Source organism: Styela clava, chromosome 11 (assembly GCF_964204865.1).
Source record: "Styela clava chromosome 11, kaStyClav1.hap1.2, whole genome shotgun sequence".
NCBI lineage: Eukaryota > Metazoa > Chordata > Ascidiacea > Stolidobranchia > Styelidae > Styela > Styela clava.
The window spans coordinates 7,240,532-7,368,693 of NC_135260.1; the positions used below are offsets into that span (position 1 = coordinate 7,240,532).

General features: G+C 34.1%; 5 protein-coding genes across 5 annotated transcripts; 1 reads left to right on the forward strand and 4 right to left on the reverse strand.

Annotated features, from left to right (window-relative positions):
* Positions 1-5,691: 5,691 nt before the first annotated feature.
* On the reverse strand, positions 5,692-8,151 carry LOC120347318 (long-chain fatty acid transport protein 4-like). The gene has a single exon (XM_039417237.2). It carries the CDS (start codon positions 8,149-8,151, stop codon positions 6,136-6,138), a length of 2,016 nt encoding a protein of 671 aa, XP_039273171.2. The 3' UTR covers positions 5,692-6,135.
* A 2-nt stretch (positions 8,152-8,153) lies between these two features.
* Positions 8,154-10,330, reverse strand: LOC120347350 (ADP-sugar pyrophosphatase-like). The gene has a single exon (XM_078117765.1). It carries the CDS (start codon positions 9,616-9,618, stop codon positions 8,899-8,901), a length of 720 nt encoding a protein of 239 aa, XP_077973891.1. The 5' UTR covers positions 9,619-10,330; the 3' UTR covers positions 8,154-8,898.
* A 6,459-nt stretch (positions 10,331-16,789) lies between these two features.
* Positions 16,790-26,906, reverse strand: LOC120347998 (uncharacterized). Its single transcript, XM_078118013.1, has 13 exons — positions 26,501-26,906; positions 22,934-23,146; positions 22,606-22,689; positions 22,483-22,524; positions 22,064-22,144; positions 21,118-21,449; positions 20,470-20,664; positions 19,883-20,032; positions 18,712-18,873; positions 18,199-18,348; positions 17,649-17,834; positions 17,260-17,465; positions 16,790-16,943 (listed from the first exon to the last, which is right to left on the reverse strand). Exons 1-13 carry the CDS (start codon positions 26,904-26,906, stop codon positions 16,790-16,792), a joined length of 2,361 nt encoding a protein of 786 aa, XP_077974139.1.
* Positions 26,907-52,790: 25,884 nt separating this feature from the next.
* LOC120347313 (uncharacterized) lies at positions 52,791-90,848 on the forward strand. The gene is made up of 16 exons (XM_039417227.2): positions 52,791-53,095; positions 54,553-54,795; positions 55,251-55,520; positions 60,275-60,399; positions 63,954-64,010; positions 66,392-66,598; positions 81,798-81,980; positions 85,766-85,885; positions 86,308-86,505; positions 87,177-87,325; positions 87,672-87,772; positions 88,208-88,353; positions 88,439-88,636; positions 88,847-88,989; positions 89,261-89,411; positions 89,587-90,848. The coding sequence occupies exons 1-16, from the start codon at positions 52,885-52,887 to the stop codon at positions 89,683-89,685; spliced, it is 2,601 nt and encodes an 866-aa protein (XP_039273161.2). The 5' UTR covers positions 52,791-52,884; the 3' UTR covers positions 89,686-90,848.
* A 3,133-nt stretch (positions 90,849-93,981) lies between these two features.
* On the reverse strand, positions 93,982-97,070 carry LOC120347345 (uncharacterized). Its single transcript, XM_039417273.2, has 5 exons — positions 96,887-97,070; positions 96,555-96,794; positions 96,080-96,265; positions 95,551-95,844; positions 93,982-95,384 (listed from the first exon to the last, which is right to left on the reverse strand). Exons 1-5 carry the CDS (start codon positions 97,007-97,009, stop codon positions 95,205-95,207), a joined length of 1,023 nt encoding a protein of 340 aa, XP_039273207.2. The 5' UTR covers positions 97,010-97,070; the 3' UTR covers positions 93,982-95,204.
* Positions 97,071-128,162: the final 31,092 nt, after the last annotated feature.

The following is a 128,162-nucleotide window of genomic DNA, read 5'->3' on the forward strand; positions in this document are numbered from 1 at the left end:
ATCAATAAAAATTCCCAGGTATTTGTATGATAACACATTTTCTAATTTGGTACCATCAATTTTTATTGACAAGTCATGGTTTATCTGATGCTTTTGAGGAGTGATTATCATGGATTTCGATTTTTCAATATTAACTGTCAGTTTGTTTGATACCATCCAATCATGCACCTTCATCATTTCATAGTTCACATTATTCTCTAAAGTTGGAATTGAATTATGACTGGAGAGAAGGCCGGTGTCGTCGGCGAATAATTTCGTTAATAAGTTTGAGCAGTTGGTGAGATCATTGATATATGTTAAGAAAAGGATTGGACCTAAACATGATCCTTGTGGGACGCCACAAACTATTGGTAAAGTCTCAGATGTTACTTCACCAATTTTTACAAATTGTACTCGGTTTGTTAGGTAGCTCTTTAAAAGTGATTGGGCGGGTCCACGAAATCCATAATTAAATAGTTTATGAAGCAAAATTTTGTGGTCAACTGTATCAAACGCTTTCTTTAAATCAATGAAAACAGAACAAACAATCTCATTATTTTCTAATTTGTCATAGATGTATGACATCATGTCTAAAATAGCATGGTAAGAAATAACTCGTTTTTCTCAATGGAGTCGCAGTCCAGTGCGAGAACAGAAAAGGTAATTTTTATCTTCCTCGTGGCACAAGACATAATATATCGTTGAAAATTTGTGATTTAGGGATAGCAAAGGTCGTAATAAAAATAATTACGGCCTAATAACACGTCACGCGGACGTAAACAATCGGCGATTTTAATAGCAAAATTAGCGCTGTCAATTGTGCATCTTCACCGACGATTGTTGGTCTAGAAGAGGGTTACTGGTACCCAGCAGAGCCAATGCGTCGGACGGTCCAGCTTATCCACTTACCGAAGTTTTGCACCCTATAAATTACCATTAACCGAAATGGATAAAGCTATTCGAATACGATAGGGACATCCCTATGTGAATCACGGCCCCGCAATAACTCTCATTCTACCATGTTTCCCCGAAAATAAGACTGGGTCTTATTTCAATTTTCTTCCGAAAAATAACACTAGGGCTTATTTTCGGGCAATGCCTTATATTTTCATTTAACAAAAACAAAATTACAAAACAAACAATTACCAGATTTTAAATACCGGTATACAAAATATGAAAACCGATATCCATTTACTTATAAATAACACGTTTTTATTCAAAATAACTGCAAAACATAGATTATCGATCATTTAAAAGGTGTAGGAGAGATTTCTTGCTATCGACTAGTTAAAAAAAAATTCGTGTTATTGACTAGGTCTTATTTTAATGGGAGGGCTTATATTACAATAATTCTTAAAATTCAGGCTAGGTCTTATTTTCGGGTAAACACGGTATGCACTATGTAGCCTACATATCCTTCCTGTTTTCCATTTTTGTAGTGATTTGAGGAAATTGAAATTTCTGTTTTTCAGTAAACTATGGAAGCAGTGAAATCATGGAGCATCATCCATTTGACCAATATACTACATAAAACTATGTAGGATTGTGACATATTCCAAATAAAATGGGTCGACATGAAAGAATTATAATATGCTATTTATTAGGATTATTTATAGGTACATTGAAAGTGCAAACTTAAAATATATTACGTTTGGATTTGAACGTACCACCGACTAAGCCTCCTTCCGGGGAGGCGCAGTTCATACCGCTTCATGGCAGCTCCTGCCACGAACGTACCGCGGCGTCTCTTGCCATGGTTTTATGACGCTATTATCGGTATATTTACAAAGTCATGTGCAATATTTTTTTCTCATAGTAAGTCAGTGACATATATATCATTATGTTAAAATAGATTAGTAAAATCCACAAGACGATGATATATTGAAAGCCTCTGACAACATATTGCGCATGAATTGATATATCGATTTAGCAGTTTCGTGTATATATATTTTCTGACTTTAGAAGATTCGTGCACTTGTAAGCGGAAACAGTAATTGTTCTTCCACTAAAGAGTTCACAAAACCCCGCGAATGCTAATTGTGCCGTTGTTTGCAAAACGGAGTGTCGGGATCTATTTTTGTAATTGCACATCGCGAGTTCGATTTCAGAGGCCAATGCTTCACGCTCCAAATATGATTTAAATATTTAACCCGGGGGAGAGGAAATAATCATATGGCGAACGACGGCCTCTCGTCTGGTGACCCGTCCATTTCGGTTATGGAATTAGTTAGCCAATAACTTGCTTGGCTAACTAATACTATACCGAACATACACTGATAAACGCACGGAAGTCCGTGATATTAAAGACCATTTGGATATGCCATCTTATTGGGTTTATAATAATAAGTTATAAGTTTATTTCGACTCCAATAGACGATAAAATAATTAATAAAAACAGAATAAATAAAACTGATTATAGGTGAAAATCTTCAGCTGTATGGTGGCCCATCGTTGCCACGCGTAAAATTGAAAATAAAAATAAAATAAAAAAATAGTTGTGAAAAAACATAAAAATAATTGAAAAAAAAAATTAAAATTAAAAAAAAAAACGAAAAAAAAACGGAAAAATTAAAAAAAAAAAAGTTAAATAAAAAAAAAAATTGAATAAAAAGAAAATAAAAAGGTTGACAACGATGGTCCGCCTCGTGGCCCATCGGTGTCACGCGTTTTTATTTTTAGAATATTTGCTTCTGATTGGGACCAACGTTGTCAGGCATAATCCTACGCGCACAAATGTGTTCCCTGGGTTTCCAACTTACTACTGATTTTCTTGAGCAATATTCAATATGAAAATGTTCTTTAAATTCTCCATGCTACAAGTTCAACAAGAAGTAATATATTTATAATAATGATAAGAGAATATAGAATTGAATACAAAAATTCGTAAAATTTGTTTTTACGTGTAGAAGGTAATTTAATTAAAGAATGCTGCTAAACTACTCAGTTGGCTGGACACTCGCGATGCCGGTACCGTACCGTCTTACCAAATACCGGTAGTCCGTTATCAGTCTGACCGTACCGGTAGCCATGCAATCACTCATGAAAGAATGGTGGATACGGATAGTCTCGTAGAATATAGACTACCGAAACACTCTCTGTGCCTGCCTCATACCGTACAGCCGTAACGTACCGATCCAGACAAATGATAAATCGCCCGTGCTCAACCATTTATTTCAACCCATACCGTAAAAGCGCCTAACTTCGGAAAAAATTACTATATTTTCGTCAATAACTCGGCCATTTATTGTCCAAACGGTGCCAAAATTGCTCGGTAAAACATTCGTGCGGTAATTTACATTCCCTGCAAATTTCGGTTCAATTGGACTATTTTTACTATTGAAATAATCGATATTTCTTGCCATCTGACCGTTATCCTTCACTGCCCTAACTTCGGACAGTCATTTTCTTCACTGCGTAACCGCGACGCACAGAGAGAAAGAGGCTCCCGATGCGGATGACGTAATCACGTCGTTGCGTGAAGATAAGACGCTCGATCGTCGTCGTAACGTAACATTGACGTCACGACGAAAATGCATTATTTGAAACTTCCGTCGTCCTATGTTTACATCTTTCGTTCGTTATTTTCGATACTTCAGATGAGTATAATAACACGTTAGTCATTTTAATCAGGAAATGCATACGTAAATATATCTGATGCAAACCGTTTCAATCCACAATGAAGTATTTTAACGGGCTTCTATCGAAGTCTTTGAAGTATTAATATTCTCGACGGATAGCTTTTTTTATTCTGCGCGGTTATCTTTATAAATGATAATTTATATCAAACACACGGTAAATCCGATTGTAAAGTTTAATTTAAAATTCAACTTAATCTTGTAAACATGTAGGTCCCGTTTATTTGTTGGAGATTAAATTTATTTTTAATTTCGAGTGAATAAAATTCACCCAGGCCGTATTCAATAACTGTCATTTCGACTACTAATCATAAAATAATGGTTAAGTCAGTGCACTGTGCCATATGGACGTTGGAATTATCATAGTTCATTATATATTCGATTTTTAACGTCATCGATTAAGTGTGACATGTATTTTCATTAATGTAATTTTGGCATATATTCATACATGACCGAACAAAATACAAAAATATTAGATTGAAACGCCGTCTTTATCTTAACGGAAATTGTCATATTGGCTCCGTTGTGTCTGGCGTCAAAATTCATTTCCGCGACGCAGTGTGACGTCGTGTCGGAAGTGAGCGAAAAATAATCTACGTGAGGTTGACGTAATTTTTGACGCTGCGTGAAATCTTAATATTCTTACGGAATTTATAATTCAGAATTTTTGGTTTTATTTAAATCTCGTACGACATCTTGCGATCACTCAAATAAATTATATACATTGTTGTCGCCCTCTACCGAATGATGGTATTTTGACGACGATAGCTTCAGTAGGAGCGACGCTCTGCGCCGTTGAATGCCGGGCAATCAATTTTCGGCAAAATTTCCGTTTTTTTACCAAAAAAATAATTATGCAACATTAAAAAAGATGAGAATAGATGTAGATATAACAGCGCAACCTATAATAATTAAAATTAGCAATATACGGCGCGTTTTAGCCAAGATATGGCCGTTTAAAAATTTTGTCCGAAGTTAGGAACTGTCCGAAGTTAGGCGCTTTTACGGTACCTCGATCCTAGTAGAATATAGTGAGTCGAGGTATGGATTGAAATAAATGGTTGAGCACCGGCGATTTGTCTGGATGGGTACGTTACGGCTGTACGGTATGGGGCAGGCGCAGAGAGTGTTTCAGTAGTCTATATTCTACTATACTATCAGTATCTCCCATTCTTTCATGAGTGATTGCATGGGTACCGGTACGGTCAGACGGTACCGGTACCGTACCGGCATCGCACGAGTGTCCAGACAACTGAGCAGTTAAGTAGCATTTTCGAATTCAATTACCTTCTACACGTAAAAATAAATTTTCGTATTCAATTCTATATTCTCTTATCATTATTATAAATATATTGCTTGTGGTTGAACTTGGAGCATGGAGAATTTATAGAACATTTTCATGTTGAATTTATTGAATATTGCTCATGAAAATCAGTAGTGAGTTAGAAACCCAGGAAACACATTTGTGCGTGTAGGATTGAGCCTGACAACGTTGGTCCCAAGCAGCATCAAATTTTCTGAAAATAAAAACGCGTGACAACGATGGGCCACGATGCGGACCATCGTTGTCAACCTTTTTATTTTTACCCAATTTTTTTTTTTTTTTTCGTTTTTATTTTTAATTTTTTTTTTCATTTCTTTTTTTTCAATTATTTTTATGTTTTTTCACAACTATTTTTTTATTTTCGCTTTTTCATTTTATTTTTTAATTTTACGCGTGACAACGATGGGCCACCATACAGCTGTCATACTCTTGTGACTGTGAGCTCTCGTACTTCTACTATCAGTGTGCCTACCAGATGAAAAGTTTTTTCAGTGAACTTGAGTTCTCCGAAATTCACTAACGGGTAATTCATCGCTACGATTCGCAACAGGTCCCGGCACTTCAGTTGTCCCCCCTAAACTTGCACAGAGAACAGTGCATGTGTGTGCGTGACCTCACTTTAAGAAAATATTCGATTGTAAAACTGACGATGTTTTGTGCAACAATATCCAACCCTTCATATTTGTAATGTTTAGTATAGCACTGATGAACTTTCCTATTTCCCATTCAAGAAACAATGCAGTTATTCAATCGCCTGATTCAAATATTTCCAATATAATAACACATCATTTAAACAGAAAATTAGAAATTTGACTCCAGGAATCATAATGGTGTATTTGCATTGAGTTACATAAATAGCGATATAAAATGGGTGAACGGACTAAAATTGAAGTGAGGTTTAATTCGATTTGTGATGTACAGATGATTACAAACAAATATGCATAGATTTGGCAAATTAGTTTACATACAAAATATGACCAAAGTATAGTGCGGAGAATGAAATTTCTCGTATGTGATTTCTAAAAACTATAGCGAAAATATAAAAAACTGCGTTATGATGAACAAATTTTAACAAAGCGTTTTGATGCAGGAGACAAAAGCTGTGATAAATATAAGGTTCATTAACAATCTCAAAAAGTTCATTTCATTAAATACTAATCATATAAAAATCTAACCATAATTACTAAGTCAATCTAATTAGACTCTCACAGTGCCATCCATTACTTTGTTGTATAGATCAGGATCCAGCGGAACATACTTCTTTTGTTTTGAATCGAAGAAATACAGAGGATCTGTTATACGATGTATGTCAAAGGCTTCTTTCGTCAGGTTAACTTTTTTGAGCTTATGGGTACTGGTCACCTCGATTGCATCTGTTTGTCTTATAAACAGTGGTCTGGCATAACTAGGTAGAATCATTTCCAATTGCCCATATAGTTTTTCAATGTCGACAGTTTTCTCAGGATCTTCTATACAAGCCATTCCAGCTTTTCCGTCAGCCAGAGGGATTGTTACTCCATATACTGCGACGGTCAACTTTTTGTAAAACACTTTGGCTATTCTAGATTCACATTCAGCTGTGGATACATTTTCACCTTTCCATCGAAACGTGTCTCCAGTTCTGTCACGGAAGTACATGTAACCGAGTTCATCCATTTCCAGAATATCACCAGATATGAAGTATTGATCGCCTTTTTCTAATACATCCCTAACAATCTTCTTCTGAGAGGCGGATTCATTAGCATATCCAACATATCCTTGTGTTGGACTCCCTTTGATAATTTTCCCAACAATCATTCCTTGCTCACGGGGCTGACATGGAGTGCACAATCCATCTAGTCCACGTATAAACTCACTATCATCATCGACCCGCATCAGTTTTACAGGATAAGCAAATGGTGCAATGCGAGAGACAAAGCCGCAAGAACCAGCCTTGCTATCAATATTTATCAGATTGGCATTTCCTTCTGTAGCACCATAGAACTCTCCAACTTTGGCAATGTTGAATCTGCTTACGAATTCCTCCCAAATTTCAGGTCTTAATCCATTGCCAGAAATCAACCTGACTCTATGTTGTTTATCTGTAACCTTGTGTGGTTGGGCAAGTAGATATCTGCATATCTCGCCAATATACAGAATAACAGTTGCATTGTACTTGATGCAGTCAGTCCAGAAATTAGATGCTGAAAATTTACTGCGAAATGCAAAAGTCAAGCCATGAATTAAACACTGGCCCAAGCCAACGATTCCACCGTTAGAATGGTAAAGAGGAAGTGCACAGTACAAGATATCATCTTTCTTATATGACAGGATATAGTGGGGCATAGTGCACATAAATATAAACCGATTATGTGTAATCACAGCTGCTTTTGGTAAACCAGTCGTCCCAGATGTGTAAATGTATGTTAGTCGATCAAAATAGTCAGCATCTTTTGGCTGCGGAAGCGGATTACGATTGCCATCTTTAAAAACATGATCAAGACATTTAGCATTTTCCATCAATGTACTTTGATCACCAGCATTTTGCTTCTCACTTGACTCACAAACAGTGTAATAACTCATTTCTCCCTTTAAGTTTTCCCGAACATCTTTGATATGAGTGGCCAAACCTTCATCTATAATAACAGCTTTCGCTTCGGCAATATTAATGCAATGTGCAAGAGCATCCCCTCTTAGATTGAAGTTGATCAACGCAGACACGACTCCAATTTTTGAAAGGCCGAGCCAGAGAGCTACAAATTCTGGTCGACTGGATACAAAAATTGCAACATTATCTCCTCTTTTCAGCCCCAACCCACTAAAGTGATGTGCGATTGCATTGGAATATTCTTCTAAATCTGAGAATGTCCATTTCACATTTTCCCATTGTAGTGCAACCTTCATAGGATGCTGACGGGCAAGATCTTGAAAGATTACAGGAACAGTACGATTGCGACGTATGTTCCTTGCCATGTATAATTTGAACCTCACAAGGCAAAAGAGAGCGAACAAATCACGCCTAAGTGTTTTAATACAAATTTCAGCAAACTTCCATCCTCCAGTAAGAAGATAAACACCCAATATAACACCAGCATTCAATATCAAGCTTGTGGTTATGTACCAATATGATATCACCAACGGCACCATGTACATAGCAATTATTTTCATCATTTTTAAAATTTTAGAGTTCCACAGGTGACTTGATCTAAAACGAAAGAACCTTCTTATTCTCATACTCTGAAAAGAAATGGCAGTCAGTTATTTAGTCGTTAATAATTCATGATTGCTGTTAAGACATTAAATTTAAAGTTAATAATCAACTGCAAACCGCAACATGTCGGCACAAAGCCATCCCGATGTGTATATACCTAATTACACAATCTGATGTTTGTCATATTAGGGCAATATCCGAGCTAAAATCTGTCTTGCTCAGGAAAAACTAATGAAAACAACAACTGATTACTTGCTTTTAACATAGGATATGTGACAATTAAACTCGAGATTTTCACTCATTCACTTTACTTTGAATACTATTAGACAATAATTGTGTTCTAATACCTTAATACTGGGTAAATTCAAAAGGAACTAAATGTTAGTTGAGTATTGTGTAATGTAGGAGGACATAAACTACACTCAAACCTACCAGATCTTGCCAAAATAATACATGGATCATGAGAATAACGTTATTTTACAGACTACAAGTGCTCAAAGATAAGATCACCACATGTCTGAGACACGATATTCACAGACATTTATGGCTTGCTAGTATGTTTTGAGTAATTGATACAACCTATATGGCTATACTAATAGTTTAAATTCGAATTTTACTCATTATTATTAGAAAAAATGCATAATATTCCTGCCAAGCTGTCAATGTTCACTAAGTTAGAATGCGGCAATGGATTTTAGAGCATCAATCTATTGCAAGAATCTCTGCAATAATAAGGTCATAATCAGTGAACACATGGGAAGAATGTTGAATCATTTGAATGTTTCATTAGGTGGATCATCCATTAGCATTGACATCTTTTTGCTATTCATATTTGAACCCATTTGCAAACCTAATGCATATGCTACCACCCTCGAATCAACTGATATTTTATCTTGTGAGTCGTTGCACCATTTTGTTAACTTTGCCAATGTAAAATCTCGAACTGGAAAAAGTATAATCTCAATAGATTCACCATCATCCAAATGCTGTTGATGTATTGCATTGTCTTTACTATCACCATCTATTTCCATACAAACGAATGTTATTGTTGTTTCTGAAACGCCAGGATCTAACGTTGCATTAAAATTTTCAAAGACTTCGGTTACTTTACCACAATAACCTGTCTCTTCATACAGTTCACGTATTGCAGCATTACAAGGTCCATTATCTTTTTTATCAATAAGTCCACCAGGAAATTCAAGAGAATATCTACCAATTGGTGGTCTGAACTGCTTAACAAGAAGAAAAAAATCATGATGTAGTCTTCGTTTTAAAACAGGAATTATTGCAACCCCATCTGTTACATCGGAATTTACTTTGGTTACTCTGCTAACACTTTCCCATTGTCTTTCAACTCCATCTTCATCTGAATAATGTATAATATTGGATGACAGCCATTTTCCGCTGTGAATGACTTCTGTTTTAGTGATATTTGGTTGTTTTATGTTCTTCTTATGAATTGGTTTGACAACATTTCCATTATTATCCATATCAATTACAAGGAAATCTGTTTCTAACTGAAGATACGATCAGTCGGTACTATGCTTTCAGTACTATAAAATCGGATATATTTGAAAATTATTACTAAGATCTGACTGGTAAGTTAAGAGAGATTGGAGTAAGATTTAAAATACATGTTTGCAAGACTTAACATGCAATAAAAAACAAAGCAATAAAGAAATCAGAATCATAAAACAAAATATAAAATGAACATTAGACCATAGTGTTTGATGACGTATCACGAAAGTTTCGGCCAATTTATTATCTAGTTTTCTTCACACCTATATGCAAACTCAAGATATTATGAGAGGTCAACATAGAAACAGAAACATTTTATAGATAAAAACTGCAAAGCAAATCAGATAAAATATAAAAAGAAATAAAAACGTTTTATTATATCAGATCCAACAATACAGCAATATCATTCAATTAATCAGGATTATCCCACCTAGTTTTGGATCATGAAAATGGAGTTGCAATTGCAATACACCCCAATGAATCTCAAGGTAGATTGCTGTTTGAACTAAAAAGTAAATCTACTTGAGGAAATTGTGATATATAGGGATTTATATCCAATTTATGATTCATTCTATACGTAAGCGTAGAAATACTGTACATAGTTAATTAAGATTGTTATAGCCAAAAATTAAATTAATGCTGGACAAAGCATAACGATATGTCTGTAGTTCTATGTCCCAAATCATTTCTTGTGATGTGACATGCTGGGATCATGTGGGATGTCCTGAAGTACATGCCGCAAGTACTTCTAGTCGGCCTGGCATTAGCCATTAGCAAGCTCTATGACATGATTGTGACGTCGCAGTGATATAATTTTTGGGTGACGTACTCAGGCGGGGGTTCGGAATATTATACTAATAAAATCGTTGTGCTACGCCGACTAGAAGTACTTAAGGACGCGTACTCCAGGAGACCTGTATAATGTGTACCAAAATATCAAACCTGTTCAAAAACAAACTCTTAATTCTGAAATATGAAAGTGTTTGTACTTTAATGTAAACAAAATTCATAACTGTCTGAAAGATTGATTAGGCTACTTGAGGAAATAGGAATTTCTGAATTTATTGCAGTCCTAATTCGGGTACCGGTACCACATGCACTTCTAGTTGGCCTGGCTCAACAATTTTTGCATATGTTAATCCTAACCCCCACCTGACTACGTCACCAAAAAATCACGTCATTTGGACGCCACAGTGACGTCTGGTATAGTTTAGTACCACAAGTACCAAACTTCCGGTGGGCATATCACAACTCATTCAACATATGTTATTCCCAACCCCCACCTGACTATGTCATCCAAAAATTAAGTCACTACGACGTCGCAATCTTGTCATACATAGTGCTTGCCAAAGTAGCGGTACCGGTATAGCTACGATCGCCCGAAATGGCATCTGCGCCGCCGATAACGAACTGAATAACGCCAGCGATATCTCTCATATCGGTATGCTCATATTGCGCCACTGTGACAACGTAGTCACTAATTTTTTCGTGACGTTGTAAAGTGGGGATTGGGAATGACATATGCAAAAATTGTTGAGCCAGGCCAACTAGAAGTGCATGTGGTACAAGACTAAAAAATTTTTGATGTGCAATCCTAACCTCCATCTGACTAGCCATCAAGACCAAGACTAGCTATGTAATTACGCAGTGACGAGAAAAATAGCTGTTCGATTTCGGGTGCTCGTCTTGGATGGCAGTTCGTATAGTTTGACGGGCTCTATTACGTCACTGTGACGTCGTAGTGGCGTAATTTTTTGATGACGTAGTCAGGTGGGGGGTGGGATTGACACGTGAAAAATTTGTTATGCTACGCCCAATAGAAGTATGTTAGGTACGGTACGAAACTACATGAGACCCCGAAGCAAAAATTTCGTTACATGACACCGCCAACGTTCGATGAGCACATGATCGGAGCACATGACATTACGGTCAAACAACATAAACGATCGTTATGTCCACTAACGTGTCCAACAAACTTCAATGTCGAACGGAATTTTCGTATTTCGATTTTAGTACTAAGGTATCGAATCATTATAAAATGAAAACAATTTTAATATAAATTTGTTTTCATTTAAATAAACTTTTCTATATTCATCACCCCTTCCCCCCAAGTATGGGACAACGATCGACCGCTCCCTTCCCTCTTCGCTCTAACGATTGCGCTCACCTTCCGCCGACGCCTGATTAGTCCGGTCAAAGCGTAAATATCACCAATGTTCCAAACCTCATTGATTGAATGCCAAAAATCAACAAATTTAACTCAATCAAAAATTTTCGATACTTCGATGACATTCATTGAAATACTCCAACGATTTCGTTGTGTCTTACCTTCCCGATGTCTTTCTCACATCACAACAGCAAAACATTATAACACATATATTTACATCTATAATATAATCATGAAGTTTCATAGTTTGTACCATGTATCCAGTGGTGGGATTTTTTGTTAGCCGGTTTCATCTCAGAAGTCATGTTTTTTCAGGCAGTTCTATTACAAAAAGTCATATTATTTTAGTAAATAAAATGATTAATGCTAATCGGTTCGCTGATTTCATAAAATTCCGTGAGACGGTTCTATAGAACCGGTGCGAACCATTGGGGTGTTATATACACCTCAATGGTGCGAACCGGCTGAATCCCACCACTGCATGTATCATTATTACAAGATTGTAATCAGTAATTTATTTTTTCACCATACTATATACGAACTATACATACACAAATTGAGGAAATATAAAAAATCGCATTTCAGGGTGAAAGGAGATGCCGTAAGTCGGGTCTGGAATTGGAGATATGGTTCTAATTGCGTTTAAAGACAAATATCAGATTACATGGTTTCTTATTGTATTTCAGAGCAAATATTACAAAATTCTAAATTTCAATTGATTGGTTGGGTATTCGGTCAATGACATTAAACAACATGATGCGCAACTCCGGCATTTTTGTCCGAAGATCGTATTCGATAGCACGCTCCAATGCACATACTTGACGAGACGAAAACGAGCGGATGTGTGCTGCTTTCAAGGCGTAGCACGAATGGTGTTCGTGCCTGCTTTGACAGTTGTTGTCGATTTTAATGATATTTTTGAAAGTTGGGGTAAAAAGAAATCGGTAAAAGGTAAGGTGAATACTATTGTTGTATATCACACCCGGGCATCGCACTGTTAAGTACATGTGGGAAAGCCAGCCTTTGTCAAATACTACGAAGTTATTAATTCAGTACGGTACGTAGTTGCCCATTTGCCGAAATTACATATTTACTTACTCCTTATGGTCTCAAATAGTTCATGCACTTCCAGTTAGATTTTTTTAATCAGTGAGGATATATACTCATTGTTGATTGCTGCTCATTGTAACATACTATTACGCATTCACTTTTATTTGCGTATTGAATCAAAGTGTTAACAAGTTCACCTAACATTTCACTCATACCGGTCTATATTGTATAGTCTGATTTCTCAAGTATTTGGAGCCACGAATGCTTGTAATTTTCTGACTAAACCCTTTTATTAGTTGGTTTATTTTCCAAAATTCAGTAAAATATTTTTTAAATAAAACATGAGATATTGGATTTATTAGCTTTTCCATTCTGAATCATATAGACTGCTTTATTTATTCTTAACGAAAATTAATAAATCTCCTCTCTTTCTTCAGATGTGAAAGTTGTGGACAAACCTGTCTAAGCATTGTGAGACTCTTGCAGCACAAGAGGCAATAGCAGAAATAGTAAGTATATCAATCAAGAAATTAAGCCGACATAAAGCAAAACTTTCAACTATTCGTCTAATCTCAATTTCCTATTATTTATTCACAGGACAACTATAGCAGACGGGAGATATCAGAAGTCTGGCGACATATCAGTGACAGTGTGATTCCAAGAAATATAATGCAATTGAAAATAGAAAATTGCAATAGAAAAACAACCTATGGAGGCATGCAAAGACATTTGACCCTCCGGTAGAGTTGTGTATGGCCCCCACATCCTGCAGGGCTTGAGGAAAATAACTAAAAATTCCAAAGCGTAAGATTGCATAAGCGGTCTTATTTGTAAAAAAGCACAAAACACGCCAGACATACTTAAAACAGCTTTGGAAATGAGGATTACGGGTACCTCACTGCACCTGTGTTATATTTGGTTCATCAACTTTTGGTAGTACTATAGAAGAAATTCCGGAAGGGGTATAATCATCATTCATGATAAAATACTATCATATATTTTTTGAACAACTTCAATCTAGACCAGGGATCTCAAACTCGCGGCCCCAGAGAACTTCCAGTGCGGCCCTCGAACGCTTAACAATAATTGTAATAGTATTTTGGAAGTTTTTTTTTTATCTAAATGTAATAGATTTTTCAAACCTTCTAAAGTGAAATTGATTATTCACACAGAAAACAATTTACTGAAAGTAGTTTTGGAATATTAATTTTTTTGTCCACATTTTGACCCAATTAAGAATACACATCAAGCTAGCAAAAGAATACTTGAATAAAACACTTGAGTAATTAAATTAAACGCAAAGTACACGAAGAAGGTGGCATTTTCGAAGAAAATGGGAGTTGTAACATTTCTGCTCTTCACAAAATTCTGAAGCACATTGTTTAATTTGTCATATTTCCATCAATACAATCAAAAAACACAATAAGCTCAGCAGTCAATATGACAAATTCGAAGACCAACTTCGAACAGAAAATTTCCATGTGTTTGTATATTAATATAATTATACAACGACTTAGTTACTAAAAATCAATATCAATAATAATTCAAGCAATCCTATGCCACGCAATGTAGTGCGAAATGTCTTGTCGAAAAAATCTGTCATTTGTTTTTTTACTGATCTATACATGAAATGATAAAAGTAACTTTTTTGCATTACTGGAATTAATTAAACATTCGTAAAGATCCAGATAAACCCATGATCATGTGGCCTCGTTAGTTAGAGTTGGTACTATAAAATCATTTCAGACTGGCCTTAGTATGCTGGTGACACAAAAAAGCTGCCAAACGCCAGGACGAATGTAATTATTAAAACATTGAGTTTATACTGTAGTATTTTTGTTAATTTTAGGTTCATATATTTAGATTAAGTTATTTTTAGTGTATGTATTATTCTTTCCTTATTGAAAGCTTGTTCAAAAATGATTTTGATGGTTGTACATAGAATTTTACGATTTTTTATAATAAATACTGTAACTTGCAAATGTTGCAATAATAGTGGAATGCAAATATTAATATGTAATTGCATTTGAAATTGAAGAAAATAATAAAACTTAATCCAACTGTTTAGTTGCATCACAATCTATGTCACAAACTAAAACTATCTTAAAAATATCTTTTAAGTATACATTATCAAAAACTGTTTGCGGCTCTTTTTACAATTTTCAAAATGCAATGCGGCTCTCGAAAACCCATGAGTTTGACACCACTGATCTATTCTAGACGATTCAAGCATTGCTTTGGGAAATTATATCACTTCAATTAAATTGAAATAATCTCGCTATATTAAATACAAAATCGTTGCTATCATAAAGGTAAACCAATTCAGCCACTCGAAATATATTGGCCTTCACAAAGCAATGGAGGCAAAATTGAGAGTTCATGAGCTATGAACATTTGCTCTTTTCTTTGTCTTGAACTTTCCATACTCCACAGCCCCTATTAATTTTATGATAACATTTTAATTACCATGTGATGGTCATACATATCTTTAACTTGTATTTTCTGTCATGATGTATTATCTCAATGTGCCAAACTATTAATTTGTGTGCATATTTTGCTTCCAGATGACATAAATGTATTGTCATGTTTATTACCTCAGCTTGGAGTATTGACAAGAAAAAGGTGCCAGTAAATTAGGTAAAAAAATTTTCAACTCATTGTTATAATCAGAATTCACAATCAATAGGAATTATAAACAGCCAACAATCAGTGAGAATTATATGCGAAATCCCTCAGAATAAATTTGTCTAAAATCGGAGGAAGGCAAAAAATATAGGTAGTTTCCATTCACACAAGCATTTCAAGAAGACTTGCTCGAGCCAAACTAAATGAGCATCGTCAGGTGATCGGTAAGGCTGCAAGTTGAATTCAGCCCTGCAACCTCCTGCATAGAAGATAATATTAATTAGTGGGCTATGAGCTAAATTTAAACAAACCTATCTACGATGCATTATGTACCAGCAATGTTACCTACGATTAACTGAATATGTAATATGTCTAATAAATTCACCTACAAAAGCAAGTTCGATAGGTGCAAACTTTGTGTTATGGAATTATATCGCAGCACAGTTTTGTATGACACCCTGTTTGAATGAAATTTCAATGATTAAGCGCAAACATTAAAATTACTAACTTTGAACTTTGTCATTATCTGCAAAATGTTCCACACAAATCTTTCCGCTATCGCGTTTGTAATCTTCTCTGATAAAACAAAAACGTCTATGATGTCCAGAATTGCTCTTTACAGCTTGCCTGTTATTCCAGCTTTCCAAGTAAGCAAAACTTCTTAAATATAGAGATTATTTTGTTTCGTTACAGGCGCAAAAAGGCCGGTACTTCACGTAAAAAAGACGCCGAGTAGCAAAAGCGAGCGGAAAACGGACGCGAAAGGCGACGAGAAATATGTGCATTGGAGCGTATCATGAAATACAATGTTTTGCCTGTAGTCTTATGGAGTGACGTCAGAGTTGCCTATCATGTTGTTTAATGTCATTGATTCGGTAAATAGGCCTAAATAATACGATGTGAAATATGTTTCGTGCAAAAATTGGTTTTACCTATTTTTCTACAACAAGAAGGTAAAACAGCAAATTAGTAAAACTGTAAAACAAATTCAACAGTCATAGTTTCGTTTGAAAATACGGTGTGATGTAGTCCATTTTTCTTACTTGTCCCCAACTTTCTACTGGTGCAAATAAATCGTATACTGATGTTTGTACACCAGAATGAGGCAGCAAATTGTATCAGTCACATAGTAGAATGAGGTAAGGTATATATACTTAGCGAAATTATCAGGAATGCCCATTGGAAAGAATAATACATCTATACATTATGTACAGTTCACATGCCGCTCAACTTTCTTTCACTTGCTATTTTTGATATATATACGGGAAGTTGCTGCGGCTGTTATTTCTGTTTGGAATAATTTACATTTGACGGCATGCTGCTTTAGAACTACCAACTTCGGAAGAATTTTGAGATTCTTGATACAAACACCAAAATTTCCCTCCATTTTTGTGGTCGTAGTATCCTCCGATATTTTGTTTGCAGTTGACACATCTACATTTGTGAAACTTGAAACTGAATGCAAAAATAAGATATCGATATTGTGTTTGACATTATCACTAATTTAAATACTGTAGTAGATATTTGCACTCTGTATTCGAATTAAACTGTAGGCAAGCCCAATTTCTATATATATATATTATATTTTGAGCACATACAATAATCTAATGCAAGGAGTGTTAAATTGATAAAATCTAAGAGATGCTTTGCTTCCTTATTTTTTGATTTATCACACGATTCGCATTGAAAAAAATTTGAAATTTTGAAAAACTTTTTAAATATAAAATAACCAATGTTCAATTTGAAACAATTTACTCAAAATTAGTCTTACCCACGGACTTGGCAATTTGGAGTTGAACAGTGATGTTTTTTATTAGAGTTGGAATCAGGAACACACGATGTTGCGTGAGAAACAGCAGTAAAAGACGAACTCTCCAAGAGCCCCAACATTTTACGATCTTGGTGTAAAAAGGCACACGGGTTTTGTATGGAATCCATTTTAAATGCAATATGTGTCTTGCACTTACTGCAGCGGAACTGAAATTTGAAAATATTGAGAGTTTTTCAGTTTTCACTGAGCTCCAAGCGAACAAGAATAAGTCACAAAAAAACGAAACTTTTGAAATGGCTGAATTACACGAAAAAAAAGACTTTTTGGCACGATATTAATAGAATAGTTATTCTCATATTTTTGACGATATCCTATAGATAATATCAAACCTCAGAATCTTGCATTCCATGTTTTTCTTCTTCATATAATCGGATCAATTCAGCAACGTATTTTTTAATAATATTGTCAACTGGTTTCACACAAGCTATCCAATGTGTGAATATGGTTGCATTGAGATTATCATTGCTTTCATCCAGTCGTTTGATTTTTCCGTTTATGACTTCACTGAGTAGAATCTGAAGACAGTTGTTGGGGATTTAGTGGACGCGGAATTAATATAACGGAAAACTCATATGTATATATGGTGGTAAATCCACTCGAGGATGCAATTATCTAAACCCAACAAGTCTGGGACGAAACAACAAATGTTCTCCGGGAACTTTCCATTTTTTGTTTACAACTACTAACAATCTGAAAACAATTGATGTTATATAAGGAGAAAAGCGCTTTCTGTCCCAACAACAACACGTACCTTACACTCCCTGTCCAAAGATTTTTAATCGGCAGTGTATTTGACAAACTATCGACATATATATATGATAGGGTAATCCTAGTCATCCAATTAAAGTTCCATATAAAAACTTAGCTAATTTTACGTACCTTTTCTTCGTCTACTACTTCCTTATGTTTCTGGTACTCCATCTGGCTGGCAAAGAACATCAGAAGTTTCAAGTTTCCTAGTGTCTTCAAGAAACGCGATATGTTAGCAGTATTGATTGGATTTAAAGAAATATCCAGAATCTTCAAGGACTGAAAAATATTATACACTAAGTTGTTTATGAATATTATATATACTTTGCATTGCGTATATATCCTGTTTTGATAATGGTTTTCAATACAAGTATAACTAAATTAATTCTGCAAAATGGTGAAAGGTATGTGGTTTTTTGATAGGTATTTGCGAACTTTAAATCAAATATCATATCTCCAAATATCCACCTTCAGTCCGGTTGGTGGCAATTTTTTTTTATCAGAAAAGATGTTCCAATTTCATACCATGTGTTTTTCCCTGTTATAGAAGTATTTTGAAGAGCACGTCTTATATAAATATACCATACCGTCTGTCATACGATTTATTGATAAAATATCGTCATAATATTTAATTTTAATTACATTTTCTGGTAACTTTTCTACAGCATCCATCAATGGTTGTACTCCTTCATCGTCAAGCATGACATTGCTTAGCACAAGAATATTGAATTTGTGAAGATGTTCTGACATTATCCGCACTCCGACATTTCCGAGGGCAACGCCAGTCAAATCAAGCTTTTGCATCTGAATATGAATGAAATATAAAATAACCATATCCAACGCAGATATTCGGAGAAAGTCAATTGATAAAGATTTTTAAAAGAAGCGATGTAAGAATTAAATGAATGAGCATTGATTGATCAAACAGAAGAATACTATACAGATATTTATAGCAATTCCTGCAACAGAAAATAAATGAATATTTAGCACACCTTTACAGAAGTGTTCACCTATAATATATTAATGAAACCAAGTTGAGTTAGGGGAAGGGGTTAAACTTGAGTCAGCAAACAACAATACGTAAAATTTATTACATTCATATTAACAATGTTAAATCCTTGTTTGATTGGCTATTTTCATAGCTTGAACCTCCACTAGGGATGGCGGAATCGAGTCCGGATTCGATTACAGAATCGATTCTTCGCGGAATCGACTAGAATCGATTCCGATGCACCGGAATCGATTCTCGAGTTTGAAAATTGGATTGCAAACAATGTGTAACGTTTTGTGGCAATTTCTTCATATATATATATATATAAACTGCTTCACTGCTATGTTGAGTTGCTACGACACCGCAAACTTCACTATATATAATATATATATTATAAATATCGCTAGTAGGCTTTAACGTTTATTTATTTCAAAAATCTCTGTGGGTTCTGACGGATTCGTTTTTTTTTTGTGCGGTTTTGTCTCATGTGGCAGATTGGATACCCATACTACTTAGTTTCGGACTTCTTGTCCGTCCAGAATTTGAACATCGCTGTCTTGCTTGATTTCATATGGTATTGCTTGGGTGGGTATATTTTTTCGGTAATATGTCGAGGAATCGAGATTCGGAATCGAGAATAGGAATCGAAAATTTAGGAATCGGATAAGAATCGAATACTTGTAAGTACTCATACTTGTATTTTATATTCAGATTCTGGCCAAGTCAAGTCGTAAACCTGAGTCAGTTTACCAATCATAAGCTTATTATTTATAATAGAATGTAGTACAAGCTCGTGGCAATATATTTAAAAATTTTACTTACTTTTACAACTTTTTCGAGTGCCATTTTCAGTCCGTTGGTGCTCAATTTCCCGAAACGAAGAGAAAATTTTGATAACTTTGGTAAGCAATCTGAAAATGCTTTTATGACGCCATCTTCAAAATAACTGTATGACATATCCAATGATAATGTCTAAAGTATATAGTAATTATTAAGATACCCTGAAAATATAATATATATCTAAATTGATGAAATTATAGCAAATAGGATTGTGTTATTTTCCATCATATATAATTAGGATTTAATAAAAAGCAAACTCTTGTTTATCCATAAGAAAACGTGTAGAACTACAACGGTGATGCAGCTATTAAATTCAGAATAAAGCTTTTCCTATGTTCATTGAAATAAATTGTCCATAAAGAACAATTTAAAATGTTAGACGATACAAAGTTATCATCCGAATTATTCGCAATACCGATTGTGAGCCTATATCAACATATATGTTGGTCGATATACGGTTAAATTTCATCTAACAGCAACTTTTTTGAAATGAATGTGAACGCACATGTTTTTTTTTCAAATTAGATAAAGTATTGTCATCGTTAATATTATTTTAGTCTATGTCGTACTTGGTCACAATCTAGGATACTTTCAGCCAGTTGTCCAGCATCTTCAGCAGAGAATGTCGTCACAGATTCCTTTGCTATTATTCTGGCCATTGTCAATGATTTAACAATGAGATTGTCGACGTGTGAAATTAAAGGAGCCATGTTGATAAAAGCCGTACTGTCGAATGAACAGTGACTCATGTCCAAGTATTCAAGCTGCATAGTGACACGAACAAATATGGAAAAAGGTTAAAAATGCGATTTTTTTTCAATGCTCCAATTGTAACTGTTATCACACATATGTTTATTTTGACAAGTCATTTTTGCATTTGTATTGAAGTGGCTTCTCGGCAGATATTATTCGATTTCAATTTCGTTTATGTCTAATTAGAACGATTCATTTATTCGATAATTCGACTATTTGATATGTGGGATAATTCCAATTTTTATACAAAAATCTGCAAAGTCATACTTCGGACTTCTTGCCAACAATAAACTATTAATGAGACATACTTAAAAGTAGGCGACATTGTAGAGTTACTCTATATCTGACATCCAGATCAGAATATAGTTGTTTTGTTTTTGTTGGCCATTAATTGTATTACTGCATATGTATGTTATAGAATTCTTTTTCTTTAAAAATCATTATTCTTTATTTTAAAACCTTACCCTACAAGATCCCAGCGCCTCATCTAGAATTCGAAGGTCAGTAGATCTCACCAGAGAATATCTCAACAGAAGCCATTGGAATCGTTTTCTCTCAAAACACCGAAAAAAGTTTGCCATCAATGCATAGTTCATTTGGATATTGCTCAAATCGATCTGAGTGATGTGTTGAAAATGAGGACCCAATGATCGCAGCTGAGCTGGTGTCATATTGACAAGGAGTTCACAAAGTTGAATAAAATTCTTGGATGTTCCTTCCTTTTTATATATATTAGCAACGCGAATCAAACCCCTTTTCTGTTTCTCATCGGGGTTCAATTCGACGGCTTCACCCGCTGAAACGAACAGTTAGAAATATGATTTCGTATATAATATTATTAGACTAATGATTTGAATTGAATTATCACTGTTTCGTGGTTATTGATTTATCAATCTGAGAAATATTTTCTCGAGAGTCGATCGGTTTGTACCTAGAGCTGAGTAATCAAAGTAAATATTTAAGGTATTAACTGGCCGCCTCGGGGGCACACGATTTTCTGAATTTTGACAGTATTTATAATCTTTAAAATCACGTTAGTATTGCATTAAATCGATAATTTGGTTAGGAGCATATAAATATATGGTTTGCATAAAGCTACTTCAACTTTATTATGACACAATGTATAGAACAACAGTGTTCTAGGACATTTTCAATTTCCAAAGTACAAATTTACATCATCCAAACGCGTGAAAAAATCGTTGTTCTACAATTTTTTTTCCATAAAATGATTAAACAATTTAAAATTAGGCAATCAGGTCATTGAGCTGGCAATATACATTCGTTATCAAAGTGCATATTTTTGTCTTGTATTATATCATGTATAGGCGCATCCCCATCTAATCATACTAAATGATAAAAACTAGTAAGCGGTTTGCCGTCCCCCGATGACTGTTGTATTTAGGCTTATACTGTGAATGGTATCCAACAGACCGTTTTCATCCTGTGCGGCTTCGTCCCGGACTCGATCCAGATATTCAGACAATTCGTTTTCTGAAAATTATTATGAGTATTTAAAATACACACCAAAATTATTCTTCCTCAATAAGATTCTTTCGTTATAAACGTGGTAGATTTTCAAGTTCAAATGTCAAATTACTATCATGTGCAAAATAGTCACATTATAGTATTTAAGCGTATACAAAAATATGGCTCAAGTGAAAGCCAGTGATATTTGTATTGCGACATATCCGGGTGACATAAACCATATGTTATTTTGACACAGGTTGTTTGGTGATAAATCGTAATCGTTAATTTAAATCGTATTATATATTTTCTGGAATAAAAAAATGTCAGAGCTTGGCAAATGATGAGAATTCCATGGAACTCACGATCTGCTCTGCTGTATTCCACTGGTTCACCGTTTTCGTCAACTGCATGAAAAAAAAGGTTGTCAATTAATCGAAAAAAACTAATTACTTTGCACAATTTTGATATGTTACCAACAAACAAACCTTCAATGTTTCTTCTGTCTCCCGGAAGAAAAATGTTCTGTTCATTTTTTTGCACGTTTACATTTCCACAACCTGCGAAAGTTCCTGCAAGGCAAGGTGAATGGTTGATTTAGCCATGTCTATCTTTCTCCAAAATTGTTATCAATGAGGCTATCTTGTACAATTTTTGAGACTTATGTCGTATAATCCTTCAAAATTTATAGTATCTCATTATGTAACATGTATACTGGGGCTTGCCCGGGGAAAGAATGTTTGAGATCTTCTCAAAATAGAAAAGAGCTATTCGGGAGATCATTTGTCTTGCTCACAAGAAAAGGAAAGCTCAAACCTTCAATTCCTGTTACATTGACCGAGCCTTCAGTATTGCTGTTTCCGTTTTCCATATCAGGTATTTCGGCATTTTTATTTACCATAGCTCTTGTATCATTTGTGTCTAGGGCTCCCAAAAACCTCATGTCACCGCCTTCTGACACAGCAGCGACCTCACATGCTATCATCGTATTTTTTCCGCTGACCTCTTTCTCAAAGTTTATCTTCAGACCTAAATTTTATTAAGAAAAAATATAATGTTTTTCACTTTTTGTTTTAAAGTGATTCGTTTTGTGTATCATAGTATTTGCATATTAGATTTTAAATATATCAAAGGCGCGTCAAGAAATTTTTTTTTTTTTATTCATTTATAAAATCTGCAGAAGTAGGCTTGCACGTAATTGACAAAAATCAATTCCGTAATTACGGCCAAATCGATTACGTAATGACCCCGTAATTGCGATATTTTTTTCACACATTTAAACCTATCATAACAACCAATTTAATCCACTTCTATTCCGAATGGGACATCGAAGTTTGGTTTTCATATTCCCGGCAGTACTACATGCCGACGACAGATGTTAAAGACAAATATCAAGGAGTGAATTCAAAATAATTTTATTCTGATTTTATCTTTTGTATAAGCTTTGATTTTTTTACCCAATTTATCACCAAATTTTATGCGATCAATTTTATCATTACCAACACTGGTAATATATTTAAGAAACGATAGTTTACTTTTTTAAAATCGTATTAACGTATTAATACGACTTTCGTATTGAATAAAAATTCCGGGTTGCTAATTTATTAATCAACTACAAGCGTATTCTCTCGTTTGATTATACTTTCGCTTGCCTCGCGACGAAGACTTGTTATTTCTTGTATTAGTTAGCATTTTATAATAATTATTGTTGCCGACTTATTGACGATATTCCGAATTTCATGCTTCATTTTACATTAAATCATTTCGCGGCCTATAAGTTATAACATTATTTGCGATAAATTTAGATCAAATATTAATTATTTGCGCATTATTTATAATACCGTACTTATATGACATGCCTTCTCCGAAAATACAAAGTTATATCGAAAAACAATGCATTTTGTGACATTTATTTTGCACTCATGAAAATATTAATTTATTTTTCTAACTCAAGTCGACAATCCTATTTGCCAAGATTGACTCAAGTTTGGTCGAGTGCCGGTGGTATTCGAGTCGACGATAAATCAAAATAAGTTGCCGCATTTGGTAAAGACAGGTAATCATATTTGGCCGACATATTGCGAAGCATTGTGAAAAACATATTGAGCAATGCCAAGTCCGGACAGATATATAACGATAAAATCGGTAACAGAACATCAAGATTTTGTAATAGAAAATGGATCTCGCGCAGAATAAACACGAGAAATCCCGTCGTAATGTTGTTTCTCTGCCGTCTCAATCGCTTTACCGATGCAGAAAAGACTAAGTTGCGTTGGTTCATTACGTAATTTCTCTTCCGTCTTTATATTGCTGATTGATAAGCGCGACATTAATTATCACGGCATTTACAAATAGACCATGTTTTATAAGTGGATCTCTTACATTCTTCAGTCATTTCGCCCAAAGAAGTTAAAACCAGGTGTGTTGACGTCCATCGGTCTCAACACAATTCTATTCCTTATCTACGGTTAATATGTACATTGGCCATCCTAGTTAAGTTGATAACAGGTTAGTAAATGACGCGTTATGCCTTCCCCATCTGCCTAACAAGAGAGAGAAAAACGGCTGCGAATACCGGAACTCTAACTTCTTTTACTTAAACTTTAATTTTTTACAATCGACGGAATTGACTGCTCTGAAGAGAGCTCGTTTCAATCGCGAAAGCGCTCGACCAATAATTACGACTTTACGTAATTCGTAACTTCGCTTCCGTAACTCGAAATAATTCCGTAATTCCGTAAATCCGTAAATTACGTGCAAGCCTATGCAGAAGTAAACAAGTAGGATCCTTTCGTTGCCTCACGAAATAATATGTAACCGAATGTTAAGCTGATTGCCAACGAGATGTGAAACGTTTTTATGGCAACGTGAATAAGTATGGTCTTACAATAAAAGTGATAGACTTCTAGAGAAAAATAAAAGCTTAAACCAGCGAAAATTTCAAAGCAATCGGTCCAGCAGTAGATGAGAAAAGCGATTTTCTCATAACAAGAAGAAAAAAATACCGACAAGAACAACGACATAATAGGAAAATATTTCGGACGGCCTCAGTGACATTGTCAAGACGGATTGTTTTTGGTGCTCCTGAAGTATGCGCACCAAGATGTCGTATAACCTGAACCCCAACCTGGTACACAACCTGAGTTCAGGTTGTGCGTCACCTTGGTGCGCATGCTTCAGGAGGTCCTTATTTTTCCTGTTGAAAATACAAATAAAAAAAATTGAATCACCTCAAACGAAACCCTAAAAACACAGCTTGCCGCATTTTGCCAAATGAACCATGGGGGATATCAACTCAAAATGTTGTGCAATCAAGCTACATATGCTTCCATTTGTTTTTCCTGTCCCCGGATTGTGGTATATCAAATACATTTAAATCAATATTTTTGCCTCCGTTAACCGAGGTCCATATGGTCTTATGATTTTTAATCTGTTGTCACCGCTATGTCTGTTTACCTTATTGTAATTTGAATACAAAATTAGGCTTGTTCAAACGAGACTTTTCATTTACTCAACGCCTTTTAGCGGAATAACATTTATCAACTAGAAAATCAATAAAGGCACTTCATTTTCTTTGTTCAAATAATAGCACACATTTGCTTTTTTCCCTAAATTTTAGAAGAATGGAAATTTAGCATTACATGGAATCTTGGAATGGGTGCCAATTACGTTTAATAGGAAAGATTTTTAGAGTATTTTCAGTTAAAGCCGATCTAACAAAAAAAAATCGAAACAATGTCTTGAACGTTTTTTCACTGATTTTCTTGTTGCGAATATATATAATCAAATATTTATCAAATAAATAAAACAAATCACTTTTGCGTGAAAAATCAAAAACGGTTGAACGCACGCATGTGATTTGTACATATAAATTTAATATCAAAACTGTGGATGGTTTTGCTAATTTGTTGTGGTGGTTTGCGGTGTTGTTGTTGTTGCTACTTTCCCCAATCATAGAATCTTTTTTGTTACTCTATTCATTCGCACGGGCTCGATGCTTCATTGTTTTTTATATTTATAAATGAAGGTATAGATTGATATTTTTGCCAAATTTTTTGTTTTTTGTTTTCTGTACAACACAAGCGGAGTGCAGTATTCCCATATTTTATAAAAGAAAAAGTGATTGCATGAATTAAAATAAGGCGGTAGCTAATCGTCTGCCATGGGACTCCAAATTTAAAAACAAAAACAGCCTTCTAGTGTATTCAGCCATTTTTTAGTACTGGAAATTTGAAATCCGATCGATCGATATGTTTTTTCTTAACAACAACAACAAGAAATTTAACAAAAGTTTTGCAAAACGATCCATAGGCGTCGTGTCAATAATATATATCCTACCCTGACCCCCCTTCCCCACAATAAAATAAAATGGTATATACGCACCATCTTTCGATATGTTTGGCTCGCAACTATTGGAAGTCCCGGGTTGATCACTTGTTTCAGTCTCATCCTTCGTCTCTTGCTTCGCTTCTTCTTTAAGCTTTTCAGTTAACTCGTCCCTCTCTGTTTGCATAGTTTTGATAATATCTTCCAACTCTTGTATTTTCTTTTTCTGATCAAGATTTTCTTTATGTAAATATTCTAAGTTTGATTTTACGACACGCATTGCAGAATCAAGTTTTTCTTTGGCGTCGGAAGCTGCCTTTTGCAAACTTTTTTCCAACATAGCATTATTTTCTTGCAGCATCGAATGCACATCATCTTGTATTGCTTTATAAGCTGTTTCAAGAAGTCTATTCGCCTTTTCCGGTTTTATTCTTTTACCGTCTTTGTGGTTATTTAAAGACATTATGACAGGTATGATTAGACCTGAAAGTTGTTTAATAGATGAAAAAAAAATAACGATACGTTTCCCTTGTGATTAGCCTATCTGTCGTAAGCATGGTGGCGTTCCAGATTAAGATGTCTGGCTGTGACTTGAAATTTATGATTAGCCCACAATGGATACCAGCACCATTTATCGACTGAATGTTCAAAGTGTGCGCGCAAAACATGATCAAAATGACCAAATACTCACCCTTATGAAGTTACGCTCTCGGGAGATCTCACCAACAAGAAGTTGCCCGTTCAGTTTGTTATTGTCAATATTTCGTATGCAGTTGGATTTTCATTCATTTTCTACAAGGATTAATTCAATTGGATAAGGAAAACGTTGTTTTATTGACTTCTGACGGGTTAGAATCAGACTTTATTATAAACACTTTACATAGCGCAAAGAAACAGGATACGCATACGTAAGACCAAGATCACATATTTCTTGCACTATAGCGCAACTGAGGTGTTCTAGAGTGGAAACAAAAATATGCATGGTAGGTACTACCTATCAGTTGATGTCTGTTTAGAGTCTTGTTCAGAGCAGCAAAGGGGTGAGAGTAATGGGACTAAAACGAGCTGAAACCAGGAAATGCCTTTTTTTTTATGTTTTTCTCTAATTTTTGTTCGCATTACGTGTATGTTTCATTTTGGTGAAAAATAAACGACTGACTGACTGACTGAAACAACAAATATCTATACCCCATAAATCAAACTAATAAATACCATTAAATTTAGTAATATTTTCAAATATTGTATAACATGAGAAGTCTCGAGCATATTGCATTTTTCTTAAGCTTCCATTTATAATTCAAATATTTTAGTCGTGACTCCGCGGTTCAACGTAGATTCTATTTCTATTATTGCAGTCCCTTATCCTATAGTGCATTTCGGACTTCATTATCAGGTTTATATACTCGACTACGCTGTGTTCTTTTCAATATTTATTCATCAATTTTTATTCCACTTGCCGAGCGTTAGTAGCAATTTTATTCAGACCATCTGCTTAAAATCAACATCAAATTTATCAAGATTAAACAACGTGTTACGTAATTGAAACCTGGTTTATTATATGCGTCACCAAGAGCAACTAATTTACTGAAATTTCATGATTTTGAAAAAACTTGAGCTCCTTGTGCAACGCGGCTGTGATAAATGGGATCTTCGCAAGTGAAAGATTACTGGTTTTTGAATTTGTTGTTTACTAAAATTTTATATTAATATCGTGAATTAATGGTCTTCCCTATTCTCTCAATGCCATGCTATATAATAATTAAGTTTTGTACAGTGTGAAGCGCAATACCAATGCAGGTAAATATTGTATAGACAGGACGTTTGATATGCGAAGTACATTCCCTTCATTCCAAAGAGACCAAACCAATAAACGAAAGCATTTTCAGTATTATGTGAAATTGTTTTTTCATAACATGACTTGATATATAGATATTTTTTCCTTACTTTTACGACCTTTGAAGCGTAGGAGGCATAAAAATATTAACTACCGTTTTATAATAGCATAGAAGGGTTATTTATTTGTAGGCGGGGCCGATGATTTAGCGTGCGAACATTCCCCATCACGTCTGTTATGCAAATTACTATTCTCTAAAATTTGTATAATCATGGAAGAACTGGACAGATGGTCTGGGGCAGTGGTTCCCAAACTGTGGATTTTCCGGGGTCGCTTAATTTATGTCAAACATGCGCACACGAGTGAATAGCATTTGAAAGTCGGAATAATAAATTTGTGCTGGTCGGAATGTATCGTAAAAGTGCTTAACATCGGATTTTTGTGCAATACCTCGACCATTTATTGTCCGAACGGCCCAAAATTGCTCGAAAAAACTTTCATGTGGTACTCAACCTTTCGAACTGGTCGAAAGGTACCGGTGTTAGTAAATGTAATTGGATGATAGTGTTACAAGCGCCAATAATATTTCCTTTTTCATAGCTATTTTGATCATGTTACATCCGAATGAGTAATTGTTCCGCTGGTACGCGAATCGGATATTTTGCCAGGATGCGAAAAATTAAGTTGGGCATTATTTTGTATCAGTGTAGCCGATTGGTGGTTATCGAATATACCAAGCAACGATTAGCCCTCGAATTAGGCGTTTGATAAGTACTGCATTGATTGCCTGGCGGCGGCTTAGTCGAGTAACTATACTTTAAGTTGCGATAGCGCTTTGTTCGCGCACGTGTCTAAAATGGGCTACTTGTTTTGTCCACACCGCCCCTGCATGAAAGTAAATATTTTCGTGTTGCAATATTACGTAACTAGATGTTTTATACATAATTTCGAAGCGTTCCGCACAGTCAAACATAGTAAGTTATAGCATAATAAAACGCCTTTTAAAACATGTGATTCCGTACACGTTTTTCCCTATTTTACTTTCATGCTCTGTTTTACTTTCGAATTAATAATGGAGCAATCTGTAATATGTTAACATTAAACTAAAAATAAAAAAGACACTTTAGGAATATACTACGCTAAATAATGTTTTAACTTTACATATATTCAGAAGCAATCTTACAATATTTCCGAATTATCGTACGCTTCCATACAATCTACCAAATTTTATCGAGTCCGTCTATGTTTCGCCAAAGAACCATTATAATTCGGATCTAAGAGATTCAACGTCCACTTGCAGTCGATATACAGTTGGTAAATTGTTTACATTGAGGTAATTAAACTGATATAAAAGAATATTATTTATATGTTCTCAACGTTTCTAGTTGTGGGGTCGCGAGTATCTGTGGGCTTTGATTTTATGAAAATTGGGGTCGCGAAAAAAAGAGTTTGGGAACCACTGGTCTAGGGCTCTAGGCACCTCATATTTGAATCTGTATTGTCAATTTATGAAAAAATAAAAGAAAAAATTTATTTGAGTGCGAATTCGAATGACCAGTCTTCCCTGCAAATACTTAATCGTATCTCTGCATAAAAGGAAAATTAACTTCGAGCAATAAAGATCTTTTGCAGCATACTCCGATTACTTTTGTTCATCACTTAAAAAAATTTATTAAATAAAGAGAAATAAAGCAAATTATTTTCGCATGAAAAATCAAAAAAGGGTAAAAGATTGACGTAGATAAATTTATTAAAAAAGTGTGAATGATTTGCTAATTTGTTGTTGAGGTTTGCGTTGTTGTTGTTTCTAATTTTACCCAATCACAGAATATCTTCTTTCTCATTTACCCTATTCATCCTTTTACTAATACAGGCTCGATCCTTGAACCCGCATTGTTTTTTTCATGTTTATGAATGAAGTGTACATATCGATATTTTCCAATTTATTCCTGTTGATAGTTTTTGTTGTTGGGGTGATTATGACGAAAAAATGTCGTTTCTCTGCACGTAATGGGCTGATTACAGTTACGGGAGACCAGCGTTAGCAGACTCGACAAGAGAACCAATCATAAAATCGTGGAACTCCCCCACCCTGGCATTGATCGGAGGGAAGAATGGAAGACGTCTCAACGACCTGGCTCTCTACAGAAATCAAGAGCTTGCGTGCAGTTTCACGAACAGGTATGCTCGCGAGTTTGTGAACCATCAGAAGATTCTGATCTTGCGAAGCAACACAATAGTTTCGATGATATGATGTATAAAGCAAATAACTTTATTTCTCAGCAGAAAGAACAGATCAAACGGACAAAACATGTAGTAACGAAAAAGTGTCTGACCTAGACGGCAGTCAGGCAAAGAAGAGGGATCGACATGCTGAAACACAGTCACGTGGACAGAGGTGCTCGGAGTCAGTATATATATACAATGAAAAATCCCAAAATCTTAAAACAACCCCTAAAATTTAAATCGATTGGGAAGCTCTATGACAACTTACAACCATGACAGCTGACTAACTAACCATTTGCACAAAGAGATGAAAGCGACTGTGATTACACTATTAACCATGAATTCAAAAACAAGCACCCTCGGTATCATACTTAAGGAGTTAGCAGTAGTTCAGCAAACACAAAAAGACCCTAAAGCACAGGTAATCTAACTGAAGCAAAATCAGTTACATTCCTACGATTGGTAGCCTAACTAGGTGTTACCAATGCCATTAAACAACAATGTTCAAAACAAGAGAGCTGTGCTCAAATATAGGGACACGTCATAAGGTGTCGCTATTTTTTTTATTCTGACACATAAAAAACGAATCTGTTGAAGTCCACAGAAATTTTTGAAATAAGTAAAAGTAATAGCCTTCTGACAAAAAAATCAACCTTCAACCACTGAAAATTTCAAAGCAATTGTAAGTAAGTAAGTATGTGTTTATTTCAATTTTCCGTTACAACATAACAAATAGGCAAAACAGGGCAAAACAAACAAATGTACGGAAAATCAGGAAAGTGGGCAAAATCTAAAAAAGATTTAAGACGTGCTGGTGCACGTGCCCACTTACCCCACGCAGCAAACAACACATTGAAGTAAATTTAAAAAAAAAGAGAGTCACGAAAAATAATCCGGACGTAAATACTTGACTGTGGATGTGGAGTTTCAACATGGAGTGTAATTTCTACTATATCTGTACAAGGGACTAGCTAGAATTGTAAAACACAACAAACAAACGGTGCGCAATATTTGATAAAATTAATTTGATTACAAATGCACTCAACTAATACCGGACGATAAACAACAATAATAAAAGCAGCGTAAAAGTAAACAACAACAAACCAAGTAAAATATGACAAAAGAATTCCACGCCCTGGCGTTCCAACTTTAGTTTTAATCAAAATTCATGTGCTTTGTGTAAGTAGGCTAGTCTTATTTATGGAATCCATCATCAAATATCCGTTACATTTGACTTTGACTGTTCGTGTTATTCCGAGCTTCATTCTCCATGATGAACTCCACGCAGGCAGCATGATCTGATGTGAACTGATCCTTATCGTTTCGGTACTATATACAACAGCATCGTTTTGATTTAAGTTTGTATGTATCTTCTCAGTAGGGTTTATATTCGTCCGGCTTTCCAAGTTTTCGTCCAAATATTTCTTATTCCAGTAGCTATATAGCATATATATTGGTAGATGAATGTGAGGTTACCGTATATTGCTAATTTGTAGATTGTCTCTGACTTGCAAGTCACCCGTTCACCCTTCAGCTTCAACGCCCACGTGAATGAAGATGCGTTAAAAATCTCTATATGTTTTTATTCGTAAATTTCCACAACACGCAGAATACAAATCTTAAAAAACATTTATCCACACTAGCTTAGAATGGTTTACATCGTCTTCTCTCCCTATCGAAAGATATCGGAGTCGTATTTATACGTCCATCATAAATCTTATTAAATACTGTAAACCTGAGCTCGTGATTCACGTTATAAAGAGAAATTCCTATTATCTCAACAAGGGTAATTAGGTACATCGTACGGATGGGAACTTAGATATAATTATTTCAATCAGTGCCAAAGGTCTTGAGAATATAAATTTTAATTTGATAATGAATGGATGGAACATGTTATGTTTCTTAAACTGGTGTAATTTGATTCCTACGAAAGTCTTTGTTCGAATTTTGAGAAAAATTAACTTTGTCATGATGATTTCAACATGAAATGGGGTACATTTGGGGGTTAGTTGCTATATTATCTCCCCATCTTACTAACTGGAAAGTTAAAGATTGGGCACCCTCTAATAAAGTGGAAATATATAAAAAAAATACACAATGCTAAAATTAATGATATAGGTCAAAAAAAATATTTACATGTATATTATCTACAATGAGACAAGACATTGAAATACAGAAGAGTTTATAGAAAGGGTAAAGGTTGTAAAGTAGAATTACAGAAGGATGGCGTATGTTTATTTGAAAAATTTTGGTTTGGACGGTTAAAACATATTTTCAATTTAATGTATTTCGCTAAGTTAAAATACTTATACTCGCTTTATCGCATTGTTACGATTTAGTAGACCTAGTTGGTCAATATATGCTTGTCCCATGTCGGGAAGAAAAAACGCATTTTTAAGTTTATGCCATCTCAGGGCTTTTTTGAAAAAATAACGCTTTTGGATACAATTTTTGTTAAACGAGCTTATTATTTTACCGTTCTATATGACGGCTTTGTAAATAATTAAAAGTATGACTCGCTCGAATCTACTTTTAGAGAGCATTTTAATGATAACGAAATCTATTTAATCGAAAAGGAATGTTAACCACAAATATTTAATAATATAAATCTCTGAAAGGTATTTGAAATTAGAATATTCAAAGTTGTTACCATAAATTAATTCATAAAAATTGAAAGCCGAATGAAATGCCATGTATATATATAAGAAGAAAAAGAAGTACTTTACCTTAGTAATAGTGGAAGAATGAAAATGTCTGTCTCAATGAGAAGAAAAACCTGCAAATCATGAAACCAATTGTAGAATTACATGCTCCTGATCTGTATATCCATTATGTATGCGCGAAAATATCTCTATTGTTTGGAATAGAGCGCGTAATTTACCGTAAAACAGTCCATATAGTTCATTGTTTTCAACAGTTCGTTTTTGATTAGGTTTTTCACCTCGAACATATATCATGTTCTAAAAGAGTTCATTTCGATCGATGTTCAATACAGTCCATATTCATGATTTTAACGTTTCCAGAGTCCGTTACCATAGTTCAACTGTTTTCAATTGAGATTATTGTCTTTTCATAATGTTTTTGATTATTTCGGCTTGTCAGCAATTTGCTACTTCAATCGTTGTTCCAGGCAATTTGAATCTCTCCGACGTTCGTAAGTTGGTCGAATTTAGTTTTTGCACGTTTTGTAGAGACGGTTTCTCGGCAATTGTTGAAAGCTTTCGCTTGGTCAGCTTTTTGGTTGATTCCGTCCAATTGTTGCTTGTCCTGGTTGTTGTCCGTACTTGTGGTTGAACCCTGTTGATCTGCTCCGTTTCAGAAGGTTAATTCAAGTCGGCTTTGTCACCATTTATTGCATATATATTGGTAGATGAATGTGAGGTTACCGTATATTGCTAATTTGTAGATTGTCTCTGACTTGCAAGTCACCCGTTCACCCTTCAGCTTCAACGCCCACGTGAATGAAGATGCGTTAAAAATCTCTATATGTTTTTATTCGTAAATTTCCACAACACGCAGAATACAAATCTTAAAAAACATTTATCCACACTAGCTTAGAATGGTTTACATCGTCTTCTCTCCCTATCGAAAGATATCGGAGTCGTATTTATACGTCCATCATAAATCTTATTAAATACTGTAAACCTGAGCTCGTGATTCACGTTATAAAGAGAAATTCCTATTATCTCAACAAGGGTAATTAGGTACATCGTACGGATGGGAACTTAGATATAATTATTTCAATCAGTGCCAAAGGTCTTGAGAATATAAATTTTAATTTGATAATGAATGGATGGAACATGTTATGTTTCTTAAACTGGTGTAATTTGATTCCTACGAAAGTCTTTGTTCGAATTTTGAGAAAAATTAACTTTGTCATGATAATTTCAACATGAAATGGGGTACATTTGGGGGTTAGTTGCTATAGCTATTCCACCGTCGATATTTCACGTCCGCACCCGACGGCGGTCTGATCAGTTATCAATTGGTACAGTATTCGAAGAGAAAAGCAATTTCATGATGACGAAAGAGAAGAATACTACTAAGAAGAACAACAACATAATATTGAAACGATCGTTATGTACACTGACGTGTCCAACAACAATTAATGTCATTGATGTTACTAAATTTTCCTATATGCTGGTATGAAGTTCTATGAACGTCATGTTCATAATTTTGAGTATTGTTATTTAGCATGCAGTGCGACAAAGTTCGAATAAGAAATATTTATGCATTACACATGAGCATTTGGAACATACAAATAAAGTCGATCAAGTCTCTTTCTTCTTCTTTTATCATATAAATTTCAAATAGTATCCACTTGAAGGCAATGAGAGGAATGACGTCACATAGGGAATTCCCCTCATTGCTTTTCTGTACGCTGAGAACTCAGAAATATTATTAGCGTTTTTAATTATAATTATCAGAGATATAAATTAATATATGTTTACAAAAATTCAGCTTGGTAATGAAATACAGTATGAAACATAGGTGATACCAGATTTGCTAGCAAAAGAAAAAGCTAAAAGGACTTGGTGATCAATGTTAAGGTACCGTACTATTTTGCATTTCTTTATTTTGAAAAATCTTTGTCTTTCTGCTATTTCTAGTTTTCCGTGTTTAGTGATTTACAACTACATAAATTTTGTAGGTGATTTGTGAGTATTATGATTTCAATGTATTTTGTGTTTGAAACGGAAATTCTGTCTGAAAGGTGGCACTTCGTATTTGATATGCAAATACAGAGATATGATTTTGTCTCTACTAACATGTTTAGATTAGTCTATTATACTGTTATTTTGTCATAGGATTCACATACGTTCTGCCATATTTGTTATATCAGCATATGCTAACTCTAAGAGTATTTTGTTATGTTTAAGCTTAACTGTTTAAAACAGGTTGACAATCAATAAATCTCCCTCTTTCTCTAGTACGGTATGGTACTGTAGTATTACAGTGTTATGGCAATGAGAGTTTAATATGCCGACATGGGTTTAGCCCAATTAAATGCTGACCATTATACAGTTCAGTTACTTATACGAGGATTGAAAATAAATGTCTAACTGAATATATCTGGCTATTACGTGAACTGTCTTCAACAATGAAAGTTCAACAATTCTTTCACTCATGAATTAACTCTGTTAAACTCATTACAGTGTAGTCAATAAAAGAATTTATCTTTAAGACATAATGGTATGCTGGTATGAGCCAATATCAAGTTGTTTGTACGCCAAGTTGTCAATACAGTTATATACCGTCCTGTTAATGACAGAGTAGAATGAATATAGATCAGTCTTTAAAATATTAATGTTGTTAATTAACATTATGGAATAAATTATCACTCAGTTCATATTTTGTTTTTGAAAAAAATTCATGATTCTAGTTGTATTTTCTATACTTTAATACACTCCTGTGCACATAATAATGATTGGGATTTGTGCCAATCATGTTGGGAACTGAAATCGTGCATGTGAGAGTAAAGTCATCGTGCATCTTCCAACCTTGTAACAAATTTGGTCATGAAGTAAAACATGGTTAGGCCATGATAATAGATCAGCGGAGGAATATAGTTCGACCTCATATTTGTTTGCATTGAGATCTTCTATTAGCATATGATATGGAAAAAAGTATCTAACTTGATTTTTTTTGTTATATCTTGATAAATTCATTTCAACATTCATCAGAATTCTCTTTCTATATACTGTATTTACGAACCGTGTTATATAGCACACAGCCGATGAATTACTTAGATTGGGTTTTTGTCCATAGATAATACACATCAAACTATATGACGCAACGGTTTTCAGGGGTGTAACGGGTTACCGTACAAAGCTCATCAAACAGAAAAAAACTCAATATTTTCATGGTTATTGTATTTTATTCAAAGAAAACATAGAACGGTGGTTGGTTTATAAAACAATAGTAATGCGGTACTAGTTTTGATTGTAGGAAATGAAGCACTAACTGATCTATACATTAGTCGCACAATCTGTTTTTGAGAAAAAAATGATTTAAAGTGTGACTTAAAATACAGTATATATATACATAAATAAAGAGAGAGAGAAATGTACCGGTATGTGAAATCCCTTTTATATTCAAAATGTCTGTTTTATGATTTTTCATTGTATTTATATGAACAGATCCGTTTTCAATTTTCATAAATCAGTAATAATAGTACTGATGCAGTATGATATACAGCAACAGCAGCAAAGTCCATGCTTCCGAAAACAAATACCTGGCTAACTAATCCCATACCCGACCTGGACTGGTAACCGGACGAGAGGCTGTGGTTTGCCATATGATTAAGCCGTCTTATCGGCTTACCTCTTCTCCGGGATAAATATGTAAATCCTATCCTAAGTATCATTACAAATTAGACCTACGGATCATTTTGTTATTATGTTGTTGTTGTTTGTATCCTTTTTTTCTTCTTGTTGTAAAAAAATTGCTTTTCTTTTTAACTACTGGACCAATTGCTTTTAAATTTTCAGTGGTTAAAGATTGTTGTTGTCGCTAGATGAGTACTTTTGTTTAGTTCAAAATTTCCTGTGGGCTCTTTGGAATTAGTTTTTCACTTTAGATTTACGCCATCGAAAAAAAAAATTTGGCATCATTCCATGGTTTTGTAATCGCAAGTCAACAAACTCGTGGTCAGACTACTGGTACTTAAAGGAATTTGATGCTACTTTGTTTGGCTTTCGTGTCTATATATTTGAGCCTTTTTCTCTTGTTTTATTAAACACTGGCAATATTGATTCACTTATTTTTTTATTTAATAATTGTAAATGCTTCAATGGTGCAATATAACATATAAAATATTACACAATATTGGCATACATCTAGAATGAGCTTAATTTGATTTCGACGGGTATGGTTGGTATCATTGATTTGGGATATAAGTAGTTCAGGTTATCAACCAGTGTCAACTGAGAACATGGGTTCGATATCTTGCTTGTTAGGGGCATCAATCGTCTCTATGGTATGAGGTGATCTTGGAAGAAATTAGTAATTTGAGAAATTTTGAATGAGAAATTAATTCGCCTCAAGCTAGAGTGATAATACTTCTTTCCACAGGGCAAAGTGTTCATTTTATGACATTCACAACTTCCTAGTAGTATCTCATATATTTCAGGGTTTTGTATTTTCATATATTGTGGTACAGGGTAGGGTCAGAGATAAAATGGAATTTTTTTGCATAAATTATTTGTTTTCAGGTGCATGGACTTGATCCGCGGTACTCAATCATTCTTTAGCGGTAGCGGACACACGATTGATAAAAATCTACCGTGTCCCAGTTACAAAAAAGATCATTTACCGCTACTTTAAAACATAATTTATATAGGGAAATTTGGTGCTCCCGAAGTATGTGAACCAAGATGGCGAATACCGGAACGTAGTATGTGTACCAGGGTAGAGTTCGACAATAATTTTATTCTAATTTTCCTTATTTTGGTTCTATTACGAGTTCTGGGACTAGCCAAATGACTCCCATAGTGTTTGTACCTGGAATTATGGCCTAACCCTAACCAGGTACACATACTACGTTCCGGTGTCCGCCATCTTGGTCCACATACTTCGGAAGCACCGAAATTTTTTAGACAAATAGATTGTTTGAATGGCTTCCCCATGTTTCGGCCAACGGTCTATAGTCTAGGCTCGAATATTTCGTGAATAAAATTCAAGTATTTCGTTATTCTATTGGTATTATTTTGTCAAAGTATTTCGTTATTACAATTAAAGAAGGTGGATGCGAACTTTAAAAGTTTCAATGCAAACATTACAACAAGATCCCTGATTCTTCATGTAGGATCTTTTGTAGATCTTTTTTATTTTCTCTTTTAATTTTGTCGGATTTTATTGATGTCTTACTTATAAGCCAAAGTGCCGCACTTATGTATGATATAAACTGTATACCTGTTGGACGCCGGACAATTCCCTTAAAAACACGTGACTTTTAGTTTTTACGGCCATGAAATCAGTGATTTAATTATGTTCAATCAAAGTAATATTAAAATAATATTTCGATACGTCGCGCATCGTTGATAAATCTTTTCCAGCACTCGAGTATGCGAGGGTCGGAGGTCTGTATAACGGTTGATCCGTTGAAAATGCAAAATGTATATATTTTAAGGAATAATGAAATATAAAGTGAAATTTAACCTCTATTTCGACCGATTTTCATCTGTTTTATTTATTCGAACTCAACGACTCGCGCTTATTATTGTGCTGGTTTGCAATTGGTAAAAGGTTAGCTTTGCTTTAGGTTGTTTGGTCCCTTTGCAGATATCAAATAACATTTTTTTTCGCAAATTGAGGCCGTCCGTATCAATTCAAAACATTGTTTTCGAGTCCTTTCAATCCCACGGGCCATAATCCTAATAAGGACTTGTTTTGAAAAATAAGAATCGGCAATACTGCTGCTAACTTCCCGTTTGCAGCGATCCGCTTGAAATGAAAGACGAAGGTTTGGTAAACAGATGGTATTCACGTATTTACAATAAAGGGACTTTCCTTCCGCGGACGAGGTCGGTTTCGTTTACCCGCTCATTTATTAATGGTAATACCTGAATGTAGGAGAGAGGTTAGCTCAGATTAAGTTTAGTCGTTTCGAAGCTTAAAGAACTGCTGAACAATTTTATAAAATTGTTAAAATGAGTTTCAATAAATAATATACCGATGCATTGCCTATAAGACCCATCCGTACTTACGCGAAGCAGATCTGATGAAATACCGCAAAATTCAATTCAATTTTGCAGCAAAATATCATTTTTCCTTGGCGTTCGTCTCGAAAGACCTCCAAAATGCTATAGAATTTTGTGGTGGAGTTTTCGTTCTCCTGCAGTATGTGTACCAGGCTAGGGTTAGGCCATAATTTTATTCCGATTTCCCTCGTTTTGGTTCTATTATGAGTTCGGGGACTGTCTGTGTTAGCCAAGTGAATACACCCCCTGCCCATAGCAATCAGTCCCTGTACACAACTTGATGTAAAGTAGGCGAACGAAATTAGTTACCTTCATATTGGTACATATACTTCTGAAGCGCCGGAGTTTTAAATATACCATATTAGAATCCTTCAATTAGCATACTAGATTACGTTAAATAGTGTGAATTGTGATGACCATGTAATGGTAATTGTATTTATTGAATCTGCTAATGCTTTGATCACTAGGGCTAACTCGCGTTTTGCATTGTTCTACAGTTACGTTTTCTTTATTATTATGTTCGAAATTTACAAATTCAGTCATTTTTTTATCGAGGGAATGACCAATTAACAACGTCATCAATATGTTGCGTAACACCTTGTTATTTTTTTGATTCACAATTGTTTTCTCTGTCCTTTAGCTTTTTTAATTACATATGCGCTGACAAGGCTACTCAAATATTGTTTAAAGTCAGGCCCATTCACCACCCATTCGATATATTGACATTCCGTCTACGCAACTAACGCTATAAATAGTCCCCAAAATCCCCGAGACAGCGATTAGGTTTTTATTTTTTTATACATTATCGTGGCTCGTTAAATTATCGTCATACAAATGTTGGCCCACGATAAATGGTTGCGAACATCCATGTCCAATCTTGGTATGAAACTTAAAAGCATTCAGATTTCGCATTGGAGCGTGCAGAAGCCACACAGACGTTATAAAAGCCACTAGGAATCAGAAACTAGCATAAATTCGTCAAAATATTATCCTGTTGTTATTGAATCTTTAGGTAATTATGTTTTGATGATTTACACTTATACGAGGAATCCAAGTATTTCTCTCTGATTCCAATATATGTATAATATGTATGTTTTTTTCGTTTGATTATCGCTGAAGGCAGTGAATTCTATGTCATTTTGTTAATAATATTTTCCAAAGATGATATTGTGTATTCAAAGTAGCTGGAAATCTGGAATAAATTCATTTTCCAATCGCGACGTTATGGAGACTTTGGTATTGCTACATTTGGCGACCTCTATTCAGGAATTACCCTCAACGATTGCTCGATGAATGTAATATTTAATATGGCGACACGGGGCTTTCCACGCTCCTCAAAATACCGCGCTGCACGATCGTCGGCATTGTGCTACGTGGTAAACAAGAAGAACTCTTAACCAAATATGTAGAAAAACCTCTTTATTATATTGAACCTTCTGTCAAGGCTGTATTTCCAATATAATGAATGCTTCATTGAATGTATTGCGTCAAACATGTTTATAAGATTCGATGCAGTTCTGTATTATAGCGAGTTGTCTGTTAGGAAGGGAGATGGATATACGGTCCCTATGGGTGTATATATATGGTTATTATATATTGGGCATATGATGAGTATTCGATAATGGAAAGATTTTTTAATTCTCATTGTTGTAAATACCTTTATATGTCAAGTGGTGGTGTGTTAGGACATGGTTCACAAACGACGACTGTTGCAGAACAAAATATCATACCACACAGGATGAGCGTGATTAATGCAGTTTAAATTGCTGATAGTGATATGTATATTTCAGTTAAGGGATATTTGATTCATTACTATTTTAAAAAAGAATAATGGAAATTTGCATTATCAAATTTAATATATTTTTTTTGTAAAATTTCCATTTTTCAATAAATCATGATTTATGTTTAGGTCTTGAATCAGATTATTTATTAATTTAATTGGAGTTGCATGGTAGAGGCCGAGTCAAAGTTAAAAGTCCAGATATCAATTTTTATCATGATTCTGCAATACTAGCTGCGTAACTGTTAACATAATGCTGTACTTTAAAACAATTCTTATTCAACAAATTAACTAATTTTCATTTCGATCCTTTTACCTATAATGTTTTTATACACGGTGTTTATCGGAGCGCATTTTTTCCTATTGTTCTCAAACTCTTGACTCTCGTGTTTCGTGAATCTTCCTACTTATTATCTCCAACGCAAAACGCTTCCATTCTTACGCAGCGACATGTAATGTTCAACTAACCCGTACTGTACTATTTAAACATGAACGGGTGGCGGCAGTAGAGAGTTGTATATCATCGAAACAGGCAAAGAGGAAGAACTAAGTCGGCATCCTATTTCTAACAGACGAAAAAAAATTCTGCCCAAGGTTTTTCGAGGAACTGAAATTCATTGACTCAAGGCTGTTTTTCCGATCGTACAGGCATGAACTGCTTCAAGTATGTCAGTGGTTATTTACAAACGCGTAATTCTAATAAATAATTCTTTACCGTGTCACCAGCGCTTGGTTCTGCTGTGGTCGCCCTTAGTTTTGCTCAGCGATCAATCTCATTCATTTTTTATTAAATGCGCGTGTTCCTTTCAAAGGTAAAAAAGTGTCTCATTCGGTTATCGATCTTTAATTCTTACTTGGACAATTATATTTTGATTTGCACCAAGCATGTACTCGATTGAAAATGATCCAAAATTCAATACTTATAGGCTAGGCTATTTTTGCTATTAGACATGAATTCACCTGTAGATCGCTTTGAGGAATTGTTATTATTTTTCTTATTGGGGTTGTTCTTGTGAAAAAATCTCTCATCCGCCACTAATGGGTCATTTAAATTTTCGTTCTTTATAGATGGAAAAAGTCGCTAATAAAAAGCTTTTTTTTCAAAGATTATCGGAATCACGCGGCCCGCTATTTCTTTCCAAGTTTTTATACTTCTTGAGCACATCTCAATGTGACATAAAGTATGATTCTTTTAACATTGAGCGTTAATATTGCTGACATTGCGGTAGTTACATTATTCATTTGACCTGTGTGGCAATTCAAAATTGATGGCCATCCCGCTACTTTATTACAAACGGGATTTTGTGCCATTTCCTGGCAAAGAGTTACCTTGAACCAACGATGGATTCTTATTTACAGTTTAATTTCTCAAAACCAGCTTTCGAGACGGCGCAGCTATTTACGAACAGCAAAAGAAACAAACAACGACATATTTTTCCGATCTATGTGACGCCGGTACCACGATCTGGACTTTCTAACTTTCCACGCCTCAAGCATCAGTAATCAAAGATTATTACATAATGATCAATTACAACGTCCCGTTCGCTGAAATATTTGAGACTCGAATGCCTTTTTTGCGTTATGTATAAAATATTTTCTTTTTACACCGCTCGTCGACCGAGGCACGACATTGTTAGAATATGATTTTGGGGTTTCCTCGTGGTGGCGCAAGAGGGCAAAGCTTTTTGGGATTCGTTCATCGCCATTTTGTTGTTCGTATTCGTCACATCTTCTCACATTAGGATGACTTTTGACACAGTAAAAAACATTACGCAATATTACAAACACGGAAAAAGTATTTTGATGGCGTTCTCTCTGAATAGGGTCTCCCCCGATCCCGGACATATTGTTGTGTCGCATGTGACGATCGCCGCGTTCAAACTTTTTTCTCACTTTTACCAGTATTAATCAAATTTGGGGAAGTTTGTACGAAAGTTTTGGTGGTAATGATGTATTTGATATATTTTTTTTTTCGTTTTCCGGAAAACCTTTTTCTTGTCTGTTCCTAGCATGTTTTGGTTTCTCACCCATCCCGTTAGAAAAACATAGCTGTCACACATATGATCTTAAACTACATGAACGCCTAAAGCTTTTTTGGTGGGAGCAGAGTGTATTGTTTGATCGTTCCAAAATCACCACATAGGTATTTTTCTGGGTTCGCATAGATCTTGTAGTCAATGTAGTGGATCAGGATGTAACGATTTTTAAGCTTTATTGTGAATATGGGTTCATTTTATATTCATTTCTCAAGACCCTGTTAATTATATAGCTAATGCGTATAGCTATACTTTACCTTTTCAAATAGTTTGCTTGAAAATTTCATTTGTAATAGAACGAAATCTATTTTCTCTGATGCGGTTCAGATTATGTAAAATTTTTCTGCCTCTTCGCATTGTCTTTGTAACTCGTCAATTTTTACCCAGGAATCTGTTTTTTAATTATCTAAGAGATGTGGATTTTAAGTTATATTTCTTTATTTAATTATGTACGTTTAAGGTTTCAGGTATTTCGCAATCAGGGTATTTTTCTGGCAAAGTTGAAAAAATTTTTTTTTTGATTTCGCTGAATTTTCTGGTAAAAGTTTGTTTCTATCATGTTATTTACGTATAAAATTCCTGTTTTTGGCGTTCGTTATTTAAGAAAAAAAAAAAGATCTTGAAAAAATTACCCAAATCTACTTTTATCTCTTCTTTAAACTATCAAATTTTTAGCGTCGATCTTCTCAGTTTTCAACATTTTTGTTATTTTCTCCTACCCTCAATAGTCGTGGGCGGATCGTGCAATAATATAGCCGTGGGCGGTGCGTTGCGTTTGGCCATTTTGTCAATTTTTTTCATTATTTTAACAATGACAAGGGAGTGTTACTTTATCGTCGGACCCACAGATTGTTTCCTGAACGATACCCAAAATTTCAATCAAATGAGAAATTCTTACCTGTAGATGAATTTTGTACACCCGCCCCGAGGTAATACTTTTTGAACTGATATTTTACAGATTTATACATTCCCTTGTAAATACTTTGTAAGTTTCATCTTTAGCTGTCATCCAGTAATATCTAAGTTTCACATAAACTGTAGTATACTTCTGTGAAAAAAACGCAGTTGAAACCCAAATCACATAATTATAAGAATTGTATATTATTTTTATATCTGTAGCAATATCTTGTATCTAAAATAAGTTGGTTATTAGGTTGTCGTTCTCGATGGTATTTTTTTCTGATTGCCATGAAAATATCGCTCTTCTCATCAACTATTAGACCAATTGCTTTGAAATTTTTAGTGGTTGAAGATTTCATTTTTCGCTATTACTATATATTTCGCTATTCGCCAGAAGGCTATTACTTTTATTTATTTCAAAAATTTTTGTGGGGTCTATGGCATTCGTTTATTTTGTGTTCGATGATGTCATCAAAACTTGTGCACCTTATGGCGGCCTCGCTTTCGCGTTAGTCGTGAATACTACTGCCGTACCGGTGGTCTTTTGTTACAAATTGCATACCGGTACCACTTCTTTTCGGCGTTGTTGTCAATATATTTGAGCATCGCTCTCATGGTATGCAACATTTTTGAGCTCTATGTCATCTGCACCTGTTTTTTATTTAGTTTCGCCACGTTTTTTTAGTTTGGAAAAAATTTGAATAAAAATTGAATTTTTTGCCTTTGATTTGCGTCTAACTTTTATAACGAATCTACAATAAATTTGTATTCCTTGTCCATACCTCAATTTGCATATTTTATTCGTGCTCAACTTCTCACATTGGATATAAGGAGTAACTTAGAATACCCGTAAATTAAATGAATCTAAATAATTGCATCATCGCAAATCATTTGAATAGTATATTCCTAATTGTCGCCCACCCATTAGGTTTGTTGATCCACTTTACTTCACCAGACTGCTAGAACTCCATTTGAATTTTGTGTTTCTGAGATTTCTTTGTTAGAACGATCCGATAAAATCCCCCACAATAATTTATAGGCGACAAACGTGTCGACTACGCCCAGTTTCGTCTCAGCTTTCGCCCTATACCCATTATAATTGTGTATTGACCCAACATTCTTTTCGTCCATTTTGTATTTTTAGCATCTCATTATGTCAATATTTGTTTCGAAACAACGATTGTCATGGCAACTGAATAAATATTTAGTCCCACAAGGAAATAAATTTACTTACTCATTTTCGATTCCATTTTCGCATCCTATATAAGTACAATTTCTTTGCGCTGAGCGGAGTTCCCACTTCGTTACTACAAAGATGATTCACGCTTGCTCATCGTTATCACAATAACGAAATTACAAATTGTTACAACTGTAACAGAAACGTGATAAAACAACCCAAATTGCCCCCATGGCATATTTCGAGTTTACTCAACTCATCAATTACACCATTATATTTGTCCCAAGTTCTTAAACCCCAGGTCCGTAACCACGTAGCCTACCTATATTCGGCAACCTTTACTTCTTATGGACATAAATAATGATAGAAGTTGAGCTGAGATGTATTGAATTTTCAGAATAAATTTGATTTTAGATATAGCCTAAGTCTCCATTTACCGTCAATTATTAGGCAAATCGCTTCGAATTTCCAATATCCCAGTTAAAAATGTAGGCTAATTATATCTTGCGAGTTTACGCATTTTTTTTTGTTTTCAAAAGTGCTCTGGGTTTCTTGGGCTGTTGTTTTCCAGATTTTGCCGATTATGAATTCGCCACTGTTATGTTTTTTGTCAATCGATTTTGGAAATCGAGATTTCACTCACATGAAAGGTATCGGTAACAAGGATTACTCATAACGTAATCGTGCATTGCTTCTTTGTAAACATACAAATATGCTAGTGGATATCAACTAATACTGTTTGCCTGATGAGTTTTCGTGAGTGACGTATGGCTGCCGTTGCATTTACTGATTAGTCAATATGTGTTAAGTTTGAATCCGCAAGAGCGCAGCAGAGCGCCTTGGAGGGGAATATGCAAATATTAATGCTCGTCTGGAGACGTTTCGAAATGATACAAATTTGTTTTCTGACTTATGAAAGTTTCTAATCAAATACATTGTTACGTGCATCGTTTAGAAGTAAATCATGATTTGAAACCTTTTAACTATTTTACCATGTATTACAATTTTTAACTTTTCAATAACAAACCGAATAATTACTTTGTTTGCCCTCTTCATTTTTTAGCTCACTTTTTACTCTGTGTAAGCTTGGATTCACCTATTTTATTTAAAATACAATTAGATTTGAATACTTTGAACGCACTTGTAAGCTGGCATGAGTCTGTACAAACCAGACTATTTAAGCAGGTGTCCAATTTCTATTTCCTAATCCATTTTCGAAGCAGGGATTCCCAAATCGAAATAATAATCTAATTCACTTGAAAGCGGTAATAGTGTATAACAATAAATGATTTTTGAAGTAATTGGTTTTCATTAACGACTGATAACGACATGTTCTACATATAGATGGATATTATATTTAAATTGCTATTCGGTGTCTTTGTCATCTTGAATTTGCTTCATAAGAATGACTCTGGTGTAATTTCATGATCTGGGAATTTCCTGTGATGTTCACATTACATGAAACCAATTGATTTATTCAATCGATATGTTTTATCTGTTTAATATTTGTGCAAAAACAATATGAATGTATGTTAAGGAATATGCTTGTCATGACTGTGGTTATGTAACCCTTACTCATTCTTTTTGTAGCCATTTTGTATATAAAGCAGTGGAATCCCAGTATAGCACGGATGGCTGATCGATCGTACCCATCTCGATTATATTTAGCCATATGTTTGTTGTTGTTCAGATAAAATGGCAGCACAATTAAAAGAAATAAACATATATGTGAAGTTTTTTGTGAGTTAATTTACCAGTGGAGAAATTTACATTTTCTGTCCTTGGTATAGTTACCAGCCATAATATGATCCATAATTTTTTACCTTCATCATCAATGCGCGCTTATGATGATATGATGATAACTCATATGACGCCATGGTTAATTTATTTATTCAGAGCTGGGTATTTACGTCATCACGGAGCGAGAAAGGGTTCGTTTTTTTTTTGTCAGTTTTTTTTATTTGATTACTTACACCACAGTTCATATGTCACTGAGTTGACTTTTTTAAGTTTTAACCATTTTGTTCAATTTAAATAAATTTTTACAGAGCGATTTTCGGGCTAGATTGAGTAGGACTTTGTTATGGTAACATATTAATCAAGCGAACATGCATTAAAGTCAGCTCGTTTCGAACTTGATATCTTCGAATCGCTGGAAATAACCTATCACTTGCAGCAGCCTATTAACGTTATTCGACACTTGCTTTGAGTTTATTCAGTTACACAAATTTCTGATTGCCCTTGACAGATGGAAATAAACTTCTATCCATAACACAAGTAATTTAAAATGTGTAAAATAACCACAACTTATCTCATCTACCATTTTTAGAAAAAATTTCCGTCCGAAGTGCGTAAGTATGGAGGTTTTGTTTTATTTTAAGTCGTCGATATGACGCAGCCTACCGTACCCTGTGGCTATTTTTTGATGTTGACCTTAAACTATGGAATTTTTTTCTGTTTTGGCTGCTTTTAGACTCTTATCTCAACCTTTTTGGAGTATAACCCGCGAATAACCTTCAGGTAGGTATCCCAGACTTACTTTATAATAACAATATTGTGGTTGGCTAATTTATTTTGACGAGTATTACGAAAATTAACGCCCCGTGGGCGGTAAAGGTTTGTTTTAGGACTATCCCGAATGGCTTTTGAATAAATGTCAATAATTTGATGTAATCTGTTGTAATTTTCACTCGATAATTTGAAGTTGGAATTTTGTGAATCAATTGAAATTTTAGATTAATTGCATATTGATTTTTTAATATATCTTATGAATATTGGAAATGAAATATGGAAGTAACTAATTTTGTTCGCCTACTTTACATCAAGTTGTGTGAAGGGGCTAAAGCCTGTGGGCAGGGGCTATATCCACTTGCCTAACACAGACAGTCCCCGAACTCGTAATAGAACTAAAATAAGCAAAATGGGAATAAAATTATGGCCTGACCCTAACCTGGTACACATACTACGGGAGGACCTTGAGTTGGTCTTATATAACTACTGCAGAAAGCGTTGCCAGTAATTTTCTTAACGAGATATAAAACAGGGTGGTTGAAATGCTAGCAGTGATTTTTCGTGACAATCGTTTGCGCGAACGTTTGCAATGAAACACAGTTGAATTGTATCTGATGATATGTTCTTGGTTAGAATAGGGATAAAACGTTAGAGTATGATTGGGAGTTTCTTGACAGGACTGGTGTTTCGCAACAAATGCCTTTTGACAAAAGGCACTAATCCAACAAAAACATCTTTCAGTCTACGGCATCGATAATAGCTTATTTGATTTGACAATTTCTAACAAATTACGTAACTCGCTTGTCACGTGTTTGCCCATTCACACGATTAAGATATAATTGGTCATCTTGGTTCAACAGTTCTACTTGTTATTCATTTTACTTTGTTCGACAATAGGTCTCCTAAGTAAATATAGATTCTGGAATATCCCTAAACACGTGTAATCTTGATGACATTACCGCAAACAAGCTGAAGAACATGCTTGGTAAGCAATGCGTGACGCAATACCAAGTGAGTTTACATCTTGTTGTTTTAGTCTATGACAGGGTCGGCCAACCTTTTTGGCCGACGGGCCACATTTAGTTTACTATTAATTGCGCGGGCCACATGGTAATTATGTTCTAGTTTTGCTACACTGACTAAAAGTTAATGAAAAAACAAACAAAACCCTTGCACCAAACTTTTTCAATAATAAGAACAATAAAAAAATGAAGATACCGTAAAGTCAACAAAGTTTTTTTCTACACGTATATATTTTAGTGTGAAGTTTGGCACTGTTTTTCGCTAACAAGTTTGTCAATATTTGCTGAGATGGACGATGTAGCAATGCGAAGCGAATTTTCCATATGACTGTCAGAAATTAGAAATTGCTTGTACAAGCAAGTGCTGCGGTGCTGCCAAATAATGAGGTCATTAAAACTGCCATTCTGCCCAAGGGTGTAAGCGACTATTTATGTATCGATATCTTCCCGTTGGTTTCTATTCAAAATGGCACTCATGGCTCGTTTGAAAGGGCCAGCAGAGCGCATTTCAGGAAAATGAACAAATTGTTTGTATCAAATCTTCATATTAACTACATCACTCGAAAAGTAGGAGTTTTACTCATTTTTTTATTTAATTACGAAAATACAGCGCGGGCCACTCGGAACTCCTCGGCGGGCCACATGTGGCCCGCGCGACACGGGTTGGACGACCCTGGTCTATAACATGAATTATCATTATTAAATTTGCAATTTTTTTTTAACCGTTGGCCACACTTTGGGTCGAAATGGTCAATTGTGAGACTGAGAGCTCAGCTCGCCTTTGGGTATGGCTATTATTGATAATGAAACTCGGCGAGAACAAAATATTCAACCCATATTAATGGCATAGCTCACAGTGAAAACGCCATTTTTTGGACTCGGACATACCAAGAATATACTGCTTTAGTGCGATTCCGTTTCTTCGGTACTAAGGCTTGTTTTGTATTGTCTGTTCTAAGTTGTTGTCAAAAAATATTGCTTCTTGGAAAGATTGCTTCTCGTACCCTAACGTTAGCCTCAGGGGACTAGCCAAGTGACTCCCGTTATTTTTCCCTGGTACACATACTACGTTCCGGTGTCCGCCATCTTGGTACGCATACTTCAGAAGTACCAAAATATCTACAGTTAAATTTGAAGAGCATGAAATGTATGTATGACTCACTGTTAGGATATCGCTATTCAAATTATACATCATCCATTAAGATCTGTTCTGTTTGCAATACCAGTGCCAAAACTAGCAAACGTCGTAATTTATTCCATCGTAAGAATCGTAACCATCCTATTTCTGGAATGCGATTGTGTTGTATTATTTAATATAAAATTGCGGAATTTAATTAAATCTATTCCTGAAAGTCCGAATCGTGCAAAAATTAAAATTCTCGTATTCCGCAATTTTGCCTCACCTTTTATATACAGCTGCGACCCTCGTTTGGAAACCACCTCGTACGAGAGAATAGAATATATTATTACTCTTACCAACCCATCGATACCCACCGGGCTTCTAAATGTTTAAATTAATGTCTTAAATAGCCATCTTTCCAGTGTACAATCGTATTCCTTACCTACTGCCTATATTTCAGTGATTAAATAATAAATTAACAGTAAAAGAACTTTGCCTTACTCGTGCTCTGAATCAGTTGTCCAAACGCGAGTAAAGAGTTAACATACTACGTAGCATGTAATGATGGCTTGGGAAACCCCCGCATGGTATTGATAGAAAGAAGAGAGATTATTGCTTCGCTGAACAGAGCTTTACGAAGCGCTTATGCGTTGTGTTTTTGGTCATTTCAGAAACGATATGACGATATTTATATGACAATCCTGGTAAAGTTAGTTAAATTGCCATAGCAGGTTAGGTCAATTTGATTAAAGTAGTAATACGTACACGCAGAGGTCTTTCAGATTCAGATTTTGTAGACTAGGACGTACACCAGGTACAAAAATACGGCATACTAGAAACAAGTGATGCCAATTTATGGAATCCATGTGTGATTGGCTGCCTATGGACGACACAAGAAGTCAACCTGTACTCAATTTGAATATTTTTTTATCAATTTGAATACATATTAATTAAAGATCTGGAGTTTTTCGTTAACACTCGACCTCGTTTCAACCCAATCCAGCAATCATTGGAGCGTGACTGGTCAGCATGTATTATTGCAGTTTAAACGAGTTTGGGGTAATTTTTATGCTCGGGATGAATTGTATATGAGTTAACGAAACGCCAAAGTAAACATTAATTGTTGCACCAGCGCATACTCTGTTTCGTTCCCTATCAATAACTGGCGTGATATGATGTCATCTACAAACCTACATCTACCTGGTAACGTAAGTATAACCCTTGAACAGGTGAAATCCAATATTATCCAATCAGTAAATATTTGAACGACAATCCACTGTCTGTACTCTACAAATACCGGTACGTAACCTACTTCATGCCACTTTAGATACCAATTAATAATAAAATTCACCTGATATATCATTGTTTCGTATTTGCTCTTAATTTTCGATGACGTGATTTCGATGAGTGTTCAGTCTTACCCTACATGAAATTTTGATTTCTGTTCGCGATTAATGTGAGAAGAATACAACATGAAAGGCCGTTTGTACGTTACCCATTCGTCGTTCTTGCATCATGAGCTGGCAATGTCGTTGAGAATATCTTCTCGTATCTGAGAAATAATATAGGCATGAATCATAATTTTGTTTATGATATGTTCCAACCGGCCGTGCTTAGTATGTTCGCTCCTTTTTAATATTATATATATATGTTCGTAGCTGTTTATAACCTTTTGAACAGTTAGCTGTTATATTCTACAATTCTACACGCAAAAGATTGTCTTGATCGGCTCAAACTGGCCAAATAACCGGATCGGATGTGATTCACTTGTTCGGAAAGTACCTGACCTCAAACAACGCGCGCGGCTCGTTTGTTTCGCAATAAATATTATGCGGCGGCAATTGTTTCGCGTGGTCTTTCGTAACTATAAATCAATAACAAGTCCTTCTCTATTTTTTATTAAGCAATAAATATTTTATATACATTGCACCAAACCGTACTTGCTCCTCTTTAACAGGTGAAAATGCTTTTGTGAATGGTTAACACCGTTCACACCATTACTCCGTTTTTTAATTTTATTCATTAATAAATCTCATATCATGTAATGTATAGCTCTAGTCCACACCTGAACTGGGTACATATATCATGTTAAATTAAACACACCTAAAGAATGCGATATTCTGAAAAATCTGAGTCAGCGTATTAGAAAATGAAACAGATTTTAGAGAATGAACAAAGTAACTAGTCAATAAAGATGAAAGTGAAAAAATAACAGATAGTAAATGTCCCATTGAGTTTTCGTAACCAGTACATTTTTTATCGACTCCTTTTCCATTTTGCTGTTGGTTGGAGTGAGTTTCGATAATCCATGATATTCGATGACTCGCTAAAATTAAGACAAAGGATTGTTGCCGACTTGTAAACAAATGAAGCTTATAGAAAGAAATAGAATTGTTTCAAAAGTTGCATGTCATTGTCACTGATGACACACTTTGATAATATTTGTTATGTAGCTTACTCGCAACTGACTTTGGTTGCATTCAGTTGCGACCTCAGTTCACGCAACCTTGGTTTTATGCAATATATGACACATTTGTTAATGCAAATAAGGTATATTGTATTGAAAATGACTGCTGTGATGGCTGTTATCAAACTAAGGTTTATTGGTATGCAGAGTAGAATATCGCTGGGTCTAAGCAAGAAATAGAGTTTCAGTGGGATCGAATTTAGATGGTTTTCACCAAAGTGACTATAAACACTTTGGTTTTCACCATCTGTTCTACATTTTGTTTCGATTTGCAAACTTTGATATTGGAATTAAATTTTTTTTTATCTCTATAGAACATTCACCACGCGATAAAATCAAGCCAGGTTGAATTATGTACTAAGGTCACGATGATCATTGAGAAATATAAGACGATTGATCTTGAAATTGAGACAATTTGTCTGTCGACATTAACGCTATGAATCATAGAAGTGCGAAATTATACTTTGAACAAAACTATAAGTCAACCCAATTGAGATGCCAATCTCCTTATTAGTGAGCAATGTGCTTCACTTTGACACGTTTTTAATTGAACTAACCTTTTTAATATACTTTATAATTTCGGCTTTTAGAACCTTTACTGTATAACATGTAATTAGATTGAAATAAGCTAAATGCAGTTCAATAAGGAAGATCCTACTTGACACTATGAACTCAAAAAATGCGGGAAACAAAGACCCGCTTTCCACACAAGAAGTCGCTGGCGGGTCCACCGCAACATCCATAGGAACCGAACAATCAGCTAGCGCCACAGGGACCAGTGACGTCACGTATTCTGAAGAGATCAACAAAAGAATTGAAGATATTTTGCGCGAAAACGAACTCCTGAAAAAACGTGTTCTTCACGTGGAAAATTTGGGTGAGTGGTTTGCCCACTGCATTCTTGTAAATTAGATATAGTTCATTTTCATTTTTAGTCACGAATTTGGCTCAAATTCAAGTCATCGAGTAGGTAGATAAAGGAATAAGTTAATTGCCTGAAAACAAGTTAAGCCTGCTACAACATAATTCGTTTCTATCGTTTTGTTATGGTGTATTGAATTCAAGTTGCTCCGATGGTATTTGGGGTTAGAATAGTTTGTAAGTTTTAGCCGATATTTCTCTGATATAACCATAGAAACCTAACCTGACCCAAGCAAAATCCAATAAAACAGGTCAGAAAATTAGGAGTGGGGTAATAACTGTATAGTATCCTGAATGGCATGTATATCCTGTTCCGTGTACTCAAACAAATTCCAATTTCGAACTTACAGATTTAACATTTTTATTATAAAAAAAAGTCGATAAAATTTCGATCCGACTACTAGTACATCTACTTCATATTTTCGACATTGACAAATTAAGCTCGACTATGATACAGCCAGGATACGACTACATTAGTAACTGGAAAACACCTGTTTTAGTCATCGAGGACCACATTCCAATGTCTTAACTCAACGACTAACCAGGAATAGATTTTGATACCACAAAGCCTTTTCAACAGAATGTCTGAGTACTTTTATCTCCTTTGAATATCGTATGCTTTATCAGGCGTGCATTGCACATAAAACATCGAGTACATTGCTGGACCATGTATTTCTCAAATCTATTGGTTATTCCTTCCCAATGCGGATGCTCCATTCTCCGTCTAGTACCGAGTTCTCAAGTACAATTTGATAGCCAAGTTAACGCTTGAAGAAATCAATTTTCTTTATTGTGGGAATCCCCGATTGCTTTCAGACATTTTGAAATGAGGCCTAGACGAATGACGTAATATACCTGACGTTGATGGCCAAACAGCAATCAATGCCAACCTTATCAATCATCAAATTTATGATTTTTGATTTATGCATTAAAACAAGTTATAATGATACACTGGGGTTTGAATCGGTTATGAGGTTCGGTAACATGCCTAAGTTTGTATAGAAAGGACGTTCTGTTTGAATTAGTCAATGCGTCGGTGCCAAAATCGTTGTCACGTGAAGGGCATTGTGGTCATATAATTGAAGGTCACGTACATGATAATGCCCTGTTTAATATAGTTTTAGTGGAATGGTTGCAACTGAAAGTGATATACCTGGGAGATACACCCGTATATTATTACGCTTGTCGTAAAGAATATATATAAAATTTGCAATTACTAACTTTTGAGTGGGAGTATTTACCGCCTTCAGTTCTACCTTGCACCACCTTATTTTTTATTCCACTTTTTCATATAGGATATAAATGTCTTCCTCAATAGCAATTTTGAGTATAAAAAAAAAAATTTTTTTTGCTTTTGTTTTCACGACGTTGCTAGCTTTGAATACCCACTTATTGAAAACCTTTGTACTGTAGGACGCATGGTTGCTGAGTACAAGCAAAGCAACATGAATCTTTCCAAGGAAAACGGCGATTTACAAGAAACTGTGGAACAGTTGCAGCAATTGCAAAGTAAAAACAAAACACGAGGCGATGACTCAGGAAGCAAGTCTCAATTAAATCGCCAAGCACTTTTATCTTTAGTCAAAGAGAATGAAGAATCTGGCTCAGAAGAGGAAACTTCAGATGAAGAAGATATTACAGAACGTGAAAACACTGGTAAACAATAATATTCTTGTTATAGCAATACAATGCTTTTTCTTCTGTTGGAAAATATAATTGCTTTTATCGATAAACACTAATCTAAAAACTTAAAAAAGTTTATGTATGACAAAGTATGCTCATATGGATTGTTACATGGGTACTTGGGGAGGATAGTGTCAAGTGTCCAGAGCAATAAATATTAGGGGGCGGCACTTGGCTACCACAAACAGTCCCCGAACTCGTAATAGAGCTAAAATAGGAAAATCGGAATAAAATTATGGCCTAACCCTAACCTGGTACACACACTACGGGAGTAGCCAATTCTGACAGTAGTACTTATTCTTCTTGGCAAGTATTTCTTTGCAATGGAAAGCAAAACATACGTTCATCGATCATAGCGACAGATTGGGAAATTATGTTTCAGACTGCCAACTCGACTCAATTTTTAATTAAATGACTTTTTTCCCCAGACAGTGGATTTGAGCTCGTTCAGCCTAGTGACGTAAAAACTACTTCATCTTTGTCGTCTACTTCATCTATTCCTGAATTATCTACGACGCATATACCTTCAAATCATACTCCGGGCGCTGTGACAACGACAACATTCGCGCTTCAGTCTGAAGGAAGATCTTCCTCTGAAATTGGACGAAATGGCCCCATCGAAAATCAGGGCATTGTAACATCGAACGTGGGATCTTCCAGTTATTTCGAGACCTATTCGACATCAGGTCAGAATTCTGGTAGGTATCATGTTCGCAGTTTTATCGTGTGATTACTTAAAATATCGATAATATTCACTGTTGAATGCCTTAATCCCCTAAAACCTATTTGACATCAGGTCAGAATTCTGGTAAGTATCTTGATTGCAGTTTTATCGTGTTATATAAGTGAAATATTCATAATAATCACTGCTGAATGCTTTAATTCAATCGATTCCCAATCGTTTTTAAGGTGTATCTCCCTTTTTGGCAATTTCCAGACTCCTCATTCCCCAAAAAAAACCTATGAACGTGCTATCGTAACTATTTTCTACTTGACTTTTCATAAAAAAACGTTTGTTGTTCTATCTTCATTGGATCCTAAGAAGGCAATCTGACACCCTGGCTTTTGTGCATTATAAATAGTTTATAATATGTGCAAAAAAGGTACTCCTGCAGTATGCGAACCAAGATGGCGGACACCGGAACGTAGTATGTGTACCAGGTTAGGGTTAGGCCATAATTTTATCCAAATTTTCCTTATTTTAGTTCTATTACGAGGTCGGGGACTAGCCAAGTGACACCCGTAGTATTTGTACCGGAAATTATGGCCTAACCCTAACCTGGTACACATACTACGTTCCGGTGTCCGTCATCTTGGTTCACATACTTCGGGAGTACCCAAAAATATGTTAATACAACAATGAAGCAAAGAATATTGGTGATATTACACGCAAATAATAAGTGAAAATTCTTCCCTGGAACTATAGAATTATTATCTTGGCTTGTGTCGTGTGTATTGATTGTACCACCAAGGTCAATTAATTTGAATCTTTAATTTTGATTGAGCTATGTTTTGTCGTCTACGAGTTAATTATCACGATTATCTTATCACAACACTTTGGCATTTTCGACATCTGTTCGGGAAATTTTTTAAGTGAAGCAGATCGTTATTCAAATTAGATCGTGTATTCAAATGAGTATATTTATCTCTTATTTGTTCATACTCATCCATACATTGAGAATACCACAAAATTTAACGAATTTTTTATTAGTATCTGAAAAAGGTATTTCAGGTTATGTACCTGAAAACAAACAAACGGAGTTTATTCGATTTCCATAGCATGCATCACGCAAAAACCACGCCAACGTAACTGAACGTTTCTTGTGGTAATAAGCGTTATCGACCGGATACGTCGCAAACGTGGTGTTTTGCAATCGGTGAGGTGACCATAGGTATTTTCCGAGTTCAAAAATTTGCTTGACCTGTTACTACGTCGTATTATATTATGATAACTCTGCAAACACAACGAATAAAATGAAGCACTCATTTATGCAAATTTAGGAGCGGATGCTGTTTGAGGAAGGAGAACTCGTTTTACATTTTGCTATAAGTGATTTTCGCTCCATTTTTTTCATTAATGTTAAATATTTGTGTCGCACTGGGGCCTATTATTGTGGGATACAGAGGTGATTGCCACCGAAAATGATTTATTCGATAACACCAGAGTAGAAACGAGATAGCGATCAAAGACCGCCGACTTATCGATCTAGCAGCGGTGTATATCCTTCGCTCTGACTCAATAGCGACACCGCGTGTCCCATCACTAATTAATCAATAATTCTAGCGCTAATTATACGACATAATTCATACAATATCAATAGGCTTCTGGTCCGAGATATGATGAATGCACATGCAAAATTTGGAGCAGATTCAACCTCGCTTTCGTGAGATATTGCGTAACATACGAAAGTGTCCAACAGACAGACAGACAGACAAAAAGACAAATACCTATCAACATACTTACCGATCAAAATCGATAAGTAACAATCGTCGTTGTCAGTTAATTACCGTAAAACATCTTTAGATCTGCGTTCAATTAGTTTACACCTAGATTTAATAAAAATATTTTTTTGTCCATTTTCAAGCCAGTCCTTAGCGCAACTTATAACTATGGCAAGTGTGTATAATTGAGATGTTTCGAAAGTTCTTGAACATAACCAGTACAATACTTTTCTAAACTTAGATTATGCCTTTGATTGTAAACTGAGCGTATCCGAGACAATGAATGCCTTTGCGTCGTTTCTACCCGGAATTCTATCAAATTTTCTCCCTCGTATCCGACGCAATTTCTCTTTTGTGCGTGACGTAGTTTCCCCACCCTTGTCTCTTTGTTCACACCCGCATACACAAAGACCATTGTAGATTGTTGCCGCATTTAGTTCACGCAATAAACGTTAAAACCGCGTAACGCCGTCCCTGAATTCTCTCGAGTTTTCTCCCACGCACCCGACGCAATTTCTCATTTATGGTTAGCGTCACCCCGAATTCTCTCGAATTTTCTCCCACGCACCCTACGCAATTTCTCTTTTATGCGTAGCGTCACCCTGCTTGCTTGCTATTGTCTCTCTCACTTTCGCGAACAAAAAACGCAGACATTTATGGCTTTAACTTACGCTGAATACTGGAATCCGATTGAGAAATTGTCATCGATATGACGCTGCACGTTTTACAAATTTAATCATAAATGTAAAATATTTCTGGAATTTTTGTAGGGTAATTGAATTCAAGTTCGTTTTCTCCTGAATAGTTAATTCAATATTATTTCTGAGGTTGGGAAATCTTCTCGTGAATAACTAACGCCCTAGGAAAATTGACTGCAGAAAATAAGCGGCTATCCTTACCACCCACTCGTTTACATTTTCAACTTGCTTCGATAAGAATTTTATTATTTTTAAACTTATCAAAACCCAACCTTCAAACTAAATGCCAAGACCGTTAGTTTTGCCCACGCAGGGCTGATAAGTTACGCCCTTGTCCATTTAGAGTGGTATTCACTGCTTATTGGCCTCTTTCAGCATGTGGCCATTCCATCTTCGTTAACTCGTTGCGAACTGCTGTTTTCCTCATGCGGAAAATTCGTACAAATTCGTGATAACCTGTCCAAGCCAGAAAAATCTCTGATCGAAACGTCTATGTTTATACAAACTGCATAAGCAAATTTCTAGAAAATTCCTTTCTGGAGTAATTTCCGTTTCGATTCATTTGTTGATATTCGTGATATTTTTTGAAAATCCCACCATTAAATGTGTGATCATTGCTTTAACAGAAACTTATGCCCCAACATTTGACTAAGTGATAGTTTCGAAATAGCATCTTACAAAATCGAACCACAACATATTAAATACTAATTAAAGAACTATTTTTGTTCATTTCTTGTCTTGTTTTTTGAACCAATGATTTTCGTTAGGCACGACTTGCAAGTCATGTAAAATTTTAGAGAATGGATGTCTCATTCCCACTTATCAGATCAAGCTTGATAGACATCTTGTTCATAAGTAGATAGTCGGTTGAATTGCATTCGCGATTAGGAAGTACAATATAGTGTCGATGGTGTAATATTCAAAGTTACCTTTAAAGCTACAATACGTCTTTAAAATTTTTTTTAGCAATATTTAATTTGAAATTGATTCTTTCTGGATTAACACGCCTATCATCTTTTAGTTTTTGAAGATACCCCTAATAGTGTCAACTTACGTGATTCGAGGGTCCTGCTGTACACTAACTCAAATATATTTCTGTAACGTTCCGTCTGACTAAATTGTTATCCTCACACAAACATATTTCAAGTACAACAAGGAGAGTGATTGCAGCAAGATTATTTCCATTCTCTGAATAGGTATCTCATTCTTGCATTATGTACATACGAATTCACGAGCGCAAAAGTAGTTCGCCGCCGCAGAAACCTGGTCGATTGCACAATTTACCACCGTCTTGGTGCGTTGTTGAACTTATCCCAAGCGTTTGGGTGAACCTATGTAATTTAAAAGTAATTTTATAGGATATAGCTAACTTTCCATCCTCTCAATACTTGAAAAGGTTTTCCCGAAACCGAAAAATTTATAAAATACATCAGAATCGAAAATTTGATTTATAAATGTCCTTAATTGGGTCTATCAATAATTCTATACAAGTTTGACATGGGCAGTAATTAAATGACTTTGGGAAAGTATGAATGAAACGTGGCCAATATTTAGGCATAATATCATAAATTATAAATTGAAATAATAACAATAAACTTCGAATTGAAAGTATACTCGCCGTCTTCGAAAGAGTGAAAATCGTGTCCGAAAAATGAGGCTACGTCTGCTATAATTGTCTGTGTTGACGTACTTTTTTCTATTCTCGTTTAAGATCTATAAAATTTCCCGCATAATATTTGCGGGCCGCAAAATTTGAATTTGGATAAGATAATGTCCGATACAGAACAGCTGGAAAATTATAATATTATACCTCATGAACTTTTGACCGGGTTGTAAGCGATAAGACAGATAGTTGATTCAGTGCGTGGGAAACAAAGCTCTAACAAAATATATATATGAATTTTTTAAGTATCTTTACGATGGGTAAAAATCCATTGCGAGATCATATTTAATATTATCAAGAATATTGTTTAAACGGAATTCGAAATTTGAGATATTTGCATAACATTTTAGAGCGGGGGGTTTCGGATGATAGAAATAATTGAAGCAATTCCCTATAATTGGATAATATAAAATATAAAAAATTTAAAATTGAATATTACTGTACACAAACTATTGAATTTACTACCTACACCTATATGACATCCGTGGGTTATAATAACATGTAACAAGGTGTACAAATGCAAAAGCTAAACGACCTCTTACCCATCGTCTAAGCCGGTAAAATTACACATCTAAGACAAAACGAATCGAAGTTATACGTTTTTTGCTTGAGAGTACGAGAGAGAGTAAGAGTTTTTTTTTTCATTCAGGTGATGCCGCAGCAAGTATACAAGCGGATCATTCTACTCCAACTTCAGCAGTAATGGAAGCATCTGCTGCAGCTGCTTTTTGTGAAAGACAAGCTCAAAACACTCCAATGGCCTCTTTATCACAAGTAAGAATTTGTTATTATTCCCCTTTTTTCAAATAAAATTTTTTCGATTAAAATTTTCAAAATTTGAAGTAGCGGGATATTTCTCATTTTTTTTGCAAACTCATATGGGATTGTACGTTCCGAGCTCCGGTTATTTAAAATCTAATGGTTTCCTGTAGGAATGCTCTTATCTGCATAGTTGATATTTAATTAATTTCGATTTGGAGTCTATTGAAATCGATTTTTAGGATTAAAAGCATTGCGAAAATGGGAAGTTTTACAGATATCAAGATCTGAAAATTTTCGTCTGATCGAAGAAATCAGTTCGGATAATTTCTGGCAATTTAATAACAGGATAACACTACATTATCTTACAAATTTTGTACAGTAATCCGTCCAATATTGGCAATGGCCATATGTTTTCCTTAACATATGGTCCATACGTGTTTATACTTAACGACATTTACAGACGAAATATATTCATGACCCCCAACTGACGTTTATTGATAACATTCTAACCTAATGACCCGTAATGTATATTTCCGTCATCTATATCATATACAACGCTCTAAATGTTGCTGGTTTTCCCCGACTATTTGTCTCTAAAATTATCTTCATTTCATGTATGCACGCACGCTCAACGCTCTGTGTCACGGAATTTTAAATTCAATAATGCATAGAATGATGGTGATTTCCGTTCTTATAATATATTGCTGGCTGTTGTTCCTTGCCAAAGACACTACTAGACTCCTAATATCCATATTTCTTTTTCGCGTTTACAATGAATTTATACTTATTTTGCTGGGTATCATATATCGTGCATTGTATTTCTGTATTGAACTTGGTAATAATATTACCCTTGCTACCCCTTTGTGACAGTACACGCCCAGAAACAGCCTATTTACAAATTTTTTCTGCCTCACGTCATTTATCGGTTGTATCCACTCCTGTCCTGAACAAAGTTCAAAGGGATAAGACGCCGTGAAAAGGCTATACTATATATACTACTATATTTTTGGTCGTACGGTTTTCCGCTCTCCGGTTGAACATTATCATTGTCTGCCCATTTTATACATCCTAAGTATGCCCTGGCCAGGGAATTCAAATGTACCCAATTCTTACGTAAGGCGCTGCAAAAAAAAGCAAAATTTTCTCATTAGAAAAGTAGTAGATTACCACTGGAAAGAATGCATTTGATTCACTCATTTTCACCGAGCGCAGACTATTTTTGCTCTCCAATTGCTGCAATATAGCCACGCCTTCATCGTTATCATAATCTTCAACACATTGACATTTGAACAGGTTAAGTGCTACTTACTGGACAGGGGGTCGTTGCTACGAAAAAGCTATTCAAATGGTTTTCATGAGAGTGAGACCATATCAGTTTCTATATTTATCTTCCATTAATGACATGTCCATCTTGATATTATGCGGATACGAATGGGATTTCGAGTTATCATGTTGATCTTTAAAATGTCATTTAGAAATAGTGATGAATGTATGGTCTCAGTCGCCATTTGAATGATATTCTTCTCGTAGATGGCTATTGGACTCTCCTTTTTGAATTATAAAAATGACATGAGTGTTTTTTTTTTTAAACTCTGCCAAGTTTGGCATGATACTCCGATATTTCAAGAATATGGCCGATGGAAAGTCGCCAACACGATACACATACTTCAATCTAATTAGATAATTGCATTCGTGCGAGAAAATACCTCACACGAAAATCATTCAGGTTTCGATTTAATTGCGGGACTTTTTTTCAGACATATAATGAGGTCCAAACACTACGATATTTCTTCCGTTTAGTATTTAATTGGCGGCATCTGTTCATTAAATCGCAAAATTGGGTCATTAAAAATTTGTTTACTTGTTATTACGACTTAAAAATATGGTTACTTCCAAATGTTTGAATGCCCATATCTGGTGAGAAATTTTTTCCTTTCAATATGTTATGAAAAGATTGTCAATACTAGCTCGACATACAGCAAAGATATCGACGATATGTGCAGGTCCGATGAAAATTCAAAATGCATTAACGTGTAAAGATAATTGTGGACTGGGAAGTTGGGTAAAATTTTGAATGTTTTCTTGTGTACAAGATTTAAAGCCCAAAAGGCAAATTCTACCCAACGGTTATTTCTATAAATGCCACTTTGAAACATTCTCAATCTTAAATATATAAAAACTTTAGTTGCTCTAACATCCCAAAACATACCATCACTACACAAGGATTACAATACTGGCTTATGTTGGTAAAATCGGAACTACTTAACTTTCGTCGAGTACTAGACTAAACTTGGGGGTTTTGCTAGTTATAAATAAAATCTTTATTCCTCTTGAGCCTGTGTTTATCTTGTTTGAATATTGGAAAAAGAGAAAGTTCATTTTTATTTGAAGGTAACACAGTCACTTCACAATTCTTGACATGATGAGTGGACCAACAGTAAACCCGGTTAAAAGTAAAGTATTAGTTCCAATGTTGAAAATGCGCCTTTAGTTTACGACATTTCCGAGCACACCTTGAATGAATATGTGGGGTACTTCCAATATTGAGATTCCTTGTTTAAATTAAACAACCCATCCGTATATCTTTGTTGTCACAAGCCATGAATTTCCGGTATCGTCAAGGTCAAAGTTTATTAGTTTATTGGTATATGATGTCATGTAACCACCACACCACCTTCGTTGGTATGAAATTTATCCATGTCCTTGACAAGTCTTACATTTATTTGTAAACTTTACAAGATGGCGTGCGTGACTGTAGAACGTAACGCCCATCATTTACAACATCAATAGCTCGTGATATTTACACTATTATTGTGGTGTATTTGATAATACCAAGTATTGCCACGCCAAAAATGTCGCGATCGTGACTATATATTTTAATCGAACAAAAATATAGCTTATAGGAAATTCGAATAAGTTTGATTCCTTTTTCAAAGGCGTGAATTACGTGAAAATTTAGCTTCAAAATACATTAATAATATAAATTATCGAATACTATATCAATATACCAACTATATATAGTTGGTAATAGTTTAATAATTGATAACATCTAGTTATACCTATTTTCAATTTCACCGTATTGAATAGTCGGATGAACGAATTGTTGACTGCCTGTGCTCATATATATATATATTAACCAGCAAGTACTGGTAATATGGGTAGGTAGGAACACCATGCTAATATACCAACAAGTTGGTAACAATTTCATGAAATGGTTATATTTGAGTATTCATTTTTGAAATTTTCAAATTTCACCGTATTGAATCGTAAATTAGGCTGATGGTCAATTGTTTGTACTTTTATAAAAAAAACTTATAAGTATTAATAATAATATTGCGAAGAATACATCACTTCATATCATCTAGTCTAGTTGGTAATAATTTAAAGAAATAGTAATGTCTTGCCTTATTATTCCGTTCGAAATTTAATCGTATGGAATATTGGTCAAATGTCCATGCTTACATAAATTAGCTTGTTGGTATTGTTCATGTTACCGAAGCTTAGCGACTACATTCCAGTACTAATTGAAATAGAAATTTTTTTTAAAACTTTTTTTCCTTTGGCAGGAAATTAATGTGTTTAATGAGGTTCTGAGAAGTGACAATCCTGTATCTAATGTGGAGGTGAGAAGTTATTTTATATTTTAGTTTTCTTCCAATAGAAATGTTTCTAATGAATTTTTAATGAGGGGATTTTACAGTTGGCTATGTGTTCGCCCGATGATTGATCAGACAGACATCCTGGTAGGGTAATGAGCTCTACCACGAATTCGGTTTGTTAATGAATAAAAAGTTTATTTTATTCATTAGTTAAAATTTAAGTTGCAAATGCAAAACACTATAAAATATGTCTTTGTTTTGAGTTATGACAAGTTGACAACGGATTTGTTCGATAAGCTCTTTGTTTAATTCCGTTTGCGCTAATTTTTGCAATATTATCATTTTCTCCTATCGTTATATGTGGTTTACTAATGATAAGCTATTTAATTAGGTCTGTCATGTGGTGAGCCATATCATTAATCCATCTTGTTATATTCGTGCCAAAGTTTACCACCAAATGGTATTTCTGTGGGCGTAGATCGAGTTTCATGCTTATGGAATTGCCATCTTAAAATATGCAATACTGGCGAGTGAACCGTGCTTATATCAATACTTTAGCTGTCGCTTAAAATTTGGCTATTTTTTTCAAATCTAGATAAATCCTATTGTCTGGCGTTATTTGGATTTTGAATCATGAACTGAAGTTTTCAATTGAATTTCAATTGAAGTGGATTTTCTTGTAGAACGGTGATCACTCTGTCAATGAGTAACCGCGACAATCCGGTTTAATGGATTATTTAACCTTTGAACCCAGTTCGTTTCTATAAATGAATAATATCAAAGTTTTGCTCGCGTATTTTCTTGCTCAATCTTGTTTCAAACCTAAAACGAACGGTCAGTAACAATTCTGAACGCCAATCTTTAATCTCAATCTTGAAGGCAAATGTGTAGACGCCATCATTCGGAACCAATTTCAATCTAGTGATTGTAAATTTAAGCCTTTGATATCTTGAACTAATTTTGGGCTTCAAATGATCTGCTGGTTAATGTATTCGGTGGGGAATTCAATATATTCGCTATTTCGGAAGTGGATGTCTTTAGCAAAGATTGGAGATGTCATTGGCAGAAATTCGACATTATTTCCTCAGGAGATTTTTGTGATGACGAATATCACAATTGAAGGAAATAATAACGAGGAAGTCTCAGAGCTGAGAATTTTATGGGACTTTTTTGGAGGAAATGAATATAGGACGTTATGTGGTGACGTGATCTAACGATTTCGTCAGTTCATATGATTTGTCCATCATACTTTATTATGTAATAATGGGCCTACTTCACACGACACTCTTGGGAAATCTAAGTGCTGTTAACAGTACATCACAAACTTAAGATGGGGTCAATCCGAATGCTTTTTTCAGCACGGTATTACAAAATCTAAAACCGCAATTTTTGACGACGTTCTGTTTGACTAGCACCAGTGCCATCTGCTAAATAGTCTTTACTTCAAATTTCAAACGTTTTGTGTATGGCATATATGCGACTTTACACAGCGCTACGATTGTTTCCGATAACTTCTCAAGTGCGCATGGTTTCCATATAAAGTCTAGGCCTCTCTCTGCTTCCAGGCTCATATTTATGTCTGTGAAACGCTCTGTTGTGTCTTCCCTTTTGTGAACCATGACTATAATGTGATAAACTATGGAGGTTGTAATTCCCTGATCTGTGAAAGGCTACCGGTCAAAGGTTCATGATATGAATTTCGATTTATAGAACATGTTCCGAAATTCCAAATTTTTGTATGGAAATTCATGATTCATCTTTCAGTCGTGCACTATTAGACGATTATATTCATGGCGCATTTACTTAAATCGCAAGTAAAAAATTTGGACTAGTTAATATTGTATTGCTACAAGAAAAGTTTTTCAAAACATGCACATTTAATCATTTGATCAGGCTTGTTCAGTGTACAAAAACCACCACAATGGATCTAAATGTCCGATAGTCGTACATTTGCATCCATTTTATGAATTTTTATCATTTTATGACAATTTCTGAAAGCGCTCAGATAAAAAGAATACTTTTCAGGAAATGGATTTATTTTTCAAGACACATATGTTGCGTCGCGACTACATATAATCACCAATCACAATATAAGAGTAATCGCCTTAATCGACAAACAGTGATGTTTAGTTATCTATGTGTATGGGTGTCGACTTCCGAAAGTCTGATTTTGTGGGCTATGCAAATTAATTTCAATAAAAATATTGCAATGGTGGAGCCTTTTTTGTGACCATCAATACCATTGCTTTAACCTTCGTTTGCGTCAATCTTTTTATATCCATTTGTAAAAGAGCGTATACCGGGTTTATTCACAGTTACTAATAAGTAATAATAATTATAATAACCTGCTTTTGGACATGATTTCTCAAATAAATTCTCAAATTTTTAATACTTTTCTTTCACAGCTTCGTCAGCTTGAAGGCATCGGTGGAATCACAAGTTCAATTCCTCATGAACAAGATGGAGAATTAGAAGATTTATTTACTTCTATAGATGAAGATGGGAAAATAAACAGCGGAAGTGTGACGCAACAATTTGCTAAACTTGCAGGAGTCTTCGCTCGACTTGCTCAACGAGTTATGCATACGCAGAAGAAAGCAAGAAATTCACAGGTAATGTCTATTTCTTCCTATTGTTCTGTTATTTTTTTTAAATTGCTAGAGGCTAGAAACGTTTTATAAAAATGTGGAAATAAAGTTTTATATGGAATATTGCGTGACTGTATCCTTGTGGGCACAGGAGACATGGGGGCGTTTAGAGTTAAGACTATAAAAGCACTTACAATGCAATTTTTAGCAGAAAGTAAAATTTTAGTGTTTTAGTGAGACGATCAGTTGTTTATGGCGTTTGCGGTGTACTATGTTTTAGACTTTAGACAGCTCTGTACTGGAAATTTAAACGTATTATTCAGGAATATTCTTGTTCAAATGAGTTTGTATCCAATAATTGTCTTTCGCATATGCAGAAAAGGACTGCGGTGAATTTCTCATTATATTCTATTTCACAAATTTTGCTGTTTTTTTATGATGAAATTTGTTATCTTTATGCTGTACAAGATGTCACAAGGTATGATTTTGAAAAGAAAAATATTTGAAATATTCTACAAGACGAAATTTTAACGATCGGAACTGTTCGATATTTTCATCCGATATGGCCGTCCTAGGCTCTAAGGCATGACTTACTTGACTTTCGAATCTTCATTCAAAAATCGTATGCAATTTTTTTTCATTCTTCTTAAATGTAACTAGATTTGTAGCAAAACACAAGAGAAACATCTGGGCGTGGAGAATAAGACCCCATTTATGTTTTTATTAAATACGTCTCTATTTTTTTGTATTTGTTTGTCTTGGATACGATATGGAAGCAGAACCACCACATAAGAATGATCTTTTAACTTTGTACCCTTGCATCAGAGAAACCAAACTTAATTAGATTTTGAGGGTCAAACCCTTTTACAAAAGTTACATATTCATTCCATAAAAACAGTGATATAATAATCAGTATGTAATAAATTATATTTATTACGTCGAATACTATATAAGACGTCTCTCCACTGATCAAACAGCCACAGTCATCTATATTAATTATCCACGTATGAAATATTATAGTCCAGAAGGAGGGGATTTTTCAAATTGTCTCGTATCAATAAAAACTATGATTCACACCCATATTTCAATCACATTCACAAGAAGGCACATGACCAATTGTATAATACTGTTGTAACACAATGTATACATTTATGTGGGCGCACATATACTTTGACCCTTGTACTGTATCACGTGTGTTTAGCACATGATTGATTGATACGTGTATTTATCCATTCTTGAATTTTAAATAATTCATTTATTTGGTGAGGTGCTTTTCCATTTTTAAAAGGCGTTAGGTTTATGAATCACCGTGGACCATTGACTGAGTAATATACAAATGAAAATTCGCTCTCGTGTCGCATTGTGTGGCGTTGTTTGTAATTTCATTGGCAATTCAAGAAAATATTGTTTTGTTTTTTCTTGTATTTGAAACGCCTACTCGCAACTGTTTCAAGAAATTATAACACAGCGATGGTGGTTGCCATAACATCGTAGACCCAGAAATAAAATTGACTTTTATGGTTTCATTAATATTTGTTTTTAGTCACCCGGGTCTTCTGATGTTTAGTCATTTGTTTGATTTGAAAATATTGGTGTCGAAGTTTGCTTTTTCTTTTGATCGACGAAGTTAACAATAAAAATACCTAAGCAGGTGTATCTAGGAGTCACGTTTCAACGCTAAGTTATAAGCCGGCTAGTTTTTTTAATTACGTTTGCACAGGAAAATAAAAGTAAGCCAGAATATCACTTCAAACCAAAATGATTTTGCCAAAAGCCCGAAGTAGGTCGGTCACTATTAGTAAAGGGAAATCGGACAAAATTTTATGGTGGAGATTACACTATTTGTTGTACAAATATAACCCGTTAATAAAAATGAAGTTTAGAACAAAAAACTTACTTATCTTGACCAAATTGTTATTTCATCACTGGCCCAAACGCAAGATTGTCTGTATATTATCTGTTAAAGTCTATGTATTCTTTGCTCCATTATGTTCGAAAGCGAACTTATCATAATTCATAACCATATAAATAGCCGCGAAATTTTAAATTGGAATTCCCATTGTCGACAAAATGCTATTTCATCGTTCATCAGCTGAAATAATATGAACTAGCCACGAAGTCATCTAACTGTTGACAATCTGATGATGTATTTGTCGGAGTCATTATTTAATTGCAGTGAACCGAAGAAATGATGATTCGGTGTCTATTATGTATCAGATTTCTTTTATTCGTATTGTTTATATAAATGTTTCGGATTACACACTCATCAAACTTCCTCTGAAGTTCTGGCGTGACCGATTTAGATTTATTCAATGAAACGCCTCATTTTGAAACGTCCGAAATAATTTCGGATTGTTGAGTCCTTGGCCCGAAATTGATTTTAACGATTCAGACTATCACGACCCTGACATATTGCGAATTAGAAATCACCGAATAAATTTTCAAAATATATCACGATTATCACTTATCGCTTACCTACAATAGCCACGATAGTATTATCAATTTCGGACTTGCCCAGTTTAGGGCAAGCAATAATTTTGGACTCATTTTCGAGTTTCGGACGTGTGGGTGGGTTAATTTGGGACGTATTGTATATGCAGAAACTGGTATCATATAACTTGGCCATTGTTGTTGGTGTTGCCAAATTACAGGTGAAACGGTCACGTGCGCTAAATTTAGTTCATAATTTTTTTTATTCGTAATTGAGTCATTGGACCGCTTTCACTTGGATTGTGTTTTCCGTGCGAATTTCACCAGGTGGTATCCAAACGCTCACCTAATACATTAAAAATCTTTTCATTTTGGATATGAAGGTTTACCTATTTGATTCTGGTAATTCAATAGTTTTTTTTTATGTAAACTTGATTGTTGAAGAATATTGCAAAGTAAAATTTGTCACGTTAAGGCATTTTCGAACTTGTGAGGATGAATTATTTTTGACCAACACTTTCCTCATCTATTTCGTTGGAAATGAGCTTTAATTTTTAGTTGCTTCCATCTTCTTTTTTGTTCTCCTGTATTTTCGATGAACCCACCAGACGAAAAATAGGACTTCATTTATGTGGAATATTCTACCGGTAGTTCACGACTGTTTTCTTGATCGTATTGACTCGACGAGCTGCAAGTCAGCTGTAGTTATGCATGCACCATGCACCATGCACCATGCACCTTTATAATTCTATATTGTTTGAGTAACTCTTGGCCGGTCATTCTATATATTCCTGCAAAGATCATCCTCCTCAAGATTTAGTGCGCATAATATTTCTTTGGACGATTTTTTTTTTTATAAAAATATGACTCATTGGCGGACAAGAAGCAACTAAGGTCAACCGTTCACGTTGGAGTTTTCAACCGAATTTATGACTCTCGTTACCGAAAATAACTTTGTTATTACTCCAACCGACATGTCCGTCGGTAATTGTATATTTACTTTCAGTCTTCCTTAAGTTTATTTAAATCCCACAGCGGGTGTGAAATTTTCTATCATTAGTCAGATCACTGTTGAAAAAGATGTAAAATGTCATGGAATTGGTATGTTGTTCGAAATTGTGACTCGTGAGATGTGCGAAACATGTATATCAATAAATATGCCTTGAATTGTCTCGTGATTTAAAACCTTTGAAAAAGTGTCAAACTTTTTTCATAGTATCAATGTGTAAAAAGATCCTCTCACCAGACTTGAGATTAGTAAATCATCTTCCCTTTTACAAAAGGCTTGAATTTTGAAATTCCCATCCTTCGTCAGACGTCTAGACTTGTTTGGCCGCCATTGATGTCCAGGGGTTTTTTACCTCTTCCAGTCGATGTCCTTGCGGTTACTACACGGAACTCAGATAAGGATGGAAAATGAGTTCTTGATCGTCTAACGACGTCTGAAACAAATTGGTCAGTTACTCAACGACATTGTCTAGTTATATTTTGAAAATTTATTCGGTGATTTCTAATTCGCAATATGTCAGGGTCGTGATAGTCTGCATCGTGATCACTTGAACTTGCTCACAATCGATTAAGAAAGTCAGTGTTAATTGTTAATGAAGTTTGCGTTTTTCTGAACATTTTTACTTTGTTCTACCGATAACAACTTCATTGACATAATAGCAACAAAGACTAATTGCGCTTATTAATTGTCTTGCCATCTTGATAAAGGATGCATTCCATTTGTATTCATTGTCCTTTTTTATATCCATATGTGAAATTTTTCCACTACACATCGTTTTAACTAGACAGATACTAATATATAGGGGTCGCTATGTTTTAAAAAATCAAACATTTCCGATTTGCATGTAGTCAATTGAAATGAAAACAATTTTAAAAATTTTCCTTAATAATCTTAAATGAGTTTTTCTATCATTATCTTTGTTTATTAGCGACATTCATTTACATATACGTGGTATATTTGATTGTTTTTCTCATTATATGCTTTTAGTATCGGAGTGCATTTGTAGACAAATGGCATTACAAAGTATTTGGCACAGCTGTTCGGTTAGAAAATAAACAAATCCTACCATCTGCATTTTGATCATAATGGCATCTTTTTTCTCGTCAGTTTTAGGAATTGTTTTTTCGGTCTATGATTTCCAATAGTATCATTTGATACTATTTGCCTGTAAACTTACAAAACAAGGCATTTCTTCTAAGTTTTCTGTTATAGTTCCTTAATAGATACTTAAGATTTAATCACGTATGCGTGTTATGATTATTTCTCAGTGGGAGTTTCCTCGCGGCGATTTGTTTTTAATTCTCCCTCGTTAATAGAACATGTAAAATTGTAAATTGTTTTCATTTTGAATAAGTTTAACGAGTTGGTACTTCCGTACTGGATATTTTGCTCACAAGAATAATTCGTATTGTTTTGTACTTTTATTTGAACATTCAGCCATTCAATACAATTTGTTTGCATGTTGAGCCCGCGTCCCGATAAACAAACGCGATGTGGGTAGAGATTTTTGATTGGTGCACGAATAGGAAATACCCATTATGATGTAATATTTATTCATTGCTGCTGAGACGAACATTCTGATCGAATATGGCCTATAAGCTGCACATTTACATATGCATCTCTTGAGACGGTACTTTTCTTCATGCTGCAAACGGAATTTGCAAATTTTCTTTACAGATCCTGTTTTCCGTTTTAGGCCATACCGTGTATCAACATTACGTAATTGCGATTTCCAAACTATCATTTCGAAGGAACTTTATATTTATTTCGTGTACTTATATAAGAGGAGGTGCTTTTGCAACCGCTGTACTGAAAAATATTACAATATGTATATAGTGTAAAACGCACGTTATCCACCTCACTATTATTACATTACCGTTGCTTCTCACCTGGCCACGTTTTATATCGTGGACGGAATAAAGATTCAAATTAGCAAATCTGCATTTGTTACACAAAATGCCATATCAATTTTACGATATTTTGCTCTGTTCGTCTGCTGCGGTTCCCTTGGGTGAATATCATCTTAATCTTATACATCGGTGGAAAGCACCAGACCACCGGAGTCATTGGTATTTACTGCGAGCTATATTTGTCACAAAATGCAACACGTCGTCCTATTTATTTATGAATAACTTTTTTATCGTTTTGTTTTTCATCTTTTTTGTTTATTGGGTTACATAAGTCTCCGCCATTTTATTTTTTCGTTTTTTATTTTTTTATTTTCGAGAAGAGCAAGGAAACCGCCATTTTATTTTGAAATGTATTTTTTGTTTTTATTATCAAATTTTAATTTTAATGGAAACTGAAAATATTTTTGTAAAGCTCAAGTGTATAAATAAAAGAATTGTTGTTGGCATTTTAATTTTCCTAACTCGAAAAATTATTTATTGACTTTTCTACTCTGAACAATGCTCTGCGCGAGCAGCTACTAACGTGTCTTTTTTTTGTTTGTTATGAATTTAATCGCTACTCTTCATTTAGGTATTCATTTGGGAAGTTTTATATACTTATTCGCTATCGTCCGAATATATCAACTACGAAAAAATTCATTTATTGAATAAAATTAATTATCTTTGGTTAAAAAGTTCTCAACAATTTGACACAACTAAAAGTCAATTGCCAAAAAAAAATTTTTTTTCAATGATCTCCGATTACGATATAAACGCTTTCAACTTGTTTGATAAATTGTTTTTTCGTAAAACTATGTTGTTGTTCGACTTTAATTTTATATAGTTATCTATTTTTATTTACTGCTAATTCTGATCATGCGTGCTCAATTTTGATCCCAATATATAAAGGGTAAATTTGAAATTTAGTATTTAGATATACGTATATTATGGGAATCACTCACTTCCGGTCCAGCCGGAAACTTCCGCGTGACCTCGTTTTATAACGTCATAATACGTCGAAGTCGATATAATTTGAATTAATTAATGAACTACGTTAATTGCTCTTATCACATGCTATTGATTAGAAAAAAGGATTTTCGTATATATTTTCTCGAAAAAATATATCAATAAAATTTTGTTAGCCAATTTTTTTCTAATTTGGCTCTTCAAACTGGCTAGACAGTGCTGTCCAGAAAGGGAAGCGAAAACGACATAATTTATTCGTTAATGGTATACACTCATGCGAGTAAATTGATTTATAGTTTCGAATTTGATTCACGGGACTTTGTTGCCAACAAATTGGCAATTTTATCCACTTGACTTATCATTTCTACTAATTTTTCCGCCTATTTTATTCTCCATCGAAATACCTTTAAATAGACATGAAATATTCCAAAGTGATAATCGATATGACCCGATTTAAACTGATGAAATGTGAATTGAGAAAGTCATATCGCAAATAATGGCTTTGATTTTACAGACTTGGGAATGAATGAATATTAGCTGTTACGGTCTAACTTTGCAATTAGAAATTTCAGACCTCCCCTCCTCTTAAAATTCCAGGTACCCCCCCCCCTCTGTATCCGCTTACTGTCTGTATAATACCTAGTTTGATTACTTTTTATGTCAATTTTTTATGAGGACTTCAGTTATGCGAGATTTTCTACCACTTACTTTACTGAACTGCTTCGAGTCTCTTTGCATTTTTCATCATTCTTCTAAGCGTACATGGTATATGTTCAGATTTGGTGATGTTATTGTAATTGTTGAAAATATGGCGTGAATACGAAGTGTTACGTATTCGAAACTGAATTCTGACGTGTGAAATTAATCCTCTGTCGGAAAATACGCTCGATTTACCTATTTTATAAAGATGTTCTTTCTTCGGGCGTTAATTAAAGTGAATTTTCTTTTGAAACCGATGTTTGAACATTTAAAAACAAAATATTCGAATGAGGAGAATTCTACTATATCAACTCTCCTTACTGTCAATTCGGCTTCCATTTACATCGCTGTTTACTAATATTGTCGAAAACTGAGACGTTGGCCCGAAAGCAAGATTTTTGTTTATCTATAAAATGAATCATTGTCGAATGCTGTTATGTTCTGAATTCCAAAAGGCTTTCCTAGTTTTACTGATTACCCAGATTTACTGATTTATTGGCTGATTTTTCATCTGATGCTTTGTATTTATTTACTCAGTTAGTTAGTTACGTTAGTCTTGTTGAAATAGTTTTGATTCTAACTAATTAGCCCCCGTAAACCTTTTTAGAGTGTATTATCCACACTTGCTTTTTCACAGCTTCTAGTTCGTGATTAGTGCGAGGTAAAAAATTGCTTTCTCGTTCAGAGTTTTACTATTTTATCCAATGATTCTTTCCTCCAGAATAAAGCTATTTTGTGACTTTTAGTTCGTTTGGAGTTCGGAGCTCGCACCTAAATTGATAAAAATTTTAACACCTTTTATTTTGTAAACAATTGCAATTAAGAAACAATTTACTCTTTCACTGAGAGTAAAATTATTTCGGGGTTTCCAGGCCATTTGGTTGGTATTCGGAACTTGCACTTGAATCAATAAAAAAAATTATTTTGAAAACTTTTTGGCGCATTTTTTTTGTGAACACACAAGACACAAGAGATGATAAATTGTACCTTACAAACCGTGTTATTTTAACTCCTGAGTGTAATTAGGACAGCAAACATTTTGAAGGAAAATGTATGGTTTGAGATGGTCATTAGACACCGTTGATTATAGCTATTACCTAAACGATACTGAAACTAAGAAAAGGCAATTACATCATTTTACGTAATGGTTCTCAGTTCAGGTTTAAATGATCTTCTTTTCCCAAATAAGGATTTTTTTGGCAATATCATAAAAAATAACCTGTTCTCAGCTGTTAGATTCCAATTTGTAATTTTACTTTGATTTTCAAGTGCAATTTCGTCTTAAGTGAGATTTGAATTGCTCTTCAAAGTTAAGCATCTGATGTCATAACAGTTTTATTTTAATTTTGTTACGTACAGGGTGTCCCAAAAAATAGAAGTCATAAAATTACTAATACCAGTACTTTTACAAAAATGATGGAAGCTTATTTAGCACTTGAACTTCTGTTTGTGTGTGATTTTACAAAAAAAGTTAGTAATCCAGGACACTTTGCGCGAAAGTTATGTTCTCTGTAGAATATGTTTCAAATGATGGTTGTTCGAATTTACCGTAAAACTACGCAAATGGCATTCGCAGACCCATACGTTTTTGATCTTTCCTACTACACAAAGTTTTTGTATTGTAGTCTTTTAGCTCGGTTAAGATCGTTGTGCCCCTCCTGAGGGGAAACGTTTGACGCGTAACAGCTGAACACAATTGATCGACTTGGCTTTTTAAATCAAAATTCCGAGTTGACCTGATAACCGATAAGCATGTTGCCTTGTGCATACGAGCTTGCAAACCGCAGTTAATGAATGATATGCGAGTTAGTCAATCCATGGCTCAATGTCGCATGATCATTAATCGAAGTCAGTATTCCTACCATCTGAAGGCAATCGTTGAAATTTCGTTTTGGCGTACGTGTTCTGCACTCTCTTTCGGAATTCGTAGGTTATCCCCTTCTATTTTCGGAAACCTCACGTCGTCGCCTTCATTATTATTCAACCGCGGACTGTTTATTCATTCGATTCGATTTCATTCATATCGATTGCCGGCTTTTTCGCTGTCGGTTTACGCTCCAATGCCGATGTTAACCTACGTTTGCATTGATCGTATCTAGTGCCTCCATACACCATACGTCATATTTACATAAGTTCTTTGAACTAACATACCGGTTACTGTAAATTCGCAACGGAAGGGAGTTTCCGGAGGAATTTTTTTGGAATTGTATTGGGTTACCGGTAACGGTTTATCAATAAACCTGATAAGCCTTATACGCTTTAATAAGATAATATGATTTGTGTACAAGAGGAAACATTCCCTGGGTTTAACAGGGCTAATGTGAAATTTTTTAAACCACTGGTTTCCAGTTCTCGTGATTTGGAATTATTCCGATAACTATTCCACACGGGGCTTTCCTGGTCAGGACTGGGTTTAGTTATATAGTGTATCCTAAATATACCTATAATATAATTATAATTTGCGTGTCGTAGAATCCATGAAAAGTTGCGAAATGAAAGTTTGGCTTTCATTCGATGGCCGTCTATTACCTGGCGTTGTCGTAGATTTCAGAATGCATTTTACCGCGTTTATTCGGATATTGATAATGTATGCTGATAGAGATGTGATTTGATTTCTCGCATTTTTTTTTCCAAATTTGTTGTCGAGTCCCCCTGCCTTATCGCTTCTTATCTATCTTTTAACTTAACAGAATATGGCATTATCTTGGCAGGTTACATAATGAAATACGCTTAAGGACGAAAATCTTTGTATAATTTTAATTTTATAATATGCTCGTTTTATCTACGTCCATAAAGGTTTGAAAAACGTATAATATTAGTCAGATAAACTATACTTTAATAATTCCTTGAATTGGGACAATATTCTGAAAGAGTGAAAAATAAAAAAAAATCGAAACTACAACCTACAGTGTATTTGTTTTGCATGAATCAAGGGGTTTGTTTTTCGTTTTTTATAAATTACTGGAAAAATGATTCAGCGACAATCCTATGCTATATATCTGTGTTGTGGTGTAGAAAATTTCATTACGTATAATTTAAACAAAACCGATGTTATACTTTAACATTGGAGAACTTGCTTCGAAATTTGTTGCGATTTTCAATATTGTGAATGGAGCCAATGCAAATATCACAATAACTCATTGCAGGACTTCGTTTAATATCATTAATTTCTGAATTTCGACTAACGAGCTTCTCCGGATATTTCTGCAGTTTCCCGTTTGAATATATCTATTGAAATAGAGCTGACTATTTCACAACTAACTTACATTTTTATCGGTTTTTTTCCCTGGGCCAGAGTATAAGCCATTACTATGATTTAGTAAACGGGACACCGACCAGGCGGACACTTCTTCATTTGACAACAGTTAAATCTCATTGATATGTTTATAGCAGGAAAGAGTTGTATTTAGATTTGCATTTTATAGCGGAGTGATTCATAAAGCAAGGCTAGGAAAAACACAAAATCAGTAAAATACTAATTAATCGATATAATAAAACAGTGGGTACTCCAGTAGTGTGTGTACTAGATTAGGGTTAGGCCATAATTTTATTCCGATTTTCCTTATTTTAGTTCTATTACATGTTCGATGGATGTCTGTGTTAGCCAAGTGAATATACCCCCTGACCATAGGCTTCCGTCCCTTTACACAACTTGATGTAAAGTAGGCGAACAAAATTAGTTACCTCCATATTGGTACACACACTTCTGGGGCGCCAAACAGTTTGTTTTGATTAAGATTGGATTAGAAATGGGCCTAGTGCGGCAGATGGTAGAAAATACAAATAGTTTGAATTTTATATAGTGTACTCATAAGATGAGACTACAATGCCCAGTGCCAGAAAATAGCGATCGAAATACTATTTATCTTGAGGGACGAAGTGTTCACATTTCAAGTGTTAAGATGTATTTGCCAAATAAACACAATGACAAATGTGCACTTCAATTTCTGCCGATTCATTGTACTGGTATTTGTATACTCTTTTCATATAATTATACATAAGCTTGTTGACGCCAAAATTGACAATCATTCATAAAATAGGTGATTTCCATGCCTGGTTTCAATGCCTGTATGCCGCCTTTTATCGTGGACAATAAAATAGATTAGTAATCGGAAGCCGATGTGAATTTGTACAATTATTTTTGTACAAATTCGTGAGTTATGTACTGTTAAGAAACCACGGAAATTGAAGTTGGATTTCAACGTTGAACTATACAGTTTAATTATATATATAGCATGTTAAAGCTAATTCCACACGAATCATCATTGATGGATTTTAATAACATTTAAATTCAAGACATATCTCTGTTATTTTTTACTGTAAAATTATTAAATTAATCTCGTAATTAAGAGTGTCAATGATTACGCTTGGCCGTAGATAGAAACCAGATTACCGTTATTTCAAATCGCGGGAAATTTCTATGACTGAGCATGAGTTCGAAATGACTATTAACAGGTTGGGTGCTTTTGAAATATAGATTCGTCATAACGCCATGACTCGTCGTATTTAAGGGATTTCTATATCACAATTTATAGATTGGGGATGATATAGATCTTTAGATAGCGGTCTAATCTAATATTATAATGATGAAATAGGTCGCAAGAGGTCATATTTGAGGTTAGGGAGAGATAGTGTTTCAAAGTGCTTTTTATTTGGAATATTGTTGAGTTTTGTTATTGAGTTTGCCGGAAATCGAGATTGTGATTTTTTTTTGTAAATTTTGATATCGCTTAAATAATATTCTGTTAGATCATATAAACATTTAGATTATTTGATTATGATTATGTACATGTACTCTTTTTTATGACAATTCGGGTAGAACATTTTCTAAGATATTTTTCATTACTACTTTTGTTTGGAATATAATAAGCCAGAAATGATAAAGAAAAATATGAAGTAAAGCTTTTTTTGGGGGTCGGAGTTCAGTAATTTAGTGAATCACATGTAACGAAGTACTCTCAATTTCTATATCAATTAGTTGTATTACAAAATTACTTAATCGAGATTTGTTTGCTGTTTTTCTTCGTATGTTATTTTTTCTTATCCCAAAATTTCGAGCCGCGAAATAGTTTAAAAAATTTATATATCTTATATTCCGATAAAATGTTGGTTTATTTTTTATTTATTTTTTATTTTCACTTCGAGCGAGGCTTTGTATACTTTATATTATTTTTATACTATTTTTTGTATACTTTCCGACTAGTTCTTGGGATATATTTTTTATAAAATAAATATCCTAAGATGAAAATTAATTCGCAGTTGGGAGAAATTTTTATTCGAGTAGCACATTCATTATTTTTAATTTCATCACCTTTATTACATTTATGATAAATGGCATTACAAAGATGTGATTTTGTTATGACATCATTTGTCATGCGTGGGCTTTAATTATGTCTCGTCTTGTCTGTATTCAATATATAGCCTTATAATTTCAATTTTGTCAGCTCTCAAGGTATCTTAACTAGGTTTGTTTTATTTTAATCAGTTTTTGTTAAGTTTTTTTTACTTCTTTTAATTCACCCATAGGGGATAATAAACTTTGATAGGTATCGATGAATTCCTATCGCAATTAAAAAAAAATCTTATACTTTATAAACACCGTGTATCTCATGCCAGGTTGGTAATCGAAATTCGTCAATTTTGTGAATCATGGTTAGTAATGCAAGTAGATATTATATATATGTATGTAGAAACCAGAAACTGTATTCCGAATTCCTCTTCTTAATGCGTTTCCATGTGAAAGTATGTGTCATTATATTGAAAGAATTTATTTTATTAAATTCTTGTAACTTGGTTTATATATAATTTATTGCAATATGATCGTGTTGTACATTACTTAGATTTCATTTCATATCCGAAGAACTAGATATATATTTATTCATCCGGGCTTTCCCTCACGCGAAACATCTTTCAATTTAGTACTTTTTCGGTTGCCAGTGCCTTGTGAAATAATTGAAAACGACATTCCACATTCCTATCGATTTATGACTGTTTCTAATCTTGTGTGATGCCCGATATATGTCAAAATAAGCGAAGCTCGAGAAAAGGATTTTTAGAACGTGGAATTAATGTTTTATCAGGCAATTTAGATTTGGACATTGTGACGTAATCAATAAGATTTATATTACAAAATAATCTATCATTGCACAGAAATATTGAGGAAATTACAATTAGTGGTATTGAGATGTCATTTTTTAAATATTATGACTGAAAATTTCATATACGTAGACGGAAGATTCAAGGTATACGTAAAGGTGCATGGAGTAAACATGCATGGATATAGCAGCCCAATATTTTGCGATATTTCCTCATACCATTCGCCACATCTGTATTTTTTAAATATTTTCCGCGGGATTGAACCAGCCAATCATATATTGATATTTGGCGGCGGAACATAAGTGGAAAAACGTGCGATCCTTTTCACATCTTTATTAACTTGCGTTTGGCAAATTCCTAGATATATGCAGTAGTATACGACCATACGTGATACCAAACTTGCACTACTATTTACTTTACAACATATATATTGCCTTTTCGACTATAGCAATCGTCTCACATTGTTTGCTTTCGTTATTGTAACTCTGCCAACCATCCGTACAAATCAAACAGGTGTGCTCAAATTGTACTTTCGTTGGGAATTTCCCTTCACGGTGATTTATATTGACTATTGTGAATTGTAAACCGTTTCTGGGTGTGTTACATAAATCTTATTCGCCTACAGCTGAGTATTAGGCTTATCTGACTTATGTAGGCTAGGTGATATATTCTTATCACGTCTGTAACCAGTTGCCAGTTTTGCTTGCAACTTGCAAGACGTCGTTTATCCCCTATTAGGATGGCTCAGGTTGTTGCGTACGTACGTACTTGTGCGTGGCATTGCGTTTTGGAGGTTGCGTTAACCCGTAGAAACTTTTCTTATACACAGGATTAGATTAAATTACCTCATGTTATATGATAAATTAGTAGATTAGAACTACAATTGGTGTTACATTCAGTGGCCAGGTTATTCATTGCATATGCTAGCTGGACACCCAGGTTGCCGATTGTCATTTTCACGTTTTTATGGAAGCGCATTCTTGAGACAAAAATAGACAGATCATCTTTTGTAATTCAAATTGGTGTTTCGTACCCCATGTTGCAAATATAGAAATTAGATTCGTTTAGGTGGCAAGACACCATATAAGTAATGTTTAAAACACAATCTTCGTCTGTATTATGTATCTTAATCTCAGAAAGGCAGCACGAAAGGTTCTGTTTGGGAGATCTATTTCTCACTGCTACATGTTTACATCCATGCTTGCTAAAGATCCTATTTAACTGAATTGATAAATGTTCAACTGAACATAATATTTTATGATTGATTCTAGTTTAAAATACTCGACAGTAGTATATAAGGACAGTAGTATATAACGTACCTGATTGCAACGATACAATATGTCTACAAAGACTGATAAAAATTCTTCCATAACTTCTACGGATACCGTTCAAAACGAAGGCATAGTGGAAAGCAATGGCGATTCTATAGACTGTGAAAACGGAAAATTGAAATTGCTGAGACCTGATGTTTGCAAAGTAGAAGAGAATTTGCATGAAAAAACAGTTTCCATTGTCGAAGAAATTGAAAAAGCTGTACAAAGCAATCAAACTAGTGTACACAGTTCTATAAGCCGAATTTCGAGTTCTTGCACAGATAATTTAAATGAAAACACTGCAGCATCAATTTTAAAGCATGAAGATCTGTCTTCTGAACGACAAGTTTCATTAAAATTGCCAAAGAATTTGCATAACGTAGAGCGCCTCGCGGTAGGTTTCAATATTGTGTGTCATCGTTTTCATATGTGATATCGTATATAATTTTTTCCATTGCCTAATATTTGCTAGTTGGTTTTTGTATCTATTATGAATATTCTTCATTAATGGTATTGTTAGTTGCACTAGTCGATGAATGATAATTTTCAGATTCACAGGTTATCTCCGAACAATTCTGTAAATAAGTTAACAAACAACCTTTGATATGGCTGTGATATGCAGCAATTGCTTATTTGGTTGATAGATAAATTCCACTTCTTTTTTTGTAAATTTCTGGTTTGATCATTCGACATTATAACATCGTAAAATTTTCAACGACAACTCCCTTAGGATCTGCTGATCTCGAGCCTTTTGCGGAGCATATATGAGAAATGATCTTTTAAAAATCGGGTGTTAATCTACCTTTCTTTTTTTCAAAAAGGCTTTCTGTGATGCATTGCTACGAGAAAACGACAAATTAAAGCAAGAATTGGAATTATCGCGAAAGAAAACTGCATCAAAAGATGCCGAAATTAAACGATTAACTCGACGACAACAAGAACCGTCAACTTCTTCAAGCGTTCAGAAAAAATCAACTGGAGTCACAGAAGACACCCCTGTCAAGGTATGTTTGGTTTGTACAGTATTAGTTAAGTTGTATAGTGAATTTTTCTTTAAGAATCAGCTTCTATCAATTTCGCTGCAAGCAATGTCATTATAGTGTATTTTACAGCGTACAATTTTACGTATATATAAAGATTTTCATTTTTAAAAATAGCTCATTATTCTAATTCCTGTATGCTAGATGGTGCGAATTAATCTAATGAATTACGAAAATTTTGTATTTTGAAAAGCATATATACCAGTACTTAAAATAGCGTAAATTCGATATTTTCTCGATTACTGCAATTGATTCTGTAAGTAAACACCCAATGTTGAAATAATGTGTTTTCTGAATCGTCTTAGGTATTGCAATAGAGGTATACTTGTTAATTCTTCATTTGCTAATTACTCATGCGCTGATCGTACGCACACAATACCACACGCAAGACTATGTTTATTTTTTCCTACGGCCGTTTTCCGTTCACCCGCAACGCTCATTTACTCGTCCACTACCTTACAGGCTAACCTCTGCATTTTTTTGTTTTCATTTGACCCCTTCAACGTCTACGTAAAGGTGATTCCCCCGATATTTATTTACGAGTTTCATTTACGCTTCATTAATTTCGTAACCGCCGTGTTGTCTTTTTAAATTACGTAATCGTTTTCGATCCCGTTTCTTCAAAATAATATCGAAACTAGAGTAATACTGGTAAATCAACACGGGTAACTTGAAACCAGAAATCCACCTGTAAATGTGCTATGATGTAAATATAATGCTTTCACAAAGGTACCGACAATGTGTTAACATCGTTAGTTCTGCGGAAGACTTGGGAACTACTACGGGGAAGTCCTAATGATTTATTGTACATGCTTTTGTGTTCATGGCTGAAACTGTTTTCAAACTTTCCGTGAATATATCCCCTTGTTTTTCCACCAATCAAGTAATCATAGCTTTTTATATTGCTTGGCATCATTTTACCCGCTATTAAAAATATGCAGAACTTATTGCGTTTCTGAGTAATTTGTCTATAATATGTTCCAAAGTGCCTTGGGTATGAGTTGATGGCTTTGAGGAGTACACAAAATACCCTCTTCTATCATTGGCCCACACATGATAACAGTATGTGAACGGATAGACTATGATAAGGTAGAGTAAACATCACTACTTGCTAATTTTAGCCAGATTCAACGGCAATAAAATTCAAATACATTTTTCAAGTTTTGAATAGTTCGAAATGGCTTTCAACCGTGTGTGGTAATTCAGTTGCTTAGGGAAGCAAATGTAAGAGTTCCCCTTTGTTTTGGAATATTGTTGATTTGTTTACGGACGCGCTCATCTGAAAAAAAAAAACGATTTTGAATACGTCTGGCTTTCAAATTATCCCTTTGTGTTTAATTTGTATAGCAAGTGATTTATGTAATGCCGCACGAAATGCTCTTGGGAAGTGCGTCTACTTACTTGAACTTGATATTTTAAAACAATGGCCCGAAAAGGCTTTGCTCCGAACAATGCCATGCCCAAGCAGGCGATCACTGTGTTAGGAGCTGAATCCTATTTTCGACTTGGAGTGAGTTCGCCATCGTTCTAAATCAAGGGTGTGCGACATTTTTACTGGTTGGCCATCAAACCAATTTCAAACATTTAGCCGTCCAGACAAAAAAATTAGAGGAAAAGGCAAGTGAAGAGGGTGCAACAAGAGCAAAAAAACATTATTATTTTTATCCATGCGAGCGCCTTTCCAAGCATAAACTGTTGGATTAGGATTTTTAAGCTTGATAGTTGATAGGGAGAAATCCGAGTGTTGACAGGGGCCACACTAAATGGCTTGGCGGGGCGGGTTGTGGCCCGCGGGCCGCTTGTTGCACACCCCTGTTGAATATGATCTGCCCGAAATGCGTTAAGTATAAGACACGACTTTGTCCCAGCATGAACCCCGGCATAGCTTCACTATTACTCAGAACCTAATCTCAAATAGGTTGGCCGAGCACCCATTCCTATTAGTCACACAACCATTTTACTTGAGAATACGTCAAAACGATGACGAATACCCACAATTTGGCGTTCTACCAGCTCTTGTTTTGCAGTTTGCGGCAACAAAATATGTTATTGTGGAGTGTTTGCGGTCAATGAACTCTCATAGGTTCACACTCCAGAAGGCCGAAGACCTCGTTATCTTTTGACCTGCGAGAGGTCGTTTGCTTTACTTATAAATAAAATACGCCTGGAATTCTAATCGCTTTTCGAAAACGGGGAATTCTTTCTATCCGGCGATATTGCAAAACATATTTTTCTTTTCCACTAGAAAATTTGATCCATCCTAAGCATGACGTATATTATATTTTGCACAAAGACACTAATTTATGGATGGGCTTTGTCCGGTCCGGATTACTTTTCGTAGTGTTCATAAAACGTTTTCTGACTAATGGATATCCATGTCCTTATTTTCTTTATTTTTCTGTTTTGCGACCGCCGCTGGGGATGACATCATATGGATTTTAGACTTCTGCATTAGTCGTGTATATGGGTGTGTCATTTTTGACTTGTGGGCGTGTCAGTCTGAAATATAATCCTCGTTCTCGAAGAATCTTTAGTGGGGAAATGAGGAAGTACGTCGCACACGAATGCAGAAATAATTTAGTTATATTTGTTACAGCTTGTAATCATACTCGTTGCTTGTTTTGTAGTTAGATTTGAATTCGGGAACTCACATAATTTTACTTGGGGAATAACCCAATAATTCCAGTAGCGAGTGGTTGTCTTAAGAGCACTACTTCATAATAGATTTATTTGCCAAAAGCTAACAGGTTTAGACTCGCATTATTATTAAAAAGGATTTTTCAAATTTTTATTGCATCTGTCTGGCCTCATCTGACAAAAGACTTATCCAAACAAAATGGAATGAAATTTTGATAGTTTAGTTATTCCACCCAACATCTGTTTGAATCTACAGCCTATAGCCTTCTTGCGCTTCATTATGATCATTAAGCTACATGGCTCGGATTCTAAGGATAAGGATATTTATAATTTTCATATTTTTCTGTATCGAAATATTTGCCCTTGACAAATCGAACGCCGATCGTTGCGGAAAGTATTATTTAAACTAAGTTCTTTGGTTATGTGATATTGTTTTGGACAAATATTTTCCTGTTACATCTTTGTACGACAAATATTTTCCTGTTACATCTTTGTACAATCGTTACAATGTCATTCTTTGTCAGTAACCTTGTAACATGGAGGTACTTTTCCAATTGTGAACGAAAACGAGTATTTTGCGGTCTCGCGGAAACCACCGATCACCAATGGAGTTATTGTACAATAGGATAATGAATTGTAACGACATTTGTACCAGCTTACATAGTTGCAAATGTAAAATCCGCACCATTTTGAATAGATGTTGTAAAAACTGTTGTCGTACACACCCCTTGCTGAATTTGCAGCTTTGTTTGATTTTATCTAACTGACAACAAACAAACAACTGACAACAAACAACAAACCCGAAACACAGACTAGGTTATTTGTGAGTAACATATTCCACAGATCACATAACTTCTGTGCAAAAACAGAAGTGTTGAATAAATTTTCTTTATTTAGGATTCCGTTTCTAGTGTGCAGTAAATTCATTATTTCTATCTAGTAGCTTCAGAAATAATGTCCTGACATTTTTGTACAGAAATTGGAATTTAAAAGAAAAAATGTATCATCGATAAAAGGTTTTTATAACCAATACCATTTTTTCAAAATGGATGTCAATCAATATGAATTATATGATTTGTATGATAGATGAACGAGTTAATTTTCTATTTTAGGAATGTGTGGAAAATTCAACTAACGATAATAATCAAACCAGCGTATCCGATCCTGTCTCTACAACTGTCGTTGGGAAATTACAAAATAGGGTCAGGAAACTGGAATCACAACGAAATGAGGTTTGTGTCGATATATTACTTGCCCTGTGGTTTATTAATTGTACGTCGACCTATATCCAAGGAAGACATTCCCCAATTTATATATAAGTGTAACAAGCGTTTTGCAATTGATTTAGGAGTATTCGGTCCTTAGATGAATTGAAAAGTTGGATTTATCGCTCAGTTACGACATCACATTCACGTTCAACAAAAATGATCAAAATTGTATTGAAACTAATTTTAGAAACACCCATACTCAAGAACCTAGGAACCTAGCGCTTTTGAAAATAAAATTAATGCAGCAGAAATCATTTGGTTTATTTGACTTGTGTAGTCTCATATTCGGAAAGAACATGGACGTCTTTCTACTTAATACTTTATACTGTGTCTGCGTTTATGCAGTTACTGACCTTAAAATTATTTAAATTCTTTATACATTATAGGTGCTTATTGTTAATAAGCAATGGCATTCACAATATAACAAATTGAAAGAAGATTACAATGCTAAATTGGAAAGTTACGAAACAGAAAATGCGGAATTGAAGGAGCAAATTACAGGGAAACAAGCTGAGAATGCAAAAAGAAAACGAGATATTGATTTACTTTTACGGGAAGCTAAAAAAGAAATTGAAGTTTTACAAGTGAGTCATTATTGGAAATTATCGTAAACACATTACACGGGTAACTAACTTATTCGAGCGACATCTGTACATTTCTAAATTCTAATTGCTTTACAGAAAAGCCTAAAACTCGAAATTAGATTCAGGTCAATTTTCATAGTTTTCCACCGAAAGCGGAAGAATTTTCTGCATGTTTTTGAAATAATAACATTTATTAATAATTTTTCAAATTATAATTTATTTAGTAAGGTTACTATAGTCTTCCATTTTAACTTGGAGTCAGGAATGTTGCAGCGAAAGATTTTATAAGCCACAAAGTTTCCATACCCTGTAGCTATTTTTAACGAAGATAATAAATATACTGAAATCTTTTCATTTAGCATGCTCAGCAAGAAATTTACAAGGAAAACTTTAAATTTGATATTTTAATTTGTTTTTCCTTCCTTTTTGGTCGTAGAAAAACGATTCGATTTTGTGATAAGAATTGTATAACGGCGGCAAACCATAATCCCAAATCGATTATATAGTGATAAACCATGCTTTACATATGTGCCATCCTCGAGAATTGCGCGGGCCAACCAATTTTGATGTGCCTTCCTTAGTGGCATTTAAAAGCAATTTTTTCACTTTTTTTTGAGGTTATAATATACTTTTTATTTGTTTTTAATATTATTTCTTTCGTTCTCTTTTAGCGTCAAAATAGGGAACTCGCTAAAAATTACGCCCTCGAGCATGGAAAGACTCAAAGATTGAACGAAAAAATTCAAAAAATTAAGTCTGATTTAAGTGGCGTGCAAGCGGAGAATCAAAGACTGAATCAAGCCCTTAATGCTGCTTATAGGTGATTATTTCTGTGTTGTTTAGTATTTTTGAGCTAAAGTGATTTCTCCTGCAAAGTTTTAAATTTATACAAATTATAGTGAAGGGAATTACCACGATGCAGAATAAGTATTCAATAAATGTTGTCCTATATACAAAAACAGAAACTTGTTCAGGGCTTTGCTCGGAGCAAAACAGTAAAACCACATAAAAAATTCATTATTATGTAATCCTAATCAGAGGTTCCAATTTCACGCAACTACCATCATTTAATAATATTGCTTATTGCAATTATATTCTTAGTTCTGTTATTTCGGTTTTTACCTCCTATTTTTTTCCAATTCTTACATAAACGAAAAATATTTCAGTATCCGACAAAATCGACAATTATCCGGTTTGTCATTGTACGATGAAAACCATTCTTCAGATCCGACAACTACAGTATCTCAAACCGGAGAAAATACTCAAAGTAAGATAATTTGTCAGATTATTCAATACGATATACTATAGTATATAATGAATATATAGAGCCGTATGCTTGTTAAAAAAATTGATGCCTGATAAATTGTCTCATCAAATGACAAAATTGCGCTTTTTTAATGGGAGACAAATTTTAGTCTGTCTGAATTTTTTCTATTGATCAGTTATAGCTTTAAATTTACCGCAATAAAATTTTGAAAAATCATCCATCATTATATTCTTTCCGAGAACTTTTTGACTGCAGTTTGATGAATGATGGGAGTTTTTGGTGTAATGTCCCGATATGATTAATTTTTTATGTTTATTCTTCTGAATTTTATCCAAGCTTTGTTAGTAATTGCGGTTTACACTTACGTGTTTGTAAATTCAATATACCTGATTAGTAAAAATTGTGCCTTGAATATTGCTTATTGTTTTTATTCAGGTAAGCCTTTCGGTCATTTAGAAGTTCCGTGTAACTATGAAGAAAGTTCTGTTGGTGCTCGTGTTGCCCAGCAAATGACAGTGGCAATTCCTACAACAGCCGAACTCGAAGATTTGAAAACACAAACTGAAGTTTTGCAGCAACAAGTAAGTTGTATTATAAAATTATTAATTTTCACTTCTCTCGTTTTTTATTAAAATCTCTCATTTTTTTCTCTCGCCTTTTTTCCAGGTTAAGATTTATCGAGAAGATTTTGAAACCGAGAGAAGAGATCGAGAGAAAAGTCAGGCAGAAAAAGATCGTCTCTCGGAAGAGATGGCCAGGATGAGAGATGAAATGAGAGCCCTCAACCAACAAGTACGCGCCTACGAGCAAGATTTTCGGCAGGAAAGGAGGGAGAAGCAAAGGCTGCAACGCCAACTTAGTCAAGTAAGTCAAATTCTTGGTATATCATTTTCGCGTTAGATAATGCCTCAATTAATCTAACTCGTTGAAGGTGTTTATTGACCGTTTAGCGCTAACCATGTGAATATTTTGTGGGTGAATAATTTCATATTTCATTAATATTCTCCTACAAAACTGTATCTAAAACAACTAAAATTTGTTATTGATTTCTATCATATAAATATAATTTTTCAGATACAAGTGCATGCTGCTGGTAGGACAAGTAATGGTCCTGGTAATTTCTATTACGATATGGATGTGCCTGATGTGTTACATGGCAATGATGCATTCCAAAGAGCGGGAAGAAGGCATTCGTCTCCTCAGAGAGATCGACACAGGTACAAAATATTTATAAAAACTTGAAAATATGTTGACATTGTATCGGTCGGTATGGTGGTAATTGATATAACTTTAGATTTCGCTCTACTTGGTGTATTTTTCGATAAAGCAGTGATTAACCTTAACATATAGATAATATTTGAAAGTCGTTGGTAACATGAAATTCATCTTACCCGGTAACATTACCAATCATAGCCTTTCACTTCTTTTGTTATATGACTTCTTCCTAGAAACATCAGTTTTATTCCTAATACTCCTTCATTTTGACAGGTATACGCAAGAAAGAAATGGCGATTTACTCATTCAAACTGCAACAACGAATCCTCCGCGAAGATACGCAGAACGTACAAGAAGTAATCCACCACCTCCATATACGCATGATACTGCTAGAGTTCACAGGAGATCGACGGTTGCCACAACGGTACGAATGTGCTACAGATTTCAATTAGTTGGTACTTCAGAGCTTTGCTAGAAATTATTCTATTAGAATAAATTAAAAGTTAGCAATCAACTTCGATCCAGAATAATGTAAATTTTAAATCCTTTGTATCCATACTTTTTTGGTGAAAAAATAATTTAAACTTATCTTTCTGTAGAATCGAAGAATACATGACGGGTTTTTGGAGCCAGTGCGACATTATGACGCAGAAACTGACGTTGTATACCCGCCAGACAATATCATGAATCAATTTTAGGCGGACGATTCGATTCTCCGATTGACGATAAGAAATCGGAGATCGTGCGAGAAGATGAAGAATAAAAAACAACAACCGCAAGGTGGCGGCATGTTATACTCGAGTGGGCGACTTGAATATATATGATCAGCGACGAAGTTATAAAAATAAACACAATAGACACGCACACGCGTACCAAGTGCAATGACAGAGTACGTTACGTACCAGACTGTCGTCATTATGTATGTATTTATAATATGACGTGACAATGTTTACACGAACTTAATCAGACGTCATAAACTTTCGCATTACCTCAGTTTATTATCGCGAGATAGGTAGCATAATATAAAGAATCGCAACTTTTTATTTCCATTTTTAATATTTTTTTGTCTCATTATTTTCTTCTTTTTATATTCTGTTGCAGCGCTAACTAGTATGGCCCTATTTTGAAGCGGTTAAAGGGAAAATATATTTCTTTCAAGTTGAAGCGGTTTGCGAGCTAATTCATGGATTTTATGTGTTATACCCGTCTGCATGTTTCCGTTCGAGTCATTGAGATATTTCTTTTCACTTCAAAATCGCAATGACAATTTAATAACAAAAAATACATAGAAAGAACAACAGTGATTACAATTTACTAAATGTTCGATGCAAAACGCACCGATAATAGATATTCACAGCAAATGCTCTACCAGTATCTGATTATAAAATGTTATGTACAACATATCGTCTTTCCTCAAATACCTTGTTATTAACAGTAATTTTACTAGCTTTTTTCAATGAATAAAACATACCTATTTACAATGTAAGAAACTTCAGTTTACCAACTTTCTTGGAAGATATATTTTCAAATGGTATTGACAACAACCAGTCTCTCATTAATATGTCTTAGACCGTTTCAGCAAAAATACTCATGTAATATATAGCTAGTCGCATAAAAAAATTTTCTCTTCACAAAATACGATAAATTGTAACCTCATTTCATCACGTTCGGGATTGCTTTAACTGTTTTATCGTCTTTTTCTCGTTATTTACTTATACGATCATCGACTTCTTCTTGAACAGATTGAAATCGAAAGCTAAATTATTTCTATTTCTATAGGAAAGATCTTTCCGTCTTTACTATATTTACCCCTATATTGATGATGATTTAATAAATAACTTCAGCCTCGGCTGGAAACATACATCTGTGTCTCTATGCGATATTGAACCCAATGAGATGGGTATTTGGATGCATTGATAAACGAATGGGTGTCACCAATTATCACAGTGTGAACTATTTAGAGAGCATTCGATCAGTATCGCCATCAATAGAATAGTGTGTAGAAGTCTTTACGTAGTTACGTAGTGATGTGGAGGTAACTAATTTTGTTTGCCTACTTTACATCAAGTTGTGTAAAGGGACTGAAACCTATGGGCAGGGTGTATTCACTTGGCTATCACAGACAGTTCCCGAACTCGTAATAGAACTAAAATAAGAAAAATCGGAATGGAATTAGGGCCTTTCCCAAACCTGGTACACAGACTACGGGAGAACCCGTTTTGGAGACGATATAGCATTCCACAGATCGCGGTTCCAGTTTGCCTGAGACTATCTGCAGCGTAATGCGTCTGCAAAAGGGCTGTCTCTTCACCAAACCGCATAGTCGAAATGGAATCCAAGTTCATGACAGCTACATGTTATGATTCCATTGCAATACGGTATCAAACTTCCAAACAATTTCGATTATGTCATTCTTCGCGTCAACCTTCGTTATGTAGGTTGCGAGTTCATAGACGTAGAGTGTTTACCACGTCGACATTTTTTAATATCAATAAGCAATATTCAAATTAGCTTGCGTATTATGATTGATATATTTGACGTGTTGCGTGCTTGTATATGTCACGCACTCGCATGAATTGGAATACGTGCATTATTGTGTTATGTCTCAAATTATTCTTATTGTAGAGCGAGTGGGCTACTTCATTGCGCGATATGTCAGTTCATATTTGCGTCTGTAAACTGCCTTCTTCTGGATTACAAATAGAGTTTACATTTGCGCCTTCTTATGAAGTGTTGTGCCACACTTGGCAATATTTTTTAACACGATTGTAATTGCAAATTTTGCTGAACAATGAACGGATGAACAAAGCGAGACTCGAAATTGTAGCACTGTAGCCATATTTCTGAATTTCTAATAATTGTATAAGTGTAAAATCGCGAGCAAACATGGGGGAATTTCAGTTGTATCACAATAGCCTGCTGTTAGGTTTCACTCGATTATGAAGTTGTGAATCTTCCTGCAAACATGACCAAATACAGTAGTCACAAAATAAAGAAGACCAAGCTCCCAAATTTTTAGATTATTTTTGGCATTACATTGTTTTCATCTGTATTCAAGTCAGCGTTAATTCGAAAGTTTCCAGTGCACGTTATTCGGATTCCTTTGACATGTATCCCACGCCCATATACGCAGAATACTATTCTGGTAGTTTCTATAACGACAATGCATAACACATTACTACAAACGAATGATTCGACGTCCTCTGCAAAGCGATTCAGTTTCGCAGCGCAACTATTCCGCTTGCGTAATGGTGATTTACGTATGGTGTACAGAGTGACGCACGCCATGGAATATCTGACCCCGGGCTATATGGTGCATTCATTCATTGGCAATTACGCCGCATCCACCATATTATTTCCGTGATTAATGACATTGTGTCAAACGTATAAAAATGTCACATAAGGGGTGTTTTTTCCGTATTTCTATGTAATTTAAGCTGCAATGCGAAAATAAATATACGTAAAATAATTCAATTTTATTGTATTGGGTTTGTACACATGCGTCTTGCTAAACTGACTTTTTTGAGCAAAAATCTAACAATTTATCGCTTTATTCATATTGCCATACTTGGGTCAATAAAAAGGATGCCTTTACGTTGTTTTCAGTCTAAAATTAGCTTTTTGGATCTAATTAAACCATATGTCAGTCCAGGTACACAAACATTACTACTCAAAGCATGGATATTTACTAAACGATATTATGTAATTGCCGTCATAAATTATTCCCCGTGGGTACGATTTAAAAAACTTTCATCATCGGGCTGTTGATTTCGTCCCAAAGGAATAGCAGTTGTCATCATAAAAACTGCACACACCCAAGTTGAAATATCGCTGACAACCACCTTACAAATGGGATGGTATTATTGACGACGTCATTTTAAGGCGTTATTGATTTAGATTGCTATCGACATTTTTATATATTCATCGGTTTCATGTGCGGAAGCGCTGCCTACATCGCTACAACGGTACTTTTTGTCAAGTAACGCTAATAGATTTACGAAATTGAGACCTATGATATAAAAATGCCCCACGGATTGATATCTTTAAATCTTGATGACCAAAGTGGCGATATCTTTCGTGGAAGTTTCCGAATTTAGTGCAATTTACGCTGATTTCGATCGTCTTGAATTGCGGAATTTTCGTTAGCCTGAGGCGCGTAGTCCACAATCACCTTGTGCGTCTATCTTTAAACCGCGGTCGATTGAAAAGAACCGAATCTAATTATGTCTCGATAACCACCGACCGCAAGGAAATGAACAATTTTGTTGGCGCGATGTAACAAAAATGTTAACCTCTTGAGGCATTCAACGCTGAGTCAGTTTTAATTTGGACGCTGAAAATTTTCTTACATAATACTTGCGACGTTACCGTGATGAGTACGGCGATAAAATAATAAAATCAGAATTCAAACTTCAAATTAGCCCATCGAAGCGAGAAAATAATATTTTTAGAGCCGCTTCATGAAATTAAAATTGTTATTTCACTCACAAACACGCTGAATTTGTGGAACGCAGAACTATTTTTTACTGAAATATTTAAAAAACGATGAATAGATATTTTCGATAAGGATATTCGACAGCAATATAGACAGCCGGTTCGAGTTATAGCGTATCTATTTACATTCCAGTTGAGTATATTTCGACTTTGGCCGGTAATTCTGAGTAATTCTTGCCATATGATTTCACCATAAACCCTAATTTTTTATAAATACAGTTGAACGCAACCGTTAGTTTTAATTTTAGCTGGCATGTCCAAAACAATGACATGATTAGGAACGTCATGCGGGAAAATCGATGTCGTCAATACATTGATAACGGCAGAACTTCACGCATTTACAACCTAAATTGTAATGAAATTGCATATAGATCCCTTATGTAACGTTCTGTCTCTCAAAGTCACGCCATACATGACTATTGAACGGGGACTATTTCTTTCAATACTGGCACGCTACTGCATGGTGACATTCTAATACAGGAAAAACATGGATACAGAAATGGCATCGCAATATATTAATTTATTCTTTTTATATGTCAAATATAAAATATGTCGGAAATTTATCCAAATGACAACATAGAACTGGCTATTGGTGGAAAGTTACAAATTCTAAAATAAAGAAAAAAAATGACTCGAAAATGACATTTCCGTGCATAGATATCATGACGTCACTAAAACACGTGGAAAATTTCCCCAATTAAAACTTAAAAGTCAAAATAATGTATTACAATAACTATATCCCCAGCCAGACATGGCACTTGATAAAATTGTAATAGTATAAGTACAATCTTATCCCGACCATGCTTGTCCGGAGATATAAAACACAAACGGAGCCGGAGCAAATAAGAAAATTGTCAAACACGTTCAAAAATTTTCACACTAGAAAAACGTTCATTTATACATAGAACGATTAAAAAAACGTAAATTGAGCAGCACCGAATAATATGATTGCCTCAAAATTCCATCAATTTAATTTAACAAAACTGGAATAGTAATAAATAAGAAAGAATCGCATAAAACGTGTCATATTACAAGTACAGGGGAAAATAACCTAAATCATTATTCCAATTAGCAAAAACGAACAAAATATGTTGATTTTTCGACATTTGTAGTGATTTTTCTCTCTGGTCATACCCATGGTTACCTGTTTATTATTGATTGCCCCGTTTATCTGCTCATAAACAAACGAATATAGCAACTTGACTGAGAAAATAGCAAAATCAAAGCTCTCGCCTCATAGGTGTGATCAATGCTTAATCACGAGGGACCGAAATTCGAGGAGGAATAGCAGAACTAGCAATGTCTTTTTTAGGAAAATACAATTGCACAAATTTGCAACAGGCATAAATAAGCAAGCAAAAATTAGTTCTAAAATATCCAGCATGCAAATTAATTAAACAAAATATCAAATTTGTTTTGTCCTACATATAAAATAGCTCTTTTTATATATACTTCCTCAAAATAAATTGTCATAATTTTGCTACATTGGGGAATTAATTGTTATCACACACTCATAATAATAACACTAGTTATTTGAAGTCTTAGTTACAGTGATACTAAAAATAAAATATTTGTCTACACAGGAGATATCGAGGTTTAAAAGTAAATATATGTTAAAACATTCACATGGGAACACAGAAAAAATCTGGGTAGGAACAAATATAGTTTTTTTTTTCGATAGCGACTGTGACCAGATTTTCACCGTGTATCTAGCAAGATTTCTTCAATGATTCAAATAATCGAAATCTTCACAAGTTAAAAATTGTTCTTTAATTGCGTGTTGTTTTTGTTTTGTTAGTGCTCCTTTCAACTTTGCGACTTCTTTTTGTAACCGTTTTGCTTCCATTACTGACCGCACTCGATCACGTCTTTCTAGAGTGAAATCGTCCTTATATATTTTTACCTGAAAAAAAACAAAAATCAATTAATAAAATTACAGAAAATAATGAATGAACGCAGCAATAACTACGGATTGGAAACTCAAATTTTGTGAAATACTGTATATTAGTTTATATTTTAAAACTTTTTTTTTTATTTTAATAAAATATTATAATGAAATATTTGCCAACCTGTTGGGTTAGTAGGGAGACTTTCGATCGCAAACTTTCCAAGATGTGAGAATCGCTGTGTGCTCTCGGATGAATACAAGATAATTCTAAATCTCCTTCCGATTTACGAGACATTACAGATTCCTGGTGACTTCGTCTGTTTTCAACAACTTCATTTAAACTCTCGCTTTCAGAAATATCTTTTGGTAAAGTGTGACCTCGGATGTCGTCGGCACTGGCGCTTCGAAAAGCCCGTACGTGTTGTGATTTCAATTCAGCAGCATATTGTGCCCACATCTGATTTGCTTCTCTCAACTGGAAAAAAATTATAAATCATTTTTAAAAATATTAATTATTCGAACAATGAAATTACAATTTTTAAGTTCTTTTAAATTGTATCATTTTGAATAGGATTGAATATTTTCCGCAACAAAAATCTTTCTTGAATTATGTACAATTTTAGCTTTTCCCGATTGATATATATTTTTTTTAATTTTACAATAAATATTAATTACTGTTAATTGTATATGACTTCATAACCATAACCTACCTCTGATCGTTCTTTTTCTAATTTATCGACTCTGTTTTCTAAACGGGCGATTGTTTCTCTTGCTAGTCGTAATTCTTCAAAAACATCCATGTTCGTTTCGTTTGATGACGGAGCAACTCTAGCGTTACAAGCATCAGAAGATGTGAACGATGAGGGGTAACTTTTCGAAGAATGTTGTGAGGTATCCTGTCAAATGAGGAAAAAAAATATAAATCTTCGAGTTTTCGATTAATAATTAGCTACAATTGGTGGAACGGAAAATATTAACTTCGCTATGCTAACGACAGCTGTGTACGTTTTATTTTGTATTCTAATTTCCCCTAAATTTATTTGTAATCTTAACTTATTTCCGTGTGACTCTGAATAGCACGCAACGTAAATAAAGTGCCAAAACCCGCAAGTGGAAGCGTAGTTCCAGGTCCATATTGCATTTTAAACATCTATTTCTATTTATATACGTGTGGCTTTAACTTACCGTTGTTTCTGAGGCATCTCTGCGAGGAATTTCCGAGCATGACAGTTTCCTTTTATCTGACGCGGGAAGTCGTATTTTTTGTGACTGGGCTTTCCGACATCGAGAGGTAGTTTGTGCGTTGTGTTGACGTCTTGACGCCGCTATTGCTCTTTGTAATTCCAGTTGTGATTCTGCAAGATTGATACTTGTTATCGATGCCTCGTAACTTTCAACTGGAATTTTTTCCGACACTTTTTTGTTCTGCAATAAAAACATGAATATTTATAAAAATACATAGAAATGAAACAAAAATAACCACTAATTCACCGCATTTAAAATAGAAAAGTACATACCTGATTGTGGTCAAGTTCATTGATAGCTAGACATCTTTCTTCAAGACTTTCTTGTTTTTCGGTTGTATATTCCATAGTAGTATCGTCTGAGTGTAAATCCGAATATACGTCTAATAATGTCATGTGCGCTTTAGGTATGCTAGATCAGTTTAACGCTACTCAAGAGACTTGTTTTGTGAGACTATTTCCAAAATCATGCGCTTATATATGTCAACGGTCTGGCGCGGGATTTTTCTTTATTATTCATATCACGCACGCAGAAATTCCCGGTATGCCTTTTTTCTTATTGTTTCTCTCGTTTTTAAATATCGACAGGACGACGCGTTTCTCTTCACGGCATTTACGCAAACGCTTGGGTAACCTTTGGTCGAGCAATATTTGCGTGATCTTAATTAAAATGGGTAAGCTCGCAATCATTAAATTTTTTGTATTTTTTTTTGCGTAATTTGCCATTGCAACATGAATTTACCGTGATTGAGACATTTATTGTTTATCATTCGAGTAAATATTTAAAACAAAATTCAAGTAACTTAATATTTTCTGACGATATGCAATAATATGATCGTACGTGAAATACAGTAAATTGGTTACTCCCGAAGTATGTGAACCAAGATGGCGGGCACCGGAACGTGGTATGTGTACCAGGTTAGGGTTAGGCCATAATTTACGGTATAAATACTACGGGAGGCAGATAGCTAGCCCCCGAACTCGTAATAGAACTAAAATAAGGAAAATTAGAATGAAATTATGGCCTAATCTTAACCTGGTACACATACTACGTTCCGGCGTTTGCCATCTTGGTTCACATACTTCGGGAGTATCGTAAATTGTACTACATCAATAAATAAATGCCACTAGTAAGAACCATTCGTGCTTTAGTATGTACTAAGATTATCTTTTCACTGGTATATTACACCCATTTAATAAACTGTATAGGCCAAAAAATCGCTTTGGTCAGATTAAGAATTTATGTTATGAAAACCGCCATTAGTTTATTTTTAGCGCAATTTTAAATGATTTCAATAAAATTATACTTTATAAAAACTAAAAAAAAAATGGAAAAGTTATAATTCATCAATATAATCTTATTCGAGGAATCATTTATATATAAAAACCTAAAACATATTTGAAAACAAAATAATGCAAAAATTATACATTCAAGTTGGTGCATCAATTAAAGTCGAATAAATATCAGAATAGTAGAATGGAGGTGATATAGCATAATGTATAAAACTTTAGCTATTTTCAAATATTTACTGATTTTGTACATTTGCAGCATCATTTTGAATAGAAAGCTTGGGTTCAGGCGTCACAGATCCGATCTTATTCTGTCCAAACCATGTTTACAACTTTATTCTGTGTTAGTCGACTCGCGGTGTCGTAGCGCTTATTTTGATCATTCCAGCAATACTACATGAATGATGATGAAATAAATTTATCTTGGATAAATTACATAACGTTCGTAAAAAGTTTTTGATTAATTAATCAATGTGTTATAGATTAATGATTTGATCATTGAAAATGACATTGCTGATAAAAATAATCGATGTATTGAATGTGGTACTTTCTTAAACATATAAGGATATTTTATTCAATTTCTATATTTATTTCAAATAGGAAAAGTTCGTGAAATGCATTTTATGTTCACGACACGACTCAATACAAATTACTGAAACATATTCTAATGAAAGCCTGTAAAGCCTTTCAAGTTTAAAAAAGAACTTCATTTACAAATTTTGGCAGCTAAATATAAAAGTTTGTTTGTCTGTTTGTAATAGCTCAGGGCCTGCTTTGCAGGTTACCCCTGTTATGTAAATCCTTTTGTCCCCTGTTATGTATTACCTTCATCGAAAGCACAAACGCCGTGATCGAAACTAATTGTGATCAAAAGTGAGAATAAAATTTCAAAAAATTTCTGATTCCCCTGTTCCTAGGAAAGTTATGTAACGGCTGTATTGGTTTTTTTCTGTACGGCGATACAATTGCTACTAATTTACCCGCGTGTTTCCCCGTAAGTGAAACCATCCACATAAAGCGAATGAAATCAATATTGGTATATCAAAGTATTGTAGTCATGAGTACACGAACAAATTCAATGTAGCCTACTCAATAGGTAGCGTTTTGTATTGACATCTTTTCATAGAATGTACTGAGGAGTTGAGGTGTCGTATTATAATCAGTCCATGTGATATCAAGCCGATAGTTTCATACCGAAAGACGTAACAGTTAACAATAATTTGTCAGAATATGCTAATAAAAATTTATAAACGTGAAAGGGGTATGAACAAACAAGAATACCTTTGTATGTAAATGTTTTTCCCAATTTCGAATTCGACTTACTAGTATTGTGTTGTGTAAATACTTGTAAAGCCATTATTGAACAAATGAAATACAAAGAAAATAATATATTTCAAATTTTGTTTTATCAGTTGAGCGTCGTTAAATCAGAAATCGAAACTTGGAAATATTAGTCAGCAATTCCCATTTTCGCCGATTCTTAGGAACGAAACTATGGGAACTTCTGTTCTGACCATAATTGTTTTGTCTCATTCTGTCTGTGGGGATTTATACAATTTTACCCTTATATTTCCCCAAACCATTTCGATACTTTCACACAAAAAACGCAGTTAATTAAGCCGCAAATATTATTCAACTACAATGTGCAAAAATCTTTTTGAAATGTTCTCAATTCATAGTTCGTAAAATTTTCCGATTTCATTATATCGTGGTGAAACAGAGACAAAAAATTTATCTACGAACATTGGTTACCTCGTTGAACAAACACACTTTTAAATTTAGAAGTAGGGGGGGGGGGGGGGGGGGATAATTAAAAACAAAACATACTGCTTCATTATGCTCCTGGTTTTGATTGTCTAAAAAGGAATTGATTTTGAAACAAAAATTTTTTTAAACTATTTGACTGATTTCATTTGAATATTTTACATAAACTACGGAACAGTTTTGCTTGTAAAATTACCCAAATATTCAACGCTGCTGTTGTTTTGAAGTTTCCTGATTTACATAGGCAAACAAAATTAAATTTACCCAGGATTAGACCGACTCAATCAGTGTTTGTTCTCCACAAAGCAAGATCCATAGCTTAAAGGTAGTGGTTTAGAAATATGCAAATATTCGTAACTGATATCCGAGGAAGTCGTACGTCCGACTTCAGTTTAAAATGAGGCTGGTATCTAAAGAACAAAATAATTCATTATCATGATTTATCATTTTTATAAGAACGATACACGTCGCCTAAAATTTTATCAATGCTAGGTAATTGACTGAGCCCACTATCATACTGACCCACTGACCGCCTTGGAGTAACTCTTCAATAACTGTGAGATGTAACATAAAACGCGTAGTAATGTATTACCAATTTATCAAGAATTTATCAAAACAACTTGGTGCTAAATTGACAGAACCTCCTCTATGGCTCAGGAAGCCAATTGAGGGATATGGATGAATAAATGTTATTCAATGCATCGCAAATATTTGTTGTTGTTGTGTTGTTATGTTGAAATTACTCTAATTCAAGTAATCAGTAAGATTAGAAAAAAAGATGCGCTTTCTGGCTTTGCCACCTACATACATCAGCAGAGCATTTAAAAGGCATTTACTAAGCTCTCTGATTTTTGAATGAATATTCATGTCATGTCGCTTTCATATTCTGAATCTTTCACAAAATGAGTAACATTTCTTGTGCTATATAAGATATGTATGAGATTCTAATAAAACATTATTATTTGGAGTGTATTGTACCTAATTTTTTCCAAATACAAATTTAGAAAAAATTAAACGATTCCCATCTATTGCTATTTTCTATAACATTGCATATATCGAAATTTCCCCGTGAATGTATTAAATTCACTGATTGCGAAATCATTCATTCTATAATTTTGTAAAAGGAATCAATGAACCGCGAGCGTTTTTCGTTTATGAATGAAATTCCTACGATATGAAACCGTGTATCATATTCCCTATGGGCAATGTGATAGATCCTATTTCAGTTTCGTATTTGGGGACATTTCGAAAATGAGATCTATTTATCGGTTTATATAGTCTTCTTCTGCCTAATTATTTTAATCGAATGATATGTATTCCTTATTATTGAAATCTAACATAAAAGTTTTCTCATAAACAAATAAAAAACATATTTACCGGTATCAAACCCGACGTCGACAAACATATGATGTTTGACCATGTCGATATAATGCCGGGGATAACATATATGGTAATGTGTGATAAAACGTTTTCTAACTGTTAAATAAAACCAATGGGAGGAGACATTTTTTCAAGTTCTGAAAACTCTGTTGGTTTAATATATAGTTCAAAACGCTGGGTGAACTGAATTTTCTCGGAAGATGGTTTTACTTGATAACCTATAAACACACTTCTGTTAAATGACAAATAAAGTATGACAATTTTAAAAATTCCCTTTCTCGATGCTGTTTGTTTGTCATCCTGCGCAAGTCGCATAGTTGTTATTTGGTATGAGTCGACGTTAAGTAAATACAGTATGTTGGATTATACGATATATATCTTCAAACCTGGTCGCAAATAAAGTCAATTAAGTAGTCACAAATAGCCTATTCACCACGGCCTGCATGGGTGCTTTTTCGTATCGACTAATCATTCCCAATATATTTAATCGTATGATGGTGATTCATGCATGAAACTCTTTGTACCAGGCCCGCGTGGCACCAAAAATTCCAGAATGTGGGCGCGTTGTCTTGGTGCACGTCTTCGTCTGAATATACTATAATTTAAACAATAATTATTTGGCAATTATAAGGTGGTTTCCCTGGAACAATATTTGGTTACTTAGATTAGACGATTCTTTCCCAAAAGCCTGTTCATTCACAAAAACGTAAAACAAAATGCCCCCTACTCACAATTTAACTGATTGACCAAAGTCCTAAAACAAAACGATTTGAGGTCATGAAGAGTGAAATGACCGTGAGTTTAGTCATTCAATCCCACGCAAGACGCCGCCACTCGGAAGATATGAGTCACGCATCTGACGCACCGGACGAATCTACTCTGACGCTCAGGAAATCAGCAGGACGTAGACAATGCAACGGAAGCATTTCATTCGAAGTTTATTTTATTTCTTAATCCGGCAACTGCAAACGCAAAAATGCCATAATTAGTCTCGAATCCCCAACACTGGAAAGCAGAATCCCTTTTCTACAATGTAAACGTGCCGGTCATTAAGCATTAATAACTTTGGATATCCGTGAAAAAGGGAATTTGATTTCACCAAGGAAATCAGTTTCTGCTAATCCTTATTCGAAACCAAAACGTTCCCTTTTCACTCTCAATTTTTGTGAAATTATTAGTGTATGCTAATAATTTTAAGTAAAATAACCAGAATTTTCACGGCCGCAAGGGTTCGTTCGTTCTATTTTTTGTGTGACATGTCAAGTAATAATAGTAAAGTAATAGTTTTTTGAAATGTAGAGAAATGACCCAACACGACAATTACTTACTTTGTCGCGACTCCATTACAAGAACCTTCCTGTTATGTCTTTGGTACACTGACCGCTCAGCAAGGTAGTTCAAATAATAATAATCAGAAAATTTGGTTGTTAAGTAATAAAAGTCTTGCACGCAAATACGGTTGATTGGGATTAAAAAACGTTTCTTTAATTGCATACTGTCGAAAAAGAAGGTATGAGTGAGAGTTTATTGCATATTCACATAGAATCAAATTTTTGTGAATAAACCAATCTATCAACGACATGACGATTAAATCAAGTTGCTTCGCTATCACTCAGTAAGTCGAGATACAATATAATCCTAAATCCAAGAGAAAAAATACAATTTTAAAAGCAATCCATGCGTTTAAATCAGCTATATAATTTTACTAGATTTTTTACCCCCAAAAAAACTTCCATAATCTGAATTTGACCCAAAAGCTTAAGATTACCACTCGAAATAGTGAGCACTTCACTTCATATCAATAACGCTATATTTAATAAAAAAAATTAACCTACATTTGAATTCAATAGAAATAGTTAATGATGTAATATAATGTTTATTTACAATAATTTATATCTGGAAAATTAGGCTTAAAATTTGAACTGGTTTACAGAACCAAAAGTTCAAAAATTTATAGTTCATTTTCAGGACTTATCAAATATGTAAATTTTTGGCAATTATTGTTAGTTATAAAATAAATAGGCGGCCATAAAACTCCCGCCTGGAGAACGGTAACTTCCAGCGTAAATTTTTAATAACTTTTGGAATATGAACGCAATTGTCATCCATTTGCTGGACGAACTATTCATTATTCAGTAACTGCAAACATGGGCTGTATATAGTCATAGAATTTTTTTTTTATTTTTGCATATGTTAATGCTTATAATGAAAATTTTTATGAAAATTTGTGAATCATTTCTCTAATATTTCCAGCTTTCAGGTCAGTTTAAAATTGTATGAATACCTAAACAATAATAACAGAATCAATTTTCTTTTCAAAATACCAGCGGAAACTGACTCGTCCAGTAAGGTCGTTTCTACCTGTGAAATCTGAAAAGTTGACCGGATTCAATTCATCCTGTTTCTTATTTTGAACTTTATTGAAATACAGTTGCGTTTTCTCTATAATTGGTTTGAATTGGCTTACAGAACCAGAAGTTCAAAAATTTATAGTTCATTTTCAGGACTTATCACATATGTAAATTTTTGGCAATTATTGTTAGTTATAGAATGAATGGGCGGCCATAAAACTCCCGCCTGGAGAACGGTAACTTCCAGCGTAAATTTTTAATAACTTTTGGAATATGAACGCAATTTTCATCCATATGCTGGACGATTTATTATTCAGTAACTGCAAACATGAGCTGTATATAGTCATAGAATTTTTTTTTATTTTTGCATATGCTAATGCTTATAATGAAAATTTTTATGAAAATTTGTGAATCATTTCTCTAATATTTCCAGCTTTCAGGTCAGTTTAAAACTGTATTGTCTTAGGCGCATGAATACCTAAACAATAATTACAGAATTAATTTTCTTTTCAAATTACCAGCTGAAACTGACTCGTCCAATAAGGTCGTTTCCACCTGTGAAATCTGAAAAGTTGACCGGATTCAATTCATCCTGTTTCTTATTTTGAACTTTATTGGAATACAGTTGCGGTTTTCTCTATAATTCAAACTCAACTCACATCAAGAAAAATTTTCAACCCGGTTCAAATTTTGATATGGCGTAATATTTGTCAGTGACGTAATGCGCGTTTTTTTTAAAAACGAGGAAAAATTTTGTGACGACGGAAGGTATAAAACTTACTCCTGATATGTCTCACATTAAATTAGCAATTTTACCTACTTCGTACTATTTCAGTACAAAGTATCCAACTTTATATTCAAACGACTTTGGCAAATACCTGGCAAACAGATGAAAAAGTTTCATTCTTATTCAGCCCATGCCTAATCATCATAAAAAACATTTTCATAAAATTTAGGTAAAACGCACATCACGATGCATTTTACCTCACATTAATTTTTCCACCAATAAACCACGAAATAATATCATCAAATCATTCAAAGCGAGCCTTCTAAATATAACCTTACATTGATAGATAGGTTCACATCTCACAAAAAAAAATTTGATTAAACTTTTATTATTAATCAAATCGAAATTGGTTTTGATTAATAATAGGAATGATAAATTTTCCATTCATTATATGTTTTCATTATTTCATTCTATAATAACACACAGCGTATATAAAATACTCATAAAAAGTTTTTTGATATCAAAAAATATAAAATGGATATTCCGAAACATCAAATTGAAAACATCAAACACCTAATCATATTTGAACATAATTATTTTTCAAATGCTGATGTTGATGCTTCTTACCCTATACTAATTTAGTTCAAACAATGAAATTCAAAACATAAAAAGCGGATTCAAAATTGAAATATTAAATAACGGTTTGAATATGAATTTTTATCAAATGCTAATTTAGTTTAAAGAATGAAATTCAAAATATGAAAAATAGATTTATATTAAAAATATAAACAAAGATTGATACAGAATATTTGTATCATTTCTATTGCAAAAATACAGACCCTATATGATTACTCTATAAAGGCTTTAAAACGAATAGCTTGTATACCCTTGTTTGAAGTGGAGACGCGAAAATTCTGTGTAAAAAAATTACAGCATTGATGAAGTTTCTTATTTAATAATCATTAAAAACATTTCTATATTGTGAACAAGATTTTTTATTCTAATCCAATTTTATTACCGAATAAGGCTATGGGGGACTTTTGTCAGTTAGCAATTTAGGTGAGCGGTTCAAAAATTTCGACAACTTATAATGCACATGTGGTTGAAGAATGATTCAGATGACATTGAAAGATGTCTGTGTATTATCAATTTTTATGAAAACTTAGTGCAACTAATTTACAGAGTGTAAACACATCATAGATTTCTATATTTATCGCTTCTGTATCCTATATCAAATGTTATCAAAAACTATTTTACATATCACACCATTTGGTTCGTTATGATTGCAGTTATTGCAGTTTGGTTAGTCAAAGTCGACTCCAACAAACAAAACTTGAAAAGCCTAAAATATAATATATTTACTTGTTTTAAACATTATTATTGACATAAATTTAGCAGTTGCAGACTAGTCCTTTGAGGGTGTAAATGAGATTTCAACCATGATGTAATTGCCATTACTGTGATATAAGGGTATAAAGGGAATAAATCAAATTTTACGAAGATGCATTTTTTCGATCTGGAACTTCTGAAGTAAATTAGGTCCAACCGAGTTCACTCTTTTGAGTCATTATGAACAACTAAAATTCCTTTTACCAGTAATTTCTTTTTTGGGGATGTCTTCTCGTGATATACATCACAGTTTTCTTTAAGTATGATTTATTTTTAACTAGCATATGTCGTAGCTGAACGTAGCCGTGCTGGTGTGCTTTATGTCTTGCCCATTCTTGGTTAAGCATAAATATGGCCCTTCCCCAGGTCACATGTAGCCATGCAGAATGCATCATAAATTCATATGTTCCTATACCAGATGCAAAAGAAAAAATCCCAGCGGTATCACAATTGCGCATTTATGAAAATGCTTCACAAATTTTCCCGTCATGAATGTATTCATATATTATTCATAAATATTATTCCTTTTTTATTGAATAACAGTTACTACATTCAGCACAAAAATTTTTAAGAAATTCCATTGAAGTCGTAAACAATCTTATTTGGAAGATTTATTTTTGTTGTGATGCAACATTCGTACGAATCCGAAACTAAAGTGCAACCAACTTCAACACAAAATTTTTTGATGCATTTGTCACAGTTCGGACTATCTGTCCAATAGTGAGAGTCTATTTATAGATTACATATTGTTTTTGGCAGTTTGTCCTTTACATACAATTTTTGAATATTTTCACCACTCTGTGTGACCGCTGTTATCTTTTCCCTTCTGGTGATATCTATTGTGTTGTGGAAAATATGCAAAATACCTAGCAAAGCTGTAACTCAGACAACTATCGGCCATTTTATATTGAAACACAATTTCAAACGATCGTTTGGGTAAACATGTTGGCATTGATAAGTTGAAGACATTGGTCTTAAAATCTCAAACAACTCAAGTACTCAAAAATGATACAAAGTACTAGAGTACGGAGGACTAGGAAAATTCCGATTACCGCAAACACCAGTAACTAGTAATATGTGGAAGTCTGTCCAGAACCTTTCTCGGAGCGGTGGCGGGAAATCACCTACGAAGGTCTTTGATATTGTAAAATTACACTGAAACAGCTGAAACAGAATAATATTATGACGTGTAAGTTGATTAGAACTCAATTGTTATTCTGTTTGTTGTTTACTTCAATCGAACGTCTGATGTCAGATAGATAAAAAATTTCCCTATACTGAAAAACAACATTAAAATCATGGCAATCATCACGAATCAAAGAGCTTTTGAGTTTTTAAATTTAGGCGTGACCTATCAGCAAGAATTTATTGGAATGTGTTTTTGTGTCGAATACTGATAATATGCAAAATAGCACGTACCGATCATTGAGGCAATTTGTGTGAGTAATTGGGGATTATGAATTACAAATTGGAGTAAATATTGTTACTGCTTTTTGTGTTGATATTGGATACGATTTCCAAATTCACGTCGGAATATATTTTGTGATGAATTCTACAGTCATAACAAAATATATATTGTGTAAAACATGAATCACCCATATTAAGTTACCGCCATAATACTTATTTTCAAACTTTGCTTGGAACATTCACGGACGGTTCTATCGCAATCGCCAGTTTTTGCCCCTGTAACATCCATTAGTATATTATTATACATATATACTATCCGCTTAGAACAAGTCATAAAACAATTTTTTTACGCGAAATGGGAGGTAGGACATGTATATTGTGCTGCCATATTTGACATTATATTTGATTTGTATTACACGCCGCTGTAACCACTCCGACCAACACTGCAATTCCATTTACCAATCTAACTTGTCCGATGAAGATCGTATTCCCCCTTATTGGAAATATGTTATTTATCTCAATTTCAGTTCAACCACAGACGTAGTAAATTATGCATGATGACGTATATGAGTTTCGTCTCACTGTGGTTTCCCAACCGGAAAGTTTTCAACGATTCAAGCGACAACAAGTCAAAACGTACGCTTAGCTATATTTTATGAAAGAAAATGAACGCAATATGGAAAAGATAACACTTTGACGTAAGCGTAAAAAAATCAAAAGTTTTCATTGTTCACGCTTTCGCGTTTTTGTTATGAAGCATAATTAATAAATAATACAAAATACAGTTTCGCTCGATTTTCGCTCAAAGTAATTTTTCCCACAACCACGACACAAAGATTACCGATTGCAGTGGTCTTGCCAAGTATGGCTAGCACTAGCTTGGAATTGAGGTAGTTTATTTTGCCTCCATGTACGCACTTTTCTGTACTTTTGCTTTAATCAAATTTGTTCGTAACCAAAGACGAAAAGAGTGTTCATATAAAAGAGTTGTAAAATATCAGACTAAGAAAACATAAAACGTTTTCCACCGACTGTATTTGCCGTTTTTTGGTCACAGTGTATTCAATTATTATGTAAAATTTTAACATCACCAATGGTGGTAAATTTACTGAGCTTAGCCTCAGCCCAGTAAAAAATCCCGTCACGACTTACTCAGAGTTGCAGACTTATATGGAATTATAATGAATAAAATGACGGGTAATTTTTTTGAATTGCTGTCTCAACGTTATTGTTATTGGGCAAACGGCGCCTTAAAATTTGAAGAATCAGACCATAAAAACTATTTTCGCGTCAATGCGAAAATCTGAATCACGCCGGGAGTTTTGAGTGACAAACCGTCTGGAAATTTCTTGTTTATAAAGAAAGAACAAAATGGATGATTTCTTTCCTAAAAATGCATTAAATTGAATGAAGATGCATGCATGCGTGTGAATTTCAGACCCCTAGTATGTTTCAGAAAGGGCGAATATGTTAATCTCTGTTTTGCTTGCATATTTGGAAATAAAACTAAATGTGTGTTTGGCAAGAATTTCTCGTATCGGCCTTTTTAGTTTCTATTTGTAGCGGGGTTTAAAAGTTCACCAAATTTGTTTAATTTCACGAGTTTTTATTTCTAGACAATGAATCGACAAAGCTTCAGATCTTTGAATAAAAAATTTTCGAAGGTGGTGGCCTTGCTAATGCTTAAAGTTAAAACCATTTGCACTATTGCTCGCCGGTTTCAAGTTTCGACTTAATGGCGTCTCCATTGTTGGAATTAACAATTGAATACATTATTTCGAAATGCTTTTATTGACACTTTAACAGTAGGAACGTGAGAAAATGCATATATCATATATAAGTGAACATACGTCAAAAGATTATCAAATTGCTCTCATCTAGTTTTCCTTTCCACACAAGAAATGAGACGGTAAAACACCTTTCAAAGCGATAAACATTTACAAGAAAACTCAGTTTTTTTAAACCAATATTGATGCTACTATAGCGAGTGGTACAACCATGAGATAAATATCATTCTTGAAGCTCACTCTAGCTGAAGCGCACTGTGTTTGGGGTGTGGTCGAACATCGGGCCTCAATCTCAAACGTTATGTTTGCGGCTGTTCTGTGTCCACTGTCTTTTTCCACGACGAACGAGCCATAAAACGGCTGCTTCTAGGTGACGTGGCGACAGACCTTAAGCTATAGTAGCATCGCAAAGTCGTATGATAAAATAATGTAAAAATTGTCATACAAAGTATAGCAGCTATGCCATATTTCCATACTCAATACGAACAAGGTAATAAAAAAGCTGACACAATAGGGAGGCTTAATTTATGCCACTAAAAAAAACGACTTCGCTGATTATTATCAGAGGAGTGCCAGGACAAGAACCAAACCAAGTAAATGATGGCAACTAAGATAGTTGTGATTTAAAGAAATTTCATTTGTAGAAAATAGGTTTTCAAATTAGGATGTTTATCTCACAAATTCAATACGTCAAGAATGATGTATAATGATAACTTCAAATAAACCATGTAATTTTGATGAATTACCTTGAGCGCTGCAAAAATAAACAAAAATAAGTCATTTTGTGCAATATATTATTATCAAAGGACTTTCCCCTATTTTCTCGAGAATTTTTGTGAATGAACACAAACCACAATAGTGTTCTAGTAATGCGAAAACGGCAAAAAGGTTATCACGCTGGCGCGCATTTCTTAATCCTCGAGAAATATTGACTGGGGGGATTTTTGACTTTCATTTCGTTGATTCTTTTTAAATTGAGTGAACAATATAACAATATAAATAATTTGAAGTGCCTGTTTGTTTATTTGTTTCCACTTCACAATAAGACATCCCTTTACAACCCTATAATGCTTTTGATTTAACGCTGGTTAAATTCTGTGTATTAGTCTTGTTCGGGAATTTTAGATAGTGGTTAACAGATTTTCGGCAGCATGACAAATGATTAATATTTTTTAAACAGAATGAACCACGGTATTTATATTTTTATTTAGTAAATTTTTGTAAAGAAAAATCGAATAAAAAAATAAAAAATGTAAAGGGTAAATTTTTGTGGAGGTACATCAACATGTATTTCATTGAATAAATAATGTACCGTAACATCAATTTGATAAAGATTTTTATAAGAAAAAGCATTCGTCAATGTTTTATTTTTACTCTCTTTTGCAAGTCTTACATAAAAAGACACCTTTTAAAACATATTTCCAGTCACACCTTCGACCGTTCTGGGTACTTATATAAATTATTTGACGTACCATTTCCCAATATAAAATACAGCTTTTATTCTCCGAAGTATGTAATATATACATGCATGGAAAGTATTATACACTTGACTTATATTGTATGGATCATAAACTAATAAGCCGTGTCGACTACGGTTTCCGTTCAAGTATTTAGCCGCATGTGAGCATTGGGGATTTTGTTAATTCAAAGAACAGATTGCTAAAAGCCCACCGGAAATAAATCCCCGTTATTATTCGTGATTTGCTAAGAAATACCGTCAAGGATTATTATGCTACATTTGAGAGTTTTTTTCTAAATTAGTCCATCGCATTTTCAGTCGGTATTTTTATTGCTATTTTATTTTGAAGTTGAAAAGCCCCGCTGCATCTGTCTTGCAAATTGAAGGTAGTGAAATGTCGAAGCCATGACATACATTGCCTCGTAAAATAAGTAAATAAATTCATACAATTGCTCATGTTTTATTGGGTATTTTTCAATTAATTTATACTTTATCAACGCTCTGCTGCAGCTCTATGTTCCCCAAAAGGTGAACTTTCTGTCTCTTAATGTGGTCATCATGTTTACGGAGTTAATAATTAAAAACGCAAATATTTTATCTTATCCTTTTTTTTCGATTCAAATCACGGGTGACATACAATCGACAATGTGGTTTTGAGTTTTCGAACGAAAGATAAAAACAGTAAATATGTGAAATATGAAACACCATGCCGCCAAAACAGCGATTATTTCGTAAACAATGTTGTCGTACGGTTGTGCCGACAATGGAAAGGCCCGGACTAATCAATTTCAAACATACGTGCTGAACACTGGGTTGGTTGATCGAGCGTTTAGTCACGTGTTTGGTGATGTAATAATCCTCAATATGGTACCTGCGGTTGAGCGCATTTTACATATCTTAGTTGAATCCCGTTAAAAACAATTAATGACAATGAAGATGTCTGTCTGTAGATGCAGTCTCGAGCAGGTTTCGAAAACCGTGAAAGCAGAGTAAAGACTCCACTTTTGACCACTGTGGTTATTAAAAAAAAAGAGAAATGAAATAAAGCCGTGAAAGAATAACCATCCTTAGCATAAAATTTACCTTAAAAAATCTTGTATTTTTTATAGAACATTGCATTTCTGTAAATACGATTTTAAAGGAATTCTACATTCATCTAGTGCAAGTGAATCCTGTGCTTCTCTTTGAATGTGGATGTCCAATTCACCCAAAAGTTATGTTCTCAATTGCTCACTTTAATATTTTGTCAGCGAAGTTGCCCATCTGTGAAAAGATATTTTTGCAGCAGAGTATGTAACTATTGGCCTTGCTTCCAGCGAACCCCAGAACCGTCGCCAGTAAACAATACTATGTGTATTTTCAAGTCACAACCGGTTTTCGAACGTTAAAGGGTCTTTCCCATTATTGAAACATTGTTTGTATACTGTCAGTAAAATTTTGCAATGTCTGCAAAACAACTATTGTTGACAATTACTAATCTTTGCATAGAAAACACTGGAATAAACCTGCACGGAATCAACAACGCAATTTTGTATTCAGTGTGGTAAACGAAGTCCCCTATTTCTGAAAATCGATAATGCGTTTTGCCAAATGCAAACAGAGATTTTATATGTTTTCATTATAAAAACCTTTTTATTGAACTCTATATTAAAAGTAATATGCCTTACAAAGACATGTTATTAACACAATGCTAGCAAAGTATTAACAGCCAGATGTTAGAAAAACCATCTGAATATTCCCGGAGAAGTTTGATCTCATTTTTCAAGCCTGACTGATATGTATTCTGGCACTTTCTATAGGTTTCTGTATCAGTTTTAAGCTGCAATGATGACTCTACAAACGTCTTTTGTATTTGCGTAGCAGGGAATTTTTTTTACATTTGTTGTATGCCTATTGTTTAGTATATTGTGCGTCTGCGTGTTTACTTTGATAATGTTTGCTCATTCGTGAATTCGTGAAAATTATGTACTATGATAAAAGTTCATGAAATATTGCAAATATTTACTCAAAATTATGAAACGAATATATTCGAAATGTTTTGATCCAAGATGATATTTTCAGCTTTTATTACGTTGTATCAGATTATCTTTGCTAACCCTCGGATAAAAAAGCGGCTGTTGCAATAGCACCTCTGTGATTGTGTATCGAAAAGAATTTATTCATTATGATGGCTTTTTCGGTATATCCAATTTCAATTGTGTTTTTGTGTCAATAGAACAATTCAAAATAAATTTGAACAAGGTTACAACAATATTTGTGCCTTGTATTCGGACTTTCCCAACAGTCAATAAATAATGAATTTATTACACGGCGACAAAAACCCCCTGTTGTTCGTTACCGGCATGCTTGTGAAATCGTGTAGCAATTTTCTTCATTTGCTCGTTTATTACCTTAATTAACATTTCATATATTTAAAATTTGTTCAGTCCCAAGTATGGGAAAGTAATGAATCATAATTAGGGGAATACACGCAGCAATACGATTATGTAACTTCAATTTTATTGTGTTCATCATAATTTCTCAAATCAATCCGACTGAATGAAATGCCCAACATTAGTTCTAATGCAAAAAAATACGATTCAGTATATTTTGAAACTGTATCCAGCTACTTACTAGTCATAATATATTAACAAATATATAATATTTTAATACTTTTTTTTCTCTTTGTTCCCATTTCTCTTCAGCATCTGAGGCCAAATACCAGAAAATTGAACAGAAATTTTGAAAACGAATGTCGGTGATTATAGTTAGGTATGTAGTACAATTTCGAAAAAATCACTTCGAAATAATGTTACTTATTTATAGCCTTAAATAATTTAGATAAATGCTGTGAAAATGGGGTTAAAAAATATTAACAGAAAATGAATTTCATTTCAATAGTATATATATTAATATTCAGTATGGAAATCAACGACTTGATCACTTGTTGGTATTAAGTTAACCGATAATTTATCCATCAAATAATAATTTCGAATCTGTGGAATGCTACAATTACAATTCACCATATTCATATTTATATATAATGCAATTTTGTAATAGCTTTTGTAATAAAAATTTCCTGAATCTTGAAATATGCTCCTTAATATTCGTAAAAACAAATTTTTGAGTCTAGGCTACTAAGACATGAAAGCGCATTAGAAAAACATAACATTAGGAAATTGACTACCATTAAAGCCATTGTATAGGATTGAACAACGTTGTAGAAAACACACTTTTTGATTCAGAATGATGCGGAATTACCCTAATTGTAGAAAGGTTTTTGATATGCTGACAATACTTTACTCGCATTAGCATTGGTTAAACATAGATTCAATGCGTGAGCTATTCATGCTCGTTATTGAAAGTATAGATACTCGAAGGGTGGTTTATAAGTTATGTGGAAATTATTAAAATTTCCGTCCTTCCTATATTATGCATTTTCATTGTTACTGACCATATTGCATGAAGTGATATTATGCTTGCTAGAAAGTGAACATGATACTGCACTGTTTTTTATGAATGGATTTATTGCTCAATTCCTACACATAACTTCCCCAAAAATGTTATAATTTCCAACAAATTCAATGTGATTTTGAAGTACTTTAAGTGTGTAAAGAATAGCAATTGTTGGATGATAAAAAAAAAACAAGTTCTACCGTTGAAATTTAGGAAAAAACATTCTAAATAAAAATATTATTCTGGATTTAAAATTGTTAGTAGTATTTCATTTCACATTTAACTAAATTTTATGTGTCTAATTTTTTCAAATTTAGCAAATTATCAATGAAATAATTTTCGTCCATTTCTCATCCCTTTATTTAACAAATCTTGATAAAACTTTTTTCTTTTTTCTGTTATTCATCACATAAATTATGCAATTCAATTGGAAAGTACTGTTTATCTTAGATAACACTGCAGGGAGTTTTCAGGCGTCGTGAGTATCACCCTTCTATTGCTCTCATGAATGCCAGGTTATGTGTGGTTTATATATGATGGTAGACTGAAACTATTTATATTAAATTTTCCCGGAAGCATCATGTTAAGCTTGTTAAGATTGTTATCTGAGTAAAAGTACAATTTACACTGGCATTCGAGTAAAATTGTATTTTCACATGTTTTTACGACTTTTACGTAGTCAAGTTAAAGTTATATTTCAGCTAATTTTTGCGTCGGAATTTCGACCACAACAAAAAAAATGTTTATTTTTCATAATATTTGACTCGGGAGTAACTTGATACATAGTTTAATCTTATTATTTGTGAATATATTTGCCCACATGTTCAGGTTTGAATGTCTGCCATATATAGAATGCATTTCTAAAATTATAAAATAAATCTTCATACTTACTATCTGCAAAATACAGGTGAATAGCAAAATACCACATAAAGAGAAAATTATTCCAAATCATCTGGTTATCATATGCAGGAAATAAAAACTCACATAATCCCCATAACAATTTATATTTGAACATTTTAAGGCCTTTTTACTTGTTTAATTCTACTTTTGCAATTCAGACATTTGAAGTTATGAACTCGTATTATTCTGTTCGTATGTTTCGTTAAATAGAGGCAAATTGTTTATAACCATCTTCCCCTATAAATTTATAGCAACCAGAGGACGTGCAGTTGAAGTCTGTAGTAGTGATTCAACCAACATACAGATACGTTCCCCTTTACAATAATTTTGCATACTGATTCAAGCAACTAATGGCAGTCGGTGGAAACCTAGATTAAAATATTACATTGAAAAATGATCCGCGAGTCACCACTAAATGTGGGGTTCTCAAAAACGTGCCGTTTCCTACATTTTAAATTGGCATCACATCACGAAAATTGTAGAAACTGACTTTGGACAAATCAAAAAATACCGGGTACAGACTCCAACCTATACCCATACAAGGAACTTTAGCATCAGTAACTTTCAGTTTCAATGGGACGAGCCAAAATTATCACGAAAACGGGAAAAATATACTTGTAATGATCTTTTTCTGTGACCCACTTTCATTGAAATACTAACTTCGTTAATAAAATTAGAAATAGCAATGAGTATGTGAGAGATATCACGTTTTAAATCTACAGCATGCTCTATTTGCGATCACAATCATTGCATGATATTTTTACCACGGACAAAGAACACTTATAAAGTACAATACATGCATGGTGTAGATGCGGTATATATCTCCATCTGCTTGCCACTTTAGAGCATCATTTTAAATACCAGTCAGCTCACGATTATCAAATAATACACGTTTGAAGAACCGTATAAGGTTGTTGCGTCATGTGATGACGTCATAAATGTTTAATCGTTACACTACTCAACTTAGTTGAAAACAAATTAGGTAAATTTATTTAAATTTGAGGAGGTGGTAACATATTTGCACGAATCTTTGATCTCTGACGTAATTCTAAGCGGCTTTAGACTTAGAGATTTTTACTTTTTGGCTTCTGAGTTTAAACTGGGTTGTGTGGGGTCACCCCTCAAAAATGAAATAACAGGCTTTCACGCGTGGCTCATAAAACTCACTCGAGAATTCTCAGATCGCAAGAAAACGCATAATTGCATAGTTTCTCTTTTTTGTTGTTTCTGAGTGTTACAAATCTTTCTTGTAGACTAGGACATTTGCTTCACAACCATCTTTTGTTTTGAACGAAAATCAATTAGTGACAGTTGTGTGTGACAGTTTTTCTTAGGATTGTGTCACTTATAACTTTGAACACGCAAGGCCGTATTAAGGCCTTTTAAATTTTGGGGATCAAAATTTTAAGTCATGACAAATGATCTTCATGGATCACTAATTAAACTACAGTAGACAACGCAGTCCGCAACGATGTTTAGGTTTGTAGCACGTGCCTAATCGCCCTCCATGCAATCTGAAAAATGAGAACTTTTGTTTTTTTTAGTAATATACAAATTACGACATGCAAAAAATTTTCAGGGTAGGAAGTGCTGGATTGTTTTGTTAAATTCTTATTACTGTGATTGTTGAGAAAATATCGCTTTTGCTCGAAGCTTATGTATCAATTGTCTAGGTTTTTGTTCTTTAATATGGAAAAACTTGCTGGAAGACCATTACTTCCATTAACTATTTTTTTTTAATTTGCTTCCGAGTCCTATGGGAACTGATATCACCCCAAATTGTGCAGTTCTAATTTATGAATAAATCGACGATTTATATGATTATTTCATCTGAAATTAGGCTCGTTGACATAATCATTTGACCTTCGTGTTTATGTACTTTAACATTGCTATCTTGTTTTGAAAAGAAATATCCCTGAACGCTGACAAGACGCCATATGCGTACGCCCTTACCTCAGGCTGATTTTCCATGCCAATAACCTACACTCTGAGTTCACATAAAATTGTGCGACCAAGGCAATGTCTACGTGATCTTGCGTAGCTAGAAAGGGAAACTACCATCTCTCTCTCAGTTCATATTACAAAATTTTGACGTCATCGATAATAGATCTTTCGATGCGTTTGTCACAAGTTCTGGAAACTTATTAAGATTCCACGTTATAGCCTTAAGGGTATTGTAATTTTGCTGTGCAAAATTTATAATGACGTATTGGTCATTGCTTGTTATCACATGACGTGTCCAAAAAGCTATATTGAATCTGGGACAATTTTTCGTATGGAAGAGTCACATGGCCCCTTTGTTTTATAAAAAAATTTGGTTAACGCAATGTCACGTGCACACTCAGAAATTAAGGAAGCTGATCTCTGAGCGATGTTACGGCTGACGGCTCAAGTGTCAGGAGCTTTATCGACTGTAAAGAATTATCTTATTTATCTTACAATGGACCGCAGTAAAATTAAAAACAAGCAGAAACATCAAATACATGAAAACTATAGTCAGCAATACCGATCACGAGCAAGTGAACAAATTGTCTTGAGACACTTTCATCTTCGCTTCGAAAATCAATTATAAGCTTCTATATAGTACATCTTGGTTAAAGTCATTTTGAAATATTTCAACTCCTTCACATTTAGCTCCCTACTTCCGAACTCTAGAGGGCATTTTCCAAACAAAAATCGACTTCAAATTACGAGAAAATTCAACTCAATCTAACAAAACGTTTTTGAATTTTTATTTATGCATTTGGGACATTCAGAAAAAATTTTCAAAATTTTCGCCGGCCATATTGAATATTCATGTGAAAGAATGGAAATTATCAATATCAAATTTTCCCTAAACAGGTTTAATCTTGATTGTCTTAGTTTTCAAAGTCAAAAGGTTAAATTTGTCTATCTTGAATATTTGGGGCGTACATGATTGACGGGTCGCATAACTTTGAGGTTATTTTGTCTTTATCTTTGGTAACTTCATGGTTAAGAAACATGCGACTAATATTAACAAATGTGCATTGCACAATGTGTTGCAGTTGTGTCATTTTCGTTTTGCAATACTTCTAGACGTTATGTAACTCATTTTAAGTACATTTTCAGAGTTTTTTTTATATTAAGTTATCTATTTTTGACCACGCGTGATTTAGTAGACAAATAATTTTGCTGATATGTTGTATATTTTAGTTTGCACTCGAGTCACATGATTTAAGAACTGACACGTGACATGACGGAAGGGGTTTTTCGTTATATTGGATGACTTTGCAAAACGATATTGCACATTGGACATCGATATTTATTTGTTAATTAGTCATCTAATGAAAGAAGAGTGATAACTAAATAAGCTTTCTTTATGTATGGCCGTGGATTGAAAAGTGAATAACACGAAAACTGATATTACGTGACCAAACTAGGGAAACTCCAAATAATTTTACGACAATTTGAACTGTAAATGGGAGTCGAAGAAATGGCGTGACAATTTGAACTTTTGCTCTGTGTTATTATGAATCATTTTCCCATTTATTAAAGTAGTTCGCTGAACTCTGTTGTGTTTATTTTGATACTGAATAATAATTGGAGTAACCTGCATTCTGAATTCGGAAAATCCTAATGGATAATACTCTCAAGAAACCACGAAGATATAATATAATATACATATTAATTTATGACATACAGTTAAGATAATGTTCATTGTAACGACAAAATTTTCCGATAATAATGGCAGAACATCAAAAGTGGAGTGACAAATTTAATAGTATTAGTGAAATAATGATCTCAACTGTATTACGGTATCCGGTGTATCAGATTTGAAATCTAACCTTAGTTTGTATTTACTCTGAGCACGATTTCATATATTGACAACCTTAGAGTTATGATGATTTTACCAATTACAAGAATTTTACTTACAGTCGGGCTGAATTTTTAGAAACTGATCGGGCCCAAATTAATAAGTCAGGATTTGAATGGACTTGGAATTCAAACAGTTTCTATAATTAAAATTTCAAAAATGCGTTCTAATGCTTTGTGTAACTATACATTAAAATCTATTTTGTCATTTGGGCAAATGATATCAATCACTTGAATAATTTATACTGGAATGTGAAATAACGTTTAATATTATTGGTAATATGTGAGGATTGCGTTGATGACATGACGCTTATACAAAATATCTGAATTCCAGTGTGATTTCAAACCAGAATCGACTCACGTCTAGAAATGGGCTGACTTGCAACTATACATTATTTACGCCCATATATAAATATGAATCAAGAAATGGGATGAAGTTTATTATTTATACACCATTTTTACGGGCGCATGTTAAAATGATGAGTCGTCATCCAAAATTGATCATTATGGTCAAAACGATATGTGCTATTTAGTTTAATGCATTTAAAAACAATATTTGATACTTTATTATCTCCGGTGGAATTCATTGATTGCGTCGCGCTTTGAAATAAAGTTTTGGTATTTTCTTCAACCTTTAAAACTTTCATCATTATCGCTATAATTTATAAACCTTTCTTTTTAAAATGAAGGTGGAATAACAACAGTTTTAGTAATAGGAATATATATATGAACCCAATCGCAATTTGAATAGCTTCATTCGTAAATGGGAAAAAGTCTGTATTCAAAGACAGCGCTGTTGAAGTATAATAAACGCTCCAGATAGACTGGGACGAGTCAAAATTCGAAGATGTCGATTGCGCAAGCCGACCGCTGCAGAAGTGATAGAACTATTTAATAGGAATGCAAAGAGTCGTGCGCAGATGCTTGTTGTGAAGTTTCAACAGAGTGACCCAACAAAATCCTTCTAAAAATGTAGGAAAATCCTGGCCAATCTTTCCATGAAACCATTAGGTTATAATCGCAGGTTCGAGATTTCTTGACGTAGGCTTTCGCATAAACATATGGTATGAACAATATTCAACAACATATAAAATGGGGAACTTTGAAACAATTGTTACTAGTTGCACTGACATGAACTGCAGTTTTGCAATAAGCTTTTCCATGACTCCCCCTAAAATCCCTTTCAGGTCATTCATTGGATTTTCCCTCGTACCTATTATACACCTCTGTCCAGTTTAGGTCATACGAGGTGGTTGACACATAGCGGAGTTCCCTACAATCGTAAATACTTATTGAAATACAGTGTATCACTATTTATAAATAACTCCACAACCTAACGGTTAGTTTGATATGACATCTTACACCGAATTGATTCAAAAGTCCACACGGTATTATACTCACACATCATTTTAGCAGAACCGGCCACAAATAATAGAAACTTAAATATGACCTGGATGCTATTCGCTTAACAATCAAAACTTTAATGATAAATACAAATGTATGGTAACCAATATACTATGATTTAAATGTTATCACAGTTGATACATTTTTTTTAAAATATATTTTATTTCAAAATTTTGAATAAATATTGCAATGTATGTTTCTGGGTCTCAATTTGGTGTATAATAATGTCAGAGAAGTGGTATGCGATACACACTGCCCCTCATAAAAAACGTTATAGATATAACTGTTTGTTATTCTCTGAGGAAAGAAGAGTTGGAAGTCTCGCCAGAATCTTAAAATGAGGTCGACGATTTAGAGTGTGAGAGCATAAAACAAAGTCATGATATTGGATCAATTTTGTGGAGCTGATCAGTCATGTTTTAGAATGCTAAATAATATATTAGTTGTTTTACCACTTTATGGACAACTTATTTGCTTCAAACTGAACCCCTCAATCCAAAACGTGAGCTCATGGGCAAATATAACTTGAAGAAGATATATGTGAACTTTTTTCCCCTTTATTAAAGCAATGCGCTTCCATGTTTGAAATACTCCACAAAAACGCTTTTGTTCTGTACTTGATACACTTACTTGATTCTTATACATTAACTTGGTGTATATTTTTGATACACACCCTCGAGGCGACAATTTGAAACAGTTATGCTTGATTGGTATACATTTGACAAGAAAATACAGTACGAAGAAAAATTTGACAATCACTGCTCTCTTTAACATTATTTTTGATGTGAAATCAATTCCACAGTATTTTGTTAGGTCCGAGTTTTTCTAGCATGACGCAAAGTTACAATATTTGCGTGATTCAATTTATCACATCCTTGCGTGCGTCGCGCGAACGTACGTAACGTGCGAACATCCGAAATGACTTATATTTGGTGCGTAAAACGTGCACGTAATTTCATGATATGGTATGCCAATATATATTTTCGGATAAATCAATCAAATTAGCAATAAAAACTGGAAACGTAAATGTTCAAAAATGACTTTTCTTCTGCATTATGGGAGTTTCTCAGTTGAACTAAAATAATTATCCGAAACAAAAAGTCTTCCAACAGAAATGTCGTGATTTCCAGAAATCTATTCTGACAACAAAACAAGTATAAATAAGTAATGCGTATTTAAAACTTTGAAATCATAATTAATCGTAACTAGTTGATTTCCATTGATTATAAGCATCAGACAAGGGTTCATATTCGTGATGATTAAGATCTGAAAGCAGCCGTCTTTCAAAAGTTAGATCGACACAGTCTTTAAATTTAGAATAAACATTTCAATGAAGAATTTAACATAAGAAAACGAGGGTGCGACCCTTGTACAACTTATGAGGTGGCTAGCACTCCTTGCAAGAAAAATAACGCTTCTAGTCATAAAATGTTATGAGATTTGAGGTTAAACACAATGTACTTCATTTAATGAGAGATAGCAATGCTTGTGGAAATAAAACAGCACAAGGTTCCCCCGGACCAGTAGTAATCTTGAAAATAAATAAATAAACAAAAATAAAAAAGTCTTTCAGAGACTACCTTTAGGTCATGGAAATGTAATGTACATTAAAACAAGCATAACTTTGTGTTCAATAATGTAAATGAATAAATAACATACATTCAAAAAATGCTAACATCTTCTTATTCTTTATATGCTATTATGGCATTTTTACAAAAAATCATAACTTTATTGAAATGAGAGATATTATCATTACAAAGATAGTATTAACAAGATCGGGCATAGTTGATGGATGTTGTGCCAATAACTATTCCAACTAAACTGTAAAATTTTAGTAGTTTTATCATTATTCTAGCTAATTTAAAATCCATACATTCCCTCCCAAAAATTCATATTTCTAATAAAAACTTTTATGTCACGAAGTTATCAAAATGTGACGTAAATAAGTAAATAGGTTAAAAACTTGGAAAAATTTCGAAACGAATTAAGAACACACGTGAGTCAACGATATCAATTTCACCTTCGTTTTATGTTAAAAATATTTGAACTAAAATAGAACAAAATTTCAGCTCATTGAAATGCAAACAAAAATTATGAAGTTTAGATTTATATAAATATTGACATTTTTGATGTTTGAACTTCATGAATAGGAAGGTAAGTTGTTGAAAGTTTTATCTCATCATCTCTCAAAATTTTGGTCAAAATCAAAAATAAAAAGCTCAGAAATGATCCGTAAATGGAATTTAATATAACGGTATTTTAACGTTGCAATTGGGATCGTTCAAATAGTAGAATCGTCGACTAATATTATCTAGAAATGAAACAGTACAAAAAGATGCATTTCTGTAATTTTCTCCATTTTTTCTCTGAAAATACTTTCCACCCAAGCGGCGACGAAAAATTCATTTTCCAAAATTTTTTCAGTCCCCTTTCTCTCAGCTTGTTTTCTTATTTAGTTGTGTGATAATTGTTCTAATTGTTCCATTGGTAAGTGGAGAAACATAACCTTCCAAGAAGCCACAATGAGAATATGAGTTTTGAGGTAATTACTACTGTTTACGTTTTGTTTTGTAAATAATTTCCAAGTCTAAAACGTCCTTTATACAAAAATGATTATTTTTTTGAAAGTTTGTCGAATCTATCCCTACAGATTACCAAGTGTAGGTGAAAGCGTGAACAATTTAGTATTGTGTGAAGTAATTCAGTTTTGTTGTATGTGGTTCAGACTTCTTTTTATACCAAAAAAATCGTGACCAAGATCGTCTATGAATCCAGAACATAGTAAACGCTAAACGACGCACAGGAAGTTCGTTGCACTGAACGGATCGCAATATATATATAATTTTTTACTAAAATTTCTACACATTTAGCAGGCATACGTGGATAGCTATTAAAAGCATCATCTGTATTGAGAAGCCTTTTAAAACGTATTTATGTCATTCAATCATAATATTTTGAGGAAATAAATTCCCCATTTCTTGAAATATAATGGACAATAATTGTAGAAACAACAAATATGGTGATTTACGATCAAAATTATGATCCGGAAATTGATATCTCAAAACCGCATATTGAATCACGTACCAACGTTTTTGTGAATCAAATGCCGAAACAGAGTTATTTTGGAAATGTTGAATCAAGACAGTTTACCAAGAACAAATACTATTGCCAAAATTTAGGTAAAAATCAAGTAAATTTCGAAGTATGCATCAATTACGAATTGTCATGTCGACCAGAAGATTTTCACTCAATATATATTAATGCTAAATAACATGATTAACAATACAAAAATATGATATACGGCTGAGCGGTCTAACGTGTATTTAACTCAGGGGAGGGCAAGGTTTTTGGACTGAGGGCCAAGAATTTTGCCCACCTGGACTGGCGGGCCATGTAAGTGTGACGTAAAAAGTTACATTTTATGAATAATATTCAGCACAGTGTTACAAAAGCTAAAGTGGAAAACAATAAACCTCGTGCCAAAACAAAATTTAATCGCAATCTCAACAAATTCCTTGAGCTATTTTTCAGCTAAAATATTAAAATTTAGTTCAAGTTTGGGGGTTGTGGCAGCATCAGGCTGGCCGTAGTTTGCACATGTCAGATTTATCTACTGTTCCTCTCCCTCTACGTTGTGCTAGTTGGTTATGCACTAACTCGAAGTATACTATAACAAAAACGCCTAAATCGAAGGGTTAAAGGTCAATAATCTCACTGTCGAAGAGACCATTGGACAACTTACAAATAGGATGATGACAATTTTCCGAGAGATTGTTCAGCCCATATTTAGTCATAACAAGTCTTATTTTGTTATTTGTAGCAGAATGTGCAAAAAAGAAAACGTAATTATCTTAAAATAGTGAAAAATTGGACATTGAATATTTATATTTTCAAGCATGACGCTATTCTAAAAATGTATTTATTGTGGGGAAGTTTCCATCTTAAAAATGACTTACGTGTTACTCCGAAGTCACAAACTATATCTCAGTTTAAAATGGCGAGTGACCAAAATATGTATAAATGAACTTTATGTATAAGCTTTTGAAGTGGATGACTTTTTAAAACTTTCCCATTCGCGCAACTATCCCATTGAGTTTACATCGCTCTAATGTTTGGTGAAAAGTTCAAAACGTAATCATATTTTGTTCATACGTCATTATCTGCCCAAAATAGTTTGTTTTTCATTGCTGACAATGGATTATAACAGCGGGAAATCAAATGTTTTTACGTCATTATAGTATCGACTGATATTGTTCTTTTTGAATTATTTTATGTAACACGGCGTCATACTGGGGAATTTGTGAATAGCAAGAGGTTGTGAGGAAACCAAAAAAATATACCTATATAGTTGTATTATTATATTCGTGTTTATTATAACGTTTCATGAAAATGACTATTGACTTGATGGCAATTTGTATTTCATTTTTGAATAGAATTATACCATGAGTACGACGATAATCTCTTTGTTTTATTTTACTAAGTCAGAATTTACCTTTTCATGATGGTAATTTTTTTGTTTCCCTATTGTACTCTTTTCAACGTGTTTTCTCTGTTTCACCTTCAAATTTAGCACGAAGAAAAGTACTTTCGCTCGATAAAAAGTACCTTTGCCTCAGTTTTGGTTTGGTTTGCATTATTTATTTTGTGAATGTTTGTCATTGTTGCGAACAGTCCCGATTCCCAACTCACAAAAAAGCCCGGTATTGTTTATAGTTTTTTGTCATTCTCCATCAAACTTGCTCGTATACTCAGTCATCTAGGAATAACACTCGATTTCGACACTCGATTGAAGTTTGTATCATGTTTGTAGCCTATTAACTTGTATCATTTTTGCATGTAATAAAGATGAAATAAATGCTGTGGGGCATGTATTAACATACTATTAATCGTGGAACGTGTTCATGACTACAAAGAAATGGGCGTAACGCAAAATCGTCGAAAGTCATAAATCGAAAATCTACTCTGGCACTGCAGAGTTCAAATACTGGTTAAGTTGCACTACAATTTGATATTGTTAAATATGCTTGTTCTGTGTTTTACACAAACATGTTGGGAACATTCCCAAGCGCTTTAAAATACTTCATTCATAATGCGATTGCGTGAATGTAGTTTCAAAACGAAACTTCAGTTTAAAGCTGTTTAATTTTGGAAACTAAATTAAATTGTCTAAGACATTTTAGGAATTTGATGACATGATATTACGAAGATGACATGAAATTATAAAAAAAATTTCCGACTTCTAGGCATTGAAATACCAATGATAAACTTGAAGATGACTAAATTATTAAAAAGAAAACTTCCATAGTTCACAAGGCATTTAAAATAGTAGGTATATTGTTTAAATATGACCACTTATGATTTTAATATTGAAAAATCCCTCATGAATTGACTACAAGAAATACATGGATCTGATAGTCTGATGTATTTTGATATTCGACTTTTATTCAGTTACAATTTGCTATATAGATTTCATATTCAATTTTTTATCAAGCTAATTTAAACAGACTTTATCAATGTCTCAATTAGAGATTAAAAAAAAGTAGGAAATTTTTTTTAATAAGCCTATATATAAAATACAATAATATGGTGATTTCCAAATGTCTTAAATTAGGTTCTGATCTAGATCTTGATCCCGAATGCATCACTGACGTTATAAGGTTATAACTGACGTTATGACTACCACTTCCCACGTATTTGCTTTTAATTATTAATTTAATAATCATTCAGTTAAATTCCTCAAAATTTCACAATTAAGCCGTAGTATATATAATTTTGAAAAAGTTTAGATTATTTTTTTTTTCAAACACAATGATAGCAGCAAGATAATTCCATACGATTTAAAACAACACATGAGCGTTTGAACCCTTATATTATCGCTAATTCTTCAATTGGAAACTCCGACTTAAATCTAAATTTAACGTTGTATGTTTAAACTTTTTATTCTAGAATTAGTTTTTAATTAGACGCCCAAAACATCTGTTTTATAAAATACGATTTGTAATATTTTCCCGATCGAATAAATTTTTGAGAATTACTACATTTGTTTCGTTCTGGTGGTGAACAGGAGCAAATGATTAATGCATTTATTGTGATCAAAAATATGTAATCTGAACTCTGCCAGCAACACAAACTTTTGCAATTGACAACTTTTTTATAAAGAAATATGTACTATATTTTGTTGTTATTAAAGCTTCATTCTGACCCAGGCCACTAAATAGTTGGTTGCTTCTCGAGGCAATCAAATCAAGCCACTTACGTTTACTCATACGTTTTCAGGTAAACATAAAAAAATATCAAAATTAAATCAGTGCAATTTACAACAAATTAGAACATCAATTTTTTGCAAAAAACAACATAAAAGCAGGTTTACAAGCGCACATATATATATATACACACACACACACACATACACGATAATACCATCTTAATATATGTAACTACCATGAAATGTTATTGTCAACGTTCAGTTTTATTGCCAGGAACAAAGTGAACCAGCGAATTATTTTTATAGTTCATGTTGTAATTATTGTTTCTTGAACCAAATGTTGCTCATATAGATATTTTTTAATTTTTTCAGACTCGCTGGACCCGTTTTTTACCCCGAATTTTAGAGTTTTAAGAAAACTGCACCAAAACATAATTTATCGGTTGTTCTATCTTGGCAAACTCATGATCAATAGAAGTTCAGCTCACGGTATAGCGACTAATTTTCTACAAATTTGCATCGATTTCACCTCAAAAATGTCAACTGATATTATTACTATTAAAAGTATTTATATTACCACAAAACAAAAATAAAGAAGCAAAATTAATAAATAAAAGTCAACAAAATGTGGTACAATTATGACAATCAAAATAAATAAATAATAAAACAGCAAAAAGAATTTTTGTTGCAATAACAGAAAATGATGATTAGTAGACACAAGATAAGATGATTCGACATCGGATGATGATAAAACAAATAAAATTTCAGCCCGAAGCCAGGAAAGTTTTGAAGGTCACAATGAACCTAATTATTGGAATAAAATAAATATTAGAAAAATTGGAAATTTTTCAAATACGTTAATTGTTTTTTTGCTCGATTCTCGTGAATTTCTTATATTTGAAAAGTACTTCCTATGGGCCTATTTCAATCTTTCAAATTATCTGGCCAAAATAAACCTCTCTAGCGTCATCTGTCATTTAAAAAAATTAGGTGAAACTTCACGAGATAAGTATTGCCATGTTGAGATAGATGTACGTTATTTTTATCCCAATTTGCAATATGTTGCGGAGGATACTCAAAATATTTCTTTATGGATATTGTACAATGAGACTTGTACTTATTGCAGGTCATAATTAAATGTACTAACATACTTATTATATGCAATAATACTTATTATAATTTTGGGCTTCAAATGTCAACAATATCTAGTATATATGTTGCAAAGAACAGTAATTAAATGGATGAGTCAGATAGCAAAAATTTCCTCTTGGAATATTTCCAACTTCATTGTAGTTATTATCTCACTGTATCTACCTCACGGCACTTAGTTAATTCCAAACCTTGTTATTTACCAACTAACTGATAATTAACCTAGTTAGTTTTACGAATGCGATAATTTCTTTTAATGTAAATTTCTTGGACATTTTTTATATTCGATGAACGGAAATTGTTTTAAAAATACCTTCCTATGGACTTTTCAGTTAACACAAAAATTACGTTATCGTAAATTTATATTTACTAGATGAAACAAGAGAGCGGTGCCTCAAAATATGGACACGAAGACCAAGGCAAAGCATTAGTCTACCTTACATTTTACAGAACCGGTACCGTAAAAATTTCCGACTTTCGCGCAGCACGAGAGAGGTCGAAGAACGGCTGCAAATATTTTTTATTAATTTTGAAAAGGTCGTCACACAAAATTTTGAGGTGAAAAACGAACCACATAGAGCCCTCAAGAAGTTTTAAAATAAATAAAAGCAATATCCTACTTCTAGCGAGCGGAAAATAAAATCTTCAGCCACTAAAAATTTCAAAGCAAATGGTCAAGTAGTTGTTGAGAAAGAGATTTTTTCATACGGTATCAACAAGAAGAAAAATACTAACAAGAACAATAATAACAAAACGATCCATAGGTCCATTTCGTGTCCAATAAGCAATATAAGTAATTCTACAGGAAGGGGATACACAATCTCAAAAAAGCACACCTGTAATGATTTGTTTTCACCCTCCTCTGAGTATCAGACGGAATTTACTACAAAAAAAAAATTAACTCACAACATGACGTTTCAGTAATTTTGTTCTGATTGTTAATTATTACTACAGACAATTTGAGTAAAGTATAATTGAAATCATCTATTTATTATGTCGTCTCCAAATTTTTTTCTTAATATTTGTTAAAATTGTCATTTTTATCCAATAAAAGTATACTGTTGAAGT

What these genes read in the sequence shown, in the direction of transcription:
- LOC120347350 (XM_078117765.1), bottom strand. Translation starts at nt 9,618, where the DNA reads ATGGATAATAATGGAAATGTTGTCAAACCAATTCATAAGAAGAACATA.
- LOC120347313 (XM_039417227.2), top strand. Translation starts at nt 52,885, where the DNA reads ATGAACTCAAAAAATGCGGGAAACAAAGACCCGCTTTCCACACAAGAA. An exon ending in GACATCAGGTCAGAATTCTG is followed by an intron (nt 55,521 to 60,274) that starts GTAGGTATCATG and finishes TTTTTCATTCAG; the next exon opens with GTGATGCCGCAGCAAGTATA. An exon ending in GCCCTTAATGCTGCTTATAG is followed by an intron (nt 87,326 to 87,671) that starts GTGATTATTTCT and finishes AAAATATTTCAG; the next exon opens with TATCCGACAAAATCGACAAT.
- LOC120347318 (XM_039417237.2), bottom strand. Translation starts at nt 8,151, where the DNA reads ATGAGAATAAGAAGGTTCTTTCGTTTTAGATCAAGTCACCTGTGGAAC.
- LOC120347345 (XM_039417273.2), bottom strand. Translation starts at nt 97,009, where the DNA reads ATGACATTATTAGACGTATATTCGGATTTACACTCAGACGATACTACT. An exon ending in GAGATGCCTCAGAAACAACG is followed by an intron (nt 96,266 to 96,554) that starts GTAAGTTAAAGC and finishes CTCATTTGACAG; the next exon opens with GATACCTCACAACATTCTTC. An exon ending in TAGAAAAAGAACGATCAGAG is followed by an intron (nt 95,845 to 96,079) that starts GTAGGTTATGGT and finishes ATTTTTTTCCAG; the next exon opens with TTGAGAGAAGCAAATCAGAT.
- LOC120347998 (XM_078118013.1), bottom strand. Translation starts at nt 26,906, where the DNA reads ATGTCTTTAAATAACCACAAAGACGGTAAAAGAATAAAACCGGAAAAG. An exon ending in TCTGTTGGATACCATTCACA is followed by an intron (nt 21,450 to 22,063) that starts GTATAAGCCTAA and finishes TGTTCGTTTCAG; the next exon opens with CGGGTGAAGCCGTCGAATTG. An exon ending in GTATCCTAGATTGTGACCAA is followed by an intron (nt 20,033 to 20,469) that starts GTACGACATAGA and finishes TATATACTTTAG; the next exon opens with ACATTATCATTGGATATGTC.